The 144,179-nt window shown below is 44.1% G+C and overlaps 4 protein-coding genes across 7 annotated transcripts in view; 2 read left to right on the forward strand and 2 right to left on the reverse strand.

Moving 5' to 3' along the window:
- Positions 1–958, forward strand: part of gtf2a1 (general transcription factor IIA, 1) — an 18,415-nt gene extending 17,457 nt beyond the window's left edge. For all 4 annotated transcript variants that reach the window (XM_083790061.1, XM_083790062.1, XM_083790063.1 and 1 more), the window contains exon 10: positions 1–958. This exon is cut by the window's left edge and continues 1,252 nt beyond it. The gene's annotated coding sequence lies outside the window, so the exon portion shown is untranslated.
- An 8,913-nt stretch (positions 959–9,871) lies between these two features.
- Positions 9,872–39,738, reverse strand: tshr (thyroid stimulating hormone receptor). Its single transcript, XM_083790148.1, has 13 exons — positions 39,436–39,738; positions 31,402–31,473; positions 30,075–30,149; positions 24,095–24,169; positions 23,210–23,284; positions 22,043–22,120; positions 20,889–20,957; positions 19,527–19,604; positions 13,664–13,852; positions 12,190–12,751; positions 11,527–11,774; positions 10,664–10,970; positions 9,872–10,455 (listed from the first exon to the last, which is right to left on the reverse strand). The coding sequence occupies exons 1-13, from the start codon at positions 39,645–39,647 to the stop codon at positions 9,904–9,906; spliced, it is 2,592 nt and encodes an 863-aa protein (XP_083646274.1). The 5' UTR covers positions 39,648–39,738; the 3' UTR covers positions 9,872–9,903.
- Positions 39,739–40,439: 701 nt separating this feature from the next.
- Positions 40,440–116,612, forward strand: cep128 (centrosomal protein 128). Its single transcript, XM_083790734.1, has 27 exons — positions 40,440–40,555; positions 41,060–41,288; positions 42,423–42,509; positions 43,440–43,596; positions 44,187–44,323; positions 45,728–45,819; positions 46,876–46,948; positions 48,840–48,935; positions 55,809–55,889; positions 56,126–56,200; positions 57,693–57,855; positions 59,718–59,857; positions 62,300–62,371; positions 70,448–70,633; positions 73,258–73,446; positions 79,893–80,258; positions 81,303–81,440; positions 86,146–86,364; positions 88,975–89,142; positions 95,094–95,153; positions 98,298–98,556; positions 107,336–107,385; positions 109,546–109,569; positions 111,576–111,653; positions 113,666–113,779; positions 115,496–115,604; positions 116,450–116,612. Exons 2-27 carry the CDS (start codon positions 41,079–41,081, stop codon positions 116,536–116,538), a joined length of 3,432 nt encoding a protein of 1,143 aa, XP_083646860.1. The 5' UTR covers positions 40,440–40,555; positions 41,060–41,078; the 3' UTR covers positions 116,539–116,612.
- Positions 116,613–123,287: 6,675 nt separating this feature from the next.
- LOC310876878 (hatching enzyme 1.2-like) lies at positions 123,288–124,172 on the reverse strand (the record flags this gene model as incomplete). Its single annotated transcript, XM_083790529.1, has 1 exon — positions 123,288–124,172. One exon carries the CDS (start codon positions 124,170–124,172, stop codon positions 123,288–123,290), a length of 885 nt encoding a protein of 294 aa, XP_083646655.1.
- Positions 124,173–144,179: the final 20,007 nt, after the last annotated feature.

Raw genomic sequence — 144,179 nt, forward strand, 5'->3', positions numbered from 1 at the left:
TGGAGTTTTTGTTTTTAAACATTTTAAGAAATTGTATTTCACTGAAGGGTAAACACTAAGAAGACAAAGTTACAATTGCGGTGAAATGACCGCTAATTGTAGAATGATTCCTAATTTCAAGAGCGCTGAATTCCCAAAAATAGACTTTTCTGGAGCCTCATCCCATCTTCAGCTTGAAAACCTAGCATTGTCATTTCTAATTTAAATGTTCTCTTGTCTTTCGTGTTGCTCACTCTTGATACAGTTCTTTGCAGCCGTCTAAATATTTGCACTGTCAGTTGATCAAAATAATGTGTTGAAATCAGTCAAACTATAGTCTGTAGCCACAGCGTGCTCAAGTGTGTGTGTGTGTGTGTGTGTGTGTGTGTGTGACCGTGCGTGTGAGACCTTGTGTGTGTGTGTGTGTGTGTGTGTGACCGTGTGGGTGTGTGCGTGTGTGTGACCGTGTGTGTGACCTTGTGTGTATGATGTGTGTTGTGTACTTATAGCAGTCTTTTCTCCTGGAAGGGTGCTGCTCAAAGTTTCTTGAACGCCCCACAATCCCAAATGTTACGATTTTACGGCATTTTAAATGTTTCTATTTATTCCTGAAGGTTCACACAATGGTTTTTTTCCTTTCCTTTCCTTTCCTTTCATTTCCTTTCCTTTTTCTTTTCTTTTCTTTCTTCTGAGTGGTTGGAAAGCTGCACCGAACTGTGCTCTTATAATCAAATAAGTGTTCCTTTCTTTCTGTTGGTTGGACAACGAACGCTCCGAGACGCGCTGTGTGTCCCGAATCATTTCATCCACCATGAGATTCTCCTGTGCTCTCATTTTTATTGAGTTTTAACATAAAATACTGTTTTGTTTTGTATTGAGGTTCACTTGGGGCCCTGCGTCGTTTCTTTTTTTTTCTTTTTTTGGTTTTCTTTGTGCCCCGTGTTGCAACAATTTAAAATAAAGTATGTTTTCAGATACATTGTTGCTTTGGTTGTTGGCTAGCTGTCTGAAACTAGTATGTTTTATTCATAAATAACTTTGATACTAAAGGGATTGTTATTAGATATGGGGTTGATATCAAAGACCCAGATGTAATATACAAAAACATCAAAGCAAACTAACACCCCTGCCTTTTGCTATACGCATTAAACAAACGAGTCTCCCTCCAAACTAACAGTCCAACTCTACTTTCCTCACTGAAAGCAATGGATCAGGTTGTCACAACTTATATTGGCTGATTTTAAACTTTAATAATTTAATTTAAGTGACAAAGTGCTATTGGTGCACGGCAGCGCACGGCACGCACCACTACACTCTGTCTCAAATTGAAGAAAAATGTCTCGTGCCAAGGAACTGTATAATCCAAACTGATTCAGGTCGAGCGCTGCTTCAAGGAGCTCTTTTATCACGATGGTCTTCCAATCCTTTGGTGGCACTCCGCTATACAGTGGCTCCTCACAGCTCGTCGTACCGTATTTCACATGAACACACTGTACACTTTCTGATGTCACATTTCATGCCTGATTTATGGGCCGTTGTATGATGACGAAGTCAGGCTCTTTCTCATCCTCCCTCTGCCCTTTCTCATCCTCCCCCTGCCCTTTCTCATCCTCCCTCTGCCCTTTCTCATCCTCCCTCTGCCCTTTCTCATCCTCCCTCTGCCCTTTCTCATCCTCCCTCTGCCCTTTCTCATCCTCCCCCTGCCCTTTCTCATCCTCCCCCTGCCCTTTCTCATCCTCCCTCTGCCCTTTCTCATCCTCCCTCTGCCCTTTCTCATCCTACCTCTGCCCTTTCTCATCCTCCCTCTGCCCTTTCTCATCCTCCCTCTGCCCTTTCTCATCCTCCCTCTGCCCTTTCTCATCCTCCCTCTGCCCTTTCTCATCCTCACCCTGCCCTTTCTCATCCTCACCCTGCCCTTTCTCATCCTCCCTCTGCCCTTTCTCATCCTCACCCTGCCCTTTCTCATCCTCACCCTGCCCTTTCTCATCCTCCCTCTGCCCTTTCTCATCCTCCTCTCTGCCCTTTCTCATCCTCCCCTCTGCCCTTTCTCATCCTCCCCCTGCCCTTTCTCATCCTCCCCCTGCCCTTTCTCATCCTCCCCCTGCCCTTTCTCATCCTCCCCCTGCCCTTTCTCATCCTCCCCCCCCCTTCCCTTTCTCATCCTCCCTCTGCCCTTTCTCATCCTCCCTCTGCCCTTTCTCATCCTCCCCCCCCCCCTTCCCTTTCTCATCCTCCCCCTGCCCTTTCTCATCCTCCCCCTGCCCTTTCTCATCCTCCCCCTGCCCTTTCTCATCCTCCCCCCCCCCTTCCCTTTCTCATCCTCCCCCTGCCCTTTCTCATCCTCCCCCCCCCTTCCCTTTCTCATCCTCCCCCTGCCCTTTCTCATCCTCCCCCTGCCCTTTCTCATCCTCCCCCTGCCCTTTCTCATCCTCCCCCTGCCCTTTCTCATCCTCCCCCTGCCCTTTCTCATCCTCCCCCCCCCCTTCCCTTTCTCATCCTCCCCCTGCCCTTTCTCATCCTCCCCCTCTGCCCTTTCTCATCCTCCTCTCTGCCCTTTCTCATCCTCCCCCCCCCCCTGCCCTTTCTCATCCTCCAGGATTCAAGGATGCAAAAAGTAGCACATCTATACAAGCTTGAAGTGCGTCGCTTGTGGATCTGCTACAGTTGATGCTATCGTATGATCAAGTAGGGACGTTATTAATTTATGGAAAAAAACTAAAAAAAAAAAAATATTTTCTGAGCTCAAGTGCACCCAAAAACCTGCACTTTTAACATTCAGTAGATTTTCTGTGGTCTGGGGTTTTCTGGCTCAAGCAAGTGCTCTGATTTGCCTGTGGACTGTGAGGTAAGAAGTCCACAAATCCCATATAGGGCATAAGGATGCAGATTTCACAGTTTTTGCCTGTTTTCATGCAGCTCAAAAGGCACAAAACACGGAGAAAACCACAGAAAGTCCACTGAATGTTCAAAGTTGAAAATGAATGTCACAAAACCTTTAAAACATGGAGATAAGAGGTTTCCGCCCGACGACAGTGACCATATCGTTTCAGCTTCATGGTAGGTGAGCGTTCAAAGAGGATGCCTCTTTAAAACATACAAAAACTAAATAAGAAAATAATGTATTCTTGGCGTTTTAATTGTTCTGTGTTTTAACTGTCAGAGTAATTGTTAGGGAAATGTTTATCAATCATGTTAATCCTTTTATTTATTTTAAATCAAGTGATTTGTAACCATTACTTGGAGGGCTGTGATTTGAATACAGTTAGGGAGGTTTTACTGAATAGACATTGAGTATTTATTTTCTTCTCCTTTGCTAAAAAGTTAAATTAAAGTAAGAAAAAAAAAACATAAATTTTCTTTTTGGCTGTAATTTGTTGACTGTTTAGAATAGTTTTACCCATTTTAATATACAACTTAAATTATCTTTTAAAGGGCTACTGAGATTATCTTTAAATAGAATGCTAAACAAAATGTAACATCTCACATAACACTTAGCATTGGGTTCAGTGTGTAAATGCATAAATCAGTTGTGTCGTGTGTATCCAGAGTCCCAGACGCATCAGATTTTGACATGATCATGATGTCCTCACAGTTGGCCTTTAAAGTGCTGCTTTATGTCCGATGAGATGTCATCCATTACATTTACTGAGGCCCCATTTAGACTGCAGTCACATCCAGTCAAATCTGATTTAATTCTCAAATCTGTTCTTTTGGCCTGAACCATTCACACTGCATTTGCAAGTGACCAGATGGGATCTGTCACATCCAGATTGGAATCCGTTTTGTTTAAGTATGAGTCTAAACGGAAACAAGTCTCATACAAGTCACATGGAATCAGATTTAGATCAGGTTGTTGCATTCAGACTGAGACGGATATCCTCAAATCAGATTTGAAACCACCTCTGAATGTGTCTCAAGTCACATTTGTAAAAGTGGGATTCCATGTGACCTTTCTGCATTTAGACTTATTTAGGCCTGAGGTCAATTCTAAAAACGCCTCTAAATCCTGACCTAAGGTTTCTGAAAAACTTCAAATATTTATATAGCAGCATAAAAAAAAAACATTTTTGAATACTGTACATACTGTACAGAACCCAAAAATCGGTTCCCGGCCTGAGGGGGTAAAACACCAAAAGGGGTTCCCGCCCAGAATGGGTTAAACAAATCAGATTTCAATCTTGACGTGGCACAGATCTGGTTCAGGCTAGATGTGGCTGCCAGTGTAAATTGGGGCATCAGCATCGAATGTGATTACAAAATCAACTTGAGCTTTAAACTGAATGGTAGTCAGTGGGTAAGCATAGTCTGGGCTTTCTTGCTCTCTCTCTCCCCTCCTCTCTCTCTCTCTCTCTCTCTCTGCTTTTACCATAATTCCTATACCCAAACTGATACAAGCCCAGTCTGTTTTCTTAAGGGTAATTATGAGATAAAGGTGTGGTACTGACTGGGACTAATCCCGAATCATGGACGGCGGTGGGATTTCACCCTTGATTGTGGTAAATGGATTTGAGGCGGGCTGTCGGTTCCGCGGGCCGTCACGCGCCTCACAAAGAGCCAGTCATTGAGTCGGGAAGCGCGGGGCAGAATGGAACCACACCTGCTCCACATGAAGTGCGAGCCTTCTCGACACTCCTGGGCACTCGAACAGACACAAGTGTTTTTCAGCCGCTGCTGAAGCATGATTTTCTACAATACTACAGAGTTCAACTGTGCCCGAAAATAACTTTGGTTTATGGAAAGTCGGATATTTTTGAGCAGCAACGCAGTCGGAAATATAAAGTATAATGGTTATCATATGAACGGTTCCAAAGATAAATTATCGCTCCACCGAGGTGGACTGCCCTTGTATTGCAAAATAGTTTGATTGTTGGCAATAACCGTGTGCAAGACAGCCAGGCTGCCTAAGACCTGCCAAGAGTTCCCTGCTTATCTGCACCCAGTGCACAGTACAGTATATGAAGGAAATTGTGTGATTTTTTTTCAGTTCGTCTGTATTTCGTCTCTTGGGTGGACTACAGTGTAGTGTGATCAAGTAGTGCATTAATTTATGAAAATAACAAAAAGTTAAAATATGGAGTTAAGAGGTTTTTTTGCCCGACGGCGACGATTTGCTTCCCTGCTTCCATTGAACAGCTCAAAGTCTATTACCGGTAGCTCACATGTGTGGGTTCTCCTATAGCAGAAAAGTGATCAGACAAATGGTTTTTGAAAGAGAGGCTTCTGGGTTTGAGAGCGATGGCCCAGGGTGGCTACAACGGTGGGGGATTTACATCGCTGGAAGCCTCGGTGAAAGAGGAAACCGTGAATGTTTGTCAGTGCTTGCTTGGTTTTCGATCTGCTTGAACAGACTGGATTCCCTTGAGGAACCACTAAAGAGCCTTAAGTGTTTTTGGCTGCCCACTCTCGATAGTCTCTGCGTAGGAGACTGTGGCTCACTCCAGTAGCCACAGGAGTATTCTCTGAGGCCAGGAGGGAAGGGAACTTAACCCTTCAGGAGGACTGGGACTGTCCCCTTCTTGTTAACGTTCAGGAAACTAGGGTGGCAGGGAAGGGAACTTAACCCTTCAGGAGGACTGGGACTGTTCCCTTCTTGTTAACGTTAGGGTGGCAACTATATATCGCTCATTTTCCTACTTTTCGACTAATAGAATAATCAATGCATGTTTTGGCCACAAACATGTGAAATAGATTTGTCTGATTTAACCACGTAAACCATATTTTATACATTGTCCTACGGAGGTGTCGCACAAAAATAGCAATCATTTTAGTAGAAAATAGTAGATTTACAAGCTCATTATAATTTAAATTGATTTCCTTTATTTACCTTGGGTTGTACACCAAAGTCATACATGTCATACAAAGTCATACATTTTCATCGACGGATACAGTGGTACTAGGTTAGTAGGCCTTAAGGGGTTTGTGTTCCCGAAAGGCCCAGAGAGATGGAAGGGATAGTGTTGAGGAATTCAACCCAGTGTTTCAGACCAAGGCTATCTATTCTATCCCACAGTATTCCTCTGCCCTGTGAAGTTCCACCGGTGCTCCTTTCCCACTGTATTTGAATTCAGAAACCTAATCTGGCGGCACAATGCTTCATCGCCACGGCCCGGCCCTGCCCTGCTTATTTGAGGAGATGGGTTTATTTGAAATACCCAGAGAGGAATGAGTGGCCTGAGAACCAGGGAGAAGGAGAGGAATGTCTATTTAAGTCCCATCCAAGTCTCAATCAGTTTATTTTGACCTGCCCACTATTAGTTGGAGTATGAAAATCTTTGCCTGTGTTGTGTGCCACAGTACAGAAAGGTCATGCTTGTGTTATTTCACTGCATTGTGAGCTTCTGAAGCTTAATTGCAATGATAGTGACTCTGTTTGGAGATGTGGATCACGACCCATCACCACCCACCAGGCATACCAGCCATACTTAATGAACTGGTGGGTGTGTCCACATAAGAAAATGATATTTTGAACAAATACTGTACACGTTTTTGCCTCATATTATAATAATAGCTGATCATGTTTTAGGGTGGAAAAAATCAAATTCTGTACTCATTGCTATAGTGTTTGTTCAGTAACAGGAGTCTCCATGTCTCTCCAGCTCTTTATTAAACAGAAAAAACGTGATACCAATTTTATCTAAACTGATGGAGAACTTAGTCAGGATACAGATGAAACGAGTGATGACACAAGGGGAGACTCCTGTGACATTATAGCAATGAGATTATTATTATTCAGAATATAGAGATTTAATCTTTTAACAAAAATATACACCCCAAAATTTCACTAGATATTTGCCAACACCATATGCACAAAACAGGTGGAAGCAGAATATTCTGGCGCACAGACACACTGCATGGAATCAATATTATCTTGGCTGTGAAAGGATGGACTCCCTCCCAAAATGGTCATAATTCTGCTCTGCCAGCGCATGCGTTCAGTAGCATTGTAAAGGTCAACCTTTGAACACATAACACAGTTTAATGGGTGACTGGCAATTTGGCAAAGATGGACTTGTAGCTGTGGAAAAACATTCAGCTGAATCTGAAATGCGTTGTCCTGGTAGTCTGTTTAGAATTTACGGCATGAGTCAAGTTCTGGAACTCACCGGGCAGATGCCACTTACTCTCCATTGGTTCATCCCCAGAATAGAAATCCATTCCACTTCTGTGTTTTGTTAGCCACTTGGATGCGCTTATTCTAAAAGTGAGCGGGCTACACTGATTATACGATATATCGTTGCTGTTGGGCTGAAACCTCTTATCTCTATATTCTAACTTTCTATTATTATTATTATAAATTAACGCCCTACATGCTCTTACTACAGTAGCAGATGTCGCAACGCATTTTGTGCTTGTAGATCTGCTACTTTTTGCTGCTTTTGAATTTGAATTCTAAAAAGTAACAGTTTTGGACATATGAGGTTTCCTCCCAACAGAGACGATTCAAAAAAGCTACTACTGTATCTTCCAATCTTCCCTGAAATGAGCCCCAGTTTTCCAGGAACGTTCCCCTAACTGATCATCCAAATATTTCCTTTAAAAAAAGAAAGTCACCCAACAAATGAAATACACGGTACCATATGTTAACCAGCTGTCACTGTGTCCTTAGTGATACTCAAACTCCGGCCTGTGGGCCCGCGGCGCAATTAATGTCCTCAAAGTCACCCATCCAACAAGCTACTGAGCAGGTTGGACCTTCCAAATTCCGACTTTATCGGCAGACTTAGCAGGCAGACAGAAAGACAGACATACTACAAATGTTTGTTAGTTTTATGGAAACAGTCGTTTGTGTTGAATGTGCTAATTGCACGGAATTATTAAAAAGAGAAATGTTTGATTACAAATTGTGTAATTGACAGAATAGAAATGGAAGGCTAAGCCATAAAAGAATACACATTGTTGTCAATTTATCAACTGGCCTCGTGCCATTTTTGTAATGTGGCCGACGGGTTCAGCTATTTGATTAGCCCAACTCGTAATTATAAGTTCAATGTTGCCTCCTGCTTAGTTTGCTTTTAAATACTTTAACCCAAGGCATTCCTATTTTGGGCACGTCATACATGGGTGAACATTTTTCTAAATCTTTTCTAAAAATAGTCAATCACATATTATTTATCAATAGCCTTGACTTATTCTATAAGTCACTTGCTTCCATAAGGGGTTGGAAAAATACTGTAATGCTAGTCAAAACAACGATGACATTCCAAAGCATAGAGAAAGGTTTCTGTTATCATAACTGCAGTTTCTAGAAATGTGCAAAATCTAAATAATGGTTGTTTGCCTTTGTAATTATTAGATTGAATTGTCTCGGCATTAGGGTATATTTCTGGAGATTCTTTTTTTTTTCTCCCTTTGGATCACTTTACAATAATTTGTAACAATTTGTAACCACACACACACACACACGACAGGGCCAGCCTATAGAAAACCCAAAGTAGACAAATGTTTAATGAATCTAGGAAATACAATATATTTTTGGTGCAGGACTATAAGTCACATAGAAGTACGTACAGTTCAAAGAGTCCGCTCCCTTTGTAAAAACACTCATGTCTGCTTTTCACATCACAGCTACACTGAAAATGTGACGTGTATATGTATGTGGAGATATTGTGTCTTTACGCCCCCTTATATACACTTATATTATTACTATTATTATTATTATTATTTTATACAGCTTGAAATAAACAGCTTTTAAAACAAGGTAAGATTCCCATGGGTAATGCATTTCTATGCATAGATCCCCAAAATGCAGTTATGTATAATTTACATTATGTACAGAGGTGCTGGAATGCAGCGTTTTTATATTTCCATGAATTGGACATTACACGTTACACTGTGAAGTCCTCCAGACGTAGGCTGTCCTTGTGTAAAAAAAAAAGCTACGACAACAACCCATAAATAGAATGCCTCAAATGTCTTCTTATCACTCCCACACTGGGGAATGTAATGTTTTACTAATGGCATCATGTCCTCAACTCTATTCTCAATGCCAGACTGAGCCTATTCACTTCAATATACAATTAATATATTTAAAAAATATATTCTGTTATGGTTATACTTATACTTCTTTATATGCGCTTTTTGTTTCTCTCTCAAAGTGACTTTTTTTTCATTGCAAGAATACTCAGAATAGAAAAGAATAAAAGTGTGATTAAGAAAATCTCATATTTCACTGACACATGATATTCACTGGAACCGTAAAATCATAACAGGCGGAATTGTGAAAACAGATGAACTCGACCTGAAATTCACAGCAGCAACTTTTTTTCCCCCTCCCCAGTTAAATATACTACCAGATCAACCTACAAACGTTTCCAGCTTTGATTTCATGCTCCTTTCCCACTTTGACCAGTCCTGCTGCGCCGTACAGGCACCCTGGTGCTATGGTTTGGGCCCACAGCCTCACATGGGTGTCCCCACAGGGCCAGCCTCAGCCTCGTACTGGACACTAACTCAGGGGTTGACACTAATGTCTCAGAGGCAGCGTGCCCGGTCATGTTCTTACTTGCCCAAATGTCAAGCCCACTTGCCCCGAAAAGTAAATTGTCTGTTATAAAATGATAGGTAAAAGTTGAATTACTGTTCAAATTAACACTTTTTTTTTTACTTACTGGGGCTGTGCGAAAAACAAATGTCATACCAAATTTTCTTATGCCAAATACCTACATACTGTAGCTATGAATATGACTATGGGTTCACACTTGTTGTTTTATATTTGTAAGTGGAGATTGGCACATTATAGGTGCCACAGAACAGCCTGGCCACGTTCAGGTGTTTAGACAGATATCTCGTGTTGTGTTTATAGACTGTTGCGCCCCCCTCTCCATCGAGCACTTGCCCCGTCGGTCGGGGCAACGCAAGCACAAACCTCCACCTGCCCGAAAGTTTAATTTGACCCGTGGTGTCAACGCCTGCAGTTCGTTCCACTCACTGTTGGCACGTAGTAGTGTGTCCAGAGCAGTCCTGCTGGTGGTGAATGGGCACCTCCTCCTCCACCTCCTGCGTGCCTGTCCCACCTTTCCTCACCGTGTCCCTGTCCCTGCGACCCTGCTGCCACGTCCCGCCGCTGCTGCCCACCTTGGACGAGACGGTCTGGCCCCTGAAGAGCTGCGCCTGCCGCTGACACAGGCCCACCTTGCTGAGCAGGATGAACACGTCCCCGCGGAAGGCCTTGGTGAAGATGGCGTAGAGGAAGGGGTTGGCGCAGGAGTTGAGCGGGTAGAACAGCACCAGGAGGATCTTGGAGTTGGACACGGTGATGAGCGGCCGGTCCAGCACGGCCGACATGGCGTAGAAGGAGATGGGCGCCATGCACAGGAAGTCGGTGAAGATGAGCACGGCCATGCGCTTGGCGATGTTGGCGTCCGTGGAGCGGGAGCGGTGGTGCGGGTTGCGCACGGCGCAGTAGATCTTCACGTAGCACGCGCAGATGGCCAGGAACGCCAGGATGTTGAGCACCAGCACGGACACGATGTACACCTGGGTAGATTATGATGGACCACATCGTTCAAGAACTAAAGCCCATATTCAATAATGTTGTGTTGATTTCGTCGACTAATACTAAGATGAAAAATGTTCGTCGACTACCTTTTTTCACTGACGAAAACTAAATGGAAACGAAACGAAAACTAAGCTATGATGACTAAAACTAAGACTAAATATATTGACAATTTCGTACAGTAGGTACCTGAGCCACGGTGGACTGGGTGTCCATGGGGAGGCAGATGCTGACCCTCTGGTAGCTGCTGACCCCGACCAGAGGCAGCAGAGCCAGCAGGAGGCAGAGGAGCCAGCCGCCCAGCATGACGGCGGCGGCGTGGGCCAGGCGCAGCTTGCGGTCCAGGCGCATGGCGAAGGTGATGGCGTGCCAGCGCTCCAGCGTGATCACCGTCAGCGTGTAGACCGACAGCTCGCTGGCGAACACGGTGAAGAAGCCGGCCAGGCCGCAGCCGGGACCCGTCTGCCAGTCAATGGCGTGGTTGAAGTACTCCGACCTGCAGGTTGTGTGAAGGCCCGGTTTAATGCAACGGATAATGAATGGCCAGGTCATACATGGGCAACTGCAGGCGGCCCGGGGCCCACATGCGGCCCCCACCATCACTTAATAAGGCCCGCAGGTTAATATCCCAACATTTATATGTTATTGATTTCAGCTAATTACTAGTATTAAAATGTTATTGTCTTGTTTATGTCCAATGTATTTGTATTTAGTTCAGAAAGTTAACATAACTATACCAAAATTCTGAATTAAAAAATAGCAAAAAAATCATTCAGGATTTCAATTCAAATATAGCAAAAATAGCTGATCTACAAGCTCAAAACGCGTCGCACTGCGACACGTTTTGAGCTTGTCCCATTGGCCGTGGGGCTTAGTGTCCCATATTGGCCGCATAGGGCTATAGTCTCCCATTGGTTCATGAAAATCCCGCCACTAGACCATGTGACTAGACGAAGAAAGTCGGAACATTGATCAGCTCTGCAAGCTGATAAAAAAAATATATATATTCAACACGACCTAAAAATGGAACATCCCCCCCAAACCCTTCCGACCTGGTGTGCAGGTCGACGGAGGCGATGAGCAGCAGGTAGATGCCCATGCAGAGGTCGGCCGTGGCCAAGTGACACATGAGGAAGCGCGACACGGACAGCTTGTAGTGGCTGGTGAGGATGACCAGCAGCACCACCACGTTGCCCAGCACGGCCAGCAGGCTGACGAACCACACCGACACGCGCAGGAAGCCGAAGCCCATGATGTCCTCGCACGGGTTGAACTCGTCTGGCGCCGGCGTGCACGTCACCTACAGTGGTGGAAAAAAAGTATATGCACATTTTGTACTTTAAATTGTTTCATCTAGCGTCCCCCCCCCCTGCTTAATATGCTAAACCCACTATTTGTTTAATGTGTTTAATTTGTTTAATCCGTTTTTAAATAATTAAAAAGAAAGAGCGGATTTGTCCCGGACCTGGTGACGAGGCGTTGCGTTATGATGAAGCCATCCTCTGGGCTGCTAGGGCTTCTGGGAAAATGAGCCCAATGCAAGTGGACGGGCCGTTTGTTTGGACTACAACATGCTGTGGAGGCTATTGCTGTTTCGCAATGTAATGGCGGCCTGTTTTTCTCATCAACAACAAACCATCTGACTATCTGACCGGATTTTCGTGGTTCAAAGCTGCAAATACTTCTGGTTTTCAAGGGGGTCCACTGCTGCTCACCTCCTCCTCCTCCTCGCACACCACGTAGTCGTAGCGGTTGTCAAAGTCCTGGCTGGTGTCCTGGGGGTTCTTCAGGGTCTCCCCGAAGCCCACGTCCTCGTCTGGCTGGCCGCCAAAGTAGGCGTGATAGTGGAAGTCCCCCCGTCTCCAGTCCTGTTTTTGGTGCGGCGGCGGCTCTCTGACGTCGCTGGACTCCTGGTCCTCGGGGGCCGCCTCGGAGGCGCGGACGCCCCCCTGGAGGGACGGCAGCATGCGGAGGGGCCCCGGGGGCGTTTCGGAGGCTCTGTCGCCCCCCTGGAGGGACGGCATGCGGAGGAGGGGCCCCGGGGCCGTTTCGGAGGCTCGGTCGCCCCCCTGGAGGGACGGCATGCGGAGGCCCCCCGGGGCCGTTTCGGAGGCACTGACGCCCCCCTGGAGGGACGGCATGCGGAGGCCCCCCGGGGCCGTTTCGGAGGCACTGACGCCCCCCTGGAGGGACGGCATGCGGAGGGGCCCCACGGAGCGCTTGTGGTGCTGGTGGTCGTAGTACGCAGTCAGGTTGCAAATGATGTACTCCCGGAATCTGGAAAAATCAAAAACGCACGCACGGATTATTCCGATTGGATAAAACCAGTGGTGGAAAAAGTACCCATGTTTTTTTACTTAAAAGCAACGTAGAAATATATCTATTACAAGTATAAGTCTGGAATTCTAAATTCAGTATAAAAGTACTCATATAAAATAACTCGTTATGCAGAATGTGCCATTTCACAAGTTTTCAAATGTATGAAGTTTTCAAATGTATGAAAATTCAAATGGCGGAAATGTATATAGGGCTGAAGTGAAGCTGAAAATGTTACTCCAGTAAAGTACTTGAAAGTAAATGAGGAATACGGCACGCCCCAAATTTAGGCAAGTTAATGGAAAGAAAAATCCACCGTAGACTAGACTGGTCTGCAACACATGCCCTCCTGAGCACCCCATGGCACAATCAAATTATTTATATATCCAGCTAAAGTAAAATGATTCCTGTTTTGAGAGAGTCATTATGAGTCTGGCACGGCCCCCTTCCTACAATAACAGCCTTGAGTGACAGTAATGACGGCAGCTTGGTAAGAAGTTATAGGTAAACGCGTCAGCGAGTTGATTTAATCCTCGCCAATGTCCACACCATATAAGTGCAGCTGCCGCTATTCACCGGCGCATTATGCATTAATCATATGAAATGCACAGACTATACAGGCGCATCTCACTGACTGCTGTTTACTGTGTAGTATGCGCCATGTTGTTTACAAACTGCAAATGTCTGTCACCAGGCGCGCTTCCTCTGCCGCCGCAAGACAATTAACAGATTCTAGTGCGTTTCCTAGCAGCACTGGTGGAGAACATAAATCATAGACAAAAATGTACCAGCTTTGTTTTTTAGGAGTGGGTTTCATGGGCCCTAGCTTAACACAACCCAACGTTCTTCTGGCCAGAAGTGCCCGCTGCTCACCCGCGCTTCTTCTTGAGGTTTTTGAAGGCACAGCAGTGGCTGGGGTAGGTGAGGTCAGCCATGGTGAGCTGCTTGAAGGTCTTGATGGGGGGCAGCTTCTTCAGGGCCCAGGCCTGGCGTGCCATCAGCTCCCGGAGAGACTCCATGCCTGCGGTAGGCAGGGAGCTGATCGCTGTCAGGGACACGTCTCTGAGAGAGGGAGAGGGGGAGGGAGGGAGAGAGAGAGAGAGAGGGGGAGGGAGAGAGAGAGAGGGGGGGAGGGAGGGAAAGAGAGGGAGGGAGGGAGGGAGGGAGGGAGGGAGAGAGGGGGAGGGAGGGAGGGAGGGAAAGAGAGGGAGGGAGGGAGGGAGGGAGAGGGAGAGAGAGAGAGGGGGAGGGAGAGGGGGAGGGAGAGAGAGAGAGAGAGGGGGAGGGAGGGAAAGAGAGGGAGGGAGGGAGGGAGGGAGGGAGAGAGAGAGGGGGAGGGAGGGAGGGAGGGAAAGAGAGGGAGGGAGGGAGGGAGGGAGGGAGGGAGGGAGAGAGAGAGAGAGGGGGGGAGGGAGGGAGGGAAAGAGAGGGAGGGAGGGAGGGAGGGAGGGAGGGGGAGAGAGAGAGAGGGGGAGGGAGGGAGGGAAAGAAAGAGAGGGAGGGAGGGAGGGAGGGAGAGAGAGAGAGAGGGGGAGGGAGGGAGGGAAAGAGAGGGAGGGAGGGAGGGAGGGGGAGAGAGAGAGAGAGAGAGAGAGAGAAATGATTTAGACAGTGAGCGCAACAGTGGAGAAGGGATATAGCAAATGACAAAACAAATGGTCAGATGTAGGGATTTCACAGGGGAAACTGACCCGAATTCAAGTGTTCTATGTACAGATAAAAGCACTGATAAAAGCACATCATGTGAGAGACATGCTGGGTTTGAGCGGGTTTGTAGGGGATCTAAATTTAATCCAATTAAGCTCCAAAGTGGAAATACATATACAATTGAAATGAATACAGAGATGATGTCAACATACTGTAAGTATTAGTGAGTATAAAGGCTCTGTAGTATACGGGTTGCTTGCCATTGAGAACTAATCTTCAATCTAACAAAGCATTGCAGTTCTTGTCCGCGAGCTACACCACTGTGTGTGATGGAGTTCAGTATACAGTTAATCACATAAAGGTTCCGTATAAATGCAAGCAATGCTTTTTGATTAAGTATGAAAAGGTCGGGAACCGATGCTGTAAGCGATGCTTTTTGATTAAAACAAAGTGTTTGTTAAAACGTTGAAGCTCTCTAGACTATTCTGATAGTAATCATTATGCTAGACTGTTTATTCAGTGAAAAGGGTCTCCCTGTCTCTCCAGATAATATTAAATGGAAAATATGTTTTCAGGGGGGACACCAATTTCGTCCCATCAGCAGAGAGAACCCATTTATCAGCTTCAAATTGATGGCGTTCCAGTTCCAATTTCCTGCTCATTCCTTTGTTTCATCACTTCCAATTTATTTAGTTTATCACAAACGTTTCACAGACCATGCATGGACATTCTCAAAATAGGGATGCTAGGTTGGAAGTGGTTAAGCTATTAGTTGTCATATGATATGATTTATTTATGTATTTATTTATTTAGCAGCGTGTTTCACATTGTTGTCACATTGTTGTCACATTGACGTGTTTCACAAGTCCAGCTGACTATATAAAAGTTGAAGAGAAACTTGTTTTATTGGCTGCATTTCAACCAACCACTGACAGAAGTGCAGTGGTGTACAGTAACTTAAAAAAATGCCGATCTACAAGCTCACCATGTGTCACGATGTGATGCTTTGTGAGCTTGTAGATCTGCTATTTTCAAATGATGTTTAATCATTTGAAATTTTGGCCGATGAGTACTTTCTGCTTTTGGTACTTTAAGTATAGCCTACATTTTGATACCAATACTTTTGGTACTTTTTACTAGTATAAAGTCATCTTCTACTACTGAAGTAAATTTTGAATTCAGGACTTTTACTTACACAGAGTAGTTCTACACTGCAGTATTGATACTTTTACTTAATTAAGTACAACACGTGAGTAGTTTTTCCACCACTGCAGAAGCAGCCTCGGAAACCCAGACGTTTTACTACAGAAGTAGTGGCTCTATCACAGCAGCTTGAGACACGCACGGCGCGTCACTCTCCATCACTGTCGTGGACGGACAGCCTGACCACGTGGCCCCGCCCCCCTTCCTTCCTTCCATCTGTTTCCGCACAGAATAATAAGACCCTCCGATCCGTTCGTTGTCATCTTTAAGCAATTACACACGGCGGCGTTTCTTTTCTTGTGCTCGAGGAGCTCCGGCCGGCCGTGCCAAAGCCAGCTCAACCTGACTGGGACAATCACATGCTCTCAACCTGACTGCATGGGACAATCACATGCTCTCAACCTGACTGCATGGGACAATCACATGCTCTCAACCTGACTGCATGGGACAATCACATGCTCTCAACCTCACTGCATTGGACAATCACATGCTCTCAACCTGACTGCATGGGACAATCACATGCTCTCAACCTGACTGCATGGGACAATCACATGCTCTCAACCTCACTGCATTGGACAATCACATGCTCTCAACCTGACTGCATGGGACAATCACATGCTCTCAACCTGACTGCATGGGACAATCACATGCTCTCAACCCCACTGCATGGGACAGACACATGCTCTCAACCTGACTGCATGGGACAATCACATGCATGCTCTCAACCTGACTGCATGGGACAATCACATGCTCTCAACCTCACTGCATGGGACAATCACATGCTCTCAACCTGACTGCATGGGACAATCACATGCTCTCAACCTGACTGCATGGGACAATCACATGCTCTCAACCTGACTGCATGGGACAATCACATGCATGCTCTCAACCTGACTGCATGGGACAATCACATGCATGCTCTCAACCTGACTGCATGGGACAATCACATGCATGCTCTCAACCTGACTGCATGGGACAATCACATGCATGCTCTCAACCTGACTGCATGGGACAATCACATGCATGCGGCCATGGGGGCCAGCATCTCCCCGCAACAACACCGCTGTTTGGTATATACACAGCGGTGGAAAGTAACTAATTACATTTATTTAAGTACTGTACTTTTACTCCACTACTTTCTTATTTGACAACTTTAGTTACTAGTTACTTTGTAGATTTTTTATTTATTTATTACAAAGCATACATTAACCACTTCAGCCCTATATACATTTTGGCCATTTGAACAGCAGAAATACAAGCTCACAATGTGTCGCGATGTGACGCATTGTGAGCTTGTAGATCTGCTAATTTCAAAAGATTATTATACATTTGAAAACTAGAAATGGGGCATTCTGCACAATGATTATTTATACTCTTGGTACTTTAAGTACATTTTTATGACAATAATAGCCTACATTTGTGCTTTTACTCAAGTACATTTTTAATTCCGGACTTTTACTTTTAGACAAGTGAGTACTTTTTCCACCACTGGTGGCACGCACGCACACACACGCGCGCACCACCTTCTGGAGGTCAGACAGAGGACGAGTGCTCTTCAATTTCCTCCAGATTCGTTATTCTGTCGTATCTCTAAAGGTCATCGCGTTAGCTAAATAATGTAATTAAAATAAAGCCAAAAGCCAAATCTATTTCTTAATCGCACTATCGTCGTTAAGTGTCGGTTGTTGTATTTATTGTTTTTGTGCTCATTTGCTCTCCCAAACAGCCTTGTCCTTTGCGCTCTTCTATCTCCTCACGGGGGAACATTGTGTGACACACACGCGCACACACACACACACACACACACACACACACACACACACACACACACACACACACACACACACACAGAGACACATGTAGACAGAGAGAGACAGCCATGACTGCCGGTCTGATTTTGTCATTCCCAGATGTTTGGCCCATGACCTCATCATCATCATGGTGGTGACCTCACCCCGAACACGTTCGTTCCCCTGTGGAAAACGTGAACCGCAACAAGGACCACATTTTACCCAAAGCAGCAGACACTCAACACTAACGGCTTCAACCGCACGGAGCACGATAACTGCAGGTTCAAGACTCCTGGCAGCCAAACAGCTCGTAAACACAGATATACAGGGTTACAAACGCAGAGATGAGAAGACTACAGTATTAAAGAGAAAACCAGCGGTGGTGGAAGAAAGGCTTTGCTTAAGTAAAAATAGCAACTACAAAATACAATATATATATATATATATATATATATATATATATATATATATATACAGTGTATGCAATTAGGTCGATCAGTTATTTTTGAATAGCCAAAGTATAAAATAGGACTCAACTAGTTATTTGTATTAAAGGTATCATGACATTAATTTATTATTATTATTTATTTTTCGTTTTTCTTTTAGGTTTTATGACCTCAATTACACCCAAAAAACCTCAACTTTGAAACATTCAGTGGATTGTCTGTGGTCTGGAGTTTTCTCTGGGGTTTGGAAGCCTTTTGAGCTGCAATGAAAACGGGCAAACCCAGTGAAAACAGTGACATCTGCTGGCTAATCCCATTGACATGTATGGGATTTCACAAATCAGCAGGAAAATCAGAGCACTTGTTTGAGCCAGAAAACCCCAGACCACAGAAAATCTACTGAATGTTAAAAGTTCAGTTTTTTTGGGTGCAATTGAGCTCAGAAAACGTTAAAAAATAAAAACATTCTTTAATGTCACAATCCCTTTAATAATCTAAATATTCAACGATCTAACTACATTTCTAAATATTTGCAGTGGAGTAAACGGTACATTATTTGCCTCTGAGATATAGTGGAGTGGTAGTTTAAAGTATTAACCCATTTTGGGCGGGAACCCCTTTTGGTGTTAGCATTATGTTATGCTTTAGCTATTGAAAAATAGCAGATATACAAGCTCATAGCGAGTGGCGCGCTACGAGCTTGTAGGTCTGCTATTTTTGAAAAATCGAAGAACGACTGACATAGACACATAGCTTTTTCAGAAAACTGTCAGGATGTAAAGTAAATGTACCTCAAGATTGTACTCAAAGTAAAAAGTACAAATTAATTCCCTCTTTCACACAACTGCGGTTCCATGATTTCCCGCGGCTAACGACACATGCAGCTGTGGAGGAGCGATTTGTGTCACTTTGATGATGTATGCTATCACGTTTCTCCAGACATTCTTCTCACCCAGTCTCTGGGTGAGAAATACATGGGAAATATGAATTATGACTTAGCTATGAATTAGAAAAGAGAAATCTCTCTAGGTCGTCCTCAGACGAGCCTTCCATCGTCGCCTCCAGTCATGCCGGTTCTCCATACATCCGGCCAGAAATCAATTGTTAATTGTTTCCCCGCCACGTGCAATCAAATCATTATAATAGTGATAACATAGAGAATGTCCAGAATTTGGTCCTTAATTGTGCCCTTTAAACAGGCCTTTAAACCAATGTCTTTAATTATGATGTAGCCTGGGCACTTATCTTTTTTTACTCTATTATTATAGGTATATTCAGTGATTTCATGCGTGCTGTTGGCCTGTTGCGTGTCCGTCCGTCCGTCCCCCCCCCCCCCCCCACACTGTAGTGCGTGCATGTGCACATCTTGTTACCGGGGCAGACTGGGGGGGGTTTCCAAATCACTGAATTCTCCTTTACACAGGCCTTTAAACCAATGTCTTTATAAGATTATGATGTATAGTCTGGACACATGACTATAGCCATTCATATAGGCCTATGCAGCTGTGTCAAATCTAGTCAAACAACTTGTTTTGCATAATTGAACCGCACCTGACGCCTAATCACCAAAAACATGAGTATAGCTACAGGTACACAGTTATAGTCAAAGCAATAAGGCCAAAATAAATCTTTATCCTCTCGGGTACTTACAGAAGTATGGGCCCACTGATGGTACCGGCGAACGCCTTGTCATCCATTTTGGTCAGATATTTGTTTCTGTGAAGGTACCTGCAGGCAGGATCACAAATTGGTGGTTGGTAGTATTAAGGGGAATATAAGTCACACTTAAAGATTTCAATCAGGACCGAGTGGACGCGAGGCACGGCCTGATAATATTTTCACGTGCCTCCTCATCACTATGCCTTCCTGTGTTTATTTTCTCTCGTTTTCACGGGGGGTGAAGCACTACAGCGAAAATTACGTTGTTGACTCAAGGTAGATAACGGTGGTGGTGTGGGGTGGGGGTGCCTCTAAAACACGCCGCACCTTCACTACATATCCCCCAGAATCCCTTAAATCCAATAAGGATAATAGACCTGTGAGCGGAGTGTTTGTCTTGGTCAGGGCGCGCCACTGGGATCACTTCTCCCCTCAGAGTGTGCCCCGGCGCCAATGCAAACACCCGTGTGGTAAGACACACTAAAGTGACTGAGCAAAGGGCTAATTAGGCCCCCATAAGGACCCGGGCTGTGTGGAGGTGTTGTAAAAGAGAAGAGGAGGGGGGGGGGGGGGGGGGGGGGCTGGTTTAATAGCATTAATATCTCATATCCTGACCATTCAGGTCTTGGGACCCAGAGGTGTGTGGGGTGGGGGGGGGGGGGGGGGGGTGGGGGGGACATTCGTCAGGTCTGCAAGCACACAGATTGTAGATCTACTATTTTCGGCCAGTGGTGAAAAGACTTGAATGTTTTTTGTCTTTGTGTTTAACTTTAGAAATTAAATCAACTCCCTCGGAGTATGACTGAGTCCTAGGCTCCAGCTTTAGTGGATGGAGATTAAGGTTGTTGTAGGACTTCCTGATAACCACTTCTGGACACTAGTTTTTCCCCGTGAGAGCTCTACCATGGAGGAAGAGCCCTGGGTTAAGCAGACTATAAGTACATTTGAGATGGCCGGCGGTGACCCAGCCGTGCTCCCACTGGGAGTGTGGTTGTAGCGTGGTTTTGGCGGAAAGGGATACGCATGCCAGATGTCAGAAACGGTTTAATCCAGGCAAGATACCAAACTACTTAATTGTTGGGGAAATAGACAGAACACGATGCTGCTGTGATGGACTGATTTGCTGTATGCCAGTGAAAGATATTATCATTCCTTCATATAACTGTTTCAGAATTCATATAAAAATAGCACTATCACCATGTCTGGATTAATAATCAACAACATGTAGGGTTTTATTTTCTGTCAGTCCTTTTAAATTCAGTTCTATAAAGAATATACAGGTTCTGTTAACAAGGTACTGCATATTGTGGAACAGTGTTGTGGCACAGTAATAAAACAAAACATGAAACATACACTTGGTCCAGCTTGGTCCCATTAAAAGCATGATGGTGGATCTCTGTGAAGCCGTTCCCGTACAGCATCCTGGGAGCAAACAGGGACAAATTGACACAACATGAATTGAAATGAAAAGCAGGGCGAAAAAAATCAATTTATTACGGTATATCTGATAACCATCTATATAGAAATGAAAGCTGTTTTCCCATCAGTTGCTATTTTTAGGGTGTGGCTCTGAAAGAGGATAAGCTATAAGTGTGTGTGTGTGTGTGTGTGTGTGTGTGTGTGTGTGTGTGTGTGTGTGTGTGTGTGTGTGTGTGTGTGTGTGTGTGTGTAATCTCGGAAACCGCTGGACCAATCAGCGTGCGTGCGTGCGGGCGTACATATCTTCGTCAGCACGTCATTGGTGATACCGTGGAATGAGTTGGCCCGACGTATAATGTAGAGATAGAAAATTATATCAAATGGTCCTTGAAATGAATGAATTAAATGAAATATTGAGAAACACTGTCATAGACTAATGAAACAATAAACTGTCAGACTAGTGACATCATGAAGTCCAGGATCCACATAAAGTCATGCCGCCAATAGATCTTGGTTTTATAACTTTTAATCTGCACTAAAAATAGAAGCGCTCCTCAGTGGGGGAGGCCACTTATTGCACACATTGCCTGCTGAGGATTTAACTCTCCGTGCTAATTTCTGCAGTCATTAACGCAAGAGTTCCTCTAACGCATTTCTTCTGTTTATGACATGAATCCTTCCAACCGTATAAACCACTTGAATGTGTAACTGCTTGTTAGCCTTAGTCCTAAGAGTCCCTGGCCAAGGTGACCCATAACTTGGCAAATATTTACGAGGGAGGGAACGGGGCCAATGAAACTGTATAGCTGTGTGTGTGTGTGTGTGTGTGTGTGTGTGTCTGTGTGTGTGTGTGTGTGTGCGTGTGTGTGTGTGCATGCGTGTGTGCGCGTGTGTGCGTGCGTGCGTACATGTGTGCGCGTATGCATGTGAGAGATTAGTTTGCATGTTTGCATATACTATCTTTGCTTTTGGACGTGCCGGTATGTGTGTTTGCATGTACTTGTACACACATTCAAGGCTGCATACTACCTTCTTTTTTTTTTAGCCCTGTTGTGTGTGTGTACTGTATGTGTGTGTGCATATCTCACGCCGTCAGCACGTCATTGGTGATACCGCGGAAGGAGTTGGCTGGGATGTGGGTGATGTAGGGGTGATCAGTGATTTCCCTGCAAGGCAACAGATGACAGACAGCAGCAGATTAAGGAGGAAATGAAATGCGAACACAGACGTTTGGTCTGGGCCAGCGATCAGCGCTGCATGGCGAAAGTAACCAAGTACTGTTCTTAAGTGCAATTTTGAGGTTATTTTTACTTTACTTAGGTATTTTTGATGCCTTTTACTCCCACTATACATCAAGGCAAATATTGTACTTTTTTACTCCACTACATGTTGCTTTGCAGATTTGGATATTAATACTTAAAAATAGAAGATCTGCAAGCTCACAACGTGCCACAATGAGGTGGTTAATGATCATCATTAAATAATTAGAATTCAATAACATGCTATATTTGATTCTTCTGAGTAGGCTACTTTTACTTGTCCTACTTGGGTATATTTTGCCTCTAATAGGGCCTAAACTCTTGGAGCACCACTTGTCCCAGTGGTGGGAAGGACAGGAATGCAGCATTGATGAATGCTCTCTCCAGTGCCGTGGCAGGAGAGCCAACATTAACCACATCATGAACCCTAAATGTCTCTATTCTGGGGGCAAACATTAGGCAAACTATACAAGCTCGTGTGTCAAGTGAAAATGATTTTTATATTAAAAAATATATATAAATAAATCTTCTATAACGATTCACATCCATAGGATACAGTCAGTGTCTGCACACTCCTGAGAAATGAAATAGTTATCCAGTTAGTACATTATTATTACACCTCTGAGGGATGAACCCAATAAAGGTCTAATGCGTTTTTCATCTTTTATTATGCTGTAATGCCAGCAGCAGCTTCCACTTTGGATGTGCACAGACATTTCTTATTGAAAATGTTTCTATGACTGTTCACCTTCCAGATATACATAGCACAGACAGAAGTAGTCTCTCACACTCAGTGTGTGTGTGTGTGTGCGTGCGTGCGTGCGTGCGTGCGTGAGAGAGAGAGAGAGAGAGAGAGAGAGAGACACACACACACACACACACACACACACACACACACACACACACACACACACACACACACACACACACACACACACACAAACACACAATATTGAAAATGTTACATAAAGCGAAGTGCAGTAACTGGCAACTTACAATATGAAGTTCATGTCATTTGACTGGATGTTGCTGAGGTCGGGGAAGACTTTCAGGCCAGTATTGAAAATCCCCCTGAGTGGAACAGGGATAAGAGTCATGGACAAAGAGTTCTGTGTTGCTTCTTGGGTTTCATCCTGAATAATGATATATCTTCTGCTCTTGGTTTTTAGTAAACAGAGCCAAACTTTAAAATGTGTGTCACAAACACCGCAGAGTGCACGGAGGTGTAGCACAATAGCGTTGACATCTGCACTCACACTTCATAAGAAAAATAAATCATATTCAACTTCTAAAGTTCAACGCAACTCCTGTTTGCAAAGATTATACTTCACTCTCGGTCTTAGTTCTATACTTGGCTGGCGCTTATTCCGAGAGATTAGAACGGAGGTGACTTCAGGCTGTACAAAGTCGACATTATCCATTTCCTAAAATGATAAATAAACTGGATGGAGTTAACAGCGAAGCATAATTTCCCCCACTCTAGGTAGCAAATCTTACATTAATGCACAGTTGATGTGTCGAACAAGATACGGCTCTGGAAAATGTGGTTTAATGTAACTCTTTCTGAAATCAGAGCGTACCACAACATGAAATTTAAACCTGACTGAGTCTTTGCCAGTACTGGCAAACGCACCGCGAGCTGCTAGGATTCCGAATAGATTATAATGGTTCAATTATCTGTCTGGGCTAAACATTTTGAAGGGCAAAGTCCCATTTCTCTGTCCTTAGGTTTAAGTATCATCAGGGTTTCAACGCCATGATAGGTGTAGTCTAACAAGGAGTATAGTGGAAGTAGAATTTTTTTGGAATATTTGGAATAAAAAGGAATTTTCTCTTCAACTACGGTTGAAAAAAAACTACTGTTTTGTAGCAGTTACTTACAAGTACTTGAGGTTTGGGAGGCTCTTAAAGGCTTCTGGATCAATATAGGTCAGCTTTTTTGCGTTCCGTATCTCTCTGTGAAAACAAATGGATAAACAAAAGACATAAAAAGCTTCATTTATGCCTGGAAAGCGTGTGCCATGCAGTCTAGATGAAAACAACAGTAACAGTAACTCATGGTAACAATGTTATTGGAATTATTACTTGCCTAACATCGCTGAGTCACATGCGGGCAGCATTGTACACAGTACATTATACACTTGAAAATGCTAATTTGATTCACACACACACAAAAGTAGATGCTGAATACATGCACTCTGTCTGCAGCTCCCTTTCGTGTTTGCTACAGGTCAGAGGAAGGCCCCTATAGTGCACCGACATGGCCATTGTAAAACACAAGCATTAGCACATGGCGATGTGCACGAACGTGCGTGCGGCATGCACGAACGTGCGTGCGGCACGCACGCACACATTGCTTGGACATCAAAAACTGCTGACACCGAATGGGGCAAAGGTGCGTGTCTCAGACAAATAGACAGGGGGAAAACTCCTGCTAGCACGCTGCCAAGGCCGGAAGTACGGTCCAATTACCATTTCATTAGTGTGTTTACTCCCGTCCACACCGGCTAGGCCCGAGAGAGAGAGAGAGAGGACCAGGGCCCGGCAACCCTGCACCGCTCTTCTGCTTTTACAACCCATGTGGTGCTCTGGAACGTGGGCCCATAGCTGGCACCTCTTCACACACCTGGCAGCAAAACCGCACCCAACAACTCGGGAGACGGGCATGTCGGGGCCAGTGGAAGTTCCCGTAGTGTTTGTGTGTTGAGCCACCCTGCTGGTGGAAAAAGAAACCTCATATCTCCGAAAGCCGCACAACCTCTAGGGCTGTGCTTGGAAGCCTCATCATATCCCCCTTGGCCAGGGAAGGAATTCCCTTTTGGATTATTAGACCATAGATGTTTGGCTTCCCGCGTGTGAGACACCTGGGCTTGAGTTCGGGTTGTTATAATCTGGGGGCTTCTTGTCCCAATTGCGTTTCCTGGTAGAAGGAGGTGATATGCCTAAAGGGGGTACATTTCGCGGAGTATGTAGGAGTAGAAGTCCATTGATTGATTGAATAGTTCATTAGACAGAATGTACCAGTAAGACGCCTGCGGGCGAAAAGCGGACACTGGCCATATACAGTATGGAGCGTGTCTTGAGTGTACAGAGTGTGATGAGATCAGATCAAGATATGGAATGTCAGAACAGGTCAGCTCCATATATGGAGATCTAAGGGTGGCAGCGTGGGAGGAGCATTTAATATACAGGGTTTGATGAGGGCCCAGATAGGGCCAGGCCGGGCGCGGCTGCACAAATAACTTTGGGGCAGGCAGTTTAAATGGACAGGTATCAGTCAAAAGGGAGACATCGAAAAGGGAGGATGGATGGGGAACGATCAACATATGGAACGTCAGAACAGGTTCTGACATATGATCCATATACTAATTGATGACATCAGGGATCTCCATATATGGGCTTAATTGTGACAGCAGGTCGCATTTACTGTGACATCAGGGATCTCCATCCCTGATGATGTACCATGTACCATGTAGGGGAGAGCCGCCACGATTGTAACGCTTCATGGTTGTAACATGAACGTTATCTCTTGATTGGTCAACGCCACCATGACGCCATCGCGTCAGTATGTGTACAGCAACGTACTCTACGTGCCCAGGAAGTTTGAAGTGTTTACCTTCATCCTACGGGGAGTTATTTGCGAAAAACTGACTTTTCTCAAAAGGCGTATCATTTTACACCTGGAGTATATGTGTGCTACAATTTTTTTCTTTGGTGTTAATATTTGTTGTAATAAAAATCCACATGGATGTCTTCATGCTTATGTTCTTCATTAGTTTGCATCGTGTTTAGACGGAATTCACATTAATTCTGGTCTGTAAGCAACGGCCATTATATGTAATATTTACATATTTGACATATTGGCCAATATTATATGTTCAGTCAGGTGTCTTCATTACTGAGTGTATTCTAAAATTAGTTTAGGGTTGTAACAACTTGTACAACTCAATCAATCAAACGTTTGTTTAATCAATGTATTTTCCCATTGAACTGACTCAAACGCTTAAACTGGTACACCCGATACTATTTAATATTTCCCTTATGTTTGATACATTTTCTTATCACATCCATGGTATGAAAACAATGCTAAGGAGTTGCTTCAATGACATATAATTGCTTTAAGCTGAAAACGATATGTTTAATGGTGTTTTTTAGCGTTGTTACATTTATCATGCATGCCGTTACAATTAATCCGATATGCGCAGCAAATGTAACACTGGAACAGCGTCCACGTTCGGTTTAATAACTCCCGACCTGTTTTATCAAAAAAAATAACTTGAAGTGGTTTATGGTAGCAGACATGTGTAGGTCTGTTGCCTGAAAATATGGATATGTAGATAAACGGATCTCTGAGTAAAAGAATGAAACGTGCAAAATGTTACATCCTTGGCGGCTCTCCCCTACTGTATTGGGAATGGATTTTGAGTTATACACTGACTGACTGATGGGACTGTGTTTATTGTTTTTCCTTTTATATAATGTTAATTGTCAACCTGTGGTGCTCAATCACTCAATCACAGGGATTAGCTCCCGCTGCCCGCAAGGGCAGTTGTCTCTGATAGGTCAGTAATTCTCAGTATCTCTGCTCACGGAAAATGAAAGCAAGCGTATAATAACACTATGTCATCATACATTTCTACGGGGTGTAATCTGTCACGGAGAGCGTGTTGCCGATGCAAAACAGCTGGTACAATTCACTTCTCCTTATCCTTCAAGCTATCCAAACGACACACCATGAGACAAAGAGTATTTTAAGAAGGGGATTTACACCCTGCTATGTACTAGGTCTAAATTTAAGTTGTAATGTACGCATGCCTACTTGGAACTATTACAGCTGGTGCGACCCCTAAACCACTGGTAGCGTTTAATTTATTGGACTTTGAATTAATACTTTGTGGACATAATCTGGAGATCCACGTGGGAACGTGGGCGTGGCTCCAATGTGGCCAGCCTCAGCCTGTCACGTCAGTCATCGTTGACGTCAGTCATCTGTCACACATCTGTCATATCTATGTCTGAAACCTAGATCTATCTATCTAGGTTCAAGCCTGATCAATGGGCTATATGCACACAGAATAATGCTTCCTAGTTCCAAGCCGCTTCTCTGTTCCATTTGTACACTCTCAGAGAAACACAGCTGTTACAGGGCCATTTGGCTGTGGCTCACCGCTCCAAGAGATGGGTCAAATGTGCGGAGAACAAATTTCACTGTGGTAACGTACGTGTGTGACAAATCGTACGACTTTGACTTTCGGAACACGCTCAAGGAGACCCACTGGTGTGTCCAGGGAAACTGCCCATAGATCCGAAGTCCCGTTAGTCCGAACATGCACTGCTCCCGTGCTTGCGGTTAGGTTTAGGTTTGCTCCCGTGCTTGCGGTTAGGTTTAGGTTAGGGTTAGAGATAGGGATGGTAATTTCGGAACAATGAACCTTCTGACTAATGACACGGCACCGTGTCCAGTGAGCCAACGTGCACAATAGCAGAACCCTGACTCCGTTGGACCAGAATGGAACAGAGACTTCATTAGTATCAGCGATAACACCTGTTATCCCAAATTCTAGACGGTCAGTCAGTAGGTACACTGCAAAACGTCCTCTATTATATTAATGCTGCAAGTTAAAATATGAAGAACGGTGAGAGGAACTTTTTTCAAGGCATTGTTACCTGTTACAGAAGATTTGTTTGTGTATAAGGTTAAAATAGTTGTGCGTCGTCATTAGGTTATAATGATGATTACGTTTAGGCCTGGGTTTGGTGTGGTTAAGGATCAGAGAGTGCCCTTAGCCAATGAGATTGTGTGACTTCAGTTTGGGTAGCCATAAAATACTTGGGAGTCGACTTTTGTATTGTGTTGAACCACATTATGGGGTGCGTGCCAGACTGCCAGTACACAAAACTGAAAAAGGTACAAATATGTGGCTGATCCAGTGAGTTTGTTAAAAACACACAGACAGACAAACAGACCCTCTTCTAGATGGCTCGCCTCTGAGGAGCGACGCTGTGAAAAGCAGCGCTCAGACAGACAGACAGAGCGGAGTTACGAGAGGTTCGCATGTCTCCCCCTCCGGGCTGCACACGCACAGCCTCGGCCCTGCAGCGCCGCAGATCCACATCTGGTGTCCGCCGCAAGCAGCCTGACAGGAAGCAGAGCATTAATTTGTGTCTGACCCCAGAAGAAACCTGAGAGAGATGCCATTATCTGTGGAATGGCCCTCCACCACCATCATACCAATCAGTGGGAAATTGGCACTGGAGGTGCAGTGAAAAACAAAAACAGAGACCCAGCCCTCTCCACATACTATAGCGAGGTTCGCTCTCGTTATCTCTGTCTGTGTTTTCTTAACTGGATTTGAGGGTGCTAATGAGCAAAAAGGGGATAACAAAGGCTAATTATCAAATCACGTGCTAAGCCAAGTCTCTCTCTCTCACACACACACACACGCACACAAACATGCACACACGCATGCGCAGTGCGTGCGCACAGTATACACACACACACACACACACACACACACACACACACACACACACACACACACACACACACACACACACACACACACACACACACACACACACACACAGTCACACACACACACACACACACACACACACACACACACACACACACACACACACACACACACACACACACACACACACACACACAATTACACTGTTTAGGAGGACACCATTACTGGTCACGACAGCTTGCAGTGAATTATGTGAAGTTCAACGAGCTGCAGACAAGTAAGAAATGATGTGTGGTCGATGTCGACGCAGCAACTCCATAGTAAATCTCAATCCCATAATTGAGCATATTGCACACTGCAGCATGCCGGACCCTTTCCCCCCCCTGAGATACTTGAACAAGAAGTTGAGCACGGAGAGCAGAACCACATGTTGGTTGTGGTTTAGCTTCACATTTCTAACATGGGTATTATCATTATGATTATGTCTGTTTTGACCGACACTGATAGCTATAATGCATGGACCAAATCCAGCCACGCCATATTTTCAGTTTACACACAGTAATCTAATCATATTAAATCCTATCGCCTTATCTGATCCTATCTGATCTTATCTCACTGGCACTGCAGTCAGCCCAGCCCAGGTTGTCCAACCAAAAGGATGATTTCTGAATCGCATGGACTGCTTCCGAGTGTTGAGCGGTGTTATTCGGAGTGCATGTCAGATGGACGGTATACTATCTTTCCACTATGTTTCCATCAATGCATTCCATTTGCTGTCATCGAGATTCAAAGTCGAGCTGTATTTCTTTCTCTTCACTGGGCCACGGGGGCAGCTCCGAAATGTTGAATAAAGTGCATGCCCTCAACCTTTTTTTATATATAGTTTTTATCCCACAATTTTGCAACCCATTTTTTTCACCCAGTGCCAATTATCTAATGTAATCCTGGGTGCTACACTTCCTCTGCCAACCTGAGGGGGCAGTGGACTGACCTCATGCTTCCTTCTATGCATGAGGAGTCCAAGCTGCTTCTTTTCACCTGACAGGGGAGAGTTACCCCGGCCGGACGTAGCGTGTGGAAGGAACACGTTATTCCGACCAGTTCCTTTCCCCTCCATCAGGCGCCACGGCTGGCCAAGGGGAGGTAGTTTAGAGATCAGGATTACTGCACCTGTGAGGGTACCTACCCTAGGGGACACGGGGAGAACATGCAAACTCTACACAGAAAGGCCCTTTCGCCAACCCCGCCTCGGGTATGGGCACTGATGACGCGGAGGAGAGAACACGCCCCCAGCGCCCACAGCGTCCCAATCGAACCCAGGACCTTCTAGCTGTGAGGCGACTGCTCCACCGTGCCCCGGCATGCCCTCAACTTTAACAACTCACATGTGGGTGATTTTCTTCAGGTTGTAGAACGAGTGCCTCTCCAACCTCTCCAGTGTCATGTCCACTGATATGTATCTGGAACAAAATCAAACATGAGTCACGTTAGACTCACATTCATCCATAATACTATAGGCCATCAAATGAAATACACATACAAGTCATCTTTCTAATCACGAAATAACGATGTGTTTGTTCAATATCCATGCGTGGCCCGTGTGATGGTTAATAGTCAGGCACAAACGAGGCAGTGTGTCAGTGTACCTGAAAGTGACACATAAGATCTGTTTTCATAAAATCAGTGAAAGTATGTGGTTAAAAAAAATCCATAAAAGCTCCCTGAAACTATCAGCCCACCTTTAGCTAAAGCTTCTAAACCATGGGTAATTTTACAGGTATGTGCCCCTACATATACATTACCTAGTCATCAGTCACTGCTTGCTTTCATTTGTTATTACTTGGTAATTACTATGTACATAATTGCTCATAAAATAAACCCTGGCCTTACCGTGGTATCTCCATAAAAATGCCAAAGAATCCTGTCTTTGTGGTGGGACCCATGTAGGGCAACAGAATAATACTGTGCTACTTTGAAAGATTTTGCAAGGTATTAATAGCTACAAATAACCTAATACGTATAGGTGCCATTACAGTCCTCCCAAAATCTTTAGAGCATTGACCTTATAACTGACATGTTGTGATCTGTCGCCTGAGACTCAAAAAGATAGTGCCCACAATGGAGTCACACTGCATGGCAGCCCTGGAAGTCAGCACTGTCTGCTGGCCGAGTCTAAAAGAAAACTTTACAACCACTTCTGTGTCTTCTCACGCATGACTTGGACGTGGATGACCGACTGCGGATCAAGGGCTCGGGTGTATATTTTACCACAGCCAGCACCTCTGTCCGATGTCTGGCTAAATCACCACACACACACACACACACACACCCAAAGGGCTCTGTCTGCTCGCTGCCGCCGCTGCATGGGCGCTTCTGCGGTCGGGAGCGCCAACATTCCTATATTCTAGGAACGCATTAGCGTTTTTTTTTCTTCTTCCAAGTGTGATTAGCAGACGGCAGTGATGCTAAACAGAGAGGATACCATCACCTGCTTGGGTGTGGGAGGGAGACAAGCGGAGGGAGGGAGGGAAGCTAGGGGCCAGGGGCCGTGCAGTTTGATTCTGGGATGTTTTCACACTTTTAAGGAAAACAGCAGGCAGATGAGAGACACCAGGTGCATCAGCCCTGCGGCGAGTTGGAGTCTGTCTGTAGTGGAGGTTAATGAGAAGTGAATGCAATGGAGTAATCTCATGGGATCACTTCACCACTCACATCCTTGAGATGTTGACCATGTGGGCAAAGGCATCTGCTGGCACCGAGGGCAGACGTGTCTCCAGTAACCATCTGGTTAATAAAAAGAGAAAATAGCCATCAATTATAGTATGTTCAGAACAACAACAAAGCAGTGACAAGAAGACACTTTTTCAGATGTGATAATACTGTAGTTTTCGCTTTCGTCTTTTATTAAAACCATTCATGGGAGAGTTAAAAGTTCCCGGAAGTTTAAGTAAAGTGAGGTCGATTATTCTTATACGTCCTCCGAAATTCGCTCCAATATTTGGCCGAAAAAACGCACCAGTGTGCAAACACCTTTAAGGAGCTTGCACAACGCATTTTTTTAATTAGGCTCTTTCAGAAAAAACGGCACACCCAAAATTCGCTCCGATATTGAAGTCCGAAAATGCAGCGGTGTGCAGGGAATAAGATGTGCAGTATAAATATATTTCACCTATTTGCCCCAATACAGTAAGTTAACCCATTTAATAAGACCTGAGGCCGATTCTACATATCTTCTAAATAAAATAAAAACAGTTATCCGAAAAAGTCATGTTTGTATGTCAGTGGTTCTCAAACCTTTTCATGTCAATTGTGTCAATCTCAAAATATTTTGTTCAAAGATTTGCACACATTTTCACAATTCTTCAAAAATAGCAGATCTACCGTTCTATTTTTGAATATGGACATCATAAAATAACGGTTAAAGTTCAAATCTAAAATGACACTTTCCCGGTTATAATGGGTTAAAGGTGAAAAAAGAGTGTAGTTGTCATTATAATCAAATGTAATCTTCCATCTGCAGAACACAGGCAATCACTGCCCCTCAGTGATAGACTGTCCGTTTCAACTTCCCTCTGCACTTGGATAAAAGGCTTCTTTGAAGTGTAACCTCCCCAACCCCCCATGTTCTGGAATATGGGAGAAAACAAAAGCTTTGGACCGGACTGGACAAAAAGGCCGCAGCCAAACCAAACATGGTCTGGGTCTGCTTAGGACAGCAGGGCTTTTCAAAGACTGGGTTCAGGACCCGTATAGGTGGGTTGGAATGAGATTGAAATGGATCCTGTGATTATTCTGGAGAGGCATGTGTCCGGTGCCTCTGCCAATGCATCGTGTCACATGTATCCTTGCAATAACAAGTAGGATGAATAAAACATATAATAGCAAGACAGAAGATTTATTGGATGTGATCATGGATTCCGATGGACGGTAGATACTGAGTAAACACTGATGGTGCATCAAGATGGTAATACCCTATACCTGAGTTGATGCTATTCTGTCGCACAACCTTTAGTTCTTTTCGTCTAATTCTGCCTGGAACCTCTAAAAGAGAGGATGTTGCTGTTTGGAAGCCACTATAAACACTATAGGAGCAGATATGAACGAAACAAAAACAGTACTTCTATCAAAATGGCAGGCTGCTATATCTTTAACCTCCTCTGGTCCATTAGGGGGAACAATAGACTAATTCAGGGGCTGAGAACTGGCTTACAGACCTGGATCTAGATCACATGGGGAGGCAGGGGGGGTTTATGCATGGCACTCTGCATTTTGACAAACCCAAACAAACAGAGCGACACAGAGCAGGCCCCCAACACTAACTCCCCCCCTGACGACTCATGCCGTTTCCTTGCTGCCTCAAACCCAAATAATCAGCATGCGATTTCCCTGCAGGAGCGCGGAGCGGAGGGAAGCCGCTGCCTAGCCGGCAAAGTCTGCATGTCACAGGCTTTGCGGGGTAAAACCCACTCCCCCCTAATTTATCACTTCAGATAGTGTGCCAAGAAACAAACAGGTCACGGAATTGAGTTTGAAGTAGGGAGAAACCACATAATTCGTAATGGTGTCAGCGATGGGCAGACAAAATTGCTCTGTTTCCTGAGGACTCTGTCCTTAATTCCTCTCACATTCTGAAGTGTGACACCTAACCTTGGGGTGAATGGTATTGGTAGAGAGGCTCTGTTATGCAATATTTAACTACATGAATCTTGAAAGTGTCTTGAGAGCGTCCCAGCTCTGGGCCCGTCCCTCATAGTGAAGTAAATATTGTTTAAGTGGTTAAGCATTGTTCAGCAACGTTGACCAAAAGCAGAGGATCTCAAGATGGACTTTCAGTATCTAAATTCCTCTCATGGAAAAGTTGTTCAATGTTACTCATCAACATTATATATTGTGTAAAATGAAACACTTAAACCACATACTTAGTTCACCAGGGTCCCCCAGGGCTCTGTACTTGGTCCAATCATTTCCCCCCTCTACAAATAGATAGGTACGTCTGCTATTTCCACTGAAGATTTGCCCCAGAATAGGCGCGCTATAGGGTAAAAGACTAGGATAGAGGATATGTGGTTGACAACATTACGTATTATAAGTTAATGTATGGTTCACATTAGAATAAAAGCGTTGTTATAATTTATAACAACACTTTAATTTATAATTTGAACTATACAATAGATCCCACTGACTGACTGTGCCCCTAATCTAATTACTTCAGAATGCCCAGTAACCCTGAACGGTTCCATTACACTGTTGATGATTATTAGCAGTGTAGTATCAGTGTTTCCACTAACCGTAGCTACACCTCTAGTTTTACAATTAATCCTATAGTGCTCATCTAGACTGTGACCACTCAGGAAATAGTGACGGGATTTCACTCTTATAATTTAAAGGTTAATTGGTCAATTTCGTCCCTAGTCTATGAGCGGTCTGCTGAAGGCCCGGTGCCTGACTGACTCCAATGAGTTATCTCATGTGCCAAGAATCCAAAGATTATGAGCTTTTTTGAAAGACTGGATCTATTGTAGTTTTCCCCCCCTCTTGTATTGAAGTGTGTGTCCCCCCCCCCCCCCCCCCCTCCCTAATTATTCTCAAATGGAGCTCTTTCTCTGGGTGTTTGAGAACTGTGCTGTAAAAGGTAAATATTGTATTTGAATGCGTCGTCCAGGCGCAGCCAGGAGTCACGCTACGCTACGCAGGCTTTTAAGAGCGTCTGTGCTTTCCTTTCCACCTCTCTGTTACGCACCAACACACGGAGCAACCTGCACGCACACACGCACTCACACACACATGCACAGACACGCATATGCACATTGCCCACGCGCACAGACACACACACCTAGACATTCCCTACACGTTCAAGAATGCATGCACTATTAAGTTACGTTTGACAACTCACATGTTGAGTACAGTTTGCGTTCCTTTATACTGCACGACATTTCAACCTAACTGTCAGGATCACAATGGAATGAGTGCAGACAATTTACTTCATATCGCTATCGTACTCTACGCTGACGACGCAATCATTGTGACTGACAATCGTCTCGTCAGCAAGAAAACAGACATCCGACAGCGTTAATAATGGACTGACATCCTGCATGCGGCTTGAGTCAGCAGGGTTAATCACTTAACCACTTAAACCCTTTTATACTTTATTGACCTGCAGGGTCCCTCAGGGGTCTGCATGTGGCCCCCTCCTTTTCTCTGTCTACACCAATTCTCTTCGCCGAACATATTGATTGATTGATTGAAATATTTATTAACAGTTTGTAGAATTACACTACATTTCAAGCACAAACTCAATACAAAGACTGTTAACTGTGAGTGGACGACCCAATTAAGCATTACACTTGTTTACAACAGGGTCCACATTGTTCAATTCATCAAAACATTTAGAGACATACAAATAGACACTTCTATGTAGTTAAAGAACAGAACAGGAATTCATCATATAGGAAGCAAAAAGGGAAAAAATACATATACATACAGTGAGGGGAAAAGGGGGGGGGGGGTGAATTAAGTATTAATGAAGTATTTAGACAGGTACATGGGTATCTTGGTGGTGTATCGAATCTTGTGGACCAGACCCATTGCAAGATGCTGTACTCTGTCGTCGACCCTAAGCCATCCCAGCCTGTCAAAGTGGGCAGGGGTGAGGTGGGTTCGGGGGGTGAGGCCAAGTAGGAGCCTGACCGGTTTGTTTTGGGAGGTCTGGAGCCTTGTTATAAGGGCCTTTGATGTGCTGTGGTACCAAGAGGTGGATTCATAGTCAAAGAAACCTTGTACGAGGGCTCCTGTTAAGGTCTTCAAGGTGTTTTTGTTGACCAGTGAGGAGATCCTGTAAAGGAATCTTGTTCTTTGATTGACTTTTTTGATTACGTTGGTGGTCATTTTATCACCGGAAAGATTGGCCTCCAGGATGGAACCTAGGTAGGTAATTTCATCTTTTCGTGTGATAATATTGTCACCCACTCTAACCAAGAAGCCATCTGCCTTGCTGAGATTACTATTTGATCCGAAGAGAATGGATTCAGTTTTTCCCAGGTGTAAGGATAACATAGCCTACAGATCTACAAGCTCACAACGCCCGTCGGCCAGTGATCAGCTATTATGATACATGCCCATTGGCCAGAACATGGGATGCAAGGGTTCATGACGTTTACCCTTAAACTATTTTGTTGCATGAAAAATAATGAAAATAGCCGATCTACCACCTGAAGTTGTTTTAGCTATTTTTGACATTTCTTTTGACAATAATGACATCATGCCCAATTGCCCAAAATAGCGACGGCAGGTTAAACCGCCTGGTGTGAGCCAGGGCACGGGCTCACACCAGGTCAAGCATTCTTCGGCGTGCGTACAGCACATTCAAGCCTCCTCACGCCTCACCTGCCAGGACATCCTACTAAATCAGCTGGACCGGGCCAGACACCAGGAGGCCAGGCCAGTCCATAACAGTCCTATTTTGAATCTTGTTTTGGAGATATTTTTATCCGGGATAAGGCCGGCCAGGGCTTGGCGGCAGCCAGGGCATGCTTTCATGTCTTTCTCTTCCCACCGGTGGGCCTTGGATAAACATTCTGTCCAGGAATGCGATGGCATCGTGGGGACGTATGGCCACAGGGACGTCTGAATTGGAGCACTGGCTGGAGGATAATCTCATGTGATAGGTGGATAATCTCATGTGATAGGTGCCATGCGAGGCGTTGCAAGGTAGCGTCTGAGAGAGGCGGGGTGGGGGAGAGGGGTGGGGGCTGGGGGTGTTGGGGTCAAGGGAAGCAGTGGTGTCAGACTAAATAAAGTGTACAAATGAGGGGGTGGACAGAAGGGGCCGGGCGATCTGTTCAAAGTCACACTGTTTTTGACCAAATACTTCATATCTCTGCTGTCATGCAGGAAGAAACCGCCTAACTCCAAAATGTCAAAATGGAGTTAGGTGGTTAATTCCTCTCGACGGCAACAATATTAGATAGATATTGTGATCATATAGAGACGATAGTGTGGCTACTGGTACTTTCAGAAATATTTACATATTGTAATTTATGATAAGTAATAATCAGTAATACCCTTACAGCTATAGAACAGTCAGTAAAGTTCAACAAATTACATTCCTTGACTGTAATGCACCTTTAAAACCAGGAAAACACTCATGGTATATCGCCACAATGCTAATTATGTCATATATTAATGACATTCTCAAAAGACCTGAACAAAAACAAACGAACAATCAAAGGTACTACATCATTCCAGCTATTATGTACAATCATGAAGAATAAAAACACTTGTTTACATTAGAATACATTTCATGTAGGTTACAGCAAAAAGAGAGCGAATTGTCACAGACTTGCATCGTGTATACACCAGCACCATTTATGAGTGGGTGTTACACAGTCAAACCCAGTGTTAATGCATCAATTTGTAACTATTACGGGTCCATTTGATTACATTTGTACACTAACAGGATTAAATCATTAAATCAACACAGGATTTTACTGTGTACTATCAGCGTACAGATGAAGTATTGTCTATCTCACGCTTCCCTTAACACGGTCTCTGCTTTACCTCAAGTGATCCCCATATACAGTTGGCCATCGTAGCACAGTCAGAGTCTGCTCTTTTATACACATGTCCCTGATGTATAGTATAATACTGTATATACTGTAATTGTCAAACCAGAGTTGGGACATTAGACCTGCTGCTGTCCACATTTTCTACGCAGTGGCTCTATGGCAAGCCATCTAGAAATGGGTCTGTGTGAGTCTGTCTTTGTGTCTGGGGCTAATCTCACAAACCGTGGAATGGAATCTTCACATCTTCACAATATGTTCTACATATTTCTGAGTGGTGCCAAGCGCTCCTTTAAGTGACGGAGTGTGTCTGTCTGTCTGCATGTATGCCCCTATGTCCAAGTATGACCTATTGACCCCTGCGGTGGATGCTGATTGGGGTCAGGGCGCACACATGGGTCGTAACGCGCGCACACACACACACACACACACACACACACACACACACACACACACACACACACACACACACACACACACACACACACACACACACACACACACACACACACACACACACACACACACACACACACACACAGGGGTCATTACAAGTTACAACCCAAGTGCTTAAGTGTAATATCTGTGCTTGACTCCTGATTGGGACACACACGTCATAGACTGGCCACATGAAGTCTCTGTCTTGTTTTTTCACTGTTTGTCTCAAATCCTGCAACGACACTCCCATCCTCTGGCTTTAATCAATGGCAAGGTATTTTCACACATAGGGAATATAATAGATAGAATGGGAATGTCCGTGTGTCTAATGCAACAAGCATGTCTTTCATCGCATCGACACTCAGAGCTGGAATGTTCAGCAACTGCCAAATTTTCTGTCAAACTATTCCATAATAGGCCCTTATAAATGTTTTAATTAGTCTCAGGCAGTGTAGCGATTTGATTATTCCCATCTTGTGTTTTTTTAGCAAAGAGTTCTAGGCCTGTCCATCTTAAGTATACTCAGTTAATGTTCAAGAAGGTTTGAATGTCATTTCTGTCTTTTCCAATTCTGTGTTTCCCCATCAACCACCGCGTGCCTCTGAAGGTCTAGCAGTGATTTTCAACCATTTTCATTTTAAGAACCTGAATTCGGCTATACGGTCCCCCATTTGTATCTCTGGGACCCCAACGTATATTGTAAAATCAAATTAATTTAACTCTAAGAGTGCACCAATGGAACCAAATGGACCCGTTCCATTTGAACACTCTCTGAGTTACAGACCCATAAGGGTCCATTTGGTTCCTAACTATCATTTAGCTGGGGACCCCCTGGAACTCCCTCAAGGACCCCACTTTGGGAACCACTGTAGAGTCTACAGTATAGTCTACAGTATAGCTATTTCTTCCTTTTATACCGTCTATATAACAGTCACTACATTTGCACAGATCCTGATGGAGCGATCCTGACAAGGTATTACATCATGTCTGCTGCCCCAAATCCTTGACTGACTTTTTGGGGGTACAAAAGTATAATGACACAAATCCCGTCCAATCCAACGAGACAGATCCAATAGCGATTATAACCATAGTTTGGGGCCCGAATTCTCAGATAATTTCAGGCAGACAAATTCAATTCAATTTTATATTTATATACAACAAAGTCATCACAGATCAGAACAATCATCTAGGCTTCTGCCATTATTACTGTAATTGTGTGATTTGAAATGGGCGTAATGCCAGTAAGGTATAGAAGGTATGTGAAGGTGGTTTCACCATTTTATAACATATATAGTAAGATGGAAGGTTAGCGTATTGAAGTTAAGTAAGTGAAGTAGTTATACATCTCACAGCTGACAGGTTTCCTATATCACCCATAATGCAGTGCATTTTTCAGTAGTTTTCAGTAGTAGGCTATAGTTACACAGTAAATCCTGATGAGTGTCTCTGAACTCAGTCTTGACTTTTCTTTTTAACGTATATCTGCCCTATACCTGCATATTTGGAGTGCTGGTGTACCATTTTTGAAGAATTTAAAATATGAAGAGAATTAAAAATGTAATTGGAAGAAAAAAGACTCAATTTGGTAAAGCAAGTGAGAGTAAAGTTCTATTTGGATAATAATAACAATTTAATTGTCAACTCTTCACATGAGTCATTAGATATTGTAGGAAAATTGAGAGACATTGCAATGCATTCTATTCATTGTTTTATTTGGAAGTTATAATTCAGTATATCCTATACTTACAATGTCTCCGTGCTGGCAGGAAATCTGGGGAGCTTGTCAATGTCAAAGCAGGAGATGGTATAAGTCTTCCACTCGGTACATTCGCAGACGTCTGGGCAAAAAGCAGGCTCCGCCAAGGTATTGACAGGCAACGTGACGAGTGTAAACAGAGCACACGTTATCACTTGCATGCTGCGTTGTTGCTCGTTGACAGGCTGTTTAAAAGAATCCATGCTGCTGAATGGACGCACACCAGCAGATCAATGCCTGTGTAGGCAACCCTCAGATCGGAACAAGTGAACTTTACTGGAGTGTTGTTTCTGTCTGAGAGTTCTGTGGCCCCATAGGTTTCATGTGAGCAGTGAAGCAAGGGATGCTGCTGCACTAGGACAGGACAGCTCTCCTCTGTGGAGGTGGTCTGCTTTGAGGAGTGGGTAGACTTCTGGGGCACTCTTGTGTTAGACACGAGTAGTGATTTTTATAAATTTTTTAACCTATATGGCCCAAATTCGGGCCATAGGTTTTATATTAAGATATAGGCCTAGTCGTAGGCTATAGCCTACCATCCCACTCCCGTAGGCTATCATAGAGTAGCCTATAGGATATATATATATATATATATATATATATATATATATATATATATATATATATATATAGGCTATGATTTGTATTAATATTATTATTATTATTATTATTATTTGGCATAGCCATATTTTGTTTGATCGATAAACCATTTTGTAATAATAATATACAACAACAACAACAACAACAACACTATAATAATATAGGCAGCTATACGATTGGATGTCAACAAGTGCGCGTGTGAGGAAAGAGCAATACAAACTTTTTGAATATTTGCGAGCGGCAGTAGTGGCGCAAACGCAAACGATTGCCTTCGGACAATGTAGTTCTCGAGTAAATACATCGCGACATAACGGCACCTTTGATAAACTACAATTCCCGGTTTCATTTGAAGGCGGCGTGCTTTGGTTTGGGTTTGTTGTGTTCCTGTCCTAGAGGCGGCTAGTTTAAGTTAGTTGCCATAGCAGAGAGGAGACGCCGCCACACGCCACCAGGCAAACTTCTCTTATCACTAAAGCGACCTGCCAACAGGTCCCATGTAGCAAAAACTGTACTGGTGAGATCGATCGACACGTTTATTATCTTTTCACTTGAATGCTTCTGTTAACGACAACGACACACCTTAGCCTGCAGCTAATATAGTTGGCTAAGTATGTTGCATTAGCTAGCTTAGCTAAAGTTAGTTGCCAATTGTTGCTAACCAGGGTGGAGCATCATCATCATCAACAACAATGGCCATTATTATGGCCAGTTTTATTGGCAGTGGAGCACTTTCAGTTGTTGTGGTTGTTGCAGCCGAATAGCTTTGTGACTCTAGCAGTTGTCAGGGTGACGGGTGGCGGCGAGTTTACAAATCTTACTTTGTTATCAACTTATTAAACGGAAACCCCTCGGAACCAAACAGATTGTAGGCTAATCTTATTGCCATGTAATATATATGCGATGTCGAACGCAGCAGACATCATTCTCAACTAGTATGTGTGGCTCATCTCGCCAGGTTTGCACTATAGTAGCCAGTGTGTTTATTATTTGTATTGTATGTATGCCCCTCTCTCCGCAGACCTCCCCTGTCGGCAACAATGGATTCATCCAGCGGGTCGGACAGTTATTACGACAGGGAGAGGGCACGCAGGCCGCGGGGGCGTGAGGCTCAGCGCAGACCCGCTCGGGAGTCTCGGGCCAATGGTGGTGGTGGTGGTCACAGACTAGTCAATGGAATTACTGGGAGTGCAGCTGCTGGATCAGCTGGCATCTCTGAGAAGATCAGCACCCTGGCCAGCACTCTGCAGGTAGGCTACAACTACACTACACTACACTACACTATGCTTGACTGAATGGCATCTCATTGAATGTAGATGGAACTTAAGTTCAAGGTGGAACGTTATTGTTATGTCTTTGTAGCAGAGTGGCTCAGAGCCTCTGCCTGATGGCCTCAACCCTCAAAAGTCTAATATCTCCCCTGGTCCATATAGGGGTATCCCTTTCGTCTAGTCTAGTGGTTTAAGATGTTGGACTTTCACGCGGGAGGCCCAAGTTCGAATCCCAGGTGTTACATCTTGTGCACAGCACAGGCATAGCCGTGGGATTAGTGAAATAGAAGAAAAAAACATGAGTAGAAATAATAATAATAATACCGGTAATCTTTATTGTCCCGAAGGATATTTGTCTTCACAGTCTGTTCAACACCCACATAAAAAAACAACACATAGCACATAACACGAACTGACAATAAAGTACTATATCATAACACCAAGACGATACAAAAGCATGAGGTCCCCGCTGTATACAGAACCATCCCGTCAAACATGTACGATGTATACAGAACCATCCTATCGGCGGGGCAGTTTGGCTGAGGGGACAAAACTCCTACTGAAACAGACCTTTTTCCATGGCAAGGTTCTGTATCTTTGTCCAGATGGCATGAGGTTAAAAAAGCGGATGATCAGTGTCATTTGATATTGAAAGTGATAACCGTGTAATGAATGGCCTCATTGTTCATATCAGAAAGTGTGGGTGTAGGGAGTCCGATGATCTTGGAAGAAAAAGAGTCTGTATTTTTTTCCAATGCATGTCTTTTTAAGATTACATCATATGGCAGCCAAGTCTATGGGATTTGTAATGTTTAGTTTGTTTAGAGCACTGATGATGTAAATCGTTTGCCAGCCAAGTCTACAGACTTTAATGTTTGTTTATGGCCCTAAATGACGATGTAAGATGTCATCTGGCCGATATAAATACAGTGGGCGTCCCAAACTTCACACGACACGAGTGTGATTTTTATACTAAGGATAATAGAAAAAAGTTAAAAATGTACGTATACGCTTATAGAGATGTGGGACATTGTTTAATTTATTTAATCCATGATGCTTAGAAAACATACGTATGTCTGATACCATTAAATAATACCTTATTTTCTCTGCTAGGATACTAGTCGGAACTTGAACAAAGTAGACAAGATGTTGGGCCAGTACAGGGAGCACACAGATGACCAGGCTGAAGCCATGGCAATGGTGAGTGAGTCCCTCAATAACTCAATATCCAAAGTCATTCAACGTACCCCCATAGTGGGGGTACATATCATTCTCTGTACATTTGGTTTGTTGGCTCCCCGTCTAGCCAGCAGTGGAAGGTTCTTATAACGTCAGTGGGTGCTCCCCATCCTATAGACTTCATCATAGTAGTCAAATGGAAATAAAGCCTGTAGTCTACTGCAATGCAACATTTATACTCTCTACCTGGCAGCAGAACAAAAGCCACCTTATTAGCATTTGAATGAATACCTGTTCGCCCACCACCCCAGTGGCCCAAGCACCCCCCGTAAAGGTGTGTGACTACGTGACAAAATGACCAGGGGGAGGGGATCTTCAGCCTTCATCTCAGTGGGTGCTTTTTGGCTTATTATTTTGTCAGTGGGTGCCTAAGCCCTCAGGCACTCCAGAAGTTGACGCCGCTGCGTCTAGCCATTGATTTTTATTCAAGTGGATGGAAGTAATAATAATAATATAGCACCTTTCTAGACGAGGTCACAACTCACAAAGTGCTGCACAGCAAATCTACAAACTAAAAAGCAAGGAAAGCAAAACACAGTTAAATTGGATGCAACATAGAAAAATTAAAATCAACAAGTAGAGCTTCAGTAGTGCCTGACCTTGGTGCTGTTTGCAGGAATCAGGCTTTTGCTGTTCCTATTACCACGATGCAGCGTGCTGAAAATACTGTCACAGCGGTTCTGCTAATTTCCTTTAGCCTTACATGGCCTTACACTCCCCCTTCTCTAACTTAAACTCCCTGAGGTGATTTATCTCCTGGAAAATAATTTCATCTCCAATGAAGATCGCTGTTGTTGTTGTTGCTGCTCCTCTCCCATTTACCTACATTATTTCCTGCCATCTAATAGGCCTTTCTTTGCTGATCACCTCCTGTATGCTTTTGTACGTCAGCTTAAGGAGAACCTGGAGGAGTCCATCAGCCAGCTGCAGTCACAGAAGCACAGGAGGCCCCCCTCGCAGTCACGGAGCCACAGGACACACTCTGCCTCGGCATCCACCCTGCACACCAGTGACCTGGAGGCTGGTTCTGCCTCTGGCTCCGGCCCAGGTATGGAGTATAGAGACGAATACGGGGGGTGGATTTTCACTCGGGTCCCATCCTTTTCTCTGATAGCTATAGGTTCTCATACATGGTTTGGTGAGCTTGACCTTGTCACTGGTTAAAGGACCACTTCACCACTTTTCAACCTATCTCATAATTATAATAGGTCCTCAGTAATAATATAATATTTTTTTTCCTACTCGGTCTGTGTCTCATAGGAGGGCTGTGGGCAGTTCAGAAACCGTCTTCCAGTGACATCATCGATGGGTAATACAAGCTAATAGAAACTGCCCACAGCCCTCCTATGAGACACAGACTGAGTAGAAAAAAATCGTGCCATTTTATCATGATTATTAGTGAGGACCTATTATATGAAGATAGGTTGAAAAGTGGTGAAGTGGTCCTTTAACAGTGACAAGGTGAGGAGTGAGACGTCTGTGTGTGACTTGGGAGAAGGAGCACTGACTGAAGATGCAAAGATCATCCCATGTGATCTCTCTGTCTCCTCTTCTACTCCTTAAACATTCCGCCTCTCTCTGTAATCACCGTGAAGATGAACCGTTTGTCCTTATAATTACATGTTGTACATTTTTCAGAGGGCCCACGCTTCATCCCAACCTCCCATCTGAAGGACTATACCGCCACTGAATCTGCTCCACCAATCAGAAGGAGGTCTCTGTCCGCGGCCACGGTGCGCTTCAGTGACCCCTGCCCCGTACACCCAGAAGCACATGTAAGCAGTGGTGGGGAAATGTACTCAAATGTTTAACTTAAGTAAAAGTATAAACACTGGAATGTAAGAACTACTCCGTTACGGAGTTCGAATTCCGGACTAAGTAAAAGTCCGGAATTCAAAATTTACTTGAGTAAAAGTACAAAAGTATTCATGCATCAAAATGCACTTAAAGTACCAAAAGTATAAAGTACTCATGCAGAATGTCCCATTACAAGTTTTCAAAACCTGAAGATAAAGAAGCAAGAAACCTCTAAATTGTACTTAAGTACATCTACTTAGTTACTTTCCCCCACTGCATGTAAGGAACATCACAAGACCACTACTTCTCTTATCGGCTCCATAAAAGCCTGTTGCGTGGTTACTTACAGATAGCTGCCACAAGAGGGTGCACTGATGCCTCTGGGCCACTTACTCCATTATAATTTCATATTAATGCATTTCTTATGGAATCGCTGCTCTGTCGCATAGCATAGTACGGTGGAGAGAGGAAGACACAAGCCCTGAGATGGATTCAAACTCACTATGTTGCAATCGCAGTATGTGGCTGAGCCACCAGTTATACCATCGGCTACTAAACTATTCATGTTGATGTGATACAGAGGTGTACTATTTTCATGTGTGAGACCCCGCTTATTCAGATTTATATTTGTCCAATACACTACGTGTCCTTAGCCTCTCCCATTTCAAAACAGTCATGAGTAGTAAAACTCCTGTTTTCTTAAATTCACAGATTGTTTTTAGTAATACTGTGCATGATCATGACACTAGAGGTTCCAGTAATGGGCAGCTGTCACTTTGGAATAACCTGCCTCGAATCCTCTGTTGCATTTACAGTAAATTAACGTTTAAAAAGCATCTACAATTCCATTTGATACAGTAAAGTGTTGTGTGTTGTGTTGTGTTTTTATTTTTTTTTGTTTTCATGCTCTCACTTGTAATCTTAGCAATTAAAAAATATTTTATCCGAACTAATGTAAGTTGAATACTGACTTTTTAACAAATGTGTATTTGTATGTCTACTGTAATGCTTATTCTTATGTGGACTCCAGGAAGACTAGCTGGTTGCTATGGCACCAGCTAATGGGGATCCTTAAGAAAAATCAAAAAAGAAAAATCATACGTGTAGTAGTTCAGAATGTTGAGTGTGTCTTTTTTTTTTTTTTTTAAGATATTTTTTTGCGGCTTACGCCTTTTATTGATTTTTTAAGGGACAGACAGTAGGCTGACAGGAAACGGGAGAGAGATGGGGGGATGACATGCGGTAAAGGCCGTGTCGGGTTCGGGAGTCGAACCCGCGGCACACCGCGACTGGATCACCAGTCCGGTGCCCAGACCGTTACGCTACGGCCTGGGCCGAGTGTGTCTTTTAAGCAGCGTCTGTCTGTTGCTCTCGGTCCACAGGTCCAGAGACTGCACCAGTCGTTGAGGGACCTCTGCAGTGACCAGATGAGGCTGTCCGATGACCTGGACAGAGAGATCGTGAGGAGGAACAGGTATCCATGCAGAGTCAATTTCTTGACAATAGCAAACACTGTATTTTTTTAACCCATTCTTTTAACCCAATTCTAAAAAAATGTCTTCTAAACAGTTTCAATTTCAGTTTCTGAAAAACACTATGTTTCTATGTCAGTGATGCTCAACCTTTTCCATGTCAAGGTCCCCCAGAATTATCTGTATTTGGCTGCGGACCACCATGAAAATATGTGATTCCAGCCTCCAGGGCACCCCCCAGATGTAAAGATTTGAGTTAAAAACGTTCACTCCGAAAGAATATATATTCAAAGATTTGCGCCACATTTTCACGATTTTTCAAAAATAGCAGATCTACAAGTTCATAGCGCTGCCCTCAGTGCCGTGATATGAGCTTGTAGATCTGCTATTTTCCAACATAATGCTTAAAACACCAAATGGGGTTCCCGTTCTGAATGGATTAAGTCAAGTCCACCAATGTCTTTAGCTAATTTCTTTGCATATACAGTACAACTACCGGTAGTGTTCAGTACAACTAGCGTTCAGTACAGTGTGGTTTATCAGCCAAAGTTTGAGTACAGAATGTAATGGTGGCTTGGTGTCTGCCAAACGGGCTGTTGCAGTAAACAAAGCTGTTGGTCTGTCTGTCGTGAATTAAAAGCGAGTGGACACGACATACAGTGCCTTGTGAGGGAAAAGTGATTTACTGCAAATTTGTAAACGGTGTTCACATTCTCAAACCTTAGAAATTGCCTAGAAATTGACAGCATACTCCAGCATTTTAAAATGCATGCCATGATTATATTGTTGCTGTTACCTCAATATATTACATTTGTTTCGTGAATTAATGCCCTACTTGATCATACTACAGCGTCACGCCAAAGCATCAAAAGTACCAGAGCTTGACGATCTGCTACCTTTGCTATTGTTTTATTAGAATCCTGTTTTGGACATACAAGGTTTCCACCCGGCAGAGACGCTGTAAAACCATTCCTCGTAACAAGAAAAGAGCAGAAACTCTTGATATGTAAATATTTCTTCAATTATGAATTGGCTGAATTTGATCTGTTGTTTTGTAGGTCTGAAATTGAAACCAGGCGAGCGATGGAAAGTCTCTCGCAGCACTTGTCACCTCCACCGAAACAGGACTTGGTGAGTTGTGTCTGTTTCCACTCTCGTGTCTGAGTGTATGACAGCAGTACATCTACTTATGGCATTAGAAAAGGTATTTGAATTTAACGAAATCAATGTTGTCTGTCTGTCTGGCTTAAAACCTGGCTTAAAATACTGGACTCTGTGATAGAACCAATTTCCCTCTATGGTTGCGAGATCTGGGGACCATTAGCAAACCATGACCTTGAAAAATGGGATAAACACCAAACCGAGGCCCTACACACAGAATTCTGCAAATCCATTCTCCGTACCCAGCGAAAAACACCAAATAATGCATGCAGAGCAGAATTAGGACGATACCCACTCATAATCAAAATAAAAAAGAGAGCACTTAAGTTCTACAACCACCTAAAATAAAGTGACCTAGATGCACTCCATAACAAGGCACTCACACACAGCGAAACTCAAGTCTAGAGAGATGCCCCCTCAGCCAGCTGGCCCTGGAACTCCGGACACAAACGGAGCCATGAGATAGAAAACCCATTGGACTAAACCAAATTATAAAACATCAAAAGGAAAACTATCTGACACATTGGAAAGAAGCAACACAAAAGCAGAGTAAACTAGAAAAAGTGCCCTTCCGGGCACAGGTCTCCACCAGGTTATCCACAGATCCGTGCAGTTAGAGGTAAAAACACTTTTCGGCCAGTTATAGCGCCACCTTGAGGCTGAGTTGAAATTGTTCATGTGGCATTTCGTCCTCGGCCTAGTGGGAATGTGGGTGCACAATTTCACGGAAATCACGCGATGTGTTCATGATTTGCAGCATTTTGTTTGAAACTGAGCAGTCCTGTGAACTTTGGAAGCCAATCTTAACCAATCAGGATGGAGTCTGATAAATCTGAAAGACCCGTTTCGTTGAATGGCTCTAGAGAGACTGTGTACCAATTTGCGTGATGTTTGGACAAAATCTGTAGGTGTACTGTGCAAAAACTTGTTTTGCACAAAGCGGCCTCCTGGTGGCGCTATAACAGGCCGTTCTGGAAAGTTTGGGGCAGAGGTTCATGGTTGGCATCCAGGGAGTGTGTGTGCAAAATATGGCATCGAAAAACTTGTTTTGCACAAAGCGGCCTCCTGGTGGCGCTATAACAGGCCGTTCTGGAAAGTTTGGGGCAGAGGTTCATGGTTGGCATCCAGGGAGTGTGTGTGCAAAATATGGCATCGACCGGGTTAACGGGGGCCGAGATTAGCTGTTCACGGACACACGGACACACAAACGGACACACAAACGGACGGACGGACACGCGGACGGACGGAGTGCAAAACATACTCTCCCCACATGCCTTCGGCCTGGTGGAGACAACTAGAATGCTATCTGGCCCTAAACAGAGAATACACAGTGGTACAGACTCAGCGAGCACAGTCTCGTGATCGAGAAAGGCCGTCATAGGCAGACCTGTATCTCGAGAGAAGACAGACTATGCACCCACTGCACAAAATTAAGTGGAAACCGAGCTACACTTCCTAACCATCTGTCCATTGTACCAAGACATCCGAGACACACAGATTACAACCACACACGGAGATTTTGAAAACATGACCAATGACAAAAAACTCCCATATCTGCTGGGCGAAGTACAACAATGTGCAAACACAGCAGCAAGATTTGTGAGCTTTTGAGAGATAGATTTTGCTGTGATAGGAGAAGGATATCAAATGGAACACAACCACCCTAAAGACTAATCATTGTGTATATTCCTGCACTATACCTGCATCGAATGATCTTGGTACATATAAATTGATCTATTGAAGATTCTGACTTTCAAATGTACATCATTTTTGTCTGTATTGTTGTATTGTTCTTTGTAAACGTATGTTTTCTCATGCCAATAAAGCCCTTTGAATTGAAAATTGAATTGTCTGTCTGCAGGTGTCATCGCGCGTGGAGCGGCGCCTGCAGGATCTGGAGCGTGAGATGGCGGCCACGGAGCGACAGAGTGTCCTCATGTCTGAGGAGCGGCTGGAGGTAAGGCTTGTTTTCTGCTCCCTCCCTGACCACAGGCTGGAGGTAAGGCTTGTTTTCTGCTCCCTCCTTGACCACAGTCTGGAGGTAAGGCTTGTTTTCTGCTCCCTCCCTGACCACAGGCTGGAGGTAAGGCTTGTTTTCTGCTCCCTCCTTGACCACAGTCTGGAGGTAAGGCTTGTTTTCTGCTCCCTCCTTGACCACAGTCTGGAGGTAAGGCTTGTTTTCTGCTCCCTCCCTGACCACAGTCTGGAGGTAAGGCTTGTTTTCTGCTCCCTCCCTGACCACAGTCTGGAGGTAAGGCTTTACTCTTGTTTTCTGCTCCCTCCCTGACCACAGTCTGGAGGTAAGGCTTGTTTTCTGCTCCCTCCCTGACCACAGTCTGGAGGTAAGGCTTGTTTTCTGCTCCCTCCCTGACCACAGTCTGGAGGTAAGGCTTTACTCTTGTTTTCTGCTCCCTCCCTGACCACAGTCTGGAGGTAAGGCTTTCCTCTTGTTTTCTGCTTCCTCCCTGACCACAGTCTGGAGGTAAGGCGTTCCTCTTGTTTTCTGCTCCCTCCCTGACCACAGTCTGGAGGTAAGGCTTGTTCTCTGCTCCCTCCCTGACCACAGTCTGGAGGTAAGGCTTGTTTTCTGCTCCCTCCCTGACCACAGTCTGGAGGTAAGGCGTTCCTCTTGTTTTCTGCTCCCTCCCTGACCACAGTCTGGAGGTAAGGCTTGTTTTCTGCTCCCTCCCTGACCACAGTCTGGAGGTAAGGCTTGTTTTCTGTTCCCTCCCTGACCACAGTCTGGAGGTAAGGCTTTCCTCTTGTTTTCTGCTCTCTCCATGACCACAGTCTGGAGGTAAGGCTTTCCTCTTGTTTTCTGCTCCCTCCCTGACCACAGTCTGGAGGTAAGGCTTTCCTCTTGTTTTCTGCTCCCTCCCTGACCACAGTCTGGAGGTAAGGCTTGTTTTCTGCTCCCTCCCTGACCACAGTCTGGAGGTAAGGCTTGTTTTCTGCTCCCTCCCTGACCACAGTCTGGAGGTAAGGCTTGTTTTCTGCTCCCTCCCTGACCACAGTCTGGAGGTAAGGCTTGTTTTCTGCTCCCTCCCTGACCACAGTCTGGAGGTAAGGCTTTAACTCTTGTTTTCTGCTCCCTCCCTGACCACAGTCTAGAGGTAAGGCTTGTTTTCTGCTCCCTCCCTGACCACAGTCTGGAGGTAAGGCTTGTTTTCTGCTCCCTCCCTGACCACAGTCTGGAGGTAAGGCGTTCCTCTTGTTTTCTGCTCCCTCCCTGACCACAGTCTGGAGGTAAGGCTTTCCTCTTGTTTTCTGCTCCCTCCCTGACCACGGCCTCCCACCATTTCACGTGGATCAAAGTTCTCAGTCACTATGACATTTGGATTCCAATACTGCGCATTATTTCTTCCTGGTGGCCGTATAATAGAACAGCAGGAACATATGTTTAGACTGATAATGCCTAAAGTATTTTATTTTGCTTTAACGAATTTCATAACATCCTATCCCCTCTGCTACCCTGCTGTTATTTCCCTGTGTTAGTCTGACTGCTTCAAGCAGAGAAAATAAGTGTGAATGAATGCAACCAGGCTCCCAACAAGAGAGCATATTAGCTATTTGGTTTATTAAAGTGTAGCCACAACACTGTCACCGGGTGAGTTGAGCAAGTGGCGCGAAGCACAGCATTTTATTCTTGCATAAGTAGAAAAGTAAAAACATAGCACTAGTAATAAGAACAACAATGATCGTTGGGTCAGACCAGGTATGAGCAGAGCAGTATGACCAGTGTGAACAGTATTGTATTAAGATGTGTGGTAGGACAAGTCTATTGCACAGCTGTGTTATTGGCCTATAGACAGAATATTGCAGAAGCTGCTATAAGCAATATTATGTCAAAGTTTTAATGACTTTCTTTTATATTCGGACAGCCAGCAATGAGTAAAATGCTCTCAAAGGAAGTAGTCTCTGAAAGATGTTCCTATAAGCTTTGTCATTGGTCGAAAAGAACCCGGTCGAAATGACTAACCAATCAGTAAGTAGACAGGCAAATCGACCAATGGCAAAGCTTCTAGGAAAATCTTTGAATGCAGATTGTGGCCCCTAGATGTGTCACAGAGACTACATTTTTGGGGGAGTTTACCGAAAAAAAGAAAAGAAAAAAAAGGTCATTAAAAATTTGACATAAGATTGCTTATAGCAGCTTTAAGTTACGGCTTGCGGGTATTGTACACAATAGATATATTTATATATATTTTTACCGTATACATACTCAGTAGGGGTATGCGTGCAAATTAGTTACATTCTAACCAATCGATGTTCCATCATCCAATGCTGGTACGCAGTTCAGCTAACTTACTGCAACTTCTCATGGGAGGAATTCAGATTTCACCTGACTCAAAAGTTTTGCTGTGCCCCCTCCGTACCATGACATTTTGGTACTGATCTATTTAGAACAACCACCAGACGCATTGTTGCCTGTGTCACATTTAACGTCATTTAATATGGAATTCTATCAAAATGCAAAATAATTTGTCTTTTGTTACTCAAGTTGTACTGATCATCGCGACAAAGGGAAATGATTCAAATCAAGGAACATTTTCAGACACAATTAACCACAAAGGGACACATTCTTATCTAACTTGGTTGTGGAACAAACTAGAAGAATATAATTACACCCACACTTTTTCCTTGTACAGACAGATGTACCCAGACAGATTACAATAAATGGTATTAAAGCCTCCAGGCTCTTGGTGGCTTTCATTTGTACAGATATCCACGTGGGCTGAAGAATTGGGTAGTTCACACAATATCGTTACATAGGCCATCAACTCACTGGCGGATAACTTTTATCAAAGTAAACTTGCAAAATTGCAGGGATCAAAAAGAGAGCTGCGAGCATCATATAGCTGGGTGTGCGTGTGCGTGTCCGTGTGCGTGTGTATAACTTCACAAAATTATAAAAGTGACATGCACTAAATGCATTTATTTACCTGCATTATGTGTTTGTTTAACTTCAAACTTGGCATGTGTCAGACAGTGTCACAGATCGCCTTTTGACACCTGTTTTACAAAGGCCCCGGATGCCGCAGACATGTCACATTGCAGATTTTTACTTCCTGATTCTCAGCAAGGACTGTCTAAAGAGGACGAGACGCGAAGTTTCCGGCCAAATCGGCCATAGTTATATGACTGGCGCTCTGAGCCACCACTAGATGGGACTGTTGGCGGTCAATGAGTTTATACTGTTGTTCTGAGAACTGAAAAGTCTGGAGGAATTTCTATGTGTTTGGGGGGTGTAGGCACGCCTCCCCTGATGGGCACATCTGACCCAAAGCTGGAAGATCTGGGGTATAATAGCCTGTAGCGCCTCCCTGAGGGCAACAGCTGAAACAGATGGTGGGCTAGAGATGATGTTGTTGGAACACTTATCGTCCATTGGATGCTTATATAATTGAGTGTAGTATGTGTTGTTATTAGTTCATATACTGCACAAAACTGTGATAGATGATGCTATAATACTGGCTTTAAACAACTGTAGAAGTTTTACGTTTTTACTGAAGAAATGCAGGTGTTGTTCTTTGTTGATGGAGTATTCCATGTGAAGGAGTTATTGATGTGAGTTCCAACTTCCAAGGTCTTTGAACTCTGTTATGGTGATGGGATCGCCATCGATGTGAATAATAGGGAATGTATAGGGCTTGTATAAGTTGTGTTGTTTCTCAGATCCAAGAAGTCTATGATTATTTATTTCACTGGTTTTGGCCAGGAGGTTACAGTATATTCTTTGCACCAGCTGCGTGCCTGGCTGATCACAGTGTACAGTACAGTACTAGGTCTCTGTGTCACCTCATAGCTTTTAACCGCTTTGACCATTCCATTATTTTAAATCTTTAGCTGTTGAAAAATAGCAGATCTACAAGCTCATAGCGTGGCACAGAGTGCCGCACTACGAGCTTATACTGTAGGTCTGCTATTTTCGATAAATCGTGAAAATGTGTGCAAATCTTTGAAAATATATTCTTTCACAGTGAATGTTTTTAACTAAAATATTTTCTTCTGGGGGGTCCCTGGAACAACATATTTTCAGATGGAGGTCCGTGGCCAAATGCAGATAATTCTGGGGTCCTTGACATGAAATTGTTTGAGAACCAATGACATAGAAACAGGTTTTTCAGAAAAAAAAATTAGAAGACATTTGTAGAATCCAGAGATTGTTAATTATAATAACTGTACTCCATGGAACTGTCCAGTGTTTCCCTTAGCCAGAATCCCATAGTGTGGGGGGAGCTTTCACGCATGCATGCTCGTGCACGCGCGCGCTGCGTGCACGACATTTTTGTAATTTATTTTTGCTGTCTTTGGCGGTTATTTGCCACACACCTTCAGCTGTGTTTACTCGTCACATCGTCACCCAGCCATAATTGGATTTTAGCATCCTTTTTAGACTAGAATATTATATAGAATAGCCGATGTTAATAGCCTACCTTTACAGGGGTTACATGATCAGCAGCATTCCTGACTGACTGTCTAAGTAAAAGTGGCCACAATTCATGTTTTCTGTCCAATAATGTTCCTTTTGGAAGACATTCCAAGAATTAGCCTCCAGAATTATGTTGGGATGTGAATAATATTGTTGCTATACGAAAGAAGACCAGCTTTATGCATAGTGTGTTACTGTAGTAATTCAGCCACCCGTAATTTACCAAATTATGAGCAGTTGTCTTCACTAGGGGCGGCGGTGCCTCAGGGGTAGAGTGGCCGGATGGTATCTATGTAAAGGTGTATGAATGTGTGTGTGAACAGGTGAATGTAATACACAATCTATGTAAAGGTGTATGAATGTGTGTGTGAACAGGTGAATGTAATACACAATCTATGTAAAGGTGTATGAATGTGTGTGTGAACAGGTGAATGTAATACACAATCTATGTAAAGGTGTATGAATGTGTGTGTGAATGGGTGAATGTAACACAAATAATCTATGTAAAGGTGTATGAATGTGTGTGTGAACAGGTGAATGTAATACACAATCTATGTAAAGGTGTATGAATGTGTGTGTGAACAGGTGAATGTAATACACAATCTATGTAAAGGTGTATGAATGTGTGTGTGAACAGGTGAACGTAATACACAATCTATGTAAAGGTGTATGAATGTGTGTGTGAATGGGTGAATGTAACACAAATAATCTATGTAAAGGTGTGTGAATGTGTGTATGAATGGGTGAATATAATACACAATCTATGTAAAGGTGTATGAATGTGTGTGTGAATGGGTGAATGTAATACACAGTCTATGTAAAGCGCCTTGGATAAAGGCGCTATATAAATGCACCATTTACCACTTTCTATTCTTTCTCACGTGCCATTTCCCTGCAGTTTAATAGTAAACCACAGAGTGGTGCTGTTTAGCTGTAGGAAGATCCATGATGAGGCGAGATTGCCCTACTCTCTGCAGTGTGTGTGTGTGAGTGTGTGTGTGTGTGTGTGTAAGTGAGTTTGTGTTTCTGTGTGATAATAGGAGCTGCCGATTCATTTGCCTCCCTATCCACAGCAGTGCCCTAATGGGATAGCAGCGGGGGCCCAGGGCAATGGGAAATAATGCATTTGTCCCAAAATTAAGAGTGAATAAACAGGCAGGAGGAAATTAACCCATTTTGGACTGATGTCGATTAAAAAAAAGGCTTCTAAATCCTAATAGTTTTCTGAAAACCCCATGTTTCTGTGTCAGTTGTGCTCAACCTTTTTCATGTCAAGGACCCCCAGAATTATCTCTATTGGGCCACGGACCCCCATCTCAAAATATGTTGTTCCAGGGACCCCCTAGAAGCAAAGATTTTAGTTAAAAATGTTTTCTCTGAAATATATATATTCAAAGATTTGCACCACATTTTCACAACTTTTCAAAAATAGCAGACCTACAAGCTCAGATCTGCTATGTTTCAATAGCTAAAGTATAACGTAACGCTTAAAACACCAAAAGGGGTTTCCCGCCCAAGATGGATTAAGAGGAAAATAATCTCTTTTACTATTAAAGAGCAGGGGGGGGCGAGGAGGAGATCCAGGGGCTTTTCCATTCCCCACCGGTGGGCTCGCCCGCTCGCTGCATGCGATGTGAATCTAACACATGATGAGTCACTTGGGGAGATGTTATTTGCCAGCAGCCGGTAATTCATCACCGCAGCCTGCTCGGAGTGAGTGGGATCGATCTTTTAAGCCCTGGTACAAATCCACCGCGATGCCAGGCGGCGTACCGTTCCTCCAAGCAAGCAGACAAGATGGATGCCACCCAGCGACTGGATGATGCCTCTCGCTCTGCATCCACGTCACTCCCTCCTCGACGGCCTGGCTCAAGTTGTTTAAAGGGGTTTACAGATACAAATAATAATGGCATGAATATGACCCCATACTCATCTTATTTTTATGATGTTTGGGAGACAAGGAACACTTGTCTGGCGATTTTATGAGGGTAATATGTGTTTTTAGATATTTTAGTATTTCAAACTAAGTGTCTGTGATGTCATGGACTACAATTCCCATAATACTTTGGTGCACTGCTCCTGCTTGGAGGGCTGTCGTACTGAGACAACATGTAGTCCAGGAAGGAAGTGAGCCCAGTGTCCATGACATCACTGGCACTTTGAAATACTGAAATATCTAAAAACACATATTACCCACATAAAACCCCACAGGAAAGTGTTTCTTGTCTCCCAAACATCATTAAAATAAGATCTGGTTGCAAAAGGGGTGAAGTGACCCTTTAATGGCAATGTGGTGCTGCTCGTGTTTGCGTGTGGCGTGCTATCGTGAATCATGACACGTCGTGTGTGTGTGTGTGTGTGTGTGTGCGCGTGTGTGTGTGTGCGCGCATTGTGCAGGCTTTGGGAAGACAGCAGACACAGGAGAGAGATGAAGCCGTCAAGGCCAGACTGCTGAGGTCAGAGCAAGATAAAACCAAGGTATGTTTGATTACATCTTTTGCTATGGTACCAACATCAATACAGCATCGAATTGTGGACAAAATCTTATCCAACGACAACATATTCTTATAGTTTTGGGTCTGGCGGGCTAAATTAAATCTCATCCAATGGTGGTCCGTGGCTAAAATGCTGAATGAATAATGGACCTTGATATGAAAGGGGTTGAAAACAACTGCACTGGAGAGAGTTGCGTTGATGCAGTCTCTGCTCCTCAGATGGAACAGGAGCTGGACAGAACCAGGCGACTGCTGGAACAGACAAAGGACAGCAGGGAGTCCCTCGAACAGCAGGTGTGTGTGTGTGTGTGTGTGTGTGTGTGTGTGGTGTGTATTATGGCATACATAAATAACACCCGTCTTGTCAAGCGGGTTTAACTCATCAAGACCTGAGACCAGATTCTACAAAGGTCTTCTAAATCATGACCGTTTTTATGTTTCTATATCAGTGGTTCTCAAACTATTTCATGTCAAGGACCCCGGAAATTACAATGTCAATAGCAAAAGTATAAAATAATGGTTAAAGTAGTTAAAAGAGGTCTTAAATGAAATTATTTTCATCCCGGTAGGCTCTCTGTCTTAACAGGCCATCTTCCTAGTATAGTGAATTATCCAATTCACAGCTAGAAAGGCACGTAACTTAAGGCTATATTTATGAGATGCTTTCTCCATCTCGCTAACGGCCACTTCCATCATGAGGCCACACCCATTTCAATCATACCCATTGATTATGAATGACCCAATACTGATCAATGATTATAATAAGCCTCACTTCACGGCTGCCATCTAAATCCCGTTTCAGTTGATGGTGGTGCTGGTTTTATTATTTCAAATCTATTTTAACCCGTCTAGATCATCATTAATTAACCCTTTAATCAATACCCAAACAATCATACTGATATTATAGCTATACAGAAAACACACGTCTACACACCGTATGAACGTCAACAGTCTGCAGTGCCTCTTCGGTTAATCTTTGCTTTGGCAACAATTGTGTTGTGACAATTAAGCTTGACCTTGACCCTCACGCAGGCAGGTTGCATAATAACCCTACCGCTCATATGACACACGTACATTCCTTAAAATACCTTTGGCTGATGTTTGCATTACAGTGCGTAGGAGCATGTATTGTGACCTCTCAGTCTTGAATACAAGCTTTTGCATGTAATCTGTGCCAAACACTAGTTCTCCTCAAAACTCCCACAGATCCTGATTGGCAGCTCTGTGACCCCCTTTCCACCGGTTGGTTCCCAATGGGAACCGGTTCAGTTCTTTTTGGTTCTTAGTCCATGAGCCAGAGCTCCTAAATTGGTGGGAAAAACTAAACCTATATTAAATTGTTTATAGGATCAATACAAGTAAATTAATACATGATAACCCTTCCACAGTAGTAGCTTTTTCATATTTTCATTATTTTGCATATTTTCCTACATAATGCCTGATGATGGTGATAACAATCTAATATAGCCATATAGGTATGGTTTTGCCCACTCAATTCATAATTAACGTTCCAATGTTGGAGCTCTGGCTCCAACCAAACAGAACTGAACCGGTTCCCATTGGCAACCAACCGGTGGAAAAGGGGCCTGTGTGTCCCCAAAGATGAGAGCCTCATACGCAGGCCATTGACCAAAACGAACGCTCGTCAAAGCAACTGGAAACCGCGCACACACGTTTGTTTCAACCCTTCTGTGCGCACGGTTTCATTGTTTGCTAAAGAATAATGGGTCCCTGTGCGGGGGTCGTTGTAATAATGGGTCCCTGTGCGGGGGTCGTTGCCTCCTAGGTGGAGGACATGCGCGGGGAGCTCCTGAGGACGGGGAAGGAGACCGCGGAGCTCCGGCGGAGCCAGCAGGACCTCCAGCGGGAGATCAGCCAGCTGTCGGCGCCTCCTCCCCGCCCCCCGTACGCCGACAGGGAGGACAGGGGCAGGCCAGGAGTAGGGCCAGGTAGGTACCGTGTTGAGAGCTGGGTCTGTCTGGGGCAGGAAGGTGTGGGGTGTACAAGGCTGAAAGAAAGAGTGGTGGATAAAGGGGGGACTGCCCAATGTGACCATAGATCCGAAGTCCCGTTAGTCCGAACATGCGGAAAGGTTGGCGAACATGCGCTGCTGGTTGGGGAACATGCGCTGCTCCCGTGCTTGCGGTTATGTTTAGGGTTAGGGTTAGAGATAGGGTTAGTAATTTCGAAACAATGACATGTTACCGATAAAGGAGATGGGAGAGAGGGGATAGAGATTCTGTAAAGGCAGAGGCAGAGATCATAGAGAAGAGAGGAATGAGCGGTGCAAATGTACAAAAGAGGGGTGGAAAGAAAGAGTGAGAGCCTGGTTATGGGAAAAGGAATTGGCATGGTGTAAAGTAGAGATCGATCGATATTCACTTCTCTCTGTCTCTTTTTATTTTTAACAAAATAACAGACAGAACAACGGTAATTGGTGGTCTCAGAGTCTCGGAGGCCCTCATTTTTTCCAGTCAGTGAAAATATGTTTTGTTTTGTTCAGCCTTACTATAGAATCACAATAAACCCCAGTACGATAAAACCACATGAAACCGGTACGCCACAGTAAACCACAAACAACCATTAAAAAAATAATTAACAATACAATCCATTAACACAATTTTTACATACGACGCATGAGGCCGTCATAAGGATTAGAAAAAATTTGTGCCTTGGACGTGTCTGTACGTCCTAGCGCATCCTCAATGATACGGGGCGAGATAAGAATATTCAGAATTTTTCCTATTTTTTTTTTTTGGCATTTCGCTTTTCACTTGCCGTACGCTAACGCTCTGTGCAATTATTAGCTTGTCATTGACTCGCATGTTAGCGCGGCGGAAAGAATGACTCGTATCTCCTAATCCAGGGCGCTCTCCGTGGTGATGAATGGATCGATATGCTGGCGCTTCATTTCTGCTCCTCATCCGTCTCTCCCGCAAAATATGAACGCTTTTTGGATCATATATCGTATAAATTAAAACGATCGGGATGTTAGGTCAACTCTGTCAAGTCAACTTTTTTAGGAAAGTGTTTCCGGTTCATGGCTTTCAGAGTAAAAGCGATCAGACAACTCCGGCACCCCAGAGCTCCTATTTTGATGCACTTCCGGCACTAAAAGTGTTTAACACTAGAAGGTCTGAGAGGTCATTTTGACAGTTTTTTTTATTATTTTGAAGTTGATTATCTTTGCCCATGAAGCTTTCAAAAGGTTCCCCTTCCATGAGCATCATCCATCACCATTCTATCATCTCAGAAAATCTTGACATCTGAAAAAAATTCTAAATGTGAATTTAAGCACATGCAAATTTAGCTGATTTTACTTCAGACCTAGTTAAGAGTCAATTCTTGAGTGACAAGAAACGAATTCCAAAGTCATTTCAAAATGATTTCTTATCATTTCAAAGCGGATACAAAGCCTTTTGTTTCGTATAAGTGAGTGGTAGACGGAGTCATGGTGAGAGATTAATTGTGCTATGCAACAACGATGAGACAAAGGGAAAAGAGAACTCGGATAAAAGTAGGGGAAAATTATCACGAAAACCTTGTCTTTCAGTATACCAGTCTAGTATAGTGGAGAGTACCGCTGTCAACTTCAGGGCATTTCAGAGATACAATTTTATATAATTGTTCACGTCCTGGTGATGTGGTAGGCTGAATTTCCTGAATTAAATAAGAGTAAGTAATAATTAAATAATTATAATAATAAAAGAAAAAAAGCTTTACATAATATCCTCTGAGCCTAAATTGTTCACATACTGTAGGCATTATGGGATTACGATATGTGTAATTGTCTATTGTCTTATCATCATAGATCGTTCGGACCTGGAAAAAGAAGTTGCAGAGCTTCGAGGGGAGCTGCGCAAGGCCTCAGTTCTCGGCGAGGTGGAAGAACTGAAACGCACTCTTGAGCGCAGTGAGAAGGAGAGGATTCAACTGTGCACTCGCCTTGAGGTGAGGCTGCTTAATGGCTGCTTAAAAACCTTGAAAGTGAAATATACCTTTAACTACTTAAACCAGCATCCGCATTGTGGGGAAAGCTTTTGCTGAAAATAGCCGCTCGAAAGCTTACAACGCGCCGCAGCGCGACAATAACAGAAAACATAAAAGACACTAGCATGGAGCCGTTACTTACTTATTGCGAACGTAGTGAACACTAACTATGAGACCCTGCAGATCATGTCTGTCTGTGTCTGTCCCGCTGTGACACCACCCGCCCGCCACCAGAGGGCGCAGCTGTAGCACACACACACACACACACACACACACACACACACACACACACACACACACACACACACAAACAACCACACACACACACACACACAGTAGAAAACTTACAAAAATTACTAACTAAAAAGAAAAAAAAAGTACGTAATTTATTCTAATTGTTGTTATTGCAATTTACGAGCTGCGTTCGCTTCCCACGTTTGCACGTCTTACTTGTATACTGTATGTATATCGGTCAAAACATGGGTAAACAGTGTTCTAGGTCCGACATTGCTGATGCCCCAGCACAGCGCCACTCAATAATAATTGTCTTCTACACAAGGGACACGGTGCCAGAATCATAAAGACCATACCACCATTATTAATTTGCATGTACGAGGAATTTGACTTGGTGTACGTTGGAAATCAGGTCTTCACAGGAGTCAAGCAGAACATTATTATACATTATGAAACACTGTACAGGTGCAGCACCAGATAGCAGATCAGAGGCCGAACAGCAAGTCTGTTATACTGCACGCACGCACGTCGCACGCACGCACGCACGCACGCACGCACGCACGCACGCACGCACTCGCTCACACACACAACTGTCACTTTAACGAGACGTTTCAATAAAGCGTGACCTCGTCAAGTAGGGGCACCCAAGGCTACGGTGCATATCAATGAAGCACTCTGTAGAAATGACGATGCTGTAAGGGCTGGCATTCACAGTCTGTGATTTCACTTTCTCAGAGAGAGGAGTGTGTTTTTGGTTAAAGTCCCACACTGACTCCACTCGTTTATGAGTAGGTACGGTAACATCTGGGATGTCTCGTATGATTTTATATTGAGATCTAAACAGATGTCAGCAATGTCAGCTGTTTTTGTAATTTTTCTTATTTCTTTTTAGGTTTTCTGAGCTCTATTGCACCCCAAAAACCTGGACTTTGAACATTCAGTAGATTTTGTGGTCTAGGCTTTTCTGAATAATTAGGCTCAAACAAGATTGGCCTTGTCCACAAATCCCATATATGACAATTTGCCAGCAGATGTCACTGATTTTGCCTGCAGCTCAAAAGGCTTCAGAACACACAGAGAAAACCCCCAGACCACAGAACATCCACTGAATGTTCAAAGTTCAGGTTGTTTGTTTGTAATTGAGGTCATAAAACCTAAAAGAAAAAGAAAAAATAAATGAAAATGAATGTCATTTTGCCTTTAAATCAAACTGAAGACTTAAGGCCTGTTCATAGTCCAGTTTTCGGTGAAGAGGTGACCACCGAAACGGTGTTTAGTAAAAACAGAGAGGTGTGTTGTGTGAGCGGTGACCACGTGGTGACCACGTGGTTTCCGGTGGTCATCAAACTGGTCTATGAAATTTGAATAGGCCTTTACTGTGAGTCAAACTGTAGACTTCAAAGTGACTGATTTCTAAAGGCTGTTAAATTGTATTGACGTTCCTCCTCCTGATACTGTCGGAGTGCCTGGGACTTAACTAATTTTTTCAGTTCTGACCGTGGTTTTCTTGTGGACTGTGTGACTAATCCGGCACAACTTTTCAAAGCACTTTTCTCAGAAAACCCGAATGAAAACTTTGCGTATAAACAGCAGCAGAGATAATTGTCACGGGGGTTCAGGACAAAAGAGGTGTTACAAATTATTCATGGCCGCTCGAGCTCCGCAGCCCCCACAGTGATGACGTCACTGAACAGCAGCCATTATCCTCCTGACTTGGCGCTACGCTGCTTTGTGACGTCACCAAACAGCAGCCATATCCTCCTGACATGGCGCTACGCTGCTTTGTGTCTCTGTGTTTGTCCTGCCTCACTCCCTCCACACCATCTGCAGTATACATCTACATGCAGTGGTGGGAAAAAAGCACTCAGTTGCTTTACTTAAGTAAAAGTATCAATACTGCAATGTAGAACTATACGCCGTTACAAGTACCAGATTTCAAAATGTACTTTAGTAAAAGCACAAAAGTATTGGGCTATTGGCATAAAAATGTACATTAAAGTACCACAAGTAGAAAGTATACTCGCAGAATGTCCCATTTTAGAGTTTTCAAATGTATAAAACTATTTTGAAAATAGCAGATCTACAAGAACACAATGCGTCACATCGTGACACATTGTCACTCCCAGTCTGCCCCCTATCCTTTTATAACTCTATGGTTCTGTATCTCAGGAGCTGACCTCTGACCTGACCAGGCGGGAGCAGCAACAGCTGCGCATGCTGGAGCAGTTGAAGGACATACAGGTATTATTATATACACGTTTTAGGCATCCAATGTGTTTTAATCTGACATCTTTCCTGGTTTGTGTGTCTGTCTGCGTGCAGCTAGTCTTAGAAATGGCTGGACTGATCAGCGTGAATGTTTGAATCATCCTTTGTTTATTTAATTCAGTCAATGTGTCCACATTCAAGCGTGGGTTTTTTTGCACTGTAACTGACAGTAGGTAATCATTTGAGTATAAGTTGTTTACACATTTTATAGCTGGCAGCAGATGGTGGTTTGTGCCATTGTTTCATTGTAGCTGTATAGAATGTGGAACTAACAATAACAGCAACATGGTAGAGATTGCTGAATCATGCAAGCACCGCCAGGCTTTCAGCAGTACCTGCACCCAATTGTGGATGTGCTTTAATACGCCCATTAGTTCATTTTAACCCGATTAGGACTGAGACCAGATTCTACAAAATGTCCTCTAAATCCTAAATCCTGTTTTCTGAAAACACCCATGTTTCTATGTCAGTGGTTCTCAAACTATTTCATGTCAAGGACCCCCAGAATTATATGTAATTGGCCGCCGACCCCCATCTCAAAATATGTTGTTCCAGGGACCCCCCAGAAGCAAAGATTTGAGTTAAAGCGTTCACTGTGAAAGAATATATATTCAAAGATTTGCACACATTTTCACGATTTCTTTCAGAGTATAAATTAATGGTCAAAAGTGGTTAAAAGCTAAAGCAACACAGATGTGTTCCCATCCTTAATTGGTTAATACGCCCATTAGTTAATTTTAAACCAGTAGAAACATTCTTAGAAACAAATCTTTCGTGATTTGGCTTTCAGAAATTACGTGATTTGGCAGCCTAGTCTATGGACTTTTAATGTTTGGGGAAAATAAAGTGAAGTGTCATACATCATTCATCATACATAATCACATTCCGGTCAATCACAATTGGCGTCTTCACTTTTCTGCCCTCAACTGGTGTTGGTGGACATCGTTTTGTGTGTGTTTGTGTATCCCTCCAGGCTATGGGATCAGATCAAAGTACGTAACTACGCATCAAGAGTTTGACAGTTTTGTCCAAGTATGGAGCTCCACACTGATATCATCAATATGACATCAGTCTTGCTCAAATATGGAGTTCTTTGCACAGCGTTTGTTCCGCGTACCACTATAAATGGAAGGAAGTGCATCAGCACCACATTCCTATTAGTGGTTTTGGAGGTTCTGAGCTTATCACTCCTGATGTATCACGTGACCTCAAAAGACTTAATCCATTCTGACCTGAGATCAGATTCATATGAGTTTTCCACTGGACACACACTGGTCTGATTAACCCATTCTGACCTGAGATCAGATTCTAAAAATGTCAGTCGCTCTTCGATTTAAAAAAAATAGCAGACCTACAAGCTCGTATCGCGCCACTCGGTGGCGCGATATGAGCTTGTAGATCTGCTATTTTTCAATAGCTAAAGCATGACATGATGCCGACACCAAAATGGGTGCCCGGTCAGAATGGGTTAAATCAAGAGAGGCCTCAAGTCACGAGTCATTGGCATTGAAGTCCAAGTCGAGTTCAAGTATTTTTGTCTATTTGAAGTTTAAAGTCATCAAATTTGTGACTTGAGTCTCAAGTCCAAGTCTGTACAGTAGTAGGACCACATTTGTTTAGAGGTGATCAATCAACTTCTTCCTTTGTCTGACATGCTACACTGGACGGTGCATTTGGAAGGAGGCCCTGAGAAATTCGTATTTATATGTATTCGGGGGCGTGGAGCACAAGGACAACATTGGAGTGTTTGACACAGAGACCAACCTCTGGCTGAGAATGCCTTCTCCACAGCTTCTTCCAGAAGGATGCAGGAGTAATTTGGCCTTTGTCTACAATGGAGAGGTGTACATACTTGGTGGCAGGAGCTTCGACAACTTGTTGTACCTCGATGATATGTGGAAATTCAATCCTGAGACGACCTCCTGGATGAAGGTTGACCCCAAGGGGGACCACCCGTGTAGAATAGCTTGGACCTACTGTTGCATGGTGGAAGATCGTATCGTTCTCTTGGAATAATTCAAAGACGGACTAGGTCGCCGGTGCTCCAATATGTACGTCTTAGATTTCAGTCAGAATTTGGAGACCTTATGCAAGCTAGCAGTTATTCAGCATGGTCTGGAGCAGTTGGAACTCCCACACAACATCAGGTGTCCGTATCCCCTGAATGCCCAATGGCCAATGCCCATGCATAGAGATTTCTGTATATGTCCGTGTCCCTTTATGGCCATTTGGATAATTCTGTATCCGTCTGTGATTGATGTATTCTCAAATTGTGTTCTGTCAGAGTAGGAATTATGTCCATATATGGAGTTCCATGTCAGGTATGCCCGAGTATGAAGTCTAGGCTAGTCTATGACATCATATTGATGCCATCAGTGTGCTCTATATATCAAGCTTAGAGAAGGAAAGGAAATGGTTGGACAGGAACACAGTTTAGAATCAAGGAGATCAACACAGAGACGAAAAGCCAGAGACAGAAGATACAAAGAAACGCAATACGATAAGATCAAGATAGAGATGCTAAACTGGTCCGTGCCTCTGAAAAGACGACTACAGAAATCCCAATGCTTCTGGGGTTGTTCTGCTGGTCCAGTGGAGAACAAGGTGTATTCCTTTGGCGGGATCTTCTATGACGGGAAGACCTACACCAACAAGGATCAGATTGATGTTCACGTCTTCAACACAGTGACTTTGTGCTGGAGGACATTGCCCCCAGAGACAACTGGAAGAGAAGAATGTTCTCTTGGTGTTCCCTCCATGCACAATAGACACACAGCTGTACTGATAGATGATATCATCTACATCTGGGGAGGGATAGTCAATTGTAAGACAACACGTGGTGCCAACAACTGGTTGTTCACCACGGGGGACTATGACAACATTCTTTATGCATTTGATGTCGACACCCACAGATGGTTCCAGCCTAACGTATCTGGAACTGTTCCAGAAGCGAGGGCTGGCCACTCAGCCTGTGTCTTAGGAAAGGTCATGTTTATCCATGGAGGATACAAGCATGATCCTGGAGACATCTACAAGTTGGACACCACTACACTGATCTGGGCTTTAATTGACACTAATGGCACTCCACCGCCCTTTTCAGCAAACCACTCTGCCACCTTCATTGGAACAAAGATGTTTGTATTTGGGGGCTCAGAGCACCAGGACAACAATATCAGAGTGTTTGACACAGAGTGCAACAACTGGCTGAGCACACCTTCTGCACTGCTTGTTCCAGAACAACGTCACGGTCATGCAGCTTTTTCCTACAACGGAGAGCTGTATATATTTGTTGGCTATGAGTCTGACACTAAACTGAAACGGCAGTTCAATGATATGTGGAAATTAAATTCCACAACCTTCTCCTGGACGAAGGTTGTGCCCAAGGGAAAAGGCCCAGATCAGTTGTGTAAAACATGCTGTTGCATTATTGTGGGAGATCGCGTCATCTACTTTGGATCAAACCTCATCTTACTTATCTTACACTTAAGTCCTAGTCTGAAGACGCTAGGAAAACTAGCTGTTATCCATAACGGTCTGGAGCAGACTGGACTCCCACACAACATCAGGTGGGAACTGGCAGCCATGATAACAAAAAAACATTGCTTGGTGTCTCTCCCTGGATCTCTTCCCCATTGGTCCTGTCTCTCTCTACTGTCTACTGTCAATATAGGTATAAAAAAGGCCCTAAATCTGTTCCAGTGGATGTTGAAGATGACGCATACGTTCGGATACGCATACGGACTTATGATCAAAACATGATGATGTTATGTCCTTCCTTGAATTTGAGTACATGTGGCAGGTTCTCTCAGGTCTAGTGGTGTTTTAGGTTCTAGAGCAGTATTTTTCTTTTCTTTTTGTATTTATTTATTCAGCACAGTATAAAAACAATACAATAAACATACAAATATAAAAAGGGGAAAGTGCTAGGCTGAGGCTAAAAGCCCAAGGGGCTTATACGACGCCTCTACCTATGTAAGACACAATGGAACATTGTACAAGAAATAGAATTTCCAAAATACATGATTGCAGTACATAAAAACAAATAAGTAGTCTGCCGAACTTCCGGGTGTAGTTTGGCTCCCATGAAAGCATCCATGAAAGTGTCATGGCGCAGCCCAGTCACGTGACCATGTCCTTTCCTTCTCTAAGCTTCCTTGCTACAGTATGTATATGGGGACATGTTTTCTCTATATTCTTTGAGGGGCGCAAGCCTCTCCAACGTCAGTAACATCATGTGGCAGCCCTCACTTCACACACGCTAGCTCCTCGTGTGATACTGTATGTAAGCAACTAAGAATGTCAATGCAGGATGTGATCAGACTCTCAGCTGGAAGAACAGTCCATCGACAACCACATAGAGATGGATGTTTAGTGGAGTGGCAGTGTATAAACTCCTCGTTACCAAGACAAATGCATAGCTGAGAGTTCAGTGATTCAGTGGTACTGGTCTACAGAGAGAGGGAAAATAAGTCACTTTTTAATGGTAGCATGAGTCATCCTTTACAACCAAGAGAACAAGACCGGTCCTGAATTCTGTTATGCTGTTGGTGGTAACATTTAAAAAAAAACTATCTTTAATTGGTTAGAGCAAGGAAAGAAGCCAGTGGAAATAACTCTGATCTGATCTGAGTGATCTCCTCTATCCTGATGGGAATGGTCTGTGACGTTAGCACCAGTGATCTCCTCTATCCTGATGTGAATGGTCTGTGACGTTAGCACCAGTGATCTCCTCTATCCTGATGGGAATGGTCTGTGACGTTAGCACCAGTGATCTCCTCTATCCTGATGGGAATGGTCTGTGACGTTAGCACCAGTGATCTCCTCTATCCTGATGGGAATGGTCTGTGACGTGGTTAGCACCAGTGATTTCGTCAACTACCGGTAATACTATGACAAAACATGTTCGTCGACTACATTTTTTCACTGACGAAAACTAAATGGAATCTAAATGAAAACTAAGATGACTAAAACTAAGACTAAATACTGTATATGGACAATTTCGTCAACAAATAACAACTAGACTAAAATGTCAGGATGCGACTAGTGGACAAGAGATCCGGAGATCGGCTATTTTCAGCAAGTGTAAAATTGTCATTAATTCCGAACTTTTACTTGTAACAGAGTATTTCTATATTGCAGTATTGCTACTTTTACTTAAGTAAAATAAAAAAAAGAGTACCTGTTCCACCACTGACCCCTAGGTACAAACTCCTCCCATTGCCCTTGACCAATAAGGTACTGGCATTCCAACTGGAGTGGGTCCCAGGACACTACACCGGTGGCTGCTCACTGCGCCCGACTAGTTTAGGATGGGTCAAATAAACGCAGAGGACACATTTCGACAAGGGTATATCAAAGAATGTATAAAAACACCCACAGGACATGAGGAGGGGGGTCACTGGATGATGTGAATCGTATGCCGTGGCCTTCACGGTCTCTAGACCTCTCAACTATGCTATGCTTTAGCTATTGAAAAATAGCAGATCTACAAGCTGAAGCTTGTAGGTCTGCTATTTTTGAAAAATCGAAGCCAGCTGATCACCTATGGGAGAATTTACTGCAGGACCTATACAGTATGTACAGTAGTGTGGACAGTGCTCTGCCCCACCATTATCATTTTAGCCCATTCTGACCTGAGATCAGATTCTAAAAATGTCTTTTGCATCCTGACAGTTTTCTGAAAAAGCTATGTTTATATGTCAGTCGTTCTTCGATTTTTCAAAAATAGCAGATCTGCTATTTTTCAATAGCTAAAGCATAACATAATGCTAACACCAAAAGGGGTTCTCTGTATTCACGCGGATCCCGTGGGATTCCCGCGGGATGGGATTCAAATCTGTATTAATCCCGGGATCGGGATAGGAACGGGAATGACATCAATTAGCCTCATAATATCACCACAGGTGAACTGTTCCTGGTGCCACATCTTTTGAATTAAAACGGCATGAAACACGGAAATCTAAAAAGAACACAAAAGCCATTGCCTTTCCTAATGACTAACTTATATTAATAAAAGCAAGACAGAAAAAACAAACGATGATATGATATGAACTTTATTTGTATAGCGCTTTTCAAAACATAGTTCCAAAGTGCTACACAGAACGAGATTAAAAACAACAAGAAAGACACAGTAACAAAATTATAATGGCACACAAAACAATAGCAAGCATGTATGTACTAATGTGCTAATTAAGTAGTTAAAAAACACTCTGTATAAAGGTGGGTTTTCAGACGAGACTTAAATAGGGGGACGGATGGGGCTACCCTAATGTGCACTGGCAGTGCGTTCCACAGTCTGGAAACAAACAACGGGAGTGGTAGTAATTTTGAGTGTGAGCGGGATGGGATCGGGAGTCATTCGACATTAAGGAGTGGGATGGTATAGGATTTGTTTTGTTTTACTCTTGCCCACTCCTGTGTCAGTCTTTAGTGCACACACATCCGTGGCCCAGGTGCAAGACAAGCAGAAGTATCACTGACATCACAGCATCACCCCCAGTGTGCAGACTCTATTTTCTTTTGCACACTTTGTACTATAGCAACCCTCTAGTTGCCGACACACCTTTCTTCCAGACTTAGCCTTGACATTCTGACTTGTGTTTTTCCCTACTACACTCACACACATTCACGTCAATATGCACACAGAATAACTCTTCCTACTTCCTCGCCGCTTCCCTACTTTCTTCTACTCCATTTAGTGTGCAGTGGTTCTCAAACCTTTTAATTTCAAGGACCCACATAACTATGTACAAATGGAACCAAATGGACCTGTAAAGGTGGTTGCACACCGGCCGCGTTATTCGGAAAACCGATGGAGAAACGCCGCTTAAAAATCAGATTTCGCGCCCTGTGTGTGTGTGGAGACCTTAACTCTCAGAGTTACACACCCATACAGGGCCATTTGAGACCTTAACTCTCAGAGTTACACACCCATACAGGGCCATTTGAAACCGCCTCAAGGACACTTTGCTAGTGCTGCTATTATCAGAGCCACAATAGCAGCACCTTCCCTGACTGTTTGACCAGAATGGAACAGACGGTACATTTTAACAGCGGGCAGCCTGGCGTAATTTCCGGAAGTGCGTTGTGTGTCTATGGGACCCGGCAACTTCTGGCTATAGTCGAAAAGTGGGCGGAGGAACGTCGTTCAAAAACATTTTATCTTTTCGACGACATTGTATCAATGAATGTGTTGCGTTGATTGCCCTCCACGCAGAACGGTGATACGTTTACATTACATACGGTAATGACAGCAGGAACGCCCACTAGGAGATTTTTATCGCCGCTGTTCGGCCGCTGTTAAAAACATAGGGAGAGCCTTCATTAGTATTGGTGGTAACACCTGTGAACGAAGGAAGTACGGGAGGGCGGGGGGGGGGGGGGGGGTGCCCAAGTTACTTCCATAATGGCGTGTATGCATAGAGCCCATACCAAAGAGATGCTATATAAAGAGGCGACAGTCCTCAAATATTTGGAATCACCACTAGATGGCGGAGCGGTAGTGCTGCCGGCATCACTCCAATATGGCGCAACCTCAAACACGCACGTAAACATGCACGGTCGCGCGTGCACGTGCATACATGCATGCGCACATGTGCACCCTTACATTCTGAATGAATATATTACTAATTTCTTCTTTGATCCATTCATAAATATGATACATAAATTGGATAGGATTAAAAACAAGTTCTTGTTTTGTACAGCGTGACTTTTTTAATGTTTTTTTTGAAGCAACTGGAAGTTACTTCATCACTCCAATATGGTGGAGGCACTTGGTCGCTGGTTGTTACTATGGGACTTAACGCATTTTGGGGCGGGGAACCCCTTTTGTTGTTGGCATTATGCTATGCTTTAGCTATTGAAAAATAGCAGATCTACAAGCTCATAGCGCGAGCTTGTAGGTCTGCTATTTTTGAAAAATCGAAGAACGACTGACAGTTTTCAGAAAACTGTCAGGATGTAGAAGACATTTTTAGGATCCGATCTAATGGGAGTGTCTCCTTTTCACATAGAATCTCTTTGCCCACACTGTGTGTTGCGTCTCCTCAGGGCCGAGGCCAGACGGAGAGGAGCGACACGGAGACGTTGCTCCAGGAGAGCGCCCGGAGCCGGGAGGAGCTGAAGAGCAGAGCCCAGGAGGCGGTGCGCCAGTGGAGAGCCAAGTGTAGGAGGCTGCAGAAGGAGCTGGACGAGGCCAGGACACAGGCCCAGGAACACACCGACAAGGCCTCGCAGGTCAGCCGGGTGCCATGGCTGGATTTACTACTGTTAAACCAATTTTGATCAGATTCTAAAAATGTCTACATCCTGACAGTTTTCTGAAAAAGCTATGTTTCTATGTCAGTCGTTCTTCGATTTTTTCAAAATTAGCAGACCCACAAGCTCGTAGCGCGCCACTCGGTGGCGCGCTATGAGCTTGTAGATCTGCTATTTTTCAATAGCTAAAGCATAACATAATGCTAACAACAAAACGGGTTCCCGCCCAAAATGGGTTAATACTAATACAACTTTATTTGTATAGCACCTTTCATGACATGAAATGCAGCTCAAAGTGCTTTGCAGAGTAACGGAGAAAAAAAAGCAAGGCATAAAACATTAAAATAATAGCAGTAATGCAATACAGTGAGGAGCTTGTAGATCTGCTATGTTTGAATAGTATAAGTATAAAATAATGGTCAGTGTTTAAAATCTAAAATTAGTCTGACGCGGATGCTTTTCCCGATCTTTATTGGTCGACACCAGAGCGCGCACACAGTGTGTGTGAGAGCGGTATATCGACCAGACACTGAATGCTGAGCTAGAAACCTATGCTAGGCTTGTTTGGATAGGAGGATCGCTCATGTTTGTGTTGGAAAAACACAATGATGTGTGTGAATAATATTCCAGTGCCCGAGGTGGGGTTGGCGAAAGGGCCTTTCTGTGTGGAGTTTGCATGTTCCCCCCGTGTCCCCTAGGGTAGGTACCCTCACAAAAAACATGCCGTAATCCTGGTCTCTAAACTGCCTCCCCCTGGCCAGCCGGGGCGCCTGATGGAGGGAAAGGAACTGGTTGGAACAACGTGTTCCTTCCACGCACTACGTCCAACCAGGGAAACTCCCCCCTATCAGGTGGAAAGGAGCAACTTGGACACTCAGGCATGAAGGAAGCATGAGTTCAAGTCCGTTGCTCTCCCCATGTCCCCCATATATGGGGACTAGGTTGGCGGAGGGTGTGTAGAGCCCAGGATCACATTAGATAATTGGGGGTGAAAAATGGGTTACAAAATCGTGGGCTAAAAATTATTAAAAAAAAGAAAAACACAATGATCCATTGTTCCATGTTCCATTTAGCCGTGATTATATCAGGAATATTGTCACTGTGGAACGAGGCCTCAGCAAATCGCCATCCAGGATTGAAACAAGACGTTTTATTATTAAGACTATTCATCCTGTGGGTTTTCAGTGTTTTTCTTTTTTAATGTTTGCTCACAAATCCAACCAGTGCTTATTAGCACGGATACACAGTTCCAGGTTGATCTCAAGACAGGGTATTGCTGTAGAGCATATTCATGCGTACATACGTGCATTTAGTATACTTCGAGGGACACCAGCGCTGTACCCCCAAGCATTCACTACAGCCCCTCTAGGATTTAGTTTTCTTGCTTGATTGTAGAATTTATAATTTTACGATTTAATTGTATAATTATCTGCTCACTTAAGTTAGCAGTTTTCTCATTCTATACCAACCTATCCATCTACGCTCTATGGTAATTATCAGAACTCTTACTCAAGTGTTGTCCTTGGGTGAGCGATAATGAGCGCATAGTGCCGCGCTACACCTCTTAATACTATTTTAACACATTGTCATATGTAGTGCGCGCTAACTTGATAATTAATCATCCTCCGCCTATTAGTATTATTCATTATTTTGAAAGTCACCTCCCAGTGAGTCACCTCCAAAATCACAGTCAGCAATCAGACAGACATACGTACTCCCACCTGGGTGGCGCACACACGCATGCGTACGCACACACACACACACACGCACGCACACACGCACGAGTGTGCGCCAGACGACCGTGATGCAAATTAATAGCCCAAAAAAAAAAATCATTTCTGCGTCGCTTAATGAATTAAGAGGGAGAATTAAGTGCTCAATTAAATGATTAGGGACCGGGCTCTGACAAAGTCTTTCTGCAGATTCCAGTCATAAGGCTGAGCATTAGGACCAATCTGCCTGCTTGCAGGCCCCCAAATCGTTGTCCCTTATCGTAGAGCTGAGCGCTGGCGTTCTCCTATCAGCACATGTCTGCCCGCCTGCAGCATAACCCATTAAGACCGGAGCATTCTACAAATGCCGTCTGAATCGGTAGTTCTCACACTTTCACGATTTTTAAAAAAATGTTCAAAGATAGGCACGCCGTGAGCTTGTACGTCTGCTTGTACATCTGCCAGCGCAAACAAATCTAAACTGAAGCAGATTCTTTCCTGGTTATAATGGGATAATGTGGCTCTCCAATGCGCTCTCTCTCTCTCTCTGTCTCTCTCTATCTCTCTCTCTCTTCTCCTTCTTTCCCAGCTTTGTCTCTCAGTCATTGTCTCTTTGTCTAGCTGTGTCTTTCACCCGCGTCTGTTAGACAGCCCGCGGAAGCCACACGTGTGTCTTAACCGGCCACGTACTGTATGTCAGACTAACGGGACATTGGACTAACGCATGCCCCCTCCCCCTCATTCTTGGCTCTGTCTTTTTCCTCTCTCCGTCTCCATCTCTCTCACTCGTCTCTCTACCTGGCCTCTCTTTCTGTCCCAACTCTGTCTCTTTCCGTTTCCCTCCCCGTCTTTTTCCCTCATTGCTATTTTCTCTCCCCCCGCCTTCTCCAGGTGTCCAGGGAGAGGGAGAGCTCCCAGGCCCACCTGAAGTCTCTGAGTCAGCAGAGCGAGGTGTCCCGCAGGGAGCTGACCGAGGTCCTGGGCCGTTTGGCCCAGCGCGAGGACGAGGTCCACCGCAAGGACGTGGAGCTGTCGGAGACGCGCCAGCGACACCTGTCCCTGGAGCAGGAGATCCGGGAGGTGAGCTGTTTGAGCCGCTCACAAAAACACCAACATAAGTCATAGATGTGACCTCCAGTGCTTCTTTAAAGTCCAGCTGCAGTGGCTCTTTTGCAACCTTTATTACGACGTTTTCTTGTGAAACCGTGTCTGGTGTTGTCTCAGTGTGTCACAGTCTGCACTGACCGTCCCATCCCCCTCGGGCTATGGGATGAACGGGATCTAAACGGAGCTGCTTTCTTGTGTTCACGCCGTGAGGAGAATGGAGAGTCAGAGAGGCCATGACGAAACAATGTTTGCATTGCTTGTTTGCAATTTAGTCCTTTTCAGGGTTCCTACTGTCATGATATTCATGAAAAGGTTTTGAATTTATCAAGGAAAAATAGTTGGCTATGCATTGTTTTTGGCTATTGATTTTGTTAATAAAAAAGCCTAATCTGTACCAGTATCAGACTGATGGGCGTGCGCTGGCACTTTGGCATGGGGGGGTCAGATCAACATGGAATGAATTCTGTACTGGCCATATAAGGAGCATGTCTTGAGTGTACAGGGTTTGATGGGGTCAGATCAACAGACCTATCAACAGACCAATGTCAGAACAGGTGACGTCAGCTCCATACAGTATATGGAGATCTATAAGGGTGGTAGCGGGGACATTCTCTTGAGTGTACAGGGCTTGGCCCAGGTAGGGCCAGGCCTTAATTGGCATTCCCTGGCCATAATGACGGCTCCGCTCGTCGGTAGTCTCCTCTGTGAGAGTGTGGCTGGCCAGACGACAGCTCAAAGGATTCTGCTTAGTGTAGCTTTAAATGGTCTGACGTTGTTGAACTGGAAAGTCAAACGGCCAAAGACACAAAGTTTATTTTGGGACTTTCTTCGCCTGCCTTCTGTGACGATATCTTGCATTTCATGGTCTACTACCCTTTATATCCACGATGTCAGGGGTGGGCAACCTTTATTATCAAAAGGCACCTTTTTTTTTTTCAATTTAGTGAATGCCATGATACACACACAACTGCATTAGTTCAAATCAAGGAGTTTGAGCAAGAAAAATGGGCAGTGGCGAAAGTAACTAAATACATTTACTTAAGTACTGTACTTTTTTAGGTATTTCTACTTTACTTGAGTATTTCAATTTGCCAGTACTTTTACTTATACTCCACTACATCTCAGGGGCAAATATTGTACTTTTACTCCACTACATTTATTTGAAAACTTTAGTTAGATTTAGATTATTATTACAAAACATATAGTAACCACTTCAGCCATATATACATTTTGGCCATTTGAAAATAGCCGATGCGATGCAATGTGAGCTTGTAGATCTGCTATTTGCAAAATATTTTTATACATTTGAAAACATAATTTAACTACATTTTGATGTCAATAGTAAAAAAAATATTCCAGACTTCTAACGGAGTATTTCTATATTGCAGTATTGATTCTTTTACTTAACCCATTTTGGGCGGGAATCCCTTTTGGTGTTAGCATTATGCTATGCTTTAGCTATTGAAAAATAGCAGATCTACAAGCTCATAGCGCGCTACGAGCTTGTAGGTCTGCTATTTTTTTAATCTGATCTCAGGTCAAAATGGGTTAAGTAAAACATTTGAGTACTTTTGCCACCACCTAAAACGGGATAGCTAGAATCCCTCCCTGGTGCATTCATTGGCTGCTCTCATGCATACAACAGCTCTCTAGATTAGCCTAAACAGAAAAAAAGCCCTCCCTCTTTGACAGAAACGATCAATGATTGTAAAATAACCGATACAGGATGTTGTTGTGATTCTGGATGTATTTATCTCAGTCATTGTGTAAACAGAACAGACCACATTTACACGTGTACATTACGCAAGGCTGTCCATATTTATAGCCCTCAATGAATCACACGCACAATCGCGTCGAGTTACTTCAGATGATTATGAACCTGTCAGCCAGTATAATGTGGCCATTGTGAGCCTGTAATTCTATGAGCAACAGGCACACACGCTGGAAACAGGATGTCTCTGGGAGAGGATAATTGCATCTGAGACGGGCCTAAATGTCTGTTGGATTATTCTGTAACGTTGCTCAACAATGGTTGTTCAGATGCTGAAGTGAATAGACGGATGGGCGATGGGAGGGAGGGTCGGTAGCCAAATTCATAATAATTCTAAGGGGTGCTTTACATGAAAAGGTTTGAGCACCTCTGATAAAGTTTTTCAGAAAACTGTCAGGATTTAGAAGAAGACATCTTATTAATCAGGGTTAAAACAGCAGACGGGGCCCGCCCCCGAACGGTGACAATCCTATCAATTAGTCGAGTGGAGAGATCAATTACAGTTCATATTACGTCAACTTTTTATATTGTATACTTTAGGCCTTTCAAAATTATTACATACCGGTAATTGTCTAATACAATTATCTTTGCATAATGGTCATCATGTGTTCAATGTGTCTTCAATGCATGAGGAGTGAGCAGGGCGCTTCTTGTCTTGTCTTCACCTGACAGGGCCGAGTTTACCCGGTAGGACAGTCACGTAGCGCGTGGAAGGAACACGTTATTCCAACCAGTTCCTTTCCCCTCCATCAGACCAGGATTACTGCATGTTTTTTTGTGAGGGTACCTACCCTAGGGGACACGGGGAGAACATGCAAACCCCACACAGAAAGGCCCTTTCGCCAACCCCGCCCAAGGTGTGGGCACTGATGACGCGGAGGAGGGAACACGCCCACAGTGCCCCTGGCCGGAATCGAACCCAGGACCTTCTAGCTGTGAGGCAACACCTCTACCGACTGTGCCACCGTGCCCCTCGTCATCGAATCGTTAATATGTTGATTTATTTTTTTAATATTTTCATACATTTTGTAGCAAACAGCTTGCTTGTAGTGAACGTGAACTTGTGAGCTTGTAGATCAGCTATTTCCACGATTTGTGTTTTTTAAAGTTGTATATTTAGGTCATTTGTCATATCTTCAAAGCCTAAAAGCTAAACAGAAAAGTATTTTATATGAATAGGTTCCAGTGTTTCCAATGACAAAAACACAATTAAATTGCTTATCGCAATTGTTTGTGTGACAATTAATCGTCACGTACAGTAGAATTTACATAATCGTGACAGCCCCAGTCTTATTTAAAAATATGAAATAGCAACTTTCTCTTCCTTTCTCGCATTGTTCGCTTGCTCTTAGCTATCCCCTCCGTATCTCCCTCGCACAGACAGATGCATGTGGTGAAAAAATAAAGAGAGAGAGAGAGAGAGAGAGAGAGAGAGAGAGTGAGAGAGAGTTAGAGAGACCGAGAGACATGTGTATAACATTACAATGGCACATTAGTGTGTTTTTAATTGAGTGCTGCCATGGTTCAAAAAATATGTGAAGGGCAGTCCTGGGGATCATTGAACGCGGGCCTCCGGGTCTTCAAGAGCTTCTGACTAAACACAAAATAATGACCAACATTACATTGGATCCATTGGGACACACAGCTTGTTTTTCTTACATTTTCCTGAAAGGTAACGGTGTTCATACAAGGTTGCAGTTGACAGCGATGCGTCTACGTGCTGGTTTATGTAGTGATTGGTCTTTCAAACTGCCTCACTGCCAGCTAGGGGACAGACAACAGCAGCTAGTTCTGTGTATTTATGTACAGCAACGGAAAGCTACATTCATTCACACGATGGGCCTTAGGATTTGGTACAGTATAATCGCTAATAGTTGTCATCGTACAGATGGATAATAAGATCTAAACAAGAGCAGATGAAGCAGCCTGTCATGACAGAAGAGTGTGTGTGTGTGTGTGTGTGTGTGTGTGTGTGTGTGTGTGTGTGTGTGTGTGTGTGTGTGTGTGTGTGTGTGTGTGTGTGTGTGTGTGTGTGTGTGTGTGTGTGTGTGTGTGTGTGTGTGTGTGTGTGTGTGTGCGTGTGCGTGCGTGCGTGCGTGCGTGCGTGCGTACGCACGTGCAGGGATGGCTGATACTGTATATCCTGTGCATCGATATGCTTGATGCACATGTGTGTTATCACACCCATCTCATATTCTAATTAGTTTAACTCAGGCCATGTGTGACAGATTAAATAAGCCAGTTACTGTAAAAGAGAAAAGCTTTTTCAGTCCATAGCTTCCCATATAATATATATTATAGTATATAGAAATTATCTTTTGGGCCCAAGCACTGCACCAGTGAAGCCCTAAATGCACACATTTTGTATCAGGGCCTGCATGAGCACTGCACCAGGGCTAGTTTCTAATATGCATAAATCAATCTCAGTTTTGAGGGCCTACCCGGCCTAGACGTACTCAAATAAACTTTGCACACACATCACAAGTGGCAAAAATACTTATTTTATTACTCTAGTCTAAAACATGCTCATGAAGTTCCAGACCCACAGGAACGCACCCGGTTCCGGCGAGCCGCCCCGCGTCCGAAAGGTAGAAAAATGATCTACAAGGCAAGGCTATTTATAAGTATTTGCAAGTACAACCTAATGGTTTAAAGTGGTTAAAAGCTAAAGCGACACAGATGTGTTCCAGGTCTTAATGGGTTCATCTAGCCAGTGTGCCTACAGCAGGCCTGACTGCGCTAGCGTTTTCCTATAGCGCTGATTAACACCTTGTCGGTGTCGACGATACGATGCCGCCTGCCAAAAGTAACCTATCCACAAGCTTGTAGATTGGTTATTTTTCTGTGCACGACAGAGCATTAATTAGGCATAATCGGTACAAGAGCTGCTGCCTGCCTGTGACTGCCTTCTGCATAATAGCAGGCATACATACCGCTCTGTCTGCTAAACAATTTAAATATTATAACATTTTGTGTTAGGCGGCCCAGAATAAAATTAATAACTTTAATTGTTAAGCTTGATGAACGTGAATGAAGAATAATCCATAATTGATTAACAACCGTACGCACAGTGTATACTTGATGTATATACTGTTGTATGATTGATGAATAGTGAAAATAGGCAATCTACAAGCTCACAATGAGTTGCATCAGTGGTGTGCACAGACATTTAGAGGGGCAGGTGCTCAAGTGAAAAAAGGGCACCTTGTGCAGCACGTGGAACCGGCCGGTTGCCTTAATAGTGTGAGATTTATAGATTTTGGGGCCTAAATAATATATTGGAAGCTTTTTTATCAATAATTGATCAATGTCACCATGGTCCACATACTGTACACTGTACAACAAAATAATATATATATATATATTTTTTTAAGGGCACATTTGTTTGGAAAAGGGCAGAGCACCCCCTAGTGTCTATCTATGCACGCCATTGAGTTGCATCCATCGCAGCGTCGATCTGATATTTTCAATCATTTTGAAAAAGAAAGTGAAATGTGAAATGTGAAGAAATTGGTATCGGCAGTTATGCAGACGATGTGTACAGAATATTTCATGTCATTGTAGTTTAAAAAAACGTCCGGGCATTTAAAACGAATACATCTGCGAGCTCACAACGTGTCGCAACGTACAGCGTTTTTAATGTTTCTTTTCACTTCCATCTTGTGAATGGAATTGAATTTGATAGAATTTTGAAATTTTGAAATGGAAAAACTAAAATGTTTGCACTTTTAAAAGTCAAAATATCTGTAATTGCTAGGCTTAGCACTCTCCTAAATCAGGATCGGCATCGGACCCCAAAATCTAGCTGTCGGTCAGGCTTTTAGTTCATACAGGGTTCATACTGGATGTGGGACATGTTGGCATTACTGGTTTACCAAAAACCCCTGTAATGCAGTGGTTTTCAACCAGTGGTCCGGGGACCACCAGTGGTCCTTGAGGGTACCAGGTGGTCCCCAGCTATGAGTTGGTAACCAAATGGACCCTTACAGTAGATGTTTAACTCTTGAGAGTGTAAAATGAAACAAAATGGACCCTTATGGGTCCATTTGGGTTTGGTTTGATTTTTACACTCTCAAGAGTTAAATTATTGTTAAACATCGGCATTACTTAATTTACAAGTCTACACAATTAGAGAATGTAGAAGAATTGTTATTTTGATCAATGTTTTCCTGTTATCTCTATATGGCACCACATCAATACAGCATGGAATTGTGGACAACATCTTATTCAAATTTTGGGTATGGGAGGCTAAATCTCATCAAATGGTGGTGGCTAAAATGCTGAATAAATAATGGACCTTGATGTGAAAAGGATTGAAAACCACTGCTCTAACGGTATACTCCTAACATCATCAGGTGAAAACCACTGCTCTAAGATGTACTCCTAACATCATCAGGTGAAAACCACTGCTCTAACGATGTACTCCTAACATCATCAGGTGAAAACCACTGCTCTAACGGTGTACTCCTAACATCATCAGGTGAAAACCACTGCTCTAACGGTGTACTCCTAACATCATCAGGTGAAAACCACTGCTCTAACGGTGTACTCCTAACATCATCAGGTGAAAACCACTGCTCTAACGGTGTACTCCTAACATCATCAGGTGAAAACCACTGCTCTAACGATGTACTCCTAACATCATCAGGTGCGGGACGCCTCCGCGGCGCTGGAACACGAGGCCCAGCGCCAGGCGGTCCTCCAGGCGCGGCTCCGCGAGGAGAACCACCGCCTGGAGGAGCAGGCGGTCCTCCAGGCGCAGCTCCGCGAGGAGAACCGCCGGCTGGAGGAGCAGGCGGCCCGGCGCTCCCTGCGGGACCGCGAGGCCCAGGCGGAGCTCCAGGCCGCCGTGAAGGAGCTGACCGCCGCCCGGGCCCACTCGGCCCGGCAGCTGGCCGCCGAGGAGAGCTCCGGGAAGGAGCTCCAGAGGGCAGCGTCGGAGCTGCGGGCCAAGCTGGGCGCCGCCCAGGAGGAGAGGGCCTCCGTGCTGCAGCAGCTGCAGCTGGAGAGGGAGGTTAGTTGGTGCCGCTTTGCCCCCCTCGTGGCACTTTAGCCCTAGAGGCCGCGACGACCTCGCAGGCTAATGCAAAGGCTGAAATGTGTGGTTTAGATCAGGTGTTCCCAAACTTTTTTTATTTCAAGGACCCCCAAATTGACACTAATTAGCCCGCAAACCCCCATTTGTAAAGGTATGCCAGGGACCCCCATAAGAGAAGAGTTTTACGGCTCTAGCAGTGATTCTCAACCCGTCTAATTTTAAGGACCCCACAGTTTGACATGCATTAGTCTACGGACCCCCCCATTTAATGGCATTTCCATCTTTGGGACCCCCAATTTATATTGTAGAATCAAAGTAAATTGAACAAATGTACACTATCTGAACAAATGTACATTATCTGAGTTACAGACCCATAAGGGTCCATTTGGTTCCAAACTGTCATTTAGCTGGAACTCCCTCAAGGACCCCTGGGGGTCCCCGGACCCTTGTTTAGATTGCTTGTCATGTAGATGGATGCCAGGTCATTATTTATCACTGGGTCGGGACCCATTTGTGACCGAATCCAGTGGTTTGAGACACAAGTAGGCCATGGTCATTTTTCAGTTTTTTACATATTATGAAACTACAGAATCTAATCTTTCATAAATTGTTCATTCAAATTGGAACATATTTGCACAAGATATAACTATGTATTCAAAACATTTTCAAAAACATTGCCAAAAAAGCAAAACTTTTCATGAATTAAAAACATTTTTAAATGAATCTGATGTAAGAAATTTCATGAATTAGTGAAAACAGCCGATAGAGCTGCTATTTTCACTAGTTTGGGCCCCTTGGAGGGAGACATCAAATTTCTCTTTTGGGTCATGGGCTAAAAAGTTTGGGAACCAGCGTGTATAGTTTCAATGTATGGATATTCTACTGTTAGAATATTTGTTAGTGATCCAAGATTACCATTTCTATGCATTCGATGTACTACCATGTGTTCTTGCTTATCGCAAGTCGCTCTGGATTGAGAGCGTCTGCTAAAAATGCCTTGTATTAATGTGTAAATCTCAGGTGCACCAGAAGGAGCTGGACAACCTGAGGGCAGCGGCGGACGACGACCGGGCCAAGAGAGACCGGGAACTCCAGGAGACGCTGCGGCTCTGTCGGCAGGAGCGCGAGGAGATGCAGGCGGTCGTCACAGAGGCCAAGGTAAGACCAACAAGAGGAGATGCAGGCGGTCGTCACAGAGGCCAAGGTAAGACCAACAGGAGGAGATGCAGGCCGTCGTCACAGAGGCCAAGGTAAGACCAACAGGAGGAGATGCAGGCGGTCGTCACAGAGGCCAAGGTAAGACCAACAGGAGGAGATGCAGGCCGTCGTCACAGAGGCCAAGGTAAGACCAACAGGAGGAGATGCAGGCGGTCGTCACAGAGGCCAAGGTAAGACCAACAGGAGGAGATGCAGGCCGTCGTCACAGAGGCCAAGGTAAGACCAACAGGAGGAGATGCAGGCCGTCGTCACAGAGGCCAAGGTAAGACCAACAGGAGGAGATGCAGGCGGTCGTCACAGAGGCCAAGGTGAGACCAACAGGAGGAGATGCAGGCGGTCGTCACAGAGGCCAAGGTGAGACCAACAGGAGGAGATGCAGGCGGTCGTCACAGAGGCCAAGGTAAGACCAACAGGAGGAGATGCAGGCCGTCGTCACAGAGGCCAAGGTAAGACCAACAGGAGGAGATGCAGGCGGTCGTCACAGAGGCCAAGGTGAGACCAACAGGAGGAGATGCAGGCGGTCGTCACAGAGGCCAAGGTGAGACCAACAGGAGGAGATGCAGGCGGTCGTCACAGAGGCCAAGGTAAGACCAACAGGAGGAGATGCAGGCCGTCGTCACAGAGGCCAAGGTGAGACCAACAGGAGGAGATGCAGGCCGTCGTCACAGAGGCCAAGGTGAGATCAACAGGAGGAGATGCAGGCCGTCGTCACAGAGGCCAAGGTGAGACCAACAGGAGGAGATGCAGGCCGCCGTCACAGAGGCCAAGGTAAGACCAACAGGAGGAGATGCAGGCCGTCGTCACAGAGGCCAAGGTAAGACCAACAGGAGGAGATGCAGGCCGTCGTCACAGAGGCCAAGGTGAGACCAACAGGAGGAGATGCAGGCCGTCGTCACAGAGGCCAAGGTGAGACCAACAGGAGGAGATGCAGGCCGTCGTCACAGAGGCCAAGGTAAGACCAACAGGAGGAGATGCAGGCCGTCGTCACAGAGGCCAAGGTAAGACCAACAGGAGGAGATGCAGGCCGTCGTCACAGAGGCCAAGGTAAGACCAACAGGAGCGCGAGGACAGCAAGGTTATAATAGTTTTGGATTTTTCATTGTAGTTTTTATTAGTTTTAGTGTTAGTTTTCGTTTTTCTCTGCTATTTTCAATCCTGCACCTGAGGAATAAGTCAGGTGCAGGATTGAAAAGGGCCAGAGTAATTATTATTTAATAAAAAGATAGCATTTAAATAAAGAATATTCAGTTACACACTTCGAGCCATACACGTCCAAAAACGGTTAATAAAACTCCACACTCTTATGCCATCCTCGCGTTTGAACGTTTCACAGTCATGCTGTACTTACGCCTCCCGTATACGGGCCCCGACGACAAGGGGACCGGCAACCAAGTTGGAACAGTCGAGAACCAAAAGTGACGAAAATAATGATAATCCGGCCTCCATAGAATCCCATACTGGCCGCGATCTTTAGCGGGGTTTATCTAAGAATTGACCCTCAGATTTGGTGACATGAGAAAAAGACGTCATTTTGTAGATTTTGCCTGGCAAGGGCTACTGAGGTGCCCAAAAACATGCCGGCACGGATAAATTGTTTTTCTTTGTACACGCACAATACAGTTTCAGTTAGTTATCGTTTTCCTTTTCTAGTCTAGTTCAAGTTTCAGCTAACGAAAATGTTTTTATTTTATTTTATTTTTAGTCTGTTTTAGTTAACTATAATAACCTTGGCGAGGAGATGCAGGCCTTCGTCAAAGAGGCCAAGGTAAGAAGGAAGGGGACCTTCAGAACGAACAGTACCCTCCCCCTCCCCCCGTTGGGGAATGCCCCGCTTATGAAAAATGTAAAGCGAAATCATAGCTTGAGGTCTTTGACACGGCGGTACGGCAGTTTAACTCCTACTACCTCATGGTTTATGTATCGCACCTGCTCTAATTTCTCGAAAGTCAGGAGAGATTTCAAGGTCAGAAATCGACCAAAGCAATGCCCCCCCCACCCCCCAATCCCCTCATCTCTGTCTCTCATTCTCTCTCATTCTCTCTCTTTCTCTTTCTGCCAGGGCACGGATCACAGCGCTCGCCGCAGCCTAATTGACATTTTGAGCCCCGCCGGCTCATACTTCATATTCCGCGCAGGGTGTTCACATGCCTCAACCGCATAACATCTGGTATATTTCCGACTCAGCGAGACGCATACAAAATTCAAATTTTTGCGCGTAATTCTTTCCCTTCTCGCTTCACGGGAGGGGGTGCTTTGTGCTCGAGTCCTATAGGGTGAGGTGAGGACAGCTCAGGCTGTGTTGGTGCGGGTCTCGCGGAGGACCCTCGCGACGCACTCCAATGGATGACGCGCGGTGTGTGTGTGAATATTTAAAGAATCACTCCCGGTGTCAGATGGGATGAGGTCCCATCTGCCAAGATGGGGGAGCAAAACGTCTAATCAGTGCATCACTGGAGACGGGGGACGTCCCCTCTCCCCTCTACCTCCAAGCGATGAGCGCCCGTGGGTTTGTTGTTTCTCAAAGGGCCATGGCCGGTTGAGCATGGCCCATTAGCTCTGGTGAATGGCGTGGACATGTGATATAGCTCATTGTAATGCCGTCGTTTGGACGAGGGCTGAGGGCAAGGACGTGCGGTGGAATGCTTCTTAAGAACTAGCCCGTGGCTGCCACCGATGTCCCCAAGAAGCCCGGACAATATCCATGTACGGCATTATGTGTAGCCAAAAGGCTAGATTGCAATGTGTGATTTTACATAATATATATATATATATATATATATATTTACTGTAGGGAACACATTTCTTATTTTCTTGTCCTTGTCGTCGCACTGTGCATTTCTCCTCCTCACGGCTTCATCTTCAATCTCTCTGTCTCTCTTTATCTCATCGCTTGAACACTAGCGACCATAATAGGTGAACAGAAATAGCAGATGTACGAGCTCACAGGCACATTGCGAGCTCGTACATCTGCGCCACAGAGATGTGTTGGAGGGGGGGAAAGAATTGGTGTTTTTGCTTTTTTCCTCTCTCCAGTGGCCTCTGTCACCTCCTAGCCATTGCTGCCACTTCTGCTGTTCCTCTTTAATAATTTATGATCATTAAATATTACAATTTGGCTGACTCCACAGTCTCCAGACTGGCTTCACAGACATCAGCTGCACTGAGACTGTTGAGTGCTCACAAACCCACCGTACACATGGGACTTATTAAGGCCGACAGCATGAGTAATATTGCTCTCAGCAGACACTTTGGTTGATGCCGTCTAGTGACAATACCGATGTCGCATAGTGCAGATCTAAATGTATTAAGCCATATATACTTCGTTGTAGGACTAATTGTGCGAATAGACGATCTCGACAGACTCACAACATGTCGTGAGCTTGTAGATCGGCTGTTGTCTCTTAAGCTTTTGGAAATTTGCCCTAAAGAGGGATTCCAGGGTAGGGGCTGAATGTTATTGGAAACAACAATGACGTAATATTATTAATATTATTAATATTATTATTATTGTTCTTTGCAATGTGTATTTCCGTAGTAGTATACAGTATCTGAACTTCAGTAGCTCCGTTTGGAAATACACTCTAGCGAGGATTAGAAATTTAAACATGACCTCTATCACCACCTTTTATCACACTGTACTGTTTTTCTTGCAGATTAGTCAAACCTTTTTAAATTATCTATAAAGAAATAAAACTGTTTTAGTACAATAATGGACCCTATTAACCTTAGCTGCATTGCATCATTTGCAATGTCACTAATTCTAGTGCATGTTGATGGTGAAATGATAAATTGCACTGTGCCAATGTGGTTAATCGGCATAATAACACTGTCATTGTAATTACGACCAGCGTGAGTGGTGTTGTTCTGCATGTTGTTCTCCATAATGATGCCACATCCAGAATTAGGGTTCAGAACCTTTAGGATTTTAACGATTCCCTCTTAACGGTCCAATTCCTTAACGGTTCCCTTTAACGATGGAGGGGGTTACAAATGAACCCTTAGGTCAGTTTGTAACTGTGAGAGTGTACAAATGGACCCTTACGGTCCATTTGGTTCCCTTCGTACACTCTCAGACTGATGGTGGTCCATGAAATGTAAAAGTTTGACTTGAGAACCGTGGGTATTGTAACTGTACTGGAGGCTTGCATGGCCTGCTCTCTGGCACGCCCACGTCTAACGCTGTGCGTCCGTGGTGTTGTTGTTTGTCCGCGAATATCGTGTGTCCGAGTGAGACACACACACACACACACACACACACACACACACAAAGCGTATTTTGAATGAAGCCAGACGGCGACCGGCCACTGACCGTGTTTTGTTCATGCTGGGCAGGTTGTGTGGGCGCTCTGTAATCGGGCAAGGATAGAGCGAGGTAGTCAAACTCCAAGGAGAGCGAGGGTGTTCCGTGTTAAAAACGTTTGATCTGAAAGTTTATATATTCAAAGATTTGCACCATTTTCACGATTTAAAAAAATAGCTGATCTACAAGCTCGTAGCACGGCACTCGGTGCCGCGCTACGAGCTTGTAGATCTGCTATTTTCCATTAGCTTAAAGTATAACATAATGCTTAAAAACACCAAAAGGTGTTCCCGTCCTGAATGTGTTTTAACGATGCCATATTGCCTCTCTCTCTCTGGCTGCCAGGTGGACGTGGCGTCTGAGAAAGAGCTGACCCGGGCGCTGCGTGTCAAAGTGGACAGGATGAAGGAGCAGTGTGACAAACTGACCCAGGAGCTGCTCTCCAAGGAGGACAGGATGAAGGAGCAGTGTGACAAACTGACCCAGGAGCTGCTCTCCAAGGAAGAGGAGCACTCGCTGCTCCAGAGGAGGCACCAGCTACTCCAACAGGACCTGGACCACAAGGTATGGCCCCTATAGCTCCTTCCTCCTGTCCTGCCATCTTATCTTACCTAACCTTTGATACCGGCATGAGACAAAAGTCTTCTAAATCTATACATTTCTATATCGGTGGTTCTCAAACTATTTCATGTTTAGGACCTCAAAAATATATCCTAATTGGCCGCCGACCCTCATCTGAAAATGTAAATAGCAGATCTACAAGCTCGTAGTGCAGCACTTGGTGCCGTGCTATGACCTTGAATATCTGCTAGTTCCAGGTCTTAATGGGTTGCATGGCAATGCAGTGCTCACCGTTCACACCGAGTGGCGCGCTACGAGCTTGTAGGTCTGCTATTTTTGAAAAATCATAAAAATGCGGCACAAATCTTTGAATATATATTCTTTCAGAGCAGAGAAAGTTTTTTTTATTTCGACGTCAGGCCAAAATGGGTTAAATGTGCTATATAAATAATGATGTGATGTACTGTACAAGCTTTGGGGAGAGGAAACGCAGAACTCCCATCTCCAAATGCTCGGTTCAGAGTGTTTGAAATGAACAGCCCAGAGGCCTGCATGGCTGGGCTTCATCCCAGCAGTTTAGCGCGTTAGTTCAAAGGCATCCAACCTCTTCGGATGGCAAATAAGGATGAAAAGGGTTCCGTTTAATCTAGTGTAGGACTCCCTGGTGCGGACTCATCCGATCCAACTATACTATCACTAACAGGACTTGACATTCAGCATTTTTTTTTCAATTTTATCTTAAAAGTTACATTCTACATTTTCAACATTTAGAAAAATTGCTAGAATAGCAGATCAGCCCCATTTGGAACCTCTCTGTCCCTCCACTGTATAGCTCAGAAATGAGATCCCACAGCATAGGGTGCCGGCAGATTGCGACACCGGCGAACATTGTTGTTGTTGAGTTTGACCCTTCTCCGGACATAGTCCCCCCCCCCCGTCCGCATGCACAGTATACTGTTCCCGTTAAGGTTGCATTACAATTTACAATTTACAATTTAGGCATTTAGCAGACGCTCTTAATCCAGAGCGACTTACATTTAAGCAAGAACAAAAAGCATGGGAATACATCACAAAAAAGCATTTATCATGAAACATGCGTAAGCTAAGAAAGTAACAGTGGATTATCTATATTATGAGACTATACATATAAACTATATATATATACTACTATGCTATACATATGTACTATGGCGTGCTATGACTATATACAATGCAATTATAGTGCTGTCTACATAACATGCTATAAGTCTGTATCAAATTATATCTAAATCTACAGAAATGCTATCTAAGGGGGTAGGGTAAGTGCTATGGGCCATGATGGAGTCTGAAAAGGTGGGTTTTCAGACTACGGCGGAAGATTGGGAGTGATGCTGCAGTTCTGATTGTAATGGGAAGTGCATTCTACAGTTTTGGAGCCAGAAGGGAGAAGAGTTTAGGACGTGTGGAGTCTGTGGACTCTGTGGAGCGTTGTCCCGGCGTTTTTAGTGAGGGTACTTCCAGCTTCCCTGCGTTGGCTGATCTGAGGGTTTGTAGGCATTGGGAACACATGGCCGTACAATGTAAAACATCTGAGAGCAGAGGGGGCGACCTTTACTTTTTGGATGCGATGTGCGGGAAAACTATTTTCTCAATCTGCCGGCACCATATGCTGTGTGAATCTTACTTGTAGATTGGCTATTTATGCTATCCGTCATATCACCATAGTGTATAGGGCTAAAGTGGTTAAATAAACGTCATGTTATCTTCCTCTCTCCCTCCCTCCCAGTGTTGATGAAGAGTCTGTCTAGTTAATTCACACTTCACAGGATCATACCAACTTTAAACACGGCTCAGGAGGTTAACTCGTGTCAAATCGGTGCCTCCTATTTGTAAGGGTACTCCGTCAATACTGCTCCCTAGGTGATTTTTCCAAAAGCAGATGAAGTATTGAACGCACGCACGCATGCACGCATGCACGCACACACGCACACGCACACGCACACACACTCTTACCCATTCACCTCAATGACAGGCCTGTGATAAGTAGCGGAAGCTCTTTTCAGGCATGGAAGGATGGCGTTACCCGCCGGGGGATATCCATGTATTGATCTGCAGTGGAGGTGAATGAAGCAAAATAAGCCCTTATTAACGTAACAACGGCGGCTTATTATCTCGGGGACGAGGTAATGATCCGCGGTCCACTAGGCATCAATGATCTGATGGTTCCTGCTCCTCGGCCGTATCGACTGGCCCGCGTCCCGCCAGGGACCCAGCTGTCCCTGACACTATTGATGGGGACACCGGACAATGGAGGGCAGGCTTAGCTCCTGTTGTTTGCATTGGGAGGGGAGCTGAGTAACTCTGTTGTTGACCAATGGTGCGTGCGTGTGCGCACATGTGTGTGTGTGTGTGTGTGTGTTTGAGTAGAAGTTGGGTAAGTGGGGTCAATCCTCAATTTGTCGAGGGTTTATTCATTTAGGGATAGGTTAACCACTTGAACCCTAGCGCTCCTATTCTGGGCCCGAAACATTAGACGCCCTGTGAGCTTGTAGATGTTGCTGTTTTCACCGTAAGATATTTAGTGTGGAGTCAAAACAAGAGTCACTCTAACCCTATCCGTTCCCCACCATGCAGGCTGCGTCGGGCGAGGAGCGGAGGCGGGACGCGGAGGCGGAGTGCGGCGTGCTGGAGGAGAGGCTGGCGAGGCTGGGGGCGGAGCGAGAAGCTCTCCTGGCGTCCGTGGGGGAGGAGCTTGACGTGGCGTGTCGCAGCCTGGCCAGAGGCAGTGAAGACAAACTGCAGGTAATGACGACGATACACCCGGACAGTAACAACGTGTTAACAGGCTTAGATTTATACGTATATAGATCTTTTCTATCAACACAGTGACCCATGTTATTAAGCTCTTTTCAATCTGGCGTCCTTTTTTTGTCATTATAGTGGGCCTGGTTTTCTGGACCCACTGAAAACTCAATTATTCCAGGATCCGGTGAATCATGACCATAAAACCTTTGATTATGTTTGGGAAAAAAATAAAGAAAATTTTATATTTAATCAAAAATGAAAAAAATATTTTTGGAATTATCTTGGGGGGTCCTGACCACTCTCCATCATCTCTGGGGCACACAGACGACTGCAGTGCAAATGAAACAACGCAATGCAGGACTTGTACAGCTACATTTGACGGAATTGAAAGTGAATGGAAATGAATGAAATAACAAAATGTGAACAAATCTATCAAGCTCTCTGCTTGAGTGACCTTGGCCAGAGCGTACATACTGTATCTTGCATATTATGCTTCTGGCACTGCGGTGGTGAAGGTCGCGCCGCCTGATCAAAAGCCTGGAGTGGAATATGAAAGCCGGGGTTGATCAGAACGGGCCGAGGTCGTCTCTGATCAGTTCCGAGGTGCTGATGAGGTGTGTTTATGCAAGAGCAGAGGAGGACATGATGATCACTCTGCCCGTGTCAGAAAAATTACTTTGTATACAACGGTACAACGCCATCTCCCTGGAGTTTTGGGTCTATAATGTGTGGGGTGGCAGTGGCTCAGGGGTACAGTAGTCGGTAGATGGGCTGGTTTGGAACCTGTGAGGTTCCTAGTTCGATCCCGGGCTCCCCCAGAATTAACCCATTTTGACCTGAGATCCATTTTTCAAAAATAGACGCGCTATGAGCTTGTACATCTGCTATTTTTCAATAGCTAAAGCAGAACATAATGCTAACATCAAAAGGGGTTCCCGCCCAAAAGGGGTTAATGTCGACGTGTCCTTGAGCAAGACTCTGAACCCCTCATAGCTCCCGATGTGCAGATTGGCGCCTTGCATGGTTTCCTCCACCATCGGTGTGTGAATGGGTGAATGTAATGCACCAATCTATGTAAAGCACTTTGGATAAAAGTGCTATATAAATGCACCATTTACCATTTATAACCACGTTTATAATGCATTATAATGCACTTATAATCGATTAAACCCTTGTTATAAATGTTTCTAATTATGCATAACAACTTCTAACAAATAATATTTTATAACTAAGTTAAGGTAGTTATAATGTGCTGCTTATAATGCCTTATGACCAGCACGGCGTTATAAGTTGTCATACATAATTACAAACATTTACAATGAGTGTTCTAATGCCTTCTAAGAGCATCACAATGCATTACAGATGCATTTATAATGCATTAGAGGCCTGACCTTTAAGTAAAGCGTTACAGTATTCTCTTCACTTCTAGTTTGACAACAACACTGCTGTGTCAACTCCCTTTAATGCACGTAAAGGTATCTACATGGGCCCTTAATATGTGGGCATATATACCACATTCTAATCCGCCAATTGCACTTGCCCACGCACGCACGCAGGCAGGCTTTCACTTCTAGTAATTTTTACTAGTTGCCTAGCCTGGGCACCATTTCATTTAGGGTATATGATCCTGTCGGGAGCGGATTATATCGTTACGTCATGTTGTAGTATTGTTTTGTAGTCGACAGGCAGGAACAACAGGCGGCAACTTCCTTTTCCCTCAAACCGATTTTTCTCAATAAAAGCTACAGGCTACGAGAGCTTTTATTGAGAGGGTAAAGGAAGTTGCCGCCGCCTGTTGTTCCTGCCTGTCGACTACATAACGATACTACAACATGACGTAACGATATCATCCGCTCCCGACAGGATCATACAGACTTTTGAAACAGAGACCAGGCTTTCCTCTGAGGTGGTGGAAAGCCTGGTGAGGCGAGGTTACTAGTTGCCTAGTTCACTAGTCGACTAGTTGTTTAACTAGGCCTAACCTGACTCTGCCAGATGGGGGCGGTATTGGGTAACCATGTTCCCCAACACAGCAACCATCTGGGATCTCTTAGGGAGTTGAGCTAACACCGAACCGCTCCGTGGTTCGAACCAATCAGCGTGAGCTAAGGGCGGGATATGTGCGAAACCGGATGTGAAGCTATATAGACACGTCAATATGATTGGTTGTGTTTGCACGCCCACACGGTGATAGACAGACGGTCCCATCCAATCATCTACCAAGTATCTTGGAAAAAAAGGAACAGCCCCGTCATCGAATTTGCTTCCGAGATCCCAGATCCCAATAAGCTGTGAAACAAATTTGTGTAGCAAGCTTCTTGGATCTGGCAGCGTCAGGTTAAACTAAGCCTACCTATTATGTAAAAAATACGTTTTTTTGGCTTTTTTGTTTGTTTTTGTTAACAATATTTGTACTTTTAAAAACTGCACATTGGTGACTATAACTATAATGTACCTGATCTTGAGGCCTACAAACACGGGAGGAAAAGAAAATGAACTAGTCAACTAGTACCAGCTAGTGGATTTACTAGTGGAATAGTCGACTAGTTGCTTAAAGCCCTATCACACACACACACACACACACACACACACACACACACACACACACACACACACACACCTCTACCGGCATTTATTTTTTTTGCTCTTACTAATGAAGCCAGCCCAGCCCTTATCTATTCACATGGATTTCCCAATCTTCCTGAGCAGCGTTGCAGCCAGCCAGGCGTCCCAGAAAAACGCCTCTCACCTCATCTGCAATCTGTCACGTTGAAAAGAAGTCAAACACAGCCAGCGATTGGCCTAATGAGCAGAATAATTAATAGAGGACCACTTAAGCCCTTGCATGTTGTCGTGTGACGGTGTCGCGCAGCCAAAGCGAACTCATCTACAAGCTCACGTGTCGCATCCCGACACAAATGTGCCTATAGGCACATTGGTGTCGGGGTAGGCAACCTCTATTATCAAAAGAGCCATTTTTGGCCCAAAAGATTATTACAATTCTATCTGGAGCCGCAAAACAACGGCTCCAGATAGAATAGCAAAAGTTTGCTACATTTTATTTTATTTTATCAAAGCAAATCAAGTATACCGGCAAGCCAGCAGCATTTGGTGGTGAAAACAAACAAAGCATTAATACATTCTTTATTTTCCTTCATTAAATTGGTTCCTTATTTTTATCTGGTGTATAGGCAACATGTTTTGCAATATCATACTACAATAAGAAGAAGAAAACGAAAACATCTTGGTATCCAAAATACTTCTTTGCCCAAGCAACCTGGAGCCACGGGAGAGGGCCTAAGAGCTGCCCTAGGGCAGCAGGTTGCCTACCTACCCCCTGGCCTATAACGACGTGCCCGAAATGGGGACGCCCCAAATTAGCAACGCCAGGTTGAAAATAAGGCTTTAAGCAACTAGTCGACTAGTAAATCCACTAATCGACTAGTAAATCCACTAGTCAACCTCGTTGGTACTAGTTGACTAGTTTTTCTTGATTTTGTAGGCCTCAAGATCAGGTAGATTATAGTTATAGTCACCAATGTACACAGTTTTTAAATGTACAATTTTTTTTTTCCAAAATGGTAGTTAAACAACTATTTGACTAATAAACTAGACAACTAGTCAACTAGTAAAAATTACTAGAAGTGAATGCCCTATTTGAGAGTGGTTTTAAGGGCTCACTGCTTCCATTCCTCTCCTCACATGAAACCATATTGAGGTTAATTATAGTTAATTATAAAGCAGCTTTCATATATACAGTTTTGTCGGGACGGGCGTGACCTTTACCAGTTTAACGTTCAAGGACTCGATACATCGAGTGTCACAATGGTGTGCCGAAGATTCTGAATCACGGATACAGATTTGGGAGAGATCTCAATTCGGTGCAGGGTCTAGAACTGGGCGGAACAGTTTGGATAACAAACTGCATTGCATTGCAGGACCAATGCAAAGACTGCAGCGCAGTCCTTCATATTGATGATGGTTTCTTTCTGATGCAGTATACGCAGGCGTAGGTTTGTCAGCCTCCGTTCTCTTCCGTTCGAACCCCTAGATTGAATGTAGATTTCCCAAATCGATTGGTAGGCGGATACCTCTGAATATCAGTGGCTACACAAGACTAGATTAGAGGCGTCAGTATTATATGTCTGGGTGCCGTTTCCTCACAGGTTCAAGGTTACTATTCTGTTGCATATATACTGGAGCGGAGTTAACTTGTCTTTGCAGAATAAAAATGCCTCCTTCTCAAAATGTTCTCCAGGAGTGGGCAGGCCATTATTCCCCTCAACCCCCTTGCTGTATAAATTGCATTTTTCTTTGTCACTGTCCTTTTCCCCTGAATGTGTTTGCATCCTTGCATGTACATGTCATGCACGTTTGTTTAGTTTTTCGCCAGGAATGGTGGGATACACACAGTCACAGTCACACACACACACACACACACACACACACACACACACACACACACACACACACACACACACACACACACACACACACACACACACACACACACACACACACACACACAGTAGGGTCCTTCCTGTCCGACACTCCCTCTCATCATCTCTCTACTCATATCTCTACTCTCTCTCTCTCTCTGAGTAGAGAGATGATGAGAAGGGGGTGTCGGACAGGAAGGACCCTACTGTGTGTGTCTGTGTCTGTGTCTGGTGTCTGTGTCTGTGACTCTCTCTCCTATTAGTTGTGGCAGGCAGCAGTGCTGTTGCACGCTGTGCTGTTGCTTTCCCTGCAACCCCACACAGACACAGTATTTTTAACTCCCAGGCCACTCCCTCATTTTTCTCTTTCACCAACCCTTTTGTTTGCCCAAGCTGCCGCGTGGCGGCTTTTGATCATTCCTGAACGAGAGGAAGAGAGAGTGATGCAGGCTTTTTGCATCCTCTCCACAGACATGCACTCGCTCACGCACGCACGCACGCACGCACACACACACACACACACACACACACACACACACACACACACACACACACACACACACAGACACTCATTGTTGTAATTGGAGTTGGGAGTGCACATAGCTGGGAGTTGATTTTGAGTGGCAGCTTTGGGTGAAAAAAGTCACTTGACACCTCTGAGCCAATCGTAGAACAGCAGAGTGTTATTTGCTGGGACGGGTGACAGAAATCACACTGGGGAAAAAATACCTTCCACTTCAGTCTATTACGCATACAAACCACACCACACCACAAGGGCCTACTTAGGAGGCGTGCGTGCGTGTGCGACCCAGACAGTGTGAGTTTTGTCTCTGTGGGTGTATGTGTCAGCATGAATTTGTGTGGTGTGATTTAATATAGCGTGTATCTTTTTGTGTGCTTTTGTCTCTTTTGTCTTGTCTGTGCGTGCCTGCGTGTGTGTGTCAGCAGCTGTGTCAGTATGAGTTGTCAGAAGTGGTTTGTGTTTCTGATGCTGACAGGACTGTCTAGGAAAGATGGTGACTAATACCTCAGCTCATTTGTGATGACACCCAACGTACGTGCATGTGTGTGCGTGCATGCATTTCTTTTGTGCTAGTCTAATATACAGTGTGATTATTATTGCCATGGTGTGACTGTGTACCACAGGACGCACCACTGAAACCAATTAGGACTTTGATAGTGTGTTATTGACTTATATCCATCGGCTTATATCTGTCACACGTTGTCCCTCTTGAAGTCGTATGTGCTGTACATACTACATGTATTGTATACCAATCTGGGAACCCATTGGCAAAACAAAGGAAAAACAGCGCCCTCGTGAGTCAACAGTCTGTCTGGAGAGACTACATGTATAGTTTGTATACGTAATCATAATTGCACTCACTGGCAAACAATGCCCTATTTGACATTGTCTTTGTCAAACTGCTTTGTCTTCCCTAGTCTTAACCGAAGCCCACCCAACTTAAAACACAATCTCTCTCCTCTCTCTTGTGTTTTCATATACTGTAGGCTATCTCGCAGAAACCTGGACTCGTGAAGGAACCCCCTTGCTGGCTAGCAGAAACCAAGGTATGACCACACTTAACATGTTGGTTTGTGCCGCGACATTCTAAACTCTATATGGCTTGTGCTTATAACCACGCCCCGCTTCTGTCGCCAACGCGGAAGTGCCTCTCGCCTCCAACAACTGTGGACTAGACCTAAATATACAGTATAACTCTATGGGCTATAGACCGCGACGGAGGCCTGCCGTCTCAAGTGAACTTGAGCCACGTGAGACACCACCGAGTGAGCTAAAGCGAGCCAGATGCCGCGTCCAATGTTGCGTAGCTCGACTGAGCCGACTCAGGGCCTTCGAGTTGCGAATAGTAAATCATGTGTGTTTGCCCAGACTGCCACTCAAAGTAGCATACTGGCAGTCGGGTCCTTGGGTCGGGTACCGTGCGTCCTTGTACAAGTGCACTGGCCAATCACAGCGCGTCCTTGCACAAGCCACATAGAGTTTGGAATGAGGCGTTTGTGATTGATTGATTTGAGTGATTACTGGCCTGTCATCTTGTACCATAACCACTTCAATCCTAGCATCCACATTTGGAACGCAATGCCTATTACAGAAAACATCAAAAGAATTTGGACTTTTGAATGATTATTTTTTATTTTTTTATTTTTTAACACAGATACAGATTCGGGAGAGATCTCAATTCATTGGTGTAGGGTCTAGAACTGTGTGGAATCAACAAACTGCATTTCAGAATCAATGCAAAGACTGCAGGGCAGTCCTTCATATTGATGATGGACTTATTCTTATTCTTTCTTCGGATCCCCATTAGCTTCCACTGCTACGGTCGCTAGTCTTCCTGGGGTCCACACAAAACGTCACAACATAAAAACAACATCCATATACATACAAACAACAACTGACACCGTCTAAATCTAAGTTCAATTACATTAGAATGCCAAAGATATATAGATAATGTGGGTTAAATATCATGTACAAAAGCATATTAGCGAGACGATTATGAATTAATACAAAGCCCCAAAGCACGTAAAAGGCGTTCCTGCTGCCATGGGATTTCTTGAAAATCACGTTAATTAAGTCTCTGGCATCCAATTAGATAATTATATATGTTCAGTGCTATAACTGCTGTTTGTTATTTTTTTTTAATGTTTTAAGTTTTCTATATTTTTATTTATTTTTTCGTATGAACTGTCCTCAGACCAGATATCCCCCCCCCCCCAAAAAAAAGATGCATGAAAAATTCAATGCCGATTTAAACACTCACATAAATATTTGATTGGCCAATATATCAGTCTGGCTCTGGTTGGTGGTCGTATTCATTGCCCTGGCCTATAATATAGGCCAGGGCAATGAATACGACCATACGAACTATTATGCCGACTGCATTATGTATATTATACATAATGCAGTCGGCATAATAGTTCACTGAATTTTCAATGTATTGTCTCCGTGTCTCCTCTCTTCTTAAAATTAAAAAGAAAAAAACGAATAAAGGAATTAGGCTGTCCATCATCCAAAGATCTGCGTGGCAATTTCCCACAAAAGAGCTCTCTCTGTGCTGCGCTTCGGATAATGAAGTGGCTAGGAAGGAGGCGTTGGCATTAAGCATCATCAGGGCAGCATGATGAATGCACTTGAATCACAGTGAAGAAGAGCAGCCTCCTATGATCACCCTGTAACCATGCCTGATTTATACTTGTTTCTCACCTCGAATAGCCTTTTCAATTCATCCTTTAATTTGTCACATACAGCTCTGCGCCATTTCATCAGTCGTCTAAGGTCCGAATCGCCTTGAGATTAGAATCGTCTCCTGTGTCTCTCCTTAACGATGGAGTGGCGTGATGGAGTGCCTCGATTGGGCCTTTCGAGAAAACAAAATTACACAGGGAAGAAATATTTGAATATTCTAACCACACCTGGGGGTCTATTAGAGTAATGTTACCTCCATAGACACATACAAAACGGAAAAAGTACAAAAATCACGGCGCTCCATTTTTAAAGACTTAAGACCTGAAGCCGATTCTACAAATGTCTTCTATATCCTTATTGTGGCCGAAGGGCATATTTACTATGAAAACGTGCAATTCCCTCAATTCACTCAAAATCCCCATACATGGGAAAGCCAGCCGTATATAGTGACATCAATATGACATCTGATATAGTAAATGCAATCTGATGTTGCATCTCGAAATATTTTGTTCCAGGGACCCCCCAGAAGCAAAGATTTGAGTTTATTTTTTAAGTTCACTTAAGAAATGTTTCCTTTGTTGTTTTGTTTTTGATCACTTACTGTAGATTATTTTCTCCCCAAGGTTGGTACGTGTGATCGCCCACTGCCTTATTGTCTTATTAAGGCTGCTAATTAGAATAATACTGTACAAGCATTACAACCTAAGAGAGAAATGAGTCAATGGTTTTTCATTAATAATGAAGGTGAGATGATTTCTGACTATCTGGGGAGTTTTATGCACATCAAATAATAACGATTATAAATATTATAATGATTGTTTGCCCTAGACTCTTGACTAAGTCAAGAATTAAATTCAAATTTCAACCTAAGAGAGAATGCACCCATAATTTAACATTGATAATGAAGGTCAGAATAATTCTGTCTGACAGTTACATTTTATGCAAATCAAATCAATTGATTTCGATCAGAAAGGCTCTAAAGCATTGCAGAGGGCATCAGGTAATCTGCTCTGTAAACGGTTGACCTCCAAGGCATATGAGAATGTCCTTGTTCTTCCTTGCATGCGTGTGGATGACTTAAGCAATATTTCACGAGAGGGTGTTCTTTATCATCATTAATGCACGCCTGCGGTGCATCGCGGACATCGCAGAAGTGCATTAATGACGATAAATAACACCTTTGAGTTTAATATTGCAATTATACAACAGTTACCCTTAAAACTTTTTTACGACCACAAATGTCCCAAGAAACCAGCTAGCCTAGCCGCCGAGTCTGCTGCACTGTGGGAGAAAAGCACTGCTGAATTATTTGTTTATATTAGGTGTTCCAATATCGAGATTTAAAGCACGGCTAGAATGCCGTTTCAACCAATCGGATTGCTTCCTCGAAACGACCTTTGCCAGGGTCTGGTTTCAGGTCAAGTTGGAATCGTATCAGAGAACATTTCGACATCTTCACATTCTTGTTTGCCTTTCTTCTCACCCATATAAACCCCCCCCCCCAGACCAAGCTGCGCTGGCTGTGCGAGGAGGTGCGCGAGCGAGAGACGCGTGATCGCCGGCTGAGGAAGCAGCAGCAGCAGCAGACCAGGGATCAGCTGAAGGCCCTGCGAGAGAGCCGAGACTCTGAGCAGAGTGTGCTGCTGCAGACCAGGGATCAGCTGAAGGCCCTGAGAGAGAGCCGAGACTCTGAGCAGAGTGTGCTGCTGCAGCGCCTGGACAGGCAGGAGAAGCTGCTCCACTCCCTCAGTGCAGACAAGAAAGGTACGTAGGACAGGTGACACGCACCAAAACTCATTTCTCCATATTTTGAACACATTCTGTGCCATAACTTTTGAATCTGTTTCTAGCAGCACAACCCTCCTGTGCCAGAACGTAATATTACGTTTTTATTAAAAAATTGAATCTCTGGCACCTGCACAACACTTTCTGACTTTCTGTCCAACAGGTGCTAAGGAATTAACGCCCTACTTGATCGTACGTACTACTACAGTGTGTCACAAAAGTATCAAAAGTAGCAGATCTGCAAGCTCAAAATATGACACGAAGGGCCGCGTTTTGAGCTTGTAGATCTACTACTTTTTCTGTTACAGTTTTTGACATACCGTAATTTCCGGACTATAAGCCGCGGCTTTTTTTTTTTTTTGCGGCTTACGCCTTTTATTGATTTTTTAAGGGACAGACAGTAGGCTGACAGGAAACGGGAGAGAGATGGGGGAAGACATGCAGTAAAGGCCGTGTCGGGTCCGGGAGTCGAACCCGCGGCACACTGCGACTGGATTACCAGTCCGGTGCCCAGACCGTTACGCTACGGCCTGGGCCAAGCCGCGGCTTTTTACCCATGATTTGAACCCTGCGGCTTATACAACGGTGCGGCTAATCTATGGATTTTTACAGCTAACGCAGAGCCATCTAAGGCTCTGAGCTAACGTAACGGCCACTAGGGGGCCACCTGCGGCTTATAGTCCGGTGCGGCTTGTATAATGGAATTTTCCCTAAATTTGGCTGGTGCGGCTTATATTCAGGTGCGCCTTATAGTCCGGAAATTACGGTACTGTATGTTTATCAGTAGAGAGCACTAGAGCTTTTGTCCTAAAACCGAAATAGACAACTTTATTAGGAATGAGCACACAGAATGTCAATAGAAGTTTAATAAAAAACGATAGAGGGTGAACGCGATGGATGGAAAAGAAAAAGAGCGACTGTAACAGAGTCGGACAAAAACGGACATATGAGAAGTTGAGGAGGAGAGAAAGGAGAGATGAGGAGAGAAAGGAGAGATGAGGAGAGATGAGGAGAGAAAGGAGAGATGAGGAGAGAAAGGAGAGATGAGGAGAGAAAGGAGAGATGAGGAGAGAAAGGAGAGATGAGGAGAGAAAGGAGAGATGAGGAGAGATGAGGAGAGATGAGGAGAGAAAGGAGAGATGAGGAGAGAAAGGAGAGATGAGGAGAGAAAGGAGAGATGAGGAGAGATGAGGAGAGAAAGGAGAGATGAGGAGAGAAAGGAGAGATGAGGAGAGAAAGGAGAGATGAGGAGAGATGAGGAGAGAAAGGAGAGATGAGGAGAGATGAGGAGAGATGAGGAGAGAAAGGAGAGATGAGGAGAGAAATGAGAGATGAGGAGAGAAAGGATAGATGAGGAGAGAAAGGAGAGATGAGGAGAGAAAGGAGAGATGAGGAGAGAAAGGAGAGATGAGGAGAGAAAGGAGAGATGAGGAGAGATGAGGAGAGAAAGGAGAGATGAGGAGAGATGAGGAGAGAAAGGAGAGATGAGGAGAGATGAGGAGAGAAAGGAGAGATGAGGAGAGATGAGGAGAGAAAGGAGAGATGAGGAGAGATGAGGAGAGAAAGGAGAGATGAGGAGAGATGAGGAGAGAAAGGAGAGATGAGGAGAGATGAGGAGAGAAAGGATAGATGAGGAGAGAAAGGAGAGATGAGGAGAGATGAGGAGAGAAAGGAGAGATGAGGAGAGAAAGGAGAGATGAGGAGAGAAAGGAGAGATGAGGAGAGAAAGGAGAGATGAGGAGAGATGAGGAGAGAAAGGAGAGATGAGGAGAGAAAGGAGAGATGAGGAGAGAAAGGATAGATGAGGAGAGAAAGGAGAGATGAGGAGAGATGAGGAGAGAAAGGAGAGATGAGGAGAGATGAGGAGAGAAAGGAGAGATGAGGAGAGAAAGGATAGATGAGGAGAGAAAGGAGAGATGAGGAGAGATGAGGAGAGAAAGGAGAGATGAGGAGAGAAAGGAGAGATGAGGAGAGAAAGGAGAGATGAGGAGAGATGAGGAGAGATGAGGAGAGAAAGGAGAGATGAGGAGAGATGAGGAGAGAAAGGAGAGATGAGGAGAGAAAGGATAGATGAGGAGAGAAAGGAGAGATGAGGAGAGATGAGGAGAGAAAGGAGAGATGAGGAGAGAAAGGAGAGATGAGGAGAGAAAGGAGAGATGAGGAGAGAAAGGAGAGATGAGGAGAGAAAGGAGAGATGAGGAGAGATGAGGAGAGAAAGGATAGATGAGGAGAGAAAGGAGAGATGAGGAGAGATGAGGAGAGAAAGGAGAGATGAGGAGAGATGAGGAGAGAAAGGAGAGATGAGGAGAGAAAGGATAGATGAGGAGAGAAAGGAGAGATGAGGAGAGATGAGGAGAGAAAGGAGAGATGAGGAGAGAAAGGAGAGATGAGGAGAGAAAGGAGAGATGAGGAGAGATGAGGAGAGATGAGGAGAGAAAGGAGAGATGAGGAGAGATGAGGAGAGAAAGGAGAGATGAGGAGAGAAAGGATAGATGAGGAGAGAAAGGAGAGATGAGGAGAGATGAGGAGAGAAAGGAGAGATGAGGAGAGATGAGGAGAGAAAGGAGAGATGAGGAGAGAAAGGAGAGAAAGGAGAGATGAGGAGAGAAAGGAGAGATGAGGAGAGAAAGGAGAGATGAGGAGAGAAAGGAGAGATGAGGAGAGAAAGGAGAGATGAGGAGAGATGAGGAGAGAAAGGAGAGATGAGGAGAGATGAGGAGAGAAAGGAGAGATGAGGAGAGAAAGGAGAGATGAGGAGAGAAAGGAGAGATGAGGAGAGAAAGGAGAGATGAGGAGAGAAAGGATAGATGAGGAGAGAAAGGAGAGATGAGGAGAGATGAGGAGAGAAAGGAGAGAAAGGAGAGAAAGGAGAGAAAGGAGAGATGAGGAGAGATGAGGAGAGAAAGGAGAGAAAGGAGAGATGAGGAGAGATGAGGAGAGAAAGGAGAGAAAGGAGAGATGAGGAGAGAAAGGATAGATGAGGAGAGAAAGGAGAGATGAGGAGAGATGAGGAGAGAAAGGAGAGATGAGGAGAGATGAGGAGAGAAAGGAGAGATGAGGAGAGAAAGGAGAGATGAGGAGAGAAAGGAGAGATGAGGAGAGAAAGGAGAGATGAGGAGAGAAAGGAGAGATGAGGAGAGAAAGGAGAGAAAGGAGAGATGAGGAGAGATGAGGAGAGAAAGGAGAGATGAGGAGAGATGAGGAGAGAAAGGAGAGATGAGGAGAGAAAGGAGAGATGAGGAGAGAAAGGAGAGATGAGGAGAGAAAGGATAGATGAGGAGAGAAAGGAGAGATGAGGAGAGATGAGGAGAGAAAGGAGAGATGAGGAGAGAAAGGAGAGAAAGGAGAGAAAGGAGAGATGAGGAGAGATGAGGAGAGAAAGGAGAGAAAGGAGAGATGAGGAGAGATGAGGAGAGAAAGGAGAGAAAGGAGAGATGAGGAGAGAAAGGAGAGATGAGGAGAGAAAGACGGATAGAAATGGAAGAGATAATTAGGGGGGGGGGGGAGATCCTAGACAGGGAGTCGGACAGAGAGCTGATGCACAAGGGAGGTGAGAGAAGGCAGACTGAGGCCACAGAAGATAATAGGCAAAAGGAGGCGGGTGAGGAAACGTCAAAATGGGCAGACTGAGAGAATGAGCCACCTGTCATCCATTATGCATGCTCGCTGCGCAGGCAGAGTGTTGCATCATTCTCGTTGACAATACACCATGATGACACCGCCTCGACACGCCACATCACAACCGCTTATTACGCCGCTCGGTTGAACGCTTCATTCTGATTGGTCAATCACTGTATTCACATGCCGTGTGTTATTTCTGAGTAATGATGGACGGGCGCAGTGACAGCTCTGCCGTCTAATCAAAGGCTCGGAGCGCTAGCGGTGCTGCTTGATGTTGTTTATGCCGCAAACAAACACGGCAGCCGTGTAAACAAACCCACCGTGTCATGTACGGCTAAACGTTGCTCTCAAGAACGTTTTAGAAAACATGACGGTCAGACGGGTGGGCCGTAAACACTTTGAAGTGTGGCCCTGAGCCAGAAAAGGTTGAGAATCCACACAGTGATTATACTATAGACGGGAGTTTCTGTCAAATCTCTGCTCTGAAGGAAGTCAAGGACTTCAAGTACTCGGGCTCATGGGTCGACTCAACGGAGTGAGATCTTAAAGTGAGGAAGGCGCTTGCATGGAGGGCCCTGAACGACATGGCCAGTGTATGGAGCCAGAAAATAGCAGCCAGCAGAATGAGACTAGCAACGCCACTGCCAAAAGACACCAAGAGCTGCCAGCCAGCAAACTAATGCTGTGGGAACCAACACATGGGCACCACCAGTCACGAGGACGTCCCACATTAACATATGTGGATGTACTCAAGAAAGACGCAGGAGAGCGCAAAGCACCAACGAGCTGGCCAGACGCGTCTTCTTAGCAGTAGGGTCCCCTTCCCACAGCTTTTCTTTTTGTCAATTATTGTCACAGAAAGGACCACAAGCCTGTAAACTCTTGCACACCTCTGGGGTGCGTTGGCTTATAGTTATGTACAGTATAGCGAGCAGTCGGGGACATGCAGTAATTTTCCCAAGCAAAGATGCTAAAGAATTTAACAGTTTATACTTTTTTTTAGTTTACAGTTCCCCATGAAATCTGAATGATGTGCGGTTTACCATGTTCTTATCAATTGCGAAATGTATTGCGTTTTCAAAACACTATTCATCTATCAGCAATTCTCTTTTGAAACTACTTGTCTATTCATCGCAGCAGTTAAGCTATTCATGCCCAAGGTCTCCTGGAACTTTCTGCAATAATAGAATCACCTCGCAGTGCCCAAGTGGAATTACTGGTACACCATATTTTCTTGCAGAACTAAATAAAAGTATTGGATATTGGAAATACTCAAGTAAAGTAGAAATACCTCAAAAGTACTACTTAATAGGCAGCTGGCCATGGTGGACATGGACAGTAACTAAGAACATTTACTCTACTGCTGTACTTACAGTAAGTACAACTCTTTGGGTGCTTTTCTCAATATACTAGTAGTCTAGTACAATACTACTTGTATTAGCAGATTAACCCGCGTGGAGCTTGTAGATCTGCTATTTTCACAAAACACTTGTTTCTAAAATAGCATGTTAAAAAAAAGGAATCACATTCACATTTTGAAATTGTCTTTATTGTGTATTGAGTACGTTTTACTTTTGGTACTTTAAGTACATTGTGACACCAATAACTTTTGTACTCGAGTAAAACACTGACTTTTACCTGTAACAGATTATTTCCACAATGTGGTATTGTTACTTTTACTACTAATAAATGTGAGTATACGTCGTGCCACTGATAACAGAGCATGGGCAGGCTCTGTCTGTAAGGTAGATTTAACCCGCTGGGCCGAAGGCGGACCCTGTGACTGGTGATCAATGTTCAATCTTCAAGTGCAAATTGGCGGTTTGTGCGGCTTTCTGAGTATTCCTGAGTTGCAACTTGCCCTCTGCTAGCTAACGTCTCGCACGCACACACGAACACACACACACACACACACACACACACACACACACACACACACACTCTCACTCTCACTCTCTCTCTCTCTCTCTCTCTCTGGGAGTGCACAGGAGGAGATGGAGTCATCCACCGGTGATTGAATATCGAACTCGGTTAATAGTTTGAGAGAGAGAGACGAACGGAGCAGCAGTCACAGTAATCTATTGGATGTTACAAGTTGGGGAGAGGCATTTAGATGGCTTTAGAGAGGACACTCTCTCTGTCGGGTCTCAGGTGAGGAGAGGCATTTAGATGGCCTCAGAGAGGACACTCTCTCTGTCGGGTCTCAGGTGAGGAGAGGCATTTAGATGGCTTCAGAGAGGACACTCTCTCTCTGTCAGGTCTCAGGTTGGGGAGAGGCATTTAGATGGCCTCAGAGAGGACACTCTCTCTGTCGGGTCTCAGGTTGGGGAGAGGCATTTAGATGGCCTTAGAGATGACACTCTCTCTGTCGGGTCTCAGGTTGGGGAGAGGCATTTAGATGGCCTCAGAGAGGACACTCTCTCTGTCGGGTCTCAGGTTGGGGAGAGGCATTTAGATGGCCTCAGATAGGACACTCTCTCTGTCAGGTCTCAGGTTGGGGAGAGGCATTTAGATGGCTTTAGAGAGGACACTCTCTCTGTCAGGTCTCAGGTTGGGGAGAGGCATTTAGATGGCCTTAGAGAGGACACTCTCTCTGTCAGGTCTCAGGTGAGGAGAGGCATTTAGATGGCCTTAGAGAGGACACTCTCTCTGTCAGGTCTCAGGTTGGGGAGAGGCATTTAGATGGCCTTAGAGAGGACACTCTCTCTGTCAGGTCTCAGGTTGGGGAGAGGCATTTAGATGGCCTCAGAGAGGACACTCTGTCAGGTCTCAGGTTGGGGAGAGGCATTTAGATGGCCTCAGAGAGGACACTCTCTGTCAGGTCTCAGGTTGGGGAGAGGCATTTAGATGGCCTTAGAGAGGACACTCTCTCTGTCAGGTCTCAGGTGAGGAGAGGCATTTAGATGGCCTTAGAGAGGACACTCTCTCTGTCAGGTCTCAGGTTGGGGAGAGGCATTTAGATGGCCTTAGAGAGGACACTCTCTCTGTCAGGTCTCAGGTTGGGGAGAGGCATTTAGATGGCCTCAGAGAGGACACTCTGTCAGGTCTCAGGTTGGGGAGAGGCATTTAGATGGCCTCAGAGAGGACACTCTCTGTCAGGTCTCAGGTTGGGGAGAGGCATTTAGATGGCCTTAGAGAGGACACTCTCTCTGTCGGGTCTCAGGTTGGGGAGAGGCATTTAGATGGCCTTAGAGAGGACACTCTCTGTCAGGTCTCAGGTTGGGGAGAGGCATTTAGATGGCCTTAGAGAGGACACTCTCTGTCAGGTCTCAGGTTGGGGAGAGGCATTTAGATGGCCTTAGAGAGGACACTCTCTGTCAGGTCTCAGGTTGGGGAGAGGCATTTAGATGGCCTTAGAGAGGACACTCTCTGTCAGGTCTCAGGTTGGGGAGAGGCATTTTGATGGCCTCAGAGAGGACACTCTGTCAGGTCTCAGGTTGGGGAGAGGCATTTAGATGGCCTTAGAGAGGACACTCTCTCTGTCGGGTCTCAGGTGAGGAGAGGCATTTAGATGGCCTTAGAGAGGACACTCTCTCTGTCGGGTCTCAGGTGAGGAGAGGCATTTAGATGGCTTCAGAGAGGACAGGTCTCAGGTGAGGAGAGGCATTTAGATGGCTTCAGAGAGGATACTCTCTGTCGGGTCTCAGGTGAGGAGAGGCATTTAGATGGCCTTAGAGAGGACACTCTCTCTGTCGGGTCTCAGGTGAGGAGAGGCATTTAGATGGCTTCAGAGAGGACAGGTCTCAGGTGAGGAGAGGCATTTAGATGGCTTCAGAGAGGATACTCTCTGTCGGGTCTCAGGTGAGGAGAGGCATTTAGATGGCCTTAGAGAGGACACTCTCTGTCGGGTCTCAGGTGAGGAGAGGCATTTAGATGGCTTCAGAGAGGACAGGTCTCAGGTGTGAGGCTTCGTCCTTCTAGGACAGTTGTTTTCAACCTTTTTCATTTGAGTCTAGTGTAAAATGAAACCGGGAATTTTCCCATCATTTAGCTGTGGACCACCTGGAACCCCCTCAAGGACCACTGGTTGAAAACCACTATTCTAGGGTGTTGTTCTCACCAGCCGTGTGACTAGACGTCAGTAGGCCCCCACGCAGGCTGGTCAGTGGGTGATAAACTCAACTGTCATTGCATCTCTTATAAATGTATTTTACCCACGGCGTGGGTGGGCGGCCGTGTGCCCCCCCTGCCCCTGGGCCCCTATGCAGTTGGCGCTGTCTGCGTCACGGTAGTTACGCCCCTGGTTCTCACTAAAACAGGAAAACGAAACAACGTCCAACCGGTACATGACAAGGTTGGATGGACGCTTTCAGCTACGCATGAGTGCATCATCCCGGTACGCAAACCCACACCACTGTAATCCAATAACGGTTAATTGTAATCAGATAGTAGAAAATGGATCACGCTATAATGTGATGCGTATCTCGTTTAAAAGCAGCGTTAACAAGACATTATACTGATCAAACACTTTACCTTAGTGCTGCACAAAGGGCTCTCAGCATATTCTGAAACCAGATGGTCACTTGCTTTTACCACTTTAATTGTTTGTTTTTACTGTTTTTGTGTGGACCCGAGGAAGTCTAATAATCACTTTGTGGAAGCTAATGGTATTGAAGAAAGATCATTTTCTTTCTTCTTTAATAAAAGTAAATGACCAAGTATTCAAGTTGTCTCTCTTTTTCCCCTTCTTCTTCTTCTTCTTCTTTTCTTATCGGGTTCTTTTTATCTACTTTTAGGACGTATTTATGCAGAAATATTGAAAATTCAAACTACAAATCCTCTTTGAGTGGCTGACCCAGGTAGTATCAGTGATGTATCTGGGCATGTGACTTTACAACAGGCTGTGTGTGCAAGTGTATACTCTGTATAATACACTCTGTATAAACACGTGTGTTTCTAACTTGTTACTGTATAGCTACACACCACGTGTGTTGCTACCAGACAGTGGCCGGACCTAATGCCTCCCTGCTTGGCACTCGGCATCAATGGGTTGGATTAGGGGTCAAATCAACTAATGATTCCCGAGTGTGGCGCACGCTGCGGCTCACCGTTCCAAGAGATGGGTCAAATGCGGAGGACAAATTTCACTGCGGTAACGTGTGTGACTTAACGTGTACGACTACTTATCTCGTTCCAGAGTTGCTGGAGAGAAGTCGCAGAAAGGAGGAGGAAGTGAGGATCCTTCAGGTCAGTGTTTTTACTCTGCTCTGCTCTCTCTGTCTCCATCCGTCCAAGGTGTCCATGCACCATTCATATACTGTTGCTCTGCTCTCTCTGTCTCCATCCGTCCAAGGTGTCCATGCACCATTCATATACTGTTGCTCTGCTCTCTCTGTCTCCATCCGTCCAAGGTGTCCATGCACCATTCATATACTGTTGCTCTGCTCTCTCTGTCTCCATCCGTCCAAGGTGTCCATGCACCATTCATATACTGTTGCTCTGCTCTCTCTGTCTCTATCCGTCCAAGGTGTCCATGCACCATTCATATACTGTTGCTCTTCTCTCTCTGTCTCCATCCGTCCAAGGTGTCCATGCACCATTCATATACTGTTGCTCTGCTCTCTCTGTCTCTATCCGTCCAAGGTGTCCATGCACCATTCATATACTGTTGCTCTTCTCTCTCTGTCTCCATCCGTCCAAGGTGTCCATGCACCATTCATATACTGTTGCTGCCGGGCAGAAATCTTATATCTCCATATTTCAATATTGTCTTTCAGTTTCGCACAAAATTAGCAAAAATAAGTAGCCGATCTGCAAACTCACAACACTTTTCATCTTGGCGTCTTTTGAGCTTGTAGATTGGCTATTTTATTCTATATTTTTAACCACTCCAAGGAACAGCAATGTCTGTGTTCACCTATGTGTTGGTTCACCTATGTATGTGTTCATGAGCACCAGTATGACTGACTACCCGTAGGGGCGCTGTTATGCCAGAAACAGAGAGAGAGATAGTATTAGTGCTGCACTGTTGCCTTCTAATGAGAGAGAGAGAGAGAGAGAGGAGGGGGGGTGGGAGAGAGGGGAGTTGCACCACTCAGTTCACACAGGTGTGATTTTTTTAATGTGGTTAAATATGTCTGTGTGAGTAAGCAGCATGGACTCTTTATCGGCAACAACGTAGAGTCCAGAGAGAATGATATAACAACGGATCATTTGGAATGCAGGTTATCTTTTCATTTCCTGAGAAGCAACAGCTCTGAACATGCAAGGTTTCCAACCCAACAGCAACGATGTGTATGCTTAAAGTCCAGTAGATGTGTTAGAACCCAATATCCGCCTCTCTGCATACTCTTTGTCCTGTGTTGAAAGCTCTGTGCAGTAGACCTTGGCCCAGCTAATAGTACAGCCTGAACATAATGTTTCTGCACACATTCTGTTCCCTCTGACCGCACTTGTTTAATTATGATTGGCTTTTGGGAGGGGTATATTTCAGTAATAGATTTTTAGATGTGGTACATTCTTGAAGATCGATGTTTTGTACAACTTCTGGCATATTCTGTGGACTGCTATACTTTTGCAGAAAACGGCAGATCTCCAACGAAGATATTTAACGTAGAACGAAAACAGAATAGTCGCTAGTATAGAGCCCAACCAAGTATAGGGTTTAAGTGCTTAAAACCCTGCAACAACCTTACCTGTGTGTGAGTGTGAGAGTGTGTGTGTGACACATTGGCAGGTTCTTTGTGTAAGTCCTCACAAGTATAGGAATACAAACATGTGTGTGTGCGTGCTGGCACCTGCCAGAACCGCTGTGCAATTAATCATGCTTTCTCCGAGCCAACCGAGCTTTTAATTGAGAACGATGAGGAGACGGAGAAGTGGGGAAACCAAGCGCTGTGTGTAGGGAGAGAGAGGAGAGAGTTCAGGATAAAAGGTAATCATCAACACACCTGGAGAGTGTGCACAACAGCAGGGAGAGTAGGTGTGTGTGTGTGTGTGTGTGTGTGTGTGTGTGTGTGTGTGTGTGTGTGTGTGTGTGTGTGTGCGTGCGTGCGTGCTTACCACTTATGGATTTTAGGAATGGGAACATCACCGGAGTAGGAGCTACATGAAAGGAAAGGGTGGTGTGTGTGTGTGTCTCTGTCCTGCTGTTTCTTTCTAATAACAAGCTTGACGCCTGGTGCAGTCTCTCCACAGCCCCTTCATTTCCTTCCCTTGTCAGCTATTTGTTGAAGTGCTATACCTCACACACAGACACACACACACACTCTCTCGCCGCTCATCACTGAGTAATCTCCTCACACTTAAAGTTGTCCCCTGCTCTATTATTCTTGCTGGTCAATGTAGGGCGCTTCGACTTAGCCTGAGCCCGTAACATTAACTCTGTGACATTCTGTGTCTCGACAGGATCGCATACTGGATCTGGAAATGGTGAGGTTCAACTGCTTTTTTAATCACAGTTAATAACACCGGGATTAGACAAAATGTTAAGTACATTCTGGAGGAAGGTTTCTGGGAGGGCCCCACGGTTTATTAATTTCAAACTGATGTTGACTCTTTGGCCCGCCGCTCCCGTCTCCGTGTGCTGTAGCGTCGTTACTTGTGCCGGTTCAGTGTGGCGCATGTTTGTTCAGCAACCCATGTTGGCTTTCTGGAGGAGGGAGGCAGCATGGGGCTATTGGCTCACAAATGATTGCTTTAGCCCATTAAAACCGGGTAAGCATATACAGCAAAAAATAAATACCAGAAAACACTTAGGATTTAGAACAGTCGTTCTAAGAAATAGCAGATATACAAGCTCATAGCACGTCACTTCGTGCCGCTCTGCAGGCTTCTACATCTGCTATTTTTTAAATATTGTTTGAAAAGGATTGTGCTTTTCTTTTACGCATATCTTCTCTTCTCTTATCTTATCTTCTTGTCCCTGGCACAAAACACTTTCCGATGTGAAGTCTGTGATATATAATTGTCCTGAGCAGTGGCTTAGGGTTAGAGCGGCCGGAACCGTGAGGTTCCCAGTTCGATCCCAGGCTCTCCTAGAGTTAGTGTCGAAGTGTCCTTGAGCAAGACGCTGAACCCCTAATTGCTCCCGATGTGCACGTTGGTGCCTTGCATGGTGAATGAATTTGAATGGGTGAATGTAATGCACAATCTATGTAAAGCGCTTTGGATAAAAGCGCTATATAAATGCACCATTTACAAATTTGCCATTCTGAGAACTACTGATTTTAGAGGGCATCCGTAGATGCGTTAGGTCTAAACGGGTTAGTCAAGGCTCAGGGGAGCGTTTAATCATCATATATCTCCCTGAACTAAAAAAGGCCACCGCTGACCGGGCACTATCCCATGTTTACCGTCGGTCCGATATTGACTTCCTACCGCACCTCAAATTGTAAAGGCCCGTTGCGTTGGCCTGGCGTTTCTTAATTAGCTATTAGATGTCATGCCATTAAGAGAAGAGACAGTGCGCCGTTAATTAAGACTATTGAAAGCGCATATTGACCCTGAGCACTGTTTACAGTCATTCACACACCAAAAAAAAGGAAGCTGTCCGGCATATCTTTTGTCAGTCCATCACGTTTACGTGGCACACACTCAGCCTTGTCTTGTCTTAATTAGCTTGTTGTGGTGGAGAGAGGGTCAGGACCGCCGTTAATTCAAATGGTTTCTGCTTACCCTCCTCTTCCTGTCCTATACCAGGCTTCATCCATCAGGGTTTTATTCATGCATGTCAGACATCGATCATCAGAGCGATCAGCTGGCCTAATGCCTCCATTTGTCTGTTTTTTATGTTGAAATAGTGTGAAAGGGAAAAGAGAGTCAGACTGGACTGGAGAGGTATAGGACGTGTTCCCAAAGCAGGGTTCCTTGGGAGGGTACCTGGGGTTAATTTGATATAGCTCTGTTTAACACAATGCTGTACCGTACCCCCTGCAACTGTACATCATTTACCTATTTTTCTTCTTAAATTGTTTTTATTACAGTATGTTTTGACACTTGCTTTGGCAATGTGAACGTACGTTTTCTCATGCCAAAAAAAGCTCCTTTAGATTTAATTGAATTGGGTCCCCAGCAAAATTAGTTACTATATAGCGTCACAATAATTTTATGTTTGTTTGGCTATTCATTTGTGCAAATCCTTCAAATTATATATTATTTTATACATATATACATTTTAAACTAATATCTTTGCATACCGTATGTATATATGTTTTTTCTGATGGGGAAGTACATGTCAATTCAGGGGTCCATGAAAAAGTTTGAGAATCACTGGTGTAGAAACTTAAGCCCCTATAACAAAACCTTATGGTGGTCTGCATGCGTGTGTATGTCTTCGTGTGCGTGTGTGTGTGTGTGTGTGTGTGTGTGTGTGTGTGCGTGCGTGCGTGCACATGTGTGTATGTGTGTGCGTGCGTGCGTGCATGTGTGTGTCCCAGAGCACCAGATTAGCCCTGGACCACCTGGAGTCGGTTCCAGAGAAACTGTGTCTGATGGAGGATTTTAAGGACCTGGAGGTAAGTAAGCTTCCTCCTCATAGACTCAACCTTTTGATGTTTTACAGCCACCGTTGTGCCCGCGTGAGACCCAGCAAGCTACTGTACGGTATCTCCTTCTTTGAGAATGTCAGTAAACAAATTACAAAAGTAGTACAGTACGTATGCTGCATAATCTCCCTGTGACATTTGGCGGAATGCTTCCGTCCAAAGTGAACACATTACCATGAGTTCACTTTAATGGCTGATTTATACAGTATGCGGCTTCGCACGGTTGCACACGAAAACTATTTAAGCTCACAACACCATGTAATGTGTAAATCAGGTTTAACCCATTTTAGGTGGGAACCCCTTTTGGTGTTTTAAGCATTATGTTGTACTTTAGCTGTTGAAAAATAGCAGATCTACAAGCTCATAGCGCGGCACCGAGTGCCGCGCTACGAGCTTGTAGGTCTGCTATTTTAGAAAAATCGTGAAAATGTGACCCAAATGTTTGAATATATTCTTTCAGAGCAAACTTTTTTAACTCAAATCTTTGCTTCTGGAACAACATTTTTTCAGATGGGTGTCGGCGGCCAAATACATATATTTTTGGGGGTCCTTGACATTTGTAGAATCGTCCTCGGGTCTAAATGGGTTACTACCTTGGGTGCATAGATTATTTTTGTGCATATATTGTACAGTAATCTCACTGGAAATGTGCTGCAGGAACATTTTTTTTTTTACTGTGAAAGGATTTGAATATCATAAATCTAAAATCGTTAAAGTAAGTATATCTTTAATGTTAAGATTGACAATGAGAAGAGTCAGGAAACACTACATTAATTCTAATCCAAGTGAAAAGGTTTGAATTTAATAGCCACTGAATGCATCACTGTCACTAAGCTGTGATAGTTCTTCTTCTCACAGACATTTTATTCTGATATATTTGATTATGTACTTGTACTGTCTTCTGATTATAGAGCTAATTGTGTTATCTTTCCTTTTGCAGATCTGCTCTGTTTGTTTTATTCAAATCATAGCTAATCCGCAGTTCTCGACATTTTGATTCAGGTCACGTCCTCCACACTAATACGTTTCTATTTGGAAACCGTGATTAAATCGTGCATTGTTCTTTGATAACAGCACTGCTCGTCATGGAATTCCATTACTTAAAATTCTGTTTGTGTTTTGTAATTTTTATCAAAGAACATAATAATTAGAATGAAACATGAACCTTTGTACCTTGACGGGGTTCCAAAAGGACCCTTAACGGGTCTGTAGCTCTGACAGTGTACGGCCCTCATTTATCAACACAGTGTACGCCCAGAAATGGGTGTAAAAAATGATGCATTCATTCATCAATCACTCCATAAACGTTGATTATGACTGCCTTGCCAGGCTATCTCTCATTAACTCACTCACAGCAGTCGGGGATCACCTACCCTATGACTTCTATAACGTGCACTAATGGGTAAAATTAATATATGATAGTCTGTAGCCTACAAATGTATTCCATTCATGGCGATGTAACTGTGATGTGTGTGTAATTCATGTAGCCTACTCCTACTTGACAAAGTTGACAAAGGTTGCAATTGTAGCCTGCCGGTGTTTCTTTCCAGTGTGCCAAAATGCACACTTGCATAGGTGCGTGCGTGCGCGGACATGACAGGCAAGCGAGATGATAGGGGAACCTCTCTTCTTATTGGATTTCAACATGTTTGTTTTGTCGGATTCTGGTTGTCGTAAAATCGGGGCGTTTGGAGAATATCGAAAGGCGTGTTATTTCAATGACGGTCGGTTTCAACCACACCAGGATTTTTGGGTCTGAAACGGTTAACTCTCGTCCGTGGCTCAAATGCAGAATAAACAATGGACCTTGTTATGAAACGGGTTGAAAACTACTGGAGTCTTGCTGCCTTTGTCTTCCCATCTTCCCAGCTCGTTTAGTAAACGAAATACCTTTTTCGGGGGAATTACACATTTCCGGATGAGGGACGATTGTGTATTTCAAACCCCGGGAGTCACGTCTATGTTGTGGTCTCTCTCCTCAGGAGTCCCAGAGACAGAGGGAGCTGGTGCAGCAGCGCTACACCAAATACAAAGACATCGTCTGCGACCTGCAGCATCAGCTGGACGAGTCCAAACGCAAGATGCAAGAGTACAGAGTATGCCACATTTAATGACATCACGCACGCACATGCACACACACGCACACACAGTAGCAAAATACTCTCCCCTCTGAGAAAATGTATCTTTTACACTGCATAAGAAGAGCCAGTCGCCCTGAACAAACAGCCCCACACCTTTTCTATTTCAGCCTCCTAATTGCAGTGCTTTGTTCAAACAGCAGCTTTTGGTTATAGATAGCCTCATTCTTGAGAGAGTGGCTTATGTTTCGAGTCTGGCGGCTGGCCTGCCCACACTGATGTGCGTGCGACGGCGCAGCCATTTGCAACTTGTATGAATATATGAATACGTTTAATGCATGGAGCCGGTAATGCATGAGCTAACCCAGGGGTAGACGCACTGTGTCAAACCTGGCTGACACACTGGCACAAACACGGAGACCCCGAGTCTCCGCCGTGTCGTTTTAATCGCCACATTCATCTCGTGCCCCTTCTCAAGCCTTCGCCAATGGGCCCATGGAGACATCACTGTTGACGGCAGATTGCCGTCAGCTGTCTAAGATCACCCCCGCTGAACAGCAGCAGCACATATACTTTAGTTTTCATTTCAGATGGTCATAATCTACCAGATTGCTCTGTTGTTGGTTTTGCCAAATGGCTCCCGTGGCGAGCGATAAGCAGTGATGGCATTAGCGTAATGGCTCCCACCCACACAGCGTTTGTTTAAGGAAAACGGATGGACGGAATGTCTTTATGAGGCCTCTCGTCTTGATCACTTTCAGCAATGCTTGTTTCTTTTTTTCATTTATTTTCTGCAACACTAATGTCCATATACCCGGCCAGCAAAGACGGTCCTGAACACTAACGGTTTGCACTCGTCTCAGAGTTGGCTCAACAACTCGTATCAGAGGTATGAACAGGGGATTTCCTGCACTACCTCTGAACTGAAGAAACGGAAACCTCTTATGTCCAAAACTGTTACTTTTTGGGATTCAAATTCAAAAGTAGCAGATCTGCAAGTGCAAAACGCGGCGCAAAGCTTTTGTGTGACACTTTAGCACTGTGGTTTTCAACCAGTGGTTCGACCCTAACTGCTAAATGATGGAGAGTTGGTAACAAAAATGAACCCTTATTAGATCTTTAAATCTTCAGAGTGTAAATTAAAGGTATATTCAGTGATTTCACTTAATTCAAATATCACTTATTTTTTTGTTGTGATAATCCTCCCTACTATAGAGTGTGCTGGCCATATAAGGAGTTCCTCCCTGTCTCCAGTTAACCCCTGGGGGTCAAAAAACCTTAGGTTTCGTTTTTGACTCTCTATCCTGATTGGACGAAAGGCTGGATCCCACAGCCAAAAACGAAACCTACGGTTTTTTGAGTGAAATCACTGAATATACCTTTAAACCAAATATTTTGTTTCATTTTTAGTACTCTCAAGAGCAAAATAGAACGCGACTCAACGCTACTGCCCCCTGGTGGCGGATGAGTTAAGACACGCAAAATAGGGCCCTAAATCTCAAATGGTGGTCTGTGGCTCAAATAATGCCAAATAAATAATGGACCTTGATATGAAAATGGTTGAAATCCACTGCTGTAGTATGAACAAGCACCGCGTCAATTTACGGGGACGGAAAAACACAAAGAATATGGAGATAAGAGCATTTCTGCCCCAAACGCGGTGCCATTATTCGGTCTGTGTGGGTGAGTTTTAGGTGAAGTACAGTTGAGTGTTTGTTCTCCTGCTCCCTCCAGGATGAGAAGCTGGACGCCACGTCCAGAAGCCTGAGACTGGCTGCCCTCAGCTCCTCCCTCAAAGGGCCCGCCGCCTTCCTCAGCACCTCGCACAGATCACATGCACTGTGTGAGTATACACCGCAGCTGTGTGGAGGCATGTTTGGTAACCGTTATCAACCTGCCATATCTCTATTTTCGGGGCTCATCGTTCTAGGCAAAAGAAAAAACCTTGCAAAGAATCGCTGAACTTACAAGGTGTCGCACTGTGACACCTTGTGAGCACAAATAGCTGCGCTGCGCTGTGCCAGAATATAAGTTTTCACATAAAGGGAGTTTGCCAACGTGCATTTGCTCTCAGACTCGCAGATAATAAATTCTATTCAGCCAGATAAAACTAAAGTATTAAATATAGTGAATGAATATAGCGTTTTTCAAAGCATAAAAAGAAGCAACAGTCACAGCGGCAAGATACAGAAAATAAAAAGTAAATTAGATGAAAAAATAAAAAAAAAGACATATAGCAATAATATAGCAATAATTTTGCTTGGTGTAATTGTGGTATTATTAGATATTGCACATTTTGCATATTGTCCATGTGTACATTATACTTGGTTCGCTGCAGGGGGTTGCAGGCTAGCAACATCTTTCAACTTGGCATCCTTATTTTAGGGAAAGTTGTGAGCTTGTAGATCAGCTATTTATTTTTATATCCTTTTTTTAAATGGGGTTTAAGTGGTTAACTTGTTCCAAGCAACCGAGTTCTTTCTATGGGGTGTGTACTGTATCTGTGACAGTGAATCAAACATGTTGTACAACCTTTCTATTTCTTTCTTTCGTCTGTCTGTCTCTGTCTCTCCTGTTTTGTTTTAACATTTTGTTATTCTCTGCCTTTCCGTTCTATTTTGTTTCTTGCCATTATGTCGGGTTCAATATGTTCAATATGCTCTCTCTCTCTCTCTCTCTCTCTCTCAGCTCCGCAGAAGTGTCCGTCCAGCTCCGACGTGGACATATCCACTGTGAACGGGGCCATGACTCCCTCGGACCGCCTCAGCCTCAAGTGAAGCCATTTGCAGTGTAAGCCTTATGGTGCTCTCAGCTAGACTGAACTATACCTGTGCTTATTTGTCCAAAAGGCAAAACGACAACCTGCATTTCCCAGCAGGCCTTGCACCCGCTACAACCCTTCTCCACTACCTCAACAAGGCAAGCATTGAAGGTGCTACAGCGCAAAGGGCTTGGCCTACAGGTGTCCAACGAGCACTAATAAAGCCTGCTTTACGCTTATGCTGTTACGCGTTGGGGGCTTGTAATGTACATCGGCTGTTTTCGGTGTGCGACACCCCCGCGCACAAATACATTTAAATCAAGCCTAACTTCCAGCGACACTTTGAAGTAGTGCTGCACAATGAATCGAAAAAAGATCGAGATTTACACTTATATGCAATCTCATTTTGTGAAGAATCGTGAAGGATCGTGAAGAATCGTGTAGCACTAGTTGGCTGTCCAATACATTTTAGTTATTATACTATTTATTACAAATAAATGAATGTATTTATTAACAAATTGGGTTTGACCTTAAACGTTACTCCATGTGAAAGCCAAAATAGTAGCAATAGGGCTTTTTTTATTTCATTAATAGTTACATTAAGCCACTCCAAAAGTATGTTTTAACTATAGTGTACTATTCAACTGGTGCATATGATATTAGCACGCCAATGTATTTTCTGAATTGATTTAATGGGATTACAGCTATGCTACAACTTTACAAGAGTTTACTACTGTATGGTGCCTTTTGAACTTATACCCAATGCATACATTTTTAACACTGTGTACATGTCATGATATCAGTTCTTTTTGTTTTAGGTTTTTTTTAACGTTTTCCACATTTATAGTTTTGTTTATTTTTTTATCATGTTTTCTCATAATTTATACTGTAAGTGAATAATGTGTGCTTAACACAGCATGTATTTGTAAAAAAAAATCTATATATTACCAAGCACAAACATATATTTTTTATGAAATCTAGAGAAAATATATGCACTACAAAATAAATGCAGCAAAATGTGTGTTTTACAAGTATGTTTGTCCCGTTCTTTTCAAAGAGGACTGTTTGCTGTGGACTACGCATTAGTCCGACATCCCGTTAGTCTGACATACAGTGTGTGGCTGGTTAAGACTCACCCCGTGGCCTCCGCGTGCGGTTATGGTTAGCGCCGGTAGGGTTAGTATTTAGTAACCTGCTGGAAGGTAATCGGTTACTTAACACGGAGCCCGCCAGAACCGTAGTAACCGTAGGATTAAACGTTTTCCAGGGTTTATATTCTTTAATCCATGTTTTGATCCGATCGAATCGTTAGCTGCCGCTCGTTAGCATAACCGTCAAAGTGGGAAAGTGGCCGCGGCCATTTGGAAGATGCGTGCGCATCCACTTGCACTGTGCTGCTTTCAATGGTCTGTATCTCCAAATTGGCGCAATGAATGTCGTTTCTGGTGAAAACAAGATTTTTCAACGGCCGACAGCAGGCGCTGTGATACTCACGGTCAGGTTTTTTCACCACCGACCGAGAGAACAACAACCGGTCAAGACACCGCACACAGCATTTTCATTTTGTCATTTGGATATTTGTCTCTTCAAAATAAGGGTTGAGCGCGATAAAACATTGGCAATGTGCAATAGATTGATCAATTAATCCTGGCGGTCAAACGGTTTAAGGTCTATTCCCTGAGGCCACAGTCACACCACACTTTTATTCTACCTATGAGGGCTAGGGTTAGGGCCAATGCATTTATTTTTCTTTATTTCTTTTAAAACAAATTTTAAATTTGTGTAACCCATTTATTCACCCAGTGTCAATTGTCTATGTAAGTATGTATTCCTGGGCGCTACACTACCTCTGCCAACCTGTGGAGTGCAACGGACTGACCTCATGCTTCCTTCTATGCAGTGAAGGAAGCATTGAATGAAGTCCAAGTAATGTTCACCTGACGGGGGAGGGGTTTCCCCGATTGGATGTAGGAAGGAAGGAACACATTATTCCAAGCAGTTCCTTACACCTCCATCATGCTGGCCAGGGGGAGTCCGTTTTAGTGCCAATGGGAATGGAGTGTACTTTTTTTAAATCTGCAAATGGCAGCAAACTGCTCAATTCCACATTGAAATGCATGAAATCCGCCCTCATAGGTAGAATAAAAGTGCTGTGTGACCGAGCCCTGATGGAATAAACCCCCAGCAAAAAACACCCTTTAGAGATTAAAAAAAGATGAAAATGTCGTTTTTCATGATTTTCCTCATTTTTTAGAATCGTCGAAAATCATGAAAAACGACATACTATAGTTGTATAGTACGTCATTTGAAAACCATGAACTATATGTAGTTTCTTCATGATTTTCATCAGGGTTTTCTTTTTCTTTTTTTTTCCAAAATTTGAGTGAGGACCAATCATAATGAAGATGGGTTGAAAAGTGGTGAAGTGTTCCTTTTAGTTGTTCAGTTGTAGGGCCTGTGATGGTGATCTCAAGGTAATCATACCTTGGACAGAGTGAAGAACTTGATCAAGTGCTATTATGCTATTTGGAGTAATCACATGCTGAAATCTATACAGTTTTTTTTTTCTTTTTTTTTTACAATTACTGGACTGGAAACTGTCAAACATATCTGGCAGCTTTCATTTTTTGGCCCTTAAATACGTTCCTTTTGTACATTAAGTGATTTCTTTTAACACATTTAAAGCCAAGTGCACAGTGCCAAATCCTCAGTTATGTAATCCTGCCTTGAATTTCTTTTGTACTGCGGCCCATAATTTACTGAAAGAAGTGAATCATCTCTTACTGTAATTAAATACCAAGAATCAGACTTCCTCTTCTTCATGAAATTTTGTGGATTTAGATTTACTTTACGTACTTCATGTGCTAAATATGAAATCCTCTTGAGAGACATGCGGCACCGCGTAGCTTCTGATCACACCGTCTATCTTTTTCAAAAGGAGAGAAAAACATGATAATGTCAACATCAGTTTTGTGAAATCAAACGGTAAAGCGTTTGGCTGCGCTGATCCTCTAAACAAACCAGTCAGTTTTTGATTGCGTGCCATAGAAATTAAAGTCATACATTCATGCTAAAATGACTGTCAACATCGTGTGCTGGCCGGGGCTGCAGCGATCAGGTCGGGTTAGGCCGGGGCTGCAGCGATCAAAATGGTCTCTATTGAACGGAATGTTGCAAGAATGCACTCTTCAGAGCACAATTATGGCTGGGTTTACACAAAGAGGGTATTATTTTAATATGTCACTGCTTTATGCATGTACAGTATTTACAATGTCAAACAATGAAACGGCGAACATTTACAGCATTTACCGCTGTCACCCACTGTTGATTTTAATTTTGATTTTAGTTCTACTCATAGTCTTTTGAATATAGTTTTCATTTGTCACATTTTAGTCACCTGGAATGTTTTAGTGTTAGTCTAGTTTTAGTTGACTAAATATCATAAGATTTTAGTCGACTAAGCGGGGGGAGGGGGCGGGCCCCCATGACGATTATAAAAACATTTTGTCTCTGCAGCTGTCTCCTCACCCTTCCCTCCGAAACCATCCACCTCCACACTGTCCACTTTCACTCCCACTACAGAGCGGGGAGCTCAGCTTGTTAGTTCATCAGATTTGGTCCGAATGTCTGCATTACGCTGGGATAAATCGGGTTTTCCCTTGACGGAAATTAATGAAATTACTCCATACCAGGACCTGCATACAGTAGCCTAGTGTAATTCAAATTATAGAGGAACAGTTTACTTTTGTAAAGCATGTATGATTTTTGGCAATTGTTTTGAAAAGAAAAGGTTGACAAATCCTCCAGGAAGAGCAAGGTGAAAGTACCGACCGCACCTCGATCGCTGTCTCTCAAATCTTGACATGGTGACAAATGTTATGGGGGTCCATACATGGCACACAACATTACATATAGCCTACGCCCTACAGTATGGGGGACATGAACATGTTTGAGAACCTCTGTCATACAAACCAGTCAGTGTTTGCACCACCAAACTGGTTTCCTGTGCCACTCACTGACTCACATCTTTTACAATGGACATTTCTTGCCCCCTCAATAGGGATCAAGAGTGCAAACAGAATCACAGGTGCCGACAGGCCCACGGGGTATCTCTGAGCCTTTGCTCTCCCTCCATTCATCATTACATCATCTTCATATGAGCAAAGAACTGAGAGTCATTAAGACATATTCTCTACAGACACACTTCTCTGCCTTAGGGCAGCCTTAATTCTCTTTCTCTCTCGCTTAATTGCTTACTCTGGTCTCTCTCGGTGCACGCACATGTGAACGCATGCGTGCGCGCACACACACACACACACACACACCTTGGCCACTAATATGTTTAGTTATAAATAGCGTCGTAGACAGACCTACCTCTTATCTAGGCTATTTCAGGTTGCTAAAGCATGCAGGCCCATAGATAATAATAATAATAATACATTTTATTTATAAGGCGTCTTTCAGGGCACTCAAGATGAGTCCTGCAGCTCCCAGCGGAGACATTCCTATATTTTCGTTAGTCCGGCTCCATTCCACTCTGTCATGCCTATACATACAGTATTACAACATGATGCCACATTTATGCAACGTCGTACGCTGGTGTCATGCGCCGAAAACAGACCCTCTACAACAGTGGTTCCCAAAGTTGGGTCCGGGGATCCCTAGGGGTACTTGAGGGAGTTCCAGGGGGTACATAGCTCAGAGATATAAGGAACTTTATGGGTCTGTAACTCTTGAGAGTTACAGACTGGAACCAAATGGACCCTAACGGGTCCATTTGGTTCCATTTGTACACTCTCAGAGTTAAATTAACAGTGGTATTACAATATAAATTGGGGTATGAATTGCCATTAAATCGGGGGTCTGTAGCATAATGCGTGTGAATTTGGGGGTCCATGAAATTAATATATTTTGGAATCATTGCTAGAGCCGTAAAAGACCTCCCTTATCGGGGTCACTGGCATATGTTTTCAAATGGAGGGGGGGGGGGGGGGGGGGGGGGTCCGTGGCCTAATAAATGTTGATTTGGGGGTCCTTGACACGAAGAAGTTTGGGAACCAATGCTCTACAAGTTTACAGCGTGTTGTGGATTTCAGTGGTGTGTAAAGTAACTTTAAGTACAATGAATGAATGAATTCTTTAATTTAAGTGTCATGCCACCTCGTGGCCCATCCCTCATGGGATTATATGACACCTTTTTCATACAGTTATACATTTACAGTTATACATACCGGCATTGCTGATCGCCTACAACCAACATAAATTCAAATTAAAGCAAAACAAAACAAAGCAAAGCATAGCTAAACATACATATCCCTTAATCGCTGTAAATGGCTCTTATCCTCAGGTCCCAGACTTTTTCTAGATAGTTTGCCAATTTAAATAGATCTTTTTCAAATAGGCTAAACGGTTGATAAGTTGTGCATCATTCATATCCATCATTAACTATTATTAAACAACTCTTCTCTGACCATCCAATAAAAAGTACTGCAACTTTAAGGTATTTGTTCTTTACTTGAGAATTTCCACTTTTACTTCTACTCCACGTACATCTCGGATACAAATGTAATTTGTCTTTTACTCCACTACATTTATTTGAAAACTTTAGTTACTAAACTTACTAGTTACCTTGTAGATTTTTATTATTACAAACGTACATTAACCACTTCAGCCCATACATTTAGGCCATTTGAAAATAGCAGATCTACAAGCTCACAATGTGCCGCAAATTGCGATGAGACACATTGTGAGCTTGTAGATCTGCTATTTTCCAAAAGATTTGTATATATTTGAAAACTTTAAACGGGACATTCTGCATAATGAGCACTTTTACTTTTGGTACTCATGCTTCCTTCTATGCATAAGGAGTCCAAGCTGCTTCTTTTCTCACCTGACAGGGGAGAGTTTCCCCGGCCGGACGTAGCGCGTGGAAGGAACGCGTTATTCCGACCAGTTCCTTTCCCCTCCATCAGGCACCCCGGCTGGCCAGGGGGAGGTAGTTTAGAGTCCAGGATTACAGCATGTTTTTTTTAGGGTACCTACCCTAGGGGACACGGGGAGACTCCAAACTCCACACAGAAAGGCCCTTTCACCAACCCCGCCTCGGGTATGGGCACTGATGACGCGGAGGAGGGAACACGCCCCCAGTGCCCACAGCGTCCCCAGTGGGAATCGAACCCAGGACCTTCTTGCTATGAGGCGACAGCACTATACCGACTGTGCCACCGTTGGTATTGGTACTTTAACTTAAGTACAAAATGTGAGTACTTTATCCAGCACTGGTGGATTTGATGGATTGTGATCTGTAGATCTGTTACTTTTGGAATATACTGTACCTACTACCTACTACTATACATTCAGAATGTTTTCTAGATTTTTAAAATTTGCTGTCCTTTTATGTTTTTGAGATTAGAGAGTATAATTTGCAGAGACAGACATGTTTTGAAATACCTGTTATAAAATGTACATGCATGTATATTGGTATAATTTCTTTTATAAATTAAACTTAACTGAGTGTAAATATTTAAATGAAATGAACAGCATGAGAGTTGGACAATATGATCAATAATTGAACATATTTTGTTAGTCTCAGGAATACGAATAGATGACACAATTACACTTTGTAAAGTCTATGAAGCAAACTTTATTGAAATTGTGACTTGAGAGAAAGCTATACGAGGTAGAAGAGAGGTCAGCTCACATTGCAGTTGATTTGTTTCAATGTAAGTACAGTAACAGACACAGTGTACAGTATGAGAAATGTGATCAGAGAGACAACTCGAACAATCTGGACATGGAATTTGATTCAGCCTTTTCTGCTTTTTTCTTGTCCAGGTTTTCCTGTTTCACGATTTCCCTTTGCTCAAGGAAGTCTTTGCATTCGTACAGCTTGTTAATCCTCAGGATGTCGATATCAGACATGCCGTCTCTCTGGCCGATCTGCACATTGGCGTTTGGGATGGGGGTGATGCTGTCTTTGCCGGACTGGATAGAGAAGGCCGTTTTACCGTAGTGCATGATGGAGGAGTAGTCATAGGGGGTGTCCAGGTTGTTGGTGTTCTGCTTGTGGAAGTTGTATTTCATGTCGTCGTTGATGTTGTCCCAGTTGATGAGGACGTAGTCGTCACGGTCGCTCCTGGTCTGCTCGTGCTGGAAGCCCAGGGCATGGTTGATCTCGTGCTGGATGATGCCGTGCCACATGCAGCCCTTACGGTTGATAGAGATCACTTGCTTGCCTCCTACTCTGCCTAGATCAGACCAGCATCCATCACTGTTCTCAAAGCTGATGTAGTCTTCCTCGTCCTGACGTGGCTCAAAGCGGACACAGGTGCTGTCGGTGAAGGTCTGCATGGCTCTTTCAAGCTTCTTCTTGTCCCATTTGTTGAAGTCGCTGCTCACCGTGTAGGGGATCGTCACCGAGCCATCAAAGAAGTCTTTCTCCCACAGGCAGTTGTAATAGAAACAATTCATGGCGTTTCTGGTTCTGGGAGCGACCATGTCTCCCTCCACAAGGAGCTGCCTGGAGCCGTTGTTGGAAGTCAGAATGATGGTGCTGATGTCTGCCTGGACTCCAGATTCACTTCTTTCTTCCAGGATGGGATGGGCCTGGGAGAGGCCCAGCAGTAGCAGGAGGCTGAAAAAGATCTTCATCTTCTGGGTCCTTCAGGGGTCTTTCTTGGTCCCTGATGGCGATGCTGTGGAGAGGATGCTGGGAGCTTGGTGAATGAGTCTTCTGAGTCCTTAGCTTTTATACTGAGCGGTGTAGGTGTGTCTGCTGGAGGATTAAGGGTTGTGCCCAGGCCACTAAAGCCTAAACAAACCTGTTGTTTCAACAGGGTCTGTAATTGTATTCCTCAGTCATTACAGGGACAACTAGTGTTGGTTAATGGGGTGGGAAGGTTTGCATTACATCTTAGACACTGAGCTGACTCTGAATTTGAAACTTAAAACTACATTTTGCCTTTAACATTTTAATATATCCATAATATTTTACATGACTGTTGCATTCATGAATTGAAGTAGGACTTAGGATTTAGCCAATTTAGGACTTAGGATTTAGCCAACACAAAAGTAAAACAACAGTATATAAAACTATATCCCATGTTACTAATATGACAGACACAACCAAGTGAGCAACAATCTGCAAGTTTAATAAATAATAAATGACATACAGCAAACAATGAACATTTACTTACATTTACTACACTTAATAAATAGAATAGAATTGTATTGTGTGCTTCTATTTTTTATCATTCGCAAGTATGTTTAAGTGTTATTACACAACTCTCTTGTTATTAAAGATAATTTAATCTTAGTTTAGTTTTCCATAGTGTAACATTATAACTGTCAGTATGACCTTAAACTGAGACTGCATGTGTTTTTCAAAATACTAAAATGAGATCATATTATTGCTGCCAAGTATCTGGTACAAACAGATAAGGTCAGATCACAGCTCTTTTCTTCCTAATTACTGTATGTACCAAGCATACCAATCATTATTAATTTGCTTTCAGTTTGTAATAATAGCTTTGCATGTTTGGCACGGCTGCAATCAATAACAAATATATCATTTAAATCAGCCAATCAAATGAAGCTGTGGGAAAACAAAACAAAAAATGCTCCACGGAGCCAGGTCAGGCAGCAGCGGGGGCAGTGTCTTGAGTGTACAGGGTTTGATGAGGGGAGGGCCCATTAATAATACATTAAATAAACTTCATTTATAGAGCGCTTTACATTGCATATAAAATGCAGTACAATAAAGGCATTTGGTGGGATAAAACAACAACAAAACATCATTAAACAGACAATATAATAAAACAACACCATGCACATAATAAACAATAAACAGGCTATCTGTGGGAAAGCATGTGTAAAAAGGAAGGTTTTTAAAAGTGTTTTGAAGACAGGCACTGAGGTTGCGTCCCTCAGGTTCTGCCGTAGGGCGCTCCATAGTTCTGGTGTCCGGGCTGCGAAGGCCCTATCACCCATGGCATCGTTAAAAGGAGTCAGTAGACCGGATAGCTCAGCTAGGGGCAGGCCTTCATTTTCCTGTTGAGAACTCTAGTTTTCGCCGGCTGCCGGGCTAGGCTGCACTAATAACTTTGGGGCAGGCCCGTCTAGAGTTTAAATGGACAGGTATCAGTCAAAAGGGAGACATCGAAGAGGAAGGATGGATGGGGAAGGATCAACATATGGAATGTCAGAACACGTCAGCTCCATATATGGAGATCTAAGGGTTTGAGGTCAGATGTAGAATTGCTGGCCAATATTGATGACATCTTGGATCTCCATACATCAGCGATCTCCATCTCTGATGATGTCACGTGATGTCACGAGGCATGACCATATATAATCATGCCTGGGTCAGTGGGGTGACCAACCAACCAAACTGACGGGAAATGCACAATTTCATAGTTAACTGCGACCTGCAGTCGCAATAATTATATTAACACTTTATTTGTATAGTAGTCCCTTTCCCAATTTGAAATTAAGCTCAAAGTGCTTTACAGAGCAATAGAGAAAAAAAGAAAAGTAATGGCATAAAACAACATTAAAACTAGAAAAAGTGCCCTTCTGGGCACAGGTCTCCACCAGGATAGGAATGTAGGACATTGCAGCTTGCCTTCATCTGGTGGTTGGATAAAAGGGCAACAAAAGTAAACTAGGGAGTTGGCATACAAAGTTATCCACAGATCCGTGCAGTTAGAGGTAAAAACACTTTTCGGCCAGTTATAGCGCCACCTTGAGGCTGAGTTGAAATTGTTCATGTGGCATTTCTTCCTCGGCCTAGTGGGAATGTGCGTGCAGAATTTCACGGAAATCACGCGATGTGTTCATGATTTGCAGCATTTTGTTTGAAACTGAGCACTCCTGTGAACTTTGGAAGCCAATCTTAACCAATCAGGATGGAGTCTGAGAAATCTGAAAGACCCGTTTCGTTGAATGGCTCTAGAGAGACTGTGTACCAATTTGCGCGATGTTTGGACAAAATCTGTAGGTGTACTGTGCAAAAACTTGTTTTGCACAAAGCGGCCTCCTGGTGGCGCTATAACAGGCCGTTCTGGAAAGTTTGGGGCAGAGGTTCATCGTTGGCATCCAGGGAGTGTGTGTGCAAAATTTGGCATCGACCGGGTTAACGGTGGCCGAGATTAGCTGCTCACCGACACACACACGGACGGACACACTGACGGACACACGGACGGACGGACGGAGTGCAAAACATACTCTCCCCCCATGCCTTCGGCCTGGTGGAGACAATAACAATAGGCCTATAGCCTACAATAATAGCACAGTGAGTCACAGACTGGGGGGTCCGGGGAACCCATGCAGTACCTACCTGTCAGTTGCTGCAGGTGTCCGGGGACCCCCCAGTAGGCCTACCTACCTGTCAGTTGCTGGTGTGCGGGGACCCCCGTTAGGCTACTGGCTGGGGGTCCCAGAGATAGAAATGCCACTAAATGGGGGTCCGCAGTCTAATGCATGTCAAACTAGCCCTAACTTAACCATAACCTCACAAAAACAAGCAGTCCGTGTTGTAGGAAAATTACCAACGGGGTTCGAACCGGCAAAATTAAGAGGCTAAGACTAAGTCAGATGACTAGTCCAGTACACCACCAAGGACACTGCTAAGTTAGAGATCGGGCTCTGTATTGTGTATTTAAATTGTGACGTCAGCCACTTCCGGATTCTATTCCAGGAAGTTCCACGTCATATATTTTCTCTCGCGGGCGTGGCCTCACCCCGGAAGGAAGTGACGGCCGGCACCCTTAAATCAAGGAAGCTCTTAGAAGGAAGTGAAGTGGTCACGTGACTGGGCTGCGCCATGACACTTTCATGGACACTTTCATGGGAGCCAAACTACACCCGGAAGTTCGGCAGAATGCATTGGAGTCAATGAGAGCTCAGTGACCAGCTCATGAACAAACATTATTTATGAATGACTGAGACCTTTTGTAAAGTGATCGCTTCTGGAAAATAAAATAATATATATAACACGTTATTTTAGGCTGTCTTATTTTTTTATGTGCATACTACTTAATGTGATTTATTTTTTCAAAGAGCAGAGAGCAGCCCAGGCAGAAAACTTACTATGTGCTCTTCTATAAATACCTCAATAAAAATAAATAGTTATTAAGTCGAAAAACAACCACTCGGAAAAAACGTGTGATATCACTTATGTCTTCTTTCATATTCCTGAACCAATTATATGACAAAGCTCGCAATCGTTCATGTATAATGTTTGTTATGAGCTGGTCCAGCCGGCTCCATTCACTGCCATGTATTCATTGCACTACCGGTGTGAGTTTGGCTCCCATGAAAGTGTCCATGAAAGTGTCATGGCGCAGCCCAGTCACGTGACCACTTCACTTCCTTCTAAGAGCTTCCTTGCCTTAAATACGGAAGAGACGCGTGGAGCCGAGTTTGGTCAGTGTTTGTTTGGAAGTGCCACGTCACCATCTTCGGAGCAGGTATGTTATTTACTACTTAACGCTGTTGTTGTTTTTGTGTTCAAACGTCTATCACCTATGAAATTACTTGTTATGATGTTTATATATGATGTTTCTACAAAGTTGTAAAACAGTGTTTCAGTAGCTGACGGTAGTAGACGGTTTATAAACACCGGGCCTGAGTTCACTTCCCCGTCGAGGACCGAGAGTGTTTTTCTACCAAACAAACACAATTGCTTTTGCGTCGAGGTCCACGGACCACCATGTTACATAAATAGACACAATGGTGGTCAGTGGCTCAGATACTGAATGGACCTCTACTAGATGCAAAAACTTTTGTAAGAAGAAAACACACTCTCAGTCCTGGACGGGGAGTAGCCCGTGACCAACGTTACATTAACGTCGACAGTACCCACTCGACTACCGGAACACGGCTTTGAAGAGTAGTATTCACATATATAAACACAACAAGTAACTTCAAAAGTGAACATGTTTGAGCCACGGACTACCATTTCACATTAATAGACTCTCACAATGGTGGTCAGTGGCTCAAATGCTGAATAAATAATCGACTAGAGGTGAATAGAGTATTGTTTGGTATGTAAAAGGACAAACATTGTGAAAATTGTCGGGAAGCAACAAACATTCTTTGAAATAGGAGGGAAACGATTTCGGGCACTCATGTTAACAAAGCTCAGTCACTAACACTGTGGCTATGCTACAATCAGCATTATATAATTGTAGCGCCGGCCGCAGCTAGAAGAATATGCAGGCTTTAGACTCTCTTTATAAGGATAGATGACAAGGAGTTTATCATTGGAACGCCACCGGTCGCTCCGTTTATTATAAATCCCCACAACAACTGATCACAGCCAACACTGGCGTATCACAACACTGCGTCATCAAAGCACGCCAGCCTTCAGGCAAAAGCAAACGATCCTCGAGCCTACATAATCAAAGGATCAAAAGTAGCAATCTTCTACATTCTCTAATTGTGTAGTTTTTTGGAAATTAAGCAGATGCTTAACAACAATTGAACTATTGAGAGTGTAAAGATCTACTATTGGGGTCCATTTGGTTACCTAAATTAAATTGCTCTGTATTGTGACAGTAATCATTGCTATAGAGTGTGTTCAGTAACAGTGTTAAATAGCTCTATAGTGTGACAGTAATCATTGCTATAGTGTGTTCAGTAACAGTGTTAAATAGATATTGTGACAGTAATCATTGCTATATTGTGTTAAATAGCTCTATATTGTGACAGTAATCATTGCTATAGTGTTTGTTCAGTAACAGAGGTCTCCCGGTCTCTCCAGCTTTTTGTTAAACAGAAAAAGCATTTTCTGAAACTGCAATTTTATCCAATCAGGAACGCAGTCAGGATACAGATTAAACAAGTGGAATTGTAATGACTGTAACAGACAAAATTAGAACTGGAACATTATAAGCTCATAAATAGCTACTTTCTCCTGATTGGCTGAAAATGTGTCACCTACCTGATTTTTTTTTTTTTTTTTTAATATCGTCACCTTATTAAACTAATTGCCTTCAAGGTTTTCAGGAAACACAAAAAACTGTGCCAAATGTAGAATAGGCCTATATTATATTTCTAAAATTATTTAAATTCCAAAAAATATGAAAAAATATGACTTAACATACAAATAAAGGTGTATGTCAATCATGTAACATGTAAGGACTAAAATGACTTAGGCAATTATAAACGTTATTTAGGCCAAATTACTTCTGCAGTAAGTGACTTAGGCAAAATGTTTTATTCCAATTATTTTTAATAGACCATGGTTTAGGGTCAGCCTCAGAGTGTTTAAAATAATATCAGAGCACAAAGACATTTGACACTGAAGGGGAGTGAATTTCGAGTGAATGGGACTGAAAGGGAGGTACTGTTACTATGGGAGTGATTGGGAGTTAATGGGACTGAATGGGAGGTACTGTTACTATGGGAGTGACAGTCCCATAGTAACAGTACCTCCCATTCACTCCCATTCACTCCCTTTCACTCTGAATGGGAGTGACAGTCCCATCGTAACAGTACCTCTCATTCACTCCCATTCACTCCGATTCAGTCCCATTCACTCCCCATTCACTTTTATTCACTCCCATTCAGTCACATAGTAACAGTACACCCCATTCACTCCCAATTCAGTCTCATTCACTCCCATCGTATCGTCCCATATTAACAGTACCTCCCATTCAGTCCCATTCACTCCCATAGTATCTATCCCATAGTAACAATACCTCCCATTCACTCCCATGCACTCCCATTCAGTCCCATTCACTCCCATAGTATCAGTCCCATAGTAACAGTACCTCCCATTCACTCCCATTCAGTCCCATGTACTCCCATAGTATCAGTCCCATAGTAACAGTACCACCCATTCACTCCCATTCAGTCCCATGCACTCCCATAGTATCAGTCCCATAGTAACAGTACCTACCTTTCAGTCCCATTCACTCCCATTCTATCAGTCCCATGGTAACAGTACCTCCCATTCACTCCCATTTTGAAAGGTGTGTTAAAATGGCCTAAGTCACATTTTATTATGACTTAGGCAAAATAATATGGCCTAAGTCTCCCTCTTGACATAGGCCATTGTTTGAATAGGGTGTAACGGAAGGCCTTTTACATTAGAGCTTGGGCGATTTTACCAGAGGTGGCCAGCATCACCAGGTGGTGATTTAGGCCAAAAGATTACTTAGGCCATTAGTTTAATAAGGTGACGATATGATATAATATATGATATGGTACTTTATTGACAGTTCAGAAATTTATCTTGCAACACAGCAGCCAAGTATGCAGAACACATATACACGCATTTGACATAACACAAACAACACAATTGACATACATAAAGACATGAAGACAAGAGCAATATCCACCGCTTAGATTATCCTGTGGCTACTACAACTCCTGATTAAACCCTTTTCTATTTATTAAAGAGCTGGAGAGACAGGAATATTCCTGTTACTGAACACACACTATAGCAATTATTACTGTCACAATAACTTTGTACTTTTGCTACTGATGTTTGTGTGCAACATTTGAGCTGGTGTCAAGTCACCTTAATTCAAGTGATAGATTATATACAGGGGCATGCCATATGGTCTACCTGCACAGCCTTTGTGATTACTGGTAGATCACGATGTACCTTTTGGGCACCCCTGCAATACAGGATTCCTGTCCAGAATTGTTTTTTATTAAATATAGAGGGTTTAAGTGTAGGGTTTGTCATGTTGGTGTTCTCTATAACTTTTCGTCCTGGGCATGACGTTAAACTGTCCAGTGTAACTCCAAGTTACATGGGGTGGGTATGGTTTGAGAGTTTGTGATGCTCAGTTCTTTTTTTGCGTCTCGGTTCCTCAGGTGGAAGCTGCATAGTTGGGTTTTTGATGGGTTGGGTTTCAAGTGGCTGGTCGTTTGTTTAGATATTGAAAAGGAGGGGGGCGAGCGCGCTACCTTGTGGGAGGCCGTTCTTTTCGGCTTTCCATTTACTCCTCTGGTCATTTAACTGAACATAGAAGCGCCTGTTGTTGAGGAGGCTTTTCCTGACCATTGTGCGGTGTTGGACAGTGTCGTAGGCAGCAGAGAGATCTCTGAATGCTGCTCCAGTTATTTGTTTCCCCTCAAACCCATCCTCAATGTGTTGGGTGAGGTTGAGCTCTGTCCAGCACAGGAGCGGCTGGGACGGAAACCAGCTTGGTCTTTAGTCAGCTTGGTATCTATGAGTGGCAACAAGGCGTTGGAGTAGCAGCTTCTCATATAGCCTTGTAGGTGATGCAGAGGGAAATGGGTCGGTAGCTCTTTGTGGATAATGGGTCTATGCCAGGTTTAGGGATTGCAACAACGTTGGCCTTTTCCCAGACAGAAGGGATGGTTTTCTGTGCTATGCATGTGTTCAGCATCCCCACAAGCCAGGTCTTTGCGTTGGGTCCCAGGTGCTGTAACATTTCTGCCAGTAGGTCATCAATCCCTGCTGCTTTTCCGGGTTTCAACTTTCCCATTGCAGTTTCAAGTTCTTCTAGGTCGAAGGGTTTGGTTTGAGGGCTGGCTGATTGTGGTTGGTCTGATACCACTGTGCGATGGTATTCTCCTGTGGGTCGGTGGCGGTCTTGGTCACAACTGGTGGCCAACAGTTGTAACCAACACCGCCACCGACCCACATAGAATACCATCGCACAGTGGTATCAGACCAACCACAATCAGCCAGCCCTCAAACCAAACCCTTCGACTTAGAAGAACGTGAAACTGCAATGGGAAAGTTGAAACCCGGAAAAGCAGCAGGGATTGATGGCATACTGGCAGAAATGATACAGCACCTGGGACCTATCGCAAGGACCTGGCTTGTGGGGATGCTGAACACATGCATAGCACAGAAAACCATCCCTTCTGTTTGGAAAAAGGCTGGAGTAGTTGCAATCCCTAAACCTGGCAAAGACCCATTATCCCCGAAGAGCTACCGACCCATTTCCCTCCTCTGCATCACCTACAAGCTCTATGAGAGGCACTACAATTTCTGAACAGACTACTATATTTACATCAATATGTCTGGGTCCCCACCTACTCACTCAGGGTTGACGTGTCACACCTGCAGTGATGGGAGGGGCACCAAAATGTGGTATTTTGATTGTTTAATGGGGGCACTCCCTTAGTATAAAAGTGTATGTTTTGTGTACACATGACCTGATGAAGATCAAATGGATCGAAACGCTGTCAGTATTTCAACAAAGAACGTCTTTCTTATACCTGTGGTGTGCGGGCTCCATCCAATACCTACACCAGTTGTGATGCAACAGAGTTTGCTGTGACCGTTGTGAATTATGGGTGGTGTGGTTTTTGCCAAGACGGTGGATTGTGGCCCATGCCTTCCTGCTGTTATTTGACATGTTGGTGTTCTCTATATCTTTTCGTCCTGGGCATGACGTTAAACTGTTCCGTTCGAGAGGACCAGCGACCCTCGAATGTAAAGGGCCACGAAAGGAAATTATGTGTGTGTGAGGTGTTCTCTATAGGTTGGGTTTCAGGTGGTTGTATTGTAGTAGCTTGACATTTCTTGGAGGGCACTTTCAAGGACAGACTCAATCTTCTGGAAGTCTGCTTGTTGGGTCGTAATGCAGAGTTTGTCGGCGTAGATGAAACGCTGGCATTAGGCATTGGGTAGTGGCTGGTCGTTTGTGTAGATATTGAAAAGGAGGGGGGCGAGCACGCAACCTTGTTGGAGGCCGTTCTTTTGGGCTTTCCATTTACTCCTCTGGTCATTTAACTGGACATAGAAGCGCCTGTTGTTGAGGAGGCTTTTCCTGACCATTGTGCGGTGTTGGACAGTGTCGTAGGCAGCAGAGAGATCTCTGAATGCTGCTCCAGTTATTTGTTTCCCCTCAAACCCATCCTCAATGTGTTGGGTGAGGTTGAGCTCTGTCCAGCACAGGAGCGGCTGGGACGGAAACCAGCTTGGTCTTTAGTCAGCTTGGTATCTATGAGTGGCAACAAGGCGTTGGAGTAGCAGCTTCTCATATAGCCTTGTAGGTGATGCAGAGGGAAATGGGTCGGTAGCTCTTTGTGGATAATGGGTCTTTGCCAGGTTTAGGGATTGCAACCACTTTGGCCTTTTCCCAGACAGAAGGGATGGTTTTCTGTGCTATGCATGTGTTCAGCATCCCCACAAGCCAGGTCTTTGCGTTGGGTCCCAGGTGCTGTAACATTTCTGCCAGTAGGTCATCAATCCCTGCTGCTTTTCCGGGTTTCAACTTTCCCATTGCAGTTTCAAGTTCTTCTAGGTCGAAGGGTTTGGTTTGAGGGCTGGCTGATTGTGGTTGGTCTGATACCACTGTGCGATGGTATTCTCCTGTGGGTCGGTGGCGGTCTTGGTCACAACTGGTGGCCAACAGTTGTACAGTTGCCAACGTCTGTGTGCGACGGATCTCTAGGGGCATCGGCTTGTGTTGAGCCTTCCAACGGTGTCTACCTTGATCTTCGTCCTAAGAAAGAAAGACAGAAAAAGAAACACACACACAAACTCAACTATGCAGCTTCCACATGAGGAAGGCAGGCAGGCACGCAGGCAGGCACAAGCTGCCTGCGTGCTTGCTTCGCCCTCCAGTTGCTGCTCCAGTTATTTGTTTTCCCTCAAACCCATCCTCAATGTGTTGGGTGAGGTTGAGCTCTGTCCAGCACAGGACGGGACGGAAACCAGCTTGGTCTTTAGTCAGCTTGGTGTCTATGAGTGGTATGAGGCGTTGGAGTAGCAGCCTCTCTTGTAGGTGATGCAGAGGAGGGAAATGGGTCGGTAGGTCTTTGAGGATGATGGGTCTTTGCCAGGTTTGGGGATTGCAACCACTTTGGCTTTTCTCCAGACAGAAGATTCAACTCCCTGCAGTGCCCTGCTCAATGTGTTGTATTTCATTCATTGGTCCATGGTCTCAGGTCATTGAGCGGCGCGCTATAGTGTGCGATTCTTCATCATTGTTGAGGATTTTTTAAAGGTGAAAATCAAGGAAAAGCAAAAGGCTATAGTCCATGGTCACGGACCGCATACTGGTCAAGGTCATTTATACTGGTGAAGATCATTTACTAGTCTTCTAAAGGTCATTTATACTGGTGAAGATCATTTACTAGTCTTCTAAAGGTCATTTATACTGGTCAAGGTCAATTACTAGTCTCATGAAGGTAATTTATACTGGTCACAGTCATATACTGGTCACGGTCATTTCTACTGGTGAAGGTCATTTATACTGGTCAAGGTCATTTGTACTTGTCAAGGTCATTTATACTGGTCAAGGTAATTTACTAGTCTTATTGAAGGTAATTTATACTGCTCAAGGTCATTGATATTGGTCAAGGTCATTAAGTGGCACGCTATAGTGCGCGATTCTTCATCATTGTTGAGGATTTGAAAAAAGGTTAAATTGCAGAAAAGCGAAAGGCTAAAGTCCATGGTCACGGAGGGCATACTATAGTATGTTGTTTTTCTTTTTTTTTGTGGTGTGCGGGCTCCATCCAATAACTACACCAGTTGTGATGCAATAGAGTTTGCTGTGACCGTTGTGAATTATGGGTGGTGTGGTCTTTGCCAAGACGGTGGATTGTGGCCCATGCCTTCCTGCTGTTATTTGTCATGTTGGTGTTCTCTATATCTTTTCGTCCTGGGCATGACGTTAAACTGTTCCGTTCGAGAGGACCGTCGACCCTCGAATGTAAACAGGTGTTGGGACAGGGTCAGGTGTTGTCTTGATGCATCCTATGATGATGCCACAGGTGTCATTTAGGGCTGTGTCGACCAATTTGGTGTGACGGGATAGGCTTGTAGGTGATGCAGAGGAGGGAAATGGGTCGGTAGCTCTTTGGGGATAATGGGTCTTTGCCAGGTTTAGGGATTGCAACCACTTTGGCCTTTTTCCAGACAGAAGGGATGGTTTTCTGTGCTATGCATGTGTTCAGCATCCCCACAAGCCAGGTCTTTCCGTTAGGTCCCAGGTGCTGTATCATTTCTGCTAGTAGGTCATCAATCCCTGCTGCTTTTCCGGGTTTCAACTTTCCCATTGCAGTTTCACGTTCTTCTAGGTCGAAGGGTTTGGTTTGAAGGCTGGCTGATTGTGGTTGGTCTGATACCACTGTGCGATGGTATTCTCCTGTGGGTTGGTGGCGGTCTTGGTCACAACTGGTGGCCAACAGTTGTAACCAACACCGCCACCGACCCACATAGAATACCATCGCACAGTGGTATCAGACCAACCATAATCAGCCATCACTCAAACCAAACCCTTCGACCTAGAAGAACTTGAAACTGCAATGGGAAAGTTGAAACCCGGAAAAGCAGCAGGGATTGATGACCTACTGGCAGAAATGATACAGCACCTGGGACCTAACTCAAGGCCCTGGCTTGTGGGGATGCTGAACACATGCACAGCACAGAAAACCACCCCTTCTGTCTGGAAAAAGGCCAAAGTGGTTGCATTCCCTAAACCTGGCAAAGACCCATTATCCCTGAAGAGCTACCGACCCATTTCCCTCCTCTGCATCACGTCTTTCTTATACCTGTGGTGTGCGGGCTCCATCCAATACCTACACTAGTTGTGATGCAACAGAATTTGCTGTGACCGTTGTGAATTATGGGTGGTGTGGTCTTTGCCAAGACGGTGGATTGTGGCCCATGCCTTCCTGCTGTTATTTGTCATTTGTCATTATGGTGTTCTCTATATCTTTTCGTCCTGGGCATGACGTTAAACTGTTCCGTTTGAGAGGACCGGCGACCCTCGAATGTAAACAGCCACGAAAGGAAACTGTGTGTGTGAGGTGTTCTCTATCATTTCATTCCAGACTTCACTGTCTATCTCCTGTGTTTTCCATTCATCTTGAGCGTTACACAGTCGTCTGATGTGCGGGGGGAGGTGCCGGCTAGCGCATAAAGGCACGGACGGGACAGGTGTTTTCTTGACCCATCCCGTGATGATGCGACAGGTGTCATTTAGGGCTGTGTCGACCAATTTGGTGTGACGTGATCGGCTCCAGCTTGAGCAGGAATACTCTGCTGTAGAGAAAGACAGGGCCATGGCAGTTGCACGGATTGTTTGTGGGTCTGCGCCCCACTTGGGAGTTCACTAGTTTTCACAGGATGTTATTGTGGGTGTTGACCGTGGCTTTTGTGTTCCCCAGGTGTTTTTTTGAAGAAGAGTGTCCTGTCCAGTGTAACTCCAAGATACATGGGGTGGGTATGGTTGGAGAGTTTGTGACCATCCCAAGTGACGCTCAGTTCTTTTCTCGCGTCTCGGTTCCTCAGGTGGAAGCTGCATAGTTGGGTTTGTGTGTGTCTTTCTTTTTCTGTCTTTCTTTCTTAGGACGGAGATCAAGGTAGACGCCATAGGAAGGCTCAACACTAGCCGATGCCCCTAGAGATCCATCCCAAAGCTTCCCTCAGGGAGCACAGCAAGCCAGCTAGCCAGCAAGCCTGCCCAGTCAGCCAACGCAGCCAGTCAGCCAGTGTAGAAAGTCAGGCTGCCAAGCCAGAGCATATCAGCCCTTGCAGTCAGCCATTGCAGCCATACCAGCCTTGCTCAGTAAGCTCAGCCAGGCCTCTCTTGAGGCCTGGCTCTCTGTCTGCCTGGCCCGGTCTGCCCTGCCCTGCCTTGCAGCAACAGAACCAGCCTTTCTGGAAAGCCAGCCAGCTCAGAATGCGAGCTGAGCAAGCCAGTGCAGCAGCAAGCCCAGACTAGGTTACCGCAGCCTTACTGTGCAGCCACAGCCACTCAGTCTAGACCAGCAGGAGCTGGCCAGGCTCCAACCCTTGCAGCGCAGCCGTAGGCCGGATAGTCCCCCTGCCTGCACTTTGTTGCCTTCCTGGCCTGTCTGCCTGCCTAGGCGCCTCAGTCTTCCTGTCTGTCTGCCTTGGCCTGCCAGTCTGAAACTGGTTTAGACTAACTGCGTGCTTGCCAGCTGCGCTGGCTTGCTGAGCTCGTATTCTGAGCTGGCTGGCTTGCCAGCAAGGCTGGTTTTGTTGCTGCAAGGCAGGGCGGGGCAGACCAGGCCAGGCAGACAGAGAGCCAGGCCTCGAGAGAGGCCTGGCTGAGCTGACTGAGCAAGGCTGGTATGGCTACAATGGTTGACTGCAAGGGCTGATGTGCGCTGGCTTGGCAGCCTGACTTTATACACTGGCTGACTGGCGGAGCTGGCTGGCTGCGTTGGCTGACTGGGCGGGCTTGCTGGCTAGCTGGCTTGCTGGACTCCCTGAGGGAAGCTTTGGGATGGATCTCTAGGGGCATCGGCTTGTGTTGAGCCTTCCAACGGCGTCTACCTTGATCTTCGTCCTAAGAAAGAAAGACAGAAAAAGAAACACACACACAAACTCAACTATGCAGCTTCCACATGAGGAAGGCAGGCAGGCACGCAGGCAGGCACAAGCTGCCTGCGTGCTTGCTTCGCCCTCCAGTTGCTGCTCCAGTTATTTGTTTTCCCTCAAACCCATCCTCAATGTGTTGGGTGAGGTTGAGCTCTGTCCAGCACAGGAGCGGACAGGACGGAAACCAGCTTGGTCTTTAGTCAGCTTGGTGTCTATGAGTGGCATGAGGCGTTGGAGTAGCAGCCTCTCTTGTAGGTGATGCAGAGGAGGGAAATGGGTCGGTAGCTCTTTGGGGATGATGGGTCTTTGCCAGGTTTAGGGATTGCAACCACTTTGGCCGTTCTCCAGACAGAAGGGATGGTTTTCTGTGCCATGCATGTATTCAGCATCCCTACGAGCCAGGTCTTTGCGTTAGGTTCCAGGTGCTGTATAATTTCTGCCAGTATGTCATCAATCCCTGCTGCTTTTCCGGGTTTCAACTTTCCCATTGCAGTTTCGAGTTCTTCTAGGTCGAAGGGTTTGGTTTGAGGGCTGGCTGATTGTGGTTGGTCTGATACCACTGTGCGATGGTATTCTCCTGTGGGTCGGTGGCGGTGTTGGTTACGACTGTTGGCCACCAGTTGTGATGCAACAGAGTTCGCTGTGACCGTTGTGAATTATGGGTGGCTCCCTGAGGTCCTTGATCCCCATGGGGTCCAACAGTGGTCATTGAAGCGTGCACAGACATGCACAAATGCACCTACACACGCACAGGCGCACATGCGTATGCACACCTGGACCTGTAAATGAACAACAACACAAAAACTAAGGCACTGGTGTCGGACTTCTGGTTTACCGGAACGGGGTTCAACTCCCTGCAGTGCCCTGCTCAATGTGTTATATTTACATGGTTCATTGGTCCATGGTCTCAGGTCATTGAGCGGCGCGCTATTGTGTGCGATTCTTCATCATTGTTGAGGATTTAAAAAAAAGGTGAAAATCAAGGAAAAGCGAAAGGCTATAGTCCATGGTCACGGACCGCATACTGGTCAAGGTAATTCATACTGGTGAAGATCATTTACTAGTCTTATGAAGGTAATTTATACTGGTCAAGGTCATTTACTAGTCTCATGAAGGTAATTTATACTGGTCAGTCATATACTGGTCACGGTCATTTATACTGGTCAAGGTCATTTGTACTTGTCAAGGTCATTTATACTGGTCAAGGTCATTTACTAGTCTTATTGAAGGTCATTTATACTGCTCAAGGTTATTGATCAATATCAATGACCTTGATGACCCCAAGGTCATTAAGTGGCATGCTATAGTGCGCGATTCTTCATCATTGTTCGCGGAAAAGCGAAAGGCTATAGTCCATAGTCTCGGAGGGCATACAAAAATGTGTGGTGCTATACAGGCCGTTCTGGAAAATTTGGGACAGAGGTTCATCGTTGGCATCCAGGGAGTGTGTGTGCAAAATTTGGCATCGACCGGGTTAATGGTGCTGGAGATTAGCTGTTAACAAACTGACGGACACACACACACACACTCACTCACTCAGAGTGCAAAACATACTCTATCCCCATGGCTTTGGCCTGGTGCCATACCGTTATTAATTATTGCCTACAATGTCAATTGTGAAATTACTTTACCGTTGCAATGCAAAATTTACATTTCAACGAATGGACCTCGTAAAACAAAACAAAAACCAAGGCACTGGTTGTGGTACTTCTGGTTTACCGGAATGGGGTTCAACTCCCTGCAGTGCTCTGCTCAATTTGTTGTATTTACATGGTTCATTTTTATTTTCTGCTCATTGTGTTGCCTTTTCATAGATGTTAACCCCCAGGTTCTTTAATGTGTTTGCACTCCCTACAGTTAGGTTACCAAGTCTATTTATTTATTATTTCTGTTCACTAGAACTAGAACCAATTACCAAAGTAGGCTTTTTAATGACACAACTCGCCTTTGTTTTTATGTGTAGCAAAAACGTTCTTTTTATTTACGCCAAAGAGTAGAGGCTGGTCTGCATTCATGCGAGCGGGGAAGTTTAGAGTAACATAGCTCTAAATGAAACGCATTAGAGCTATGGACCAGAGCTAGTAGTCATAGCACTTCATGGTATATGCATAGTTTATATAGTTTCATTATAGATATATTAAACAGAGAGGACTGGAGTCAATTGGGTTATATTATGTTTAACACTAATTTGAAGCTGTCAAAATCTGACAGACTTCTGGCGGCCATGGCCACGCCCACCTTTTGGTAACGCCCACTTTCGGCCAAGCCCACAAAAAGGACCCCCCCATGTCATTTGCCAGGCAGGCTCCACTCTCAGACAGATATTTGGCTCCGTCTTTTGAGCTAATTTAGAACTTCCTGTCTGAGAGCTAGCTAATTTAAGACATCCGGTTACCTTCAGAATAAAATAAGGTTATTTAATTTGTTAATTAAATAATTGTCAATGCCCCATGACACATGCTGGAAGGTTTTACTTTGAAATGTAGTTTCTGAGTTATTTAACTTAAACGCCCAATGCATTCTCTATGGCAATAGTACAAACTTTGGCATGCTACTAGTCCTACATACTTAAACCTACCAACCCCATTCTAGCCTACTTAGGGTCATCTTATGGTGGACATGTTTGCCTGAAAAGGAATCTTTGAAAGGTGTCATAGTTTTAGAAATATAGTGCTTTCAAATTTGAGACTTTTAACATGGGGCTCAATGGCAGATTTTGGCACGTCAAAAAATCACTTTCACCTAGAAACTCCATTCACACTTTTTATTATTCAGCTTACTGTGGAGACACATGCTGGAACGTTTTACTTTAAAATGTTTTGTAGTTTCTGAGTTATTTAACTTAAACGCCCAATGCATTCTCTATGTCTATGGCAATAGCACAAACTTTGGCATGCTACTAGTCCTACATACTTAAACCTACCAACCACATTCTAGCCTACTTAGGTCCATCTTACGGTGGACATGTTTGCCTGAAAAGGAATCTTTGAAAGGTGTCATTGTTTTAGAAATATAGTGCTTTCAAATTTGAGACTTTTAACACGGGCCTCAATGGCAGATTTTGGCACGTCAAAAAATCACTTTCACCTAGAAACTCCATTCACACTTTTTATCATTCAGCTTACTGTGGAGACACATGCTGGAACGTTTTACTTTGAAATGTTTTGTAGTTTCTGAGTTATTTAACTTAAACTCCCAATGCATTCTCTATGGCAATAGCACAAACTTTGGCATGCTACTAGTCCTACATACTTAAACCTACCAACCCCATTCTAGCCTACTTAGTTAGGTTAATCTTACGGTGGACATGTTTGCCTGAAAAGGAATCTTTGAAAGGTGTCATAGTTTTAGAAATATAGTGCTTTCAAATTTACAATGGGGCTCAATGGCAGACATTGGCATGTCGAAAATCACTTTCACCTAGAATGGGGTTGGTAGGTTTTAGCCCACAGTATGGGCTATAGCCCATGTTCAAAAATGATGAAAAACGAGGTTAAAAAAAAATCAAGAATTCAAAAAACGATGGGCTATAACCCATGTTTTTTGAATTTTAGATTTTTTTTCAAATCCTCAAAAATGATGAAAAACGGCGTGCTATAGTATGCTGTACGGTAGGGGCTATAGCCCATGTTCAAAAATGATGAAAAACGAGGTTAATTTCTTTTTTCTCAAAAATTCAAAAAACGATGGGCTATGTTTTTTGATTTTTTTTTTTTTTTTCAAATCCTCAAAAATGATGAAAAACGGCGTGCTATAGTAAAATGTATGGTATGGGCTATAGCCCATGGTCAAAAATGATGAAAAACGAGGTTAAATTTCTTTTTCAAAAATTCAAAAAACGATGGGCTATAACGGATGTTTTTTTTGTTTTTTTTTATCCTCAAAAATGATGAAAAATGGCGTGCTATAGTATGCCGTACGGTATGGGGTATGTTCAAAAATGATGAAAAACGAGGATAAAAAAAAATCAAAAATTCAAAAAACGATGTGCTATAACCCATGTTTTTTGAATCCTCAAAAATGATGAAAAACGGCGTGCTATAGTATGCGGTACGGTATGGGCTATAGCCCATGGTCAAAAATGGGATAAAAATGTCTAAAAATAGACGTCTAAAGCAAACCGTTTTTCATCATTTTTGAGGATTTGAAAAAACATGAAAAGAAAAAAAAACGATGGGTTATAGCCCATCGTTTTTTTTTTTTTTTTTCAAATCCTCAAAAATGATGAAAAACGGCGTGCTATAGTATGCCGTAAGGTATGGGCTATAGCCCATGGTCAAAAAGGGGTTAAAAAACGTCTAAAAATAGACGTCTAAAACACGTCTATTTTTAGACGTCTATTTTTTGACGTTTTTATCCCATTTTTAGAAGCTCGTCTAATAGCCCATACCGTACGGCATACTATAGCAAGCCGTTTTTCATCATTTTTGAGGATTTGAAACGGCGTGCTATATTATGCCGTACGGTATGGGCTATAGCCCATGGTCAAAAATGGGATAAAAACGTCTAAAAATAGACGTATAAAACACGTCTATTTTTAGACGTGTTTTAGACGTCTATTTTTTGACGTTTTTATCCCATTTTTAGAAGCTCGTCTAATAGCCCATACCGTACGGCATACTATAGCAAGCCGTTTTTCATCATTTTTATACTTGACAGGCACCATATACAGTAGGCAAGAGAAAGTTTTGAAAATCAAAGCAAAGGTAATTCGAAAATGTTATTTTTGTGCTTTTGTGTTTCTCTTCTTTATATATTACTTTACTGTTGAAATGTAAAATTTACATTTCAACGAAAGGACCTGTAAAGGACAACACAAAAACTAAGGCACTGGTGTCGTACTTCTGGTTTACCGGAACGGGGTTCAACTCCCTGCAGTGCCCTGCTCAATGTGTTGTATTTACATGGTTCATTGGTCCATGGTCTCAGAGGTCATTGAGCGGCACGCTATAGTGCGCGATTCTTCATCATTGTGGAGGATTTAAAAAAAGGTGAAAATCAAGGAAAAGGCCAAGGGCTATATAGTCCATGGTGTCGGACTGCATACTGGTCAAGGTAATTTATACTGGTCAAGGTAATTTATACTGGTCAAGGTCATTTATACTGATCAAGGTCATTTATACTGGTGAAGGTCATTTATACTTGTCAAGGTCATTAGTCCATGGTCTCGGAGGGCATACAATTGTATGTCGTTTTTTACGATTTGAAAAAAAAAGGTGAAAATCGCGGAAAGGCACGGACCACATACTGGTCAAGGTCATTTATACTGGTCAAGGTAGCAACTTGGACACTCAGGCACGAAGGAAGCATGAGTTCAATTCCGTTGCTCTCCCCTTGTCCCCCATATATGGGGACTAGGTTGGTGGAGGGTGTGTAGAGCCCAGGATCACATTAGATGATTGACACAGGGGTGAAAAATGGGTTACAAAATCGTGGGATAAAAAAAAATATATATATATATATACACTGGTCAAGGTCATTTATACTTGTCAAGGTCATTTTTACTGGTCACGGTCATTTATACTTGTCAAGGTCATTTATACTGGTCAAGGTCATTTACTAATCTAGAATGGGGTTGGTAGGTTTAAGTATGTAGGACTAGTAGCATGCCAAAGTTTGTGCATAGAGAATGCAAACTATGATGAAAAACGAGGTTCTCATTCTCCGCAACACCCATTCTTCATACACCGATATGGGCTATAGCCCATGGTCCAAAATGATGAGGATTATGATTTATTCAGAAAATTATAGTCCAAAAGGCTCAAGAAGATACAGTATCTGACTGAAATCAAGACAAATGTTGTGGGAGCATTTAAGAGCAGCAAAAAATAAATGGACATTCATTTAGGTTAAATGTAATCAAAGGATAGCTTACATGCAGTGAAGCAGTGAAGTGTAACCATGGTGGACGCTCACTAATTTGACTACAACTATATAGACTCACAATTCCCCCAGGGAATAAAATCGGTCCCTGGAAGACAAAATATATCCATTATGGAGTACAATTCCTCCGCAACACTCCGCAATTCCTCCGCATCCTCCGCAACACTCCACAAAGTAATAGCATGTGTCTCCACAGTAAGCTGAATAATGAAAAAAAACGATGGGTTATAGCCCATTGTTTTTTTGAAATTTTGATTTTTTTTTATCCTCGTTTTTCATCATTTTGGACCATGGGCTATAGCCCATATCATACGGCATACTATAGCACGCCGTTTTTCATCATTTTTGAGGATTTGAAAAAAATGAAAAAATGAAAAAAAAACGATGGGTTATAGCCCATTGTTTTTTTGAAATTTAGATTTTTTTTTTTATCCTCGTTTTTCATCATTTTGGACCATGGGCTATAGCCCATATCGTAC

The sequence above is a fragment of the Protomyctophum parallelum genome (genome assembly GCF_964188405.1).
Source record: "Protomyctophum parallelum genome assembly, chromosome: 19".
Taxonomy (NCBI): Eukaryota; Metazoa; Chordata; class Actinopteri; order Myctophiformes; family Myctophidae; genus Protomyctophum; species Protomyctophum parallelum.

Coding starts and splice junctions, on each gene's coding strand:
- tshr (XM_083790148.1), bottom strand. CDS start 39,647: ATGGATTCTTTTAAACAGCCTGTCAACGAGCAACAACGCAGCATGCAA. Junction 31,474..39,435: donor CCTGCCAGCACGGAGACATT/GTAAGTATAGGA, acceptor TTTATTAACCAG/ATGGTTACTGGAGACACGTC. Junction 12,752..13,663: donor AACCTCAAGAAGAAGCGCGG/GTGAGCAGCGGG, acceptor TGATTTTTCCAG/ATTCCGGGAGTACATCATTT.
- cep128 (XM_083790734.1), top strand. CDS start 41,079: ATGGATTCATCCAGCGGGTCGGACAGTTATTACGACAGGGAGAGGGCA. Junction 48,936..55,808: donor TGTCTGAGGAGCGGCTGGAG/GTAAGGCTTGTT, acceptor CGCATTGTGCAG/GCTTTGGGAAGACAGCAGAC. Junction 59,858..62,299: donor AACTGTGCACTCGCCTTGAG/GTGAGGCTGCTT, acceptor TCTGTATCTCAG/GAGCTGACCTCTGACCTGAC.